The sequence below is a fragment of the Brachionichthys hirsutus genome, chromosome 18 (assembly GCF_040956055.1).
Source record: "Brachionichthys hirsutus isolate HB-005 chromosome 18, CSIRO-AGI_Bhir_v1, whole genome shotgun sequence".
Lineage (NCBI taxonomy): Eukaryota > Metazoa > Chordata > Actinopteri > Lophiiformes > Brachionichthyidae > Brachionichthys > Brachionichthys hirsutus.
The window spans coordinates 4,600,435-4,706,670 of NC_090914.1; the positions used below are offsets into that span (position 1 = coordinate 4,600,435).

The 106,236-nt window shown below is 44.0% G+C and overlaps 6 protein-coding genes across 6 annotated transcripts; 4 read left to right on the forward strand and 2 right to left on the reverse strand.

Moving 5' to 3' along the window:
* The first annotated feature begins 8,244 nt into the window (after positions 1-8,244).
* On the forward strand, positions 8,245-31,634 carry crim1 (cysteine rich transmembrane BMP regulator 1 (chordin-like)). The gene is made up of 15 exons (XM_068752295.1): positions 8,245-8,542; positions 11,053-11,214; positions 11,471-11,644; positions 17,734-17,976; positions 20,030-20,209; positions 22,240-22,443; positions 23,363-23,491; positions 23,840-23,993; positions 25,580-25,701; positions 27,060-27,275; positions 28,345-28,560; positions 29,587-29,808; positions 30,503-30,625; positions 30,753-30,931; positions 31,443-31,634. The coding sequence occupies exons 1-15, from the start codon at positions 8,245-8,247 to the stop codon at positions 31,632-31,634; spliced, it is 2,814 nt and encodes a 937-aa protein (XP_068608396.1).
* A 2,665-nt stretch (positions 31,635-34,299) lies between these two features.
* eif2ak4 (eukaryotic translation initiation factor 2 alpha kinase 4) lies at positions 34,300-51,071 on the reverse strand. Its single transcript, XM_068751616.1, has 39 exons — positions 50,748-51,071; positions 50,507-50,622; positions 50,240-50,342; positions 49,983-50,156; positions 49,718-49,798; positions 49,481-49,632; positions 49,293-49,393; positions 49,036-49,193; positions 48,333-48,871; positions 47,749-47,864; positions 47,531-47,685; positions 47,000-47,442; positions 46,832-46,904; positions 46,659-46,748; positions 46,457-46,579; positions 46,221-46,325; positions 46,057-46,120; positions 45,880-45,959; positions 45,690-45,791; positions 45,540-45,590; positions 45,213-45,449; positions 44,298-44,373; positions 43,957-44,078; positions 43,660-43,709; positions 43,402-43,570; positions 42,729-42,845; positions 42,545-42,610; positions 42,252-42,422; positions 42,031-42,165; positions 41,754-41,861; positions 41,311-41,439; positions 39,925-40,011; positions 39,520-39,632; positions 39,364-39,422; positions 38,828-38,922; positions 38,256-38,324; positions 36,861-36,905; positions 35,917-36,032; positions 34,300-34,677 (listed from the first exon to the last, which is right to left on the reverse strand). The coding sequence occupies exons 1-39, from the start codon at positions 50,874-50,876 to the stop codon at positions 34,620-34,622; spliced, it is 4,977 nt and encodes a 1,658-aa protein (XP_068607717.1). The 5' UTR covers positions 50,877-51,071; the 3' UTR covers positions 34,300-34,619.
* Positions 51,072-52,982: 1,911 nt separating this feature from the next.
* Positions 52,983-56,029, forward strand: LOC137908065 (actin, alpha cardiac muscle). Its single transcript, XM_068752427.1, has 9 exons — positions 52,983-53,011; positions 53,924-54,074; positions 54,193-54,321; positions 54,501-54,611; positions 54,703-54,787; positions 54,971-55,132; positions 55,223-55,414; positions 55,510-55,691; positions 55,783-56,029. The coding sequence occupies exons 2-9, from the start codon at positions 53,946-53,948 to the stop codon at positions 55,924-55,926; spliced, it is 1,134 nt and encodes a 377-aa protein (XP_068608528.1). The 5' UTR covers positions 52,983-53,011; positions 53,924-53,945; the 3' UTR covers positions 55,927-56,029.
* A 627-nt stretch (positions 56,030-56,656) lies between these two features.
* arhgap11a (Rho GTPase activating protein 11A) lies at positions 56,657-61,342 on the forward strand. Its single transcript, XM_068752225.1, has 11 exons — positions 56,657-56,785; positions 56,878-56,945; positions 57,036-57,132; positions 57,240-57,496; positions 57,633-57,796; positions 57,887-58,012; positions 58,372-58,548; positions 58,638-58,767; positions 58,918-59,026; positions 59,713-59,827; positions 59,943-61,342. The coding sequence occupies exons 1-11, from the start codon at positions 56,657-56,659 to the stop codon at positions 61,340-61,342; spliced, it is 2,772 nt and encodes a 923-aa protein (XP_068608326.1).
* A 2,449-nt stretch (positions 61,343-63,791) lies between these two features.
* grem1b (gremlin 1b) lies at positions 63,792-64,313 on the forward strand. Its single transcript, XM_068751989.1, has one exon. The coding sequence runs from the start codon at positions 63,792-63,794 to the stop codon at positions 64,311-64,313; it is 522 nt and encodes a 173-aa protein (XP_068608090.1).
* Positions 64,314-67,175: 2,862 nt separating this feature from the next.
* On the reverse strand, positions 67,176-104,945 carry LOC137907829 (formin-like). The gene is made up of 18 exons (XM_068752185.1): positions 103,406-104,945; positions 98,692-98,858; positions 94,964-95,084; positions 93,760-93,821; positions 92,183-92,889; positions 90,030-90,171; positions 86,287-86,374; positions 83,172-83,233; positions 82,840-82,928; positions 81,879-82,008; positions 81,620-81,766; positions 81,494-81,553; positions 81,270-81,390; positions 77,005-77,097; positions 72,469-72,520; positions 68,628-68,777; positions 67,323-67,404; positions 67,176-67,220 (listed from the first exon to the last, which is right to left on the reverse strand). Exons 1-18 carry the CDS (start codon positions 104,943-104,945, stop codon positions 67,176-67,178), a joined length of 3,858 nt encoding a protein of 1,285 aa, XP_068608286.1.
* Positions 104,946-106,236: the final 1,291 nt, after the last annotated feature.

Consider the following 106,236-nt stretch of genomic DNA (forward strand, 5'->3'; position numbering starts at 1 on the left):
GAAGATGGATGCGGTGGTAAAGTCGTGACAGCGCTCTCAGACCGACAAACCAGCACACTTCTGAAAGACTTGCCAGTCAGGTTGTGCAGCATTTTTGACTCAACACCTCACTCACTTAGCATCTGTCTGTCAGACAGATCAGATACCACTGGGATGCCTTCTGTGAGATATTAAAGAAAGATCAGATCTAGCAAATAGAAACCAAAAACCCTGAAGAGACACTGCTTTGAATCAAAAGCAACTGCAACCTCTTAAGCAAATGCGAATATTGAATTTACTTAACTTAGTTTAGAGATATGGGCAATTGTCTTTTGGGTAGCGGGTATAAAACGTCATGCAATAACTCTGGCGCAAACCACTCTGAGGATTCATGCCCTGGAACAGCCCCGAGCTTTGCTGAGTTCATTTCCTGTTCCTGGCGGAGGCAATGAGGGATAATAAGCTCTACGCTACGTTAACTGCTCTCAGTAATTTGGTCACACAACCTCACTAATACTGCAATCGGAGGAGAGTTAGACGGAGCGGGGCAAGAGAGAACCGTCTCTCCCAATCCACCTTCATTGTGCGATGGATTAGACGGATGCAGAGCGTCCTCCTGGGAGGACCCCAGTGAAAATCTGTCATCGACGCCACAACATATGATGAACCCATAAAAGGATGACTCGTGGTCTCATTCTGAAGTGATGGCGATGGTGAACCACTCCAGCGTGATGTGGTGCTGCACAGACAGCCGGTCGGATAGAAAAAGCATCAATCGCCTGAGGAATATTGGCATGATGGGATGTTCTTGACAGACACTTGAAGAAGAGATCATATTTCTGCCAAAGGGGCTCTGCAGTGGTTTCAGACGATTGTGATGGCATAAGGAGAAGAATGGGGGGGGGGGCATCTTGTTGGTCATCGAACCTTGTGTCTCTCTCTCTTATGTTTTTCTGAACAATAACAACAAGCTATAAATTGCGAAAGAGCGCTGAGCCTGTTAAATAAAACTCACTCCAGAAAGTGTTACGCACATGCTAATAAAACAGAGGATGTGAGTGAGTCCTAGTAAAATCCTGCAGCTTGAACCAAACTTAAATATGATGGCTACCGTAGCTCTGCTCATGCCCCCCCCCCCGGCCCCCAAGCGCTCCACAAATCATAAACAGATCCTCAGCTTTTCCACAAATGTGGGTGCTGCCTGGGTCACATTTACCCCAGCCTGGTGGCAGATACCCATGACCAAACGTATTACACACTTACCCAATTACTTAGGGAGGGGAGCACAGACTCGACACATAGACATGAATGCCATGCACGCAGGGTTAGCGGGAGGCTACGGGGGGTCGTCAAGTGCGAAGAGAGTGTGAGCTGATATTGACAAAGTACATTGAGTTATATCCAGGCTGCCCCCACCCCCCACCCCTGACCCCTTCCAGCTGGCTATGGGCTGCATCACAGGTGCCACACTGGATCACGACCCAAGCCTCCTCCCTCCACCCGCAGAGCACATCGCTTTCCAGTCAGAGCGAGCCAACAGGTGCAGTAGGTTAGGCTGCAAGACCCAACATGCGAGGAAACAGACTGTTATTGTGGGCCTTCCTTCCATCATCTCATATCCTTTTTTCCCTGCACCTCTTCTTTTCCCTACGGCCCTGGGGAGGAACCGCGAGGTCCAACCTGAACGTGTAACCTGAGTGCAGCTCTTCTGTATTGTGCAAGGATGTTGAAAAGAGGAGAGAGGAGGAGTGAAGGATATGTGGCACATACAGAGGATTAGACATCTCGGTGGTGAGTGTGTGTCTGTGTGTGTGTCTGTGTGTGTGTGTGGAGGTGTGTGTCTGGTGTTTTTTTGTGAAATGGCTTACGGTATTCCTTATCCCACGGCTGGCTGGTGCTGAATGAGACGCACAACTCACTTCATCCATCTGTCAGCATCTAACAACAGGGGCAGTATAAAAAGGCACAAATGTAAGTAAAAGCTCATTCAGCTGTGCCCATGCATAGAAATATCATTAAGTTCAGTGTTCTAAATATCAAACCTAACGTGACGACTACTTTCTTTCTGCGCTATATTTGCAGAGGAAAACTTTGCAGCCTACTGCATTTCATTATGACAAATCCAGATGTGCTTCTTGGCTGCCAGTGAATGTCTTCAGCTGGATATGACACTGTTGGCCTCCGTGTACTGTGTGTAGACAGAGAAACGACACCTCAGGGCAAGTCTTTCTGCTCTCTCTCCACCATCTCTCCGCTTTGCTGATCCCTCGCTCTTTTGTCTCTCTGTCTCCCACCCTCCTCCACTCACTGACATTTTGCACCCTTTTGGCTGTCACACCTTGCAACTTTTGCACTTCTTTTAAGCTCTTTTGTTCAGCTCTCTCTCTCTCTCTCTCTCACACGCACACACACACACATACACACACACTCACACACATGTCTTCCTTGCTTGCTCTGCCACTCTTATCACATCATCTTGTAAAAGAGATGAGGTTGAGCTGACCAGCGACAGGTAGTCAGAGGGCATTTGGGAGTTGGCTCCAGAAAGTCTGCCCCCATACCTAATGGCTCTCCTACACACGCTCGCACACACACACTCACACACACACACACACACTAAAAAGTCAAAACAGTTTTGCAGGTTCAAAGTCAATTATTGCTGATGTTTGTTGAGCCACACATAATATAAAGTGTAGTGATTGCTTTGCAGATAAACAACACACCTCAGGGCCGTAGCATTGACATTTACGGATTCACACTTGCAGCTTCTTCTGTTCTGGGGATACACAAAATAACATACAGAGAATCTTAAGGTCCATCTAATTGCTGAAAGCATCACATTGACGTCTTGTTTTTCCATACATGAAGCATCAGCTGCTCCTGAATTGAGCTCTACTGATGAAGGACGTGGTCGATCGATCCAAGGAAGGAGGGTGGCAAGACGAAAGTTTGTGGTGGAGTTTATTGATTTTCTAAATAATGATGTTCATTACAGTTGATTTTCTGCAGACACCTGTGGGCCCACCAAATACTATTTTCTCTGTCAGATTATTCTGTATTCTTTCTTAACTTGGCAGATCAACAGTGATCAGTCTTCTTTGTTGTTGTTGCTTTTGCTGTTAACAATGACCTGGTGTTTGATAACTGTATAATTCTGCCCTCTATTGACAAGATTGTGAAATTGCATGATACATTTTGTCAAACATAATAATTTCCTTAATGAAAACACATTTCACCACTTCATTAACATGTTTGAATTTAATTTCCTCTTGACAAAAGTAATACACTTGTTTCTTGTCACATGAAATCACAAAGCCATGTGATCCTTGCATGATACTGGGACAATACAGTTCAAATAGCAGAATGCATCAGAATCCACCTCCTCCAAGTCTTCTGTAGTCTCGCTGACCTCGTCCAGACAGGTCAGCTGTCATGGCTGTTGTTGATCTGCACACTGAATTAGATGCAGGTGACAGGCCACCGTCTAGACTCTAGACAAAGAGCAGACCCCTTCCTAGTATTGTTTGTTGTGGTTAGCAGTGGGAGAAAAACAGGATGAGTGGCTGACTAAGCCAGTAAAAACCTTGGGCCAGGAGTAATACAGGCTTCCTGCCTTTAGATGTTTCTTCTGTGCAAGATGAATGGCAGGGCGGTAGAATTATCCTCAAATTGATGTGATTTGTGCCACAATGAGACAGTTTAAGCAGCTCTTACCACACTGCACGCATCCAACCACACGGTGGCAGCACCATTAAATAAAATAGTTTCCTCCACTCAGCTTTTTTTCTGTCACCATTTTTATTATTAGTAGAGTCTTTCTCTGAAGTACAGAGCAATATTTACATTATTGTCATAGTAAGATTTTAAATGATTATAATATGACAATAACAAGATTAAATAGATGAGAACTCACACTTCCTCCAAGACCCAACAGTCTATTTGAATTAAATTAAACCCCAATCCGTATTGGTCGTTGGTCAAAGCTATGTTAGCTAACAACCAGCCCGTATGAAATAGAGAGACATAAAAAACACTATTAGAAAAAAAAGCACCTCCCACAATGTTGTACAATTTCTTTCATTCATTCATCTTCTGAACCGCTTTGTCCATTTCCAGGTCACGGGTCCTGCTGGAGCCTATCCCAGCAGTCAAAGAGTGAGAGGCGGGGTACACCCTGGACAAGCCGCCAGTTCATGGCAGGGTCACACACAGACAGACAATCATTCATACACAAATTCATGGACAATTTTAGTGTAACCAATTTGCAAAAAAACACACTCACATTCCTCCAATAAGACCATACTATTACTCATCTTATTTACTCCCATTCTTGAGGGAAATGGCATTTCAAACATTTTTTTTATCTCTGACTTGTGTCATGTAACTGTAAGCATAAACATTATGGATACAGAGAAGTATTTATACAGCACATAACTTACACTCCCCCTCATTTGACCTGCACCTACTTTGCATTGATCCCTGCGTGCACATGCAGGATCATGGTAATGATGTAAAATCATTGCTTCACTTTCATAAAAGTCAGGACAGCACATTTCTTACATTCTTGGTCCTGCTGCCTGTACTTCCTCCCACAAAGTCAAGCGTAAGTCTGTGTCCCAGACATAATATTAAGCAGTGATCATTTTCCCCTGGCAAGGTGGTTGTTTCACCTCAATGTCTGAATAATGGCACTGTAATTATGTTAGAATTTACAGCTGAAACACAGGTTGTGGTGTTCCTCTGCCAGCTGGAGGTCTGCCTGTAAATCTAGCACTTTAACCTGAGGATCATCCCCTCAGAGTCCACAGAAACCACTAGAACCATCTATTTATGATCACTGGTGGGTGGGTGTACATGCAGAGAGATATGGCGGGATTTAATTAAGGATGAGTTATAAGAAAAGAGAATGAATTATGTTATGTGAAGCCCTAATAGCTTGATTAATTTTCACCAATTGTTCAAATTTATACTGATGAGTAAAATTGTAAAACAAAAAAACAAAAAAAAAAAAAAATACTGACTTCACCCGTCTCATGCAATCTAACAACAGGAAAAGAGATGGAGCACAGATTCAGATGGTGGTCTGTTTGTACAATAAATCACACAAGACAAATGATTTAACCCACTCCAGACAGTTTCAGTTTGTCTGCATCACATCACAAAGTAGTTGTGAGCCTCACCCGCTGCTCATTACTGTAACAATAAACCTCCCGGCTCACTTCAATAGGTGCAATGATCTATTAATGAAAAGGAAGGTTACACTAACCAGGTGTTGTGTGAATGGGACACAATGGTTCTTTTAAGATTCAATCCACTGAGGAATTCATCATCAGCACTTAGATTTGCAGATTAAAACTTCTGAGAGGTCTGCTTATCGTTCCACCGGAGTGCAGCAGGGGTGAGCCTGTATGCCACTTATATTTGTCAAGCAAGCTGGCGGCCGTTCGCGCCACATGGTCACAGGATCTCTCAGGAGAAGGAGAGGGAGGGAGAATGAGAGGCCTAGAGCTGGGCATAATCTGGGATAGAGAATTTGAGCCATGACTGTCGGAATGGCGTGGGCTAAGTCACAATTGCTCTTGATGCCGATCGAATTCAGAAACATCTAAGTGTCATTACACTTTTAGAAACTGTTGATATAGTGAGGAGCAGCGAATGTAAGTCAACAGTTGTTCTTGGCTTTAAATCCATCAAATACTAAAATCTTCAAATAGAACTGCTTCGAGACAGAATATAAAGATGGGACTTGTATTTTTCTTTATATTTCACTCTGTTGGTACTCACCAGCTGTGATGAAGGGGGTATGGGTAGAGGCACAAGAGAAAGCCGGACAGAAGAGAAGCTGTAGATAGAGGAGGTCTACATGAATAAAGAAGTTATGTTCTGTGTTCCGTGTTGATCTCCTGTGAGATTAGTTATTCTGACTTCCTTAATTTTGTTCCCAACTCTTGCCACAGAGGTCCAAACAAATGAACACTGCAAGATGTGAAACAAGAGCGTCTGTGAGTCGCTCTGGATGGCAGTCATGGAAAAGAAAAGTAATCAGATCTGTTGATTATTGCCTCACAGCTGTCTGTTTCAGAGGAAAACTGTAGTTTATTGCCTTATTTTCCTCAAAGGGATTCAAACTTGTTTGTCAGTGGGCCTTGCCATTACCCCCACAGCTTGGCCTCCCTCAGCAAAGCAAGGCTCAGAACGACACCACACGCCAACAGATAAGTTAAGCAAGGGTGATTACCGGCACTGCACACATCAGATCCATGGGGTCTGCTCCTGGAGCTGAGCCGGGGTATACTTGTAATCAGGTGCACCACCACACGCTGCCCACTCAACACGCACTCAGTCACACGTCACACTCCATATTCTGCCCCATGCCCCCTTCAGCGTTGTGGTGCTGCAGCCAGTTAGTTTTCATCCAAGCTATCATTGCCACCTGTCTTCATCCCGAAAACACGTCTTTGCCACTTGGCGCCTCCGTAGTGTTGAGGTGTAAATCAGCACCCTGAACAGTGGATGGACAGGATTAATTATAAAGACAGTTCAAGCAATATTTGGAAGCCTATTCTTAAATACATTTTGTCACACATATTCACTTATAGGGAATATCTAACACTTCACAAGCTCTTAATAATAACCAGACCAGGGACTTCAAGTGTAGGAGACTGAGAAGCCGGTCTTCCTTTTTTGGTATTTTCCCAGAGATCTGTGACTCAGACCATCGTTGGCAAACAAACACTGAAGCCATTCAAGCCCCGCAAAGCGTCTTTTACTGCCTCACCTTTCCCCACTTGTTAATTCTGCTCAGGGACTCACGTACGTACACAGTGATTGTGCTCTGTTGTTGTTTTTTGTGGACATGACACTCAACAAATCGAATTTGTTTCAGCCTCATTTAGCGCTCTGTTTAAATTTAGGCATGAATAATTTCAAAGTGGTGTTAAATGGATTGTAAAATGCCACGTTCATGATCCAATGAAATATTCATAGAGATCATTAGTAGTATGGATGGAGAGAAGCCAAGAAGATGTTAAGGTGACCTTTCAGTTGGCCAAAAACCAACCCGACTGAGCTGCTAGATAACTCGGTTCGAAGCCCGTCACTCGTCGGGGATACGTCAGAAATGCCGGATTGGAGACTGAGACTATCCAAGGATATTCACTGATCTCTTTTCAACCTGTAGTGGGGTGTCTGGCCAGCGGTCAGCCAGTCATTTCATTCGACAAGAGCTTTGAGAGGAAGGAGGAGAGGGGGGGGATGGAAGGAGAGCCAGAGCACAAGAGCTGAGTTGTGTTGCAAGAGCTGATTATGCGTGCCGTGGGGCTGGTTTCCTGGATGCTGTGTTTGTGTTGGAGCGAGTGGCTCCAGGCAGATGCTGCAAATGAAGGAGACGCTGTTGTGTCCCTGATCTGATTGGCGTTAGAAGAGGAAATGAGTTCAAACGTTCAAACAAACAAACAAAAATACAAAACAAGATCACAATTCGCACGTTGATATGTGCTCTCTATTATTAATTGCAATTCTAATCAGCGCCTCAGAGCTGGCAGCCAAAACTATGTAAGGATTGAATTGTTACCATCCTAGTTATCTGAGGACATGATAATAGTGCAGCTCCAGAGTCTAGAACCGCCACATGGTCATACTTTTACTTAGTTTCTTCTTGATTCTTTGTGCGTAATAATAGAACCTTAAGAAATGCCACAAGATTGAATCATCCTATTTTCATCTTCTTTTATCACAAAACTACACTGACGTACAGAAATGGGAAAAGCCGCTCGCATCATTGCGCAATACAGAGAGACGAGTTACCGAACGAGGATGAATCGGTTCGAATCCTCCCTCCTCCCGGCTCCGTGTGACTGGTCCGCGCTCCTGTCAGTCAGAGGGGCTGCGCCGTTAATTTCTATATGCCTGTGTGTCATTAAGACTCCCGTTTAGTGTTCTCGCGTGTGGCTGTCAGCAGAGGCAAGCTGCCCAAAGCGTCTGTCTGGGACCTCAGCCCGTTCTCCATCAGGCACAGACGACGCGCGTACCTGCGGGACGCTGAACTCTGTGGATACCGCTGTCACTGAAACGCACCTCCGCTTCGTGGTATTGAAGTGCGCTGCGCGCGGCGCGCTTTAACGGAACCAGCGCGCCCCGAGGGAAGACGCGTCACAGAACTTTAAAGAGGGCTTTTCGTGGCTTTCAAGTGGGTCGAGTGAATGTGGGTTCATCATCTGATGCACGCAGCATTTATCCGGAAGCCTTCAGGAAGTCTTTTCAAACATGTTCAGCAAGTGCGCCGTTGCCTTATTGAATGTCCTTTTGGTGAGCCGGGTGCTCTCGGCTCATGAGTGCGCGCCGTGCAACCTCCGGACTTGTCCGGTCCAAGCCCCGCACGGCTGTGAGAGCGGCCGGACCTTAGCCAGGGATCCGTGCGGATGCTGTGACCAATGCGCACGACTCGAGTGGGAGCCCTGCGGCGGACGGGACTGGGCGCACGGCTATTGCGCCCTGGGACTGACCTGCGCTTCTTTTAACGCAACAGGAGCAGCCCAAATACCGGAAATTGGAGTTTGTAAAGGTGCGTTTTGTTCTTTGTGTATCATAGAACTTGTGACTTGTGAACTTCTGAAAGTTATTTAACAGTGAAATTGAAGAACAGTAGGCGCCAGTTTTTTTGAGAGGCAATAATCCTCTTCTTTGAAGAGGCTGGAGGACATCGCTATTCAAATGCCTGTTCGATCCTGGCCGTGTCAGTGTTTGCCAGGTCTGAACAGCTTTGACTGCCAGGAGAGGAGTCATGTTCAGCTTCTCTTTTTCCTTTCCAAAGCATCATTTACGCTCTACTCAGAAGCAAGACTGTAGGGCTGGTGGCAGAGATTTTGGCACCGGGTTACCCATCAGGCTCAGGAGGTTCTGTTGTCTTTCTTTTGCTAGTCAAATAGGCATTTATATTTATATTATTCTAATGTGATTTCTAATGAAAATCTATTTCATTCATTTGAGACAAAAATGACTTCGTGTGAGAGCAAAGTTGCGGACTGAGAATGATGAATGTGTTTTTAGAATCCAACACTCTTATTAAATAAATCAGCTGCCTGTTTCCCCTCTCTGTTGTTTGCATCAGGGGCTTCATTGTCTCAGTTTGCTCCTCTCATTCAATGTCCTGTGAATCCACAGCGCTGCACTGTTTAGCCTATTAGATCGCGAATGTGTTCATTTTCTGCGCAATCTGAGCAACCCTCTGAGCTTCAAAGAAATGAATGGCTCTCAGGTTCCTCTCAATGACTGGAGTAAGTAGCAATGGCCATCCTCTGAGGAACAAATAACCATGTGGAGGACCTCCCAGCCTCCTCACCTGCACTGTGTTCAGTGATTTTGATTGATTGAAATGGACTGGCGGGACTGTAGGAGAGAGTTAGCCGTGCTCAGTGGGCGCTTGGGTCCCCTGACCCTGCCCTCCCATCATCCCTCTGTGGGGGGGTCCATGTCAGGGAGCCACAAGGGCTTTCCGAGCCCCAAGCCATCCCAAGAGACTCTGTTGCTGATTGTGCCTCATGTACAGGTTAGGTTGGCGTCTGGCGGACAAATGAACAGCTTCGGAAGGAGCGGGAGACCTAATGACTCCTCTGATTGAGTTGTGCCCCCGTTCCTGTGGCTGCAGGACCTCGGAGTAGGGTACTGACCCCTAAATCAGACGCACACACACACACACACTAAGTATCCCAGAGGGTCTCTGTGGGGGTAAATCAACACCTCCCAGTGTGTTTTTCAGGGGCCACAGTAGGCAGGATGGTAGATGGCTGATCCCAGATTTCCCTCCTCAAGCTGAAAGGGTCTTAAAGTGATTAAACCCCCAATCACGAGTAGGGGGTGAATGTTTCCGCTTTCTGATCCCCTGCTTTTCTGCTCACACTTTTGATTTTCTGGGTGGCCATAATAGTGGGGAGAAGCAGCCACTTTACAGCACGAGTGAGATGATGCGAGAGCCATGGTGATGCATCACTTCATTTTGTGACACCGTGAATGTGTTTATGTGTATCGGCGTATTCGTTTCAACTCTAAATGTTTATACGGTAAGACAGTGGCTTAATCTTTGTGGGGAATTATGTTGTAGATTGAAAGAGATTTAAGTAAGGATTTTATTGTTATTTTACAACATTTTAAAAGCAAAGCCACAGAATTAATTTTCTTACCAGTCATTCCAAAATAAAATTCTCTGCAGGGGTGTTTAATATAACATGCTTTATTTCTGGTGGTATTGTTACAGTAGTTGGGCAAATATACCATGAGAAGCTTGTGCGTTTTGTGCATTGTTCTGTGTGTAGCTGTTTGGAGAAGAAAGCTGCAGTATTATGATAAGCTCCAATCACGCTTCCACGCTGATGCTTGAGGCCACGGAGGTAAATGCATGGGAAGGAGTTACTCAGTTACAGTTTGTCTCATCCTGTTTACTCTGCTGCCACTCTTAGCATGCTTGAACAACTGTGAAGGAGGTTCATTTGGGTGTATATGTGTGTGTATTCATGCATGTGTTTGAAAGGAACACTATGGGTGATGTGTATGTTGGGGCTCTCTAATCCCAGGGCTTTGGTGGTGACAGTCTTGGGACACACCCCTCCCACATGAATTCCCTCCTATGGTACATTTTTGTCCAACTTGGACCAAGATCCCATCTCTAGGGATAAGGCTTACCAGTTTGTGAGTGCAAGTGGCCTTTTTTAAAGAATAGGCGTTCCAGCAGTCAGCAGAGATGGAAACCCTGGGAGGCCCCCATGCTGTGGAACGAAATGAAACAAATGGACTCAATGGCTAAAGTAGCATGGCACGATTAGGAGGGAGGCGGGATAGGAGCTCTGAATCACACTAGTCACTTCAGTATTGATGGCGCCATGGCGATGTGTTGCAGCAGAAGATGTAAGTTGGCTAACCCTTCTGCTCTTTTGGGAAATAAATCTCTGTTTCTGGCAAATTGTGCATTGGGATTGTGCTCACACCCATCCCAATATATTAATATTCCAAGTTGAAATGTATAAACTCGACAAAATGACAACCCCTAAACTCATTTGTTCCATCTGTTGACTTCCCCAGTGCTCCCTGACCATCCAGAGTCAGGCCTGGAGGACGAACGCTGTCCCCTGTTGACAGGCTGCGACCGGGCAGGAGGTCAGTGTGTGTGTGACGCCCGACACTCGTGTTTGGGCTCCTTCACCTACCCAGACCAAGAAACCTGTATGAAACCCAGCAAGTCAGGTGGGCCCTCCCCTTCCATCACACATAACTGCTCGCACACACACACACACAAGCACAGAATCCATGGATGTGCTGATCAATAACAGATGTTACTATGAGGTGACTAATACTACTTGCATATCATAGTGGTGACACACATCCTAAGCTTTGTCAAAGGCTCCCCTTTTCACTTTGAGTGGTGTCATTGTTTGTGACTCATTGATGATTTTGTGTGTGTGTGTGTGTGTGTGTGGCTGTGGGTGTATCTGGATTTCAGAGGGTCGCAGGCATGAACACCGGGAAAGACACAGAGAGAAGTATGTGGGACCCTCCAACCCGGCATGCATGTTCTCTGGGTGTAACCTGACCGCCGAGGGTTGTGTGTGTGAGTCTCAGAGCTGCCACCACCACTTCGCCTACATCAACCGCAGCCAGTGCCAGGAAGCTGCAGGTAACCTTCAGATGACCTTTAGCTGGAACTGTCAGCTAACCGTTAGCTGCTTTCAGCTCCAGTGTTCAGTGTTGTGTGTGTGTGTGTGTGTGTGTGTGGGGGGGGGGTCTGGAATTGATAGATAATAACTCTAAATTGTATCATTCATTCATTCATTAAGGTCCTGAAAACTGTGCAGGGGATGACACAATTAATTGCTTGTAGCAATTTGGAGTCACATGTGGGACACCTCTCATTATACATTAAGAGTGGGGGGGGGGGTGGGAGTAGAAGAGAAGGAGGAAGAGAAAGAGAGCAAGATTAATGTTATAAAAAGAAAACAAGGAATGAAGTTAACAGTGGAAGAACGAACGAAGGTGCGAATCTAACTGACAGGTGTGGAGAAAGTATGAGAGTGATGATGGAAATGTGGGGTGTTGGAGATCCTCATGAGCGGCGCCACAGTCATTAAGGTGTAACTGTATAGAGTGTGTGATGAAGGCTTGCTGGGAGTTTAAATAGAGGGCCGCTGAATGCGTCTTCTCCCTGATTGACACTTCTGGGTAAATAGTGTTATTGGTGCAGGGTTTTTTCTTTTTCTTTTGGATTGCGAGGTGTCAATTAGAGAGCCAGTTGAGGAGTAGCAGCTGCATTTACAACGTTTAAAACAGCCAGAACACTTAGAGGAAAAAAAGCAAATACAGATTGAGTCCAAAGCATGTGACTGTGACTCTTTGTGTTTTTATTCACGTTACTCTCCTTTGGCACTCAAAGACCATTAGGAACGTGCCATGGAAATATATTTGTGATTATGCAGTCTCCAAATAACATGTAAGCCATTATAGATAATATTATAATTTGTTTTACTGAGGTTACAATGAAGATTTTTTTTTTTTTTCGGGCCCTCATCCTAAACCTGAGTTCAACGGATGACAGTTGAATCTCACACCAGTGAACACTGTAAACAACATTTCTCAGTAGCGTATGACTTCTCACTGCGACACACACACACACCCTTCTTATGGTCCCTCATTAACTAAGAGATCACGATGCGTGTGTGTGTATGTTATGTCTAAGTTTGCATGCCCATTTGTGAAGATGCACACGTGCCAGTATGCGATAATTATCTTGTTTGTGTAGACGTCTCGGCAAAGGTTTTCCCTTTGTCTGTCACCAGACAGAACTTCCTCTGCAACCATAGGGTCTTATTTGCTCAGTCCTCCTGGACTCCATAGCAACTGTGTCTGACAAGCCCTTATCCTGACGCATGCAGTTATTAAGATGTGTGTCAGCATGGCCTGCTGGTGTGTGACAGAAACTGTCATGCGAAGCCTTCTTCCAAGGAATGAACTTGCCTTTGCATGTGTTGAGAAATCCCGACAGTTGTAGAGCTACAAACTCACACATGGTAATGGTTTAGTTTCTGTCTGACGCACTCAGTGGTCTTGTCAACTCGCCCCTCTGCTGTGACTCACTGAGATCTGTTAAAACTCAACACTTTTTTTTCTGAGTTCAGTTACCAGAAATTGGCTCTTGTAGTATCAGGAGGATCCTGTTCTCTGCTGGTGTACATAGACCCTGATGTAATTTGGCTTTACATGTTCAATCGGAAGTAATATGGTATGCCAGTAGCCTTGCCCACTTTTCAGGGGGGGGAGAAGATGTGAGGAGGGAGGAGCAAGTCCAATGCAGGGAGATAGGAACCTGCAACACACCATTTTATTGAGGTATTTGTGTCAAACACGGCCCCAATAGGGTCTGTTTGGTAATTTTACACTCTGGGATGGTTTACATATTTAATTCATGATAAGGCCCCTGACTGCTATTTTAGAGGAATTCCCCTGCTGTTGCTCACTGACTGGAACAAGCTTGCATGAGTCAACACTGTTTAGGTTATTCACACAACTGGCATCACTTAATACTAACATTTCCTCAGAAATGGTGACATTTGACCCCGACTATGCTGAAGGAAGCATGTTGGCCACTCACTTGCTCCGGTGGACTCTGATGGGGAGAGAATGGAATGAAACGGACCAAAATGAGTCATGTGGAGGCTAATTAGCGATTAATTGAATGGAGAATCAGCGTCCACTATGATGCCTCGAAATACACAGAACTTGCCCACCTCCGTCCTGCCCTCTACCCTTGTAAAAAGGACCATTAGTTGTGCCTGGTTGCCGCCTCTTTGTGCAGACCTATTATTGTCCAGGCCAGACCGCCACTCGCTGGCAGGGGCGCGAGATGTCAGCGCCATGCTTGTGTGCCGCTGACAGTAGAAGCTACAGCCCAATTATTTTCTCGTGTATGTGTTTCCAGTTGTGTTGGTAAAGATTTTGAAAGAGTGAAAAAAGAAAAAAACCCTCTACTGCGGTAACTGAAACAAAGAACTTTGCTTTAAGGCATTTTGGGATTGCTGTCAACCCACTCATGGTGAGCCGCTAACCGAAACAGCTGGTGTTAGGCCCCCACCGAGAAAGCCAAAATACACACTCACAAGAAGTGTTAGACCATTCTAGCACCTCTGACCTTCAGTCCGCTCACCGGATCTCAACCTAAAGCCCGAGCTCATTGGTCTAGGAATAACCATTAACAAATCAAATACACACCAATTGTGACTTCAACCAAATCCTGTTGCTCTAAGCAACATTCCTCATATCATCAGCCTTTCTTTTCTCATTTACTTTAACAGGGAAGAGATCCATGTGGCAAAAATCCAAGTCACAGTTTGTGTAACATCTGTCAACACCCCAGGTTCCTGTAGAAATGTTCTCTCCATGTGCTACAGTTATTTTCTTACGTATTGTATTGAGCTTACACGTGACATCTCTCACCCAGACAGAAAAGAAAAGCTCCTCATTATTAGTCTATAATCTCATTGGCCATTGGCTGCAAGAGAAGGGTGTGTTTTAAAGGAACACACTCTTTGTACTCTTGCTAAGCACACAACAAACACGTAGACAAAAAATCTATGTGCAAATGTGCACCTCACTTTGGACTTTTGCATTACCTCACCCAAATATGGACATTTATACCTACAATGGTGTTACGTAGGACAATGTACTCACATTTTACAAGTACAAATATTTGGCAAAAGAGCAAGGCAGCACATGCAGGCGTGCCGTCTGCTGTAAGCCTATACTGCCGAGTGCATTGAACTCCAAACACCATGGTGTGAAGTTCCCACCAAGTGTTTCTTCTTGGTAACCCTGTCTGTGCCTTTTGGCCTGGACCCTCTCCCGGACCTGCTCCGCGGGCTTCACACACACACACTGATGCACAAAGTGAACAATGCTGGCTTTCTCAGCTGTAACTGCTGGTGGACACTAGGCCAGGCCCCCACAGCTTTTTACGTGAGCCGTCCCTGATGTGTCCCTTTAGTAACTTTCTAAAACCTGAGGACAGACCAGAAACCCACGGAGGGCAGCTGGACTGAGACAGCTTTGTTCTCCGTTGACTTGCATCCAAAGTCAGTCAGTGAACAGAACTCGCATTGTGCACTTTTTCCGTGAGTAAACTTAGGCTGTCAACATAGCCTCCTCTGCCCGACCGAGCCGCTCTGGTTCGAAGAAAGACTGCGCTCCTTGTACCCTGGCTCAAGGAGAAGAAAAAACTTATTTAGATTGGAAGTGGTTTTTTTGCTACTGGCTGAATTGCCAGATATATGAATTGTTAAAAAAAAAAACAGTGGGATATTCTATAGTAATAAAGCCATTTTCTCAAACATAGCATGTGTATATGTAGGTCTTTATATTGTTGCAGGTCGAAGGTTTTTCATTCTTTACTATCTTACGTTGGTACAGAAGCACATGTTGCGTAATCTGCAGAATGAATTTATCAAGCATAACAAATCAGGCCTTTTGTGTTTGTGCAGGCTGGAGTATGGCCACCATTGTGATACAAAGTTTGTTTCTGTGGTTTGCTGACTCACTAATTACAACCATTTATTCTCTGAGATAAAACATAAACAGCTCAGGAAAAAAATCAATTTACTGCTGAATTTTTCCATCTTCTCTGTCTGCCTATTGTGCTCATAAATGTACCAGCGAGAAAATTATATTAATTGGACCTGCAAGGGCTGGACGATTTCCACAGATGGATGCAAAGTCTTTTCATTTGAATGACAATGGTATGTCTGCCAGCTGCTTTTCTCAGCACTCTCTAACCCCCCGCCATTATTACAGCTGAAAGAGTAATGGAACTCATACAATACACTAAAAGTGTTATTCAGTGTGCATTATGCACGATCGTTCCAGGTTTTTTTTTTCTTTCTACAGTTTAAACAGTTTGAGGTTTTCATATGCAAAACCAGGCTTCAAATAAATGCAGACTTTACTGGTAGTAAAACATTCGCCAATCAGTGTTTCCAACTGAGGTTTATTTAACTGAAGCACAGGAATGAGGCCAAAAACCGTTAAAAGGGTTGTACCCTCCCTTAATTCAGAGGTTTCCCTTCAATTTCTATGACACTATTCAGTTTATCAATGAGAGCTTTGTGGCAATCCTCACTGTTCCCAGGTCACTTGGATAAACAGTATAGTGCAGATACGTCACACTCCTGCTGTATTTATCTAGAGCCATAAAAACTTTTCCCCTATCCCCAAATTCTGTAAGAAATGCTACCCCCACCCACCAAAATAAAAGAGTTAGAGTATTAAAGTCCTGCTCCTCCATTTTTATTCTGGGTCAGGTAGATATAAAACAGCCAATGAATCACAGTGCAAAGAGTTCTCACAGGGCAAATCCTTTATCGAGAGTTCAGAAGTCTAGACCCGGAACTGCTCACTGATTCAGGTTCCCTAGTTTGTTGCAAAACCCAGATGGATCCGCTTATAGGTCTTAAAATGTCAAGGATGAGGGTGCTCTTCTGGGAGACTCATGTTGTGCTTATAGAGCCAGCACGACTCTGGGAAGACCATCAACAAAATCCAGCTACTGGAAACAGTACCAAAGCCTCAAGCATAGTTGGCTAATCTCAGCCTGTATCATTCCCTCTCCTCAGAGACCTTGTGTGTGAAAGGATTGTGACGTATTCTTGCTAATTAAGTCATAATCTGCTTCATTTAACTTTCTTATAAGGCACATAATCATTTGCTGGCAAATCGTCCTCTTTAGATGTCAGTGAAGACTTGTAAACATATAATTACCAGACCGTCTTAATTCTCATCCATCAAGATTTAGTTGGTTAATGCAGAATTCCAGTCTTCTTCTCAACTGTCAAAGTCCCACAAAGTATGTATTGAGTGTGCTGTCAGTAGGGGGATCTGGGAATTTACTTAGTGATTGACAATTATAGGACAGGAATCAAGTTTGCTCTTCCAACCCTTCTTTTCTGACTGCACTGTATACATTACAGTGGCACCGAGAACCAAAATAAATACATCCCTTTGGTTTGGGTAATCCAATCTTTGTAAGGTAGCTACTGTTCTCATACAATGTCTGTACAGAGGGGTGCTCTACTTTTCTTTTCCTGAACAGGTTCCAAAATACACCCCTGAGCCCCCTAGGCAAGATTTCCTACACCCCATCGCCCCTTTCCTCCCTAACAAGGATATCAGAGCTATTTCTCTGGCTCTGCTATATGAATAGACAAACACTTCCTGGTATGCTAAGTGAAGGGGAGATTCTAAGATGGCAAGAATAAAAGCTTATGTTTTGGGTTGACAAGTATTAATGACTGGTTTTAGAGTGTGAGACTTTTGGGCTGTGAACAAGTCGAGCCGAGCTGGGTGGGATCATAATCCCATGTACATGACATGTGGAGAGCCAGCGGGCCGCTGTTGCTCCTCTGATTGGATGCTGTGAAGCTGTGACAGACACTCGGTGACCGTGTCAACTCAGCTTTTAAATCGTAGCACTGTCCCGAAGTCAGTGGCTGCGCTGACACAACGCGATCCAACAAACACAGAGCACTTACATGCAAGAACAGAAAAAAACTCTTTCTGCAGGAGAAGCATTTGGATGCTATCAGAGCCTTGAGGAACTGGCGCTGGTGCTCCTGGTTTGAAGCTGACAAATAAAGAATGCACCCAAACTAAACCTGTTTTTTATTTTTTTTTGTATATGCCATCTGTGTTATCATATCCTAAAGTGTCCATGTCTCTGTGTTTCAGAGGAGCTGAGGTGTGCCGGGGTGATGTGTCTGCCTTTGCAGCTTCCCTCTTGCCCCAAAGGGTCAGTGTTGACCAAGAGTTACACCCCCCCTGCTGATTGCTGTCCCTCCATCCCACCCCGGTGTACCTGTGACCTCAGCGCCTGCCACAAGCCTCGGTGCCCAAGTGGGCAACGTGCCATTCCACTCAGCCAGGCCACCGGGCAGCCAGGAGACTGCTGCCATGTATTTGAGTGCCAGAAAGGTGATTATGCTGAACTACACACCACTTGATCTGTCTCAACTGGGGATAGAAATGGCCCAGTTGGTGTAAGATGCATTGCCTTTGAGGAAGCAATTATTTTCCTCAGAGTAAGGGTTTCCTCTCTGGTGATCAAATGTCCAGAGATGAAAAGGAAATCTGCTGATTGGCTAATAACCATTGGGTCATTTATCAGGTGGAAATTATGCCTTCCAAGGTAAGGGCAATGGTTCCAAGGCGTCTTTTCCCTGGTATATATCAGGGATATTAAAACCAATAATCTGATTTGAGCTTGTACATAAATTTCTGACTTGGTCAGAAAGAAATAAACTGAAATGAAAAATGGCATCCAAGATCACGTGCACAGAGACTTCTCTGATGTGGCCCAGAGGCTGCCAGGAAGGCAGGGATGTAGACGGTGGTATTAGTTTGTTTACTCTAGGCTCCCAACAAATATTTGCTGTTTTACCAACAGAACAAATTCCCATTCTGGCCCCACCACATACATAAATGAGTGCTGTGTCCTGGAATTAATGGACTTAACAAGCTCAGTGACCAGAAAAGTGCTTAGACTACGATTTTGCTCAACAGAAGTGCAGTGTCAAAGGGTTCCTGTCTGGTCACACATCGAGAGGGAAAAGGTTCAACAGTTCATCGATGGGAATGCTTTTTATGTGCTCCCATCTACCAGTGGAAAGGGTAATTGAGACCGGCAGGCCGGCGGGGGCTGAATGGCAGCCGTGGGGGCCATGGGATCAGTGATTTGATAACAAGTGTCTGCTGCTCTTTGCGTTTGGGACTTGATGCCTTTTGTGTTGCGCCTACCGTCCGTTAGACCTGCATGACTGCACATTGTGTCAGAAAGCCCCAAATGGACAAGGACGTATTCCCCCAGACACCCCCCCACGGACACTTTAGGGTCCCCCCAAAACACTTGCTACAAACACCTTATTGACGACATACAATATGAAGTCTAAGTAGTTTTCAGAAATCAAACCTGTTCTCTTTTGGAACACCTTTCAGCGCAGATCCCCCCCATCATGTTTACATTTCAGGCTTGGACTGATTAAACTTTTTCCATTGCTCATTTCATATTTAGTCAGGGTCAACGCAGTGACATTAAATCCCACCTGAGTGTTTTGGCCTCCATGGACAATAGATTTTCCGTTGGTGCCTGATGATTAGCTATCTGAGTGGCAGACTCTAACCTGGCAGCAACCTCCTACGCTGATGTCACCTGATGGTACAGATAAGCCTCTTTGAGCTTTTGTTTTTAGCTGTGATTGTGGTTTATCAGTACTTCAGCTGGGGCATATTCTACATCGCTCCACTGCACGAGTAAAGGTTTGGGGCTGAGCATGTTCTTTGGAGATTTACTGTCCAGCCCAGCAGTAAGCTGAGATCACTTGGCTAATGGTTCCGTGGGAACGCAGCATCACGTTGTTCTAAAGACATGACAGCCATTTTCTCAGAAATTTATGAATAGGTGGGATAGTAATTTTTATTTGCTTTTCTGACCTGACACACGTAGATTTTTAACTACCATCATTAATTTCCTACGAGGTAAGTCACCCTGCCCTACTTTTAATGCATCTGGCCCACCTGCTTTGTATTAGAGTGCTGGTTGTCGGGAGGCATGGGGACATGGGGACATGGACACCTTGAGTCTGCACTCAAACCTATGGCCTAATCTGGAGACAAATCACTGGCCCCACATTTGCCTGCATTTTTGCAACAATACATTGTCCCCAAGAGGACACAATTACAGGCAACGGTGTCCACCTCATCACCATGTGGCTCAGATAAACAGTTCCACCAATCACAATTTTATTTTTAAATGTCTATGAATTAGTTGCATACAGTTGTGAACGCCTCTTGTCGATCAAGCTTGACATTTGAAGATGAAATCCAAAATTGTTTCAGTCATGAGGAAAACATGTCTGCGTTAATCTCCACAGTGTGTTTGTAAACAATCATCGCCACATGTTCTTCAGTTTGAAGATGGCAGCAGCTGTCATCTGGCATCTGTTTAGTTATTCCTTGTTCCTGTCCAAAGTCTCTCCCAAGTGTGTCCACAATGGGAAGGAGTTTTCTGAGGGAGAAGTGTACCGCATGGACCCCTGCTGGCTGTGTCAGTGCCGGGGAGGGATCTCCTTCTGCTCCAAGGCAGAGTGTGCTGAGCTGGACTGTGAAAATTTCTACATCCCAGAAGGGGAGTGCTGTCCTGTCTGCATAGGTATGCAAACATTACACAATTTATTTATTGTTATTTTGTCAACATATGGCTACTTTTTCCTCTTCTTTCACATTCTCCATCTATTTCCCAATCTTTCTCTCTCTACCAATCTCGCTCTTCATCCTTCTTGAGTCTTGGACCTGCTTGAGGTTTCTGCCTGGCAATAGGCAGTTTGTCCTCGCTATCGTCACCATGCACTTGCTGATCGGGGATTGTCAGGTCTCTGTAGAATAAACTCGGTCCAAACTGCCTTTAGGTCATTTTTGTTGTGCTCTGACTTTATAGAACTACAACTGACTACTTAATTCAACATTTGCAGTACTTTATTGTACTAAAATTGAATGATTCTGTTTTCAGAGGTGTAATATAATAGTCATGCATTGTAGACAAGAACAGTTTTGCAACCAGATGCAAAGTTTGAGGTTATATCTGGCATTTACCTCCACTGACTCTATCCCAATGGCTTCGTCATGCAACCGACTTCAATTTACCTGGCGTGCAAGAGGCACACAAGAGCCAGCCTGGAGCTCAATACCACTGAAGGGACTTCATAACAAATACCCTTTTTTTAGTGTTCAACTTGGCTTTGCAATATCTGGTCTGGCATAATGATTGTAGGGGGGTACCCGCAAAACCACATGTGCCCAAAGCCAAATAAGGAGCTATGATGTGAGATTGTTATAAAATGACATATGGCAACCATATTAAAGTCTGAGACGGTAGCCTGTTTTGGCCCCTGCCTGCATGGATACCATTGATCGGGTGCATGACACAAAGAGCTAGACTGCACAGGAGATCATGTAAAGTCAGGGTTGGAAGTACAAGTGGAAAAGGCTGCCTTTTAGATGATATTAGATGCTGTTGGTTTATGTTTGCAAGGCAGTTGCAAGACAAGATAATATTCAGGTCCAATTGTGATGTAATGTGACAAAAGAAAGCCCGTTTGCCAAAAGTTGAAATTGATGTTCTGTTCTTACACTGAAAATTTGGTTTTAAGGCTTTTGGAGCTTGGCCAGGATATCTGGACCTCTGCTGCATCACCTTCATCCACTCTCCACTCTCTCTCTTTTTTTTTTACGTTTCTGAATAATGGTTATGGTACACGTAATTTGAGGCATACACAGTGCACAATAAAGAGAGAGGGACGATAGATCCTGTTTAGGTTAATCACAGCCAGATGGACAGAACCTCAACTGCCAGAACTCAAGTGAGATCTGAAGAGGCAATGGGACTCTCATGTGCACACAGCAAGCTGCAGCAAACACACAAACACACAGATATATGGACACAACTTTGTTTCACACCTAATCACAGAGAAAATGCTGAGGCTACCTTCTAACCTCACTCTTTTACCAATAAACTGTGTAACAAAAGCAATTAAAAGTGTTTATAGTGAATGAAAAATGGCCTTCAGAGCCGGGCTCAGGAATCTTACATCACCTCAAGCTGAGCAGCGTGCCGTCACAGATTGGCTTTTAAATTGGCCCAAAACTCCATGGGTCCCACTTTAGACTAATGATTGCACAACACGACTGGCTGCTTTCTTTGCTTTGGAGTGAAATTTATGGTATCAAACGCAGACCTAGGCATTGACGTTTTGGGGTCACTGCTGAAACTCACATTGATAACTTCAGGCTTTCAGGTGAGCGGACAGAGTGAGGACCAGCAGTTACGAATGTCCGCTGTGATTTCTCGCTGGGGAGGATGCAGCAATACCCCCCCCCCCCCAATCACATCTGTCTCATATCAACATCTATCCCTTTGTGTTATGTCGTTGCACAGAAGGTTCGTTCACTCATCTAAATACATCATCTCTCTGTAGGTCTAGGTGAGAAACCAATTATCTCGTTAGATCCCTCACGGAGTACCCTGTGTCTCTCTCTCTGTTCTGATTCTGGCCCTTGTTAATCCACTTCCATTAGAGCATGTACTTTAAGATACACGGGACTTGTCGTTTCAGATTGAAATCATATTTATGGTAGCCAAATAGAACAATAAATGTGAGTTGTTTTTCTCTCACCTTGCCTCAGATGTGGAGTTACTGTCGATTGACAGCACTAAAGCCAGCTGCTGGGTCACTAACAAGCTGCGAGTCCATGAGGAGCAGTGGAAAGAGGATGACTGCACCTTTTGCCAGTGCGTGGATGGAGACCCACACTGCACGGCCATGGCCTGCAAACAGAGCTGCCAGAACCCCGTCAAGATTCCTGGAGAGTGCTGTCCCTTCTGTGAAGGTATACCATCATTGTATTCAAGCCGAATAGCACTTGTCTTTGCTATTTACCACATATAGTATATTACTAACATCTATATGAGGCAGGCACGAACCCACATAACGCATGTAGGAGGCTCCAATGTCATTTCTCGGCTTTGCTGCAGAGGCCATGTCAGCATGGGCTCATTAAAGGGGAGGCCATGAAGCATTCTTCAAGCTGCAGGGTTCTTTGTGTTCCTTTATTCCTCCTGCCCGCCAAAATGAGACCCACCTGTGTGTGAGGCTGCGCCATGCTTTTAAAGCGAGAGGCTGCATAATGGAAGTGGATCCTTTTTGTGAGTGTAATTAGTTACAGCTCGTTGGACTGCTCCTTCCACTGAAACGTGGAAAGGGCGAGCATAACTATGGTCTATCTCTGGGTGTGTGTGTGTGTGTGTGTGTGTGTGTGTGTGTGTATCCTAATTATGCTCATCTATTGTCGCTTCACAATAAAGCTGGCCGTGATTCAAGAGGGGTTTGAGTGCTCATCTGATTTCTGTCCCAGACATACCCATCCACTTCTTGTCCTAGAACTGAAACATGCTGTGTGGAGGCATTCAGCTTATTAATGGGAGCTCGCTCAACACAGTAAGACAGACAGGTATAATACCCCTTACTGTGCAACCCACCCTGGTGTAATTACCCTGATTTTATCTGTAATTACTGTTTACTCCAAAATAAGAACAGTGTAAATAGGTAGCAATTACAGTTGGCACAAATGCACTTATGAGGTATTACACCTGAGGGGATCCGAGCACAAATACTGCTACAAATACACAAAACCATTTGTAAAAGAAACCGCTGTCTGTTGTCACCATTACCTGTATTAAAGTGAATTATTTCCCACTGTTCTAACCTTGCAGAGTTGTTACCCTCTGTCGCCTCTTGTCCTTCTGCAGAGCCTTCTTATGAAACAGTTAGCCCCATGCTTTGCCCTCCCCTGGAAAACTGCTCCTTGTCTGGGAATGAATGCCCATATGGCTTCGAACAAGACAAAAATGGATGTCTGCTCTGCCAGTGTCTCAACAGTAAGTAGCTTGCCTCACAAATCTCCCGAGACTGACTCACAGAGGCCAGGAATGTGATGCATTTCTTCTGATGTGCAGCGTCATGTGGCTTTCGCATTGACAAAGTGGAAATGCAGGGTTGTGTTTAAATATTTTCTCATGTCGCTGTCAAACAAATCTAACGACCACTTCCTTAAGACCACTACAAAGGCATGTTCATATTCCTGACAGCTCATTTGGCTGCAGTCTATGTAAGATTAATCCTTCACAAGAATGTTCCTGTGAGCAGCGCCGTAGCGTCTCATGCCGTCATCTGTGACGGATTGTTGCATACATGATCAGAAGACTTCTCTCTCTGGACTCTCTCAGATGACTCCTGTCCTGACCTGGGACAATATTGCTCCCTCCAATGTCCAATGGGATACGAGAGGGACGATTTTGGCTGTGAGGTGTGTGAGTGCAGCATCCCCATACCCAAGTGCCGACCTTTGACCTGCACTAAAACCTGCCCCTACGGATATGTGTAAGTACGCCCCGTGAATCCATGGGTTTCTCATTCTCTAAGTCCACCGACACTCATTTGTTGACCATGTTTAGAGACATCTGTGCCTTTCAATGACGAGACATGCAGATTTATGATGAAGCTATGCACCCGCAGAGGAGAGAAACCTTTGAAATATGATAAGATGTCATGTGAAAGGTGATAATCTGGGGCTCTTTGTATTTACTGCTGAAGAGATTTGCTCCTGTCAGTTGTCATGGTTCAATAATTAGGCTAGTGAATGTTTAGTCCTCCTCAAGAAGGATTTCGAGCAGAGCTATTCCAGCAGTAGAGTAGTTTGACATACGAGATGGAATGGCCTACCTTGGTGGCCAGTCTCAGGTTTGTGAGTGCATGTTTGTGTGTGAGTACATCACTGTGAGGTCCTTCCAAGCCTCTCTCTCAGCCCCCTGTGCACCCTTCCTCTTAATCCCATTTAAACCGATCAAACATCTGGAAGTGCTCTCCACTGGGACGCTCGGTCCTCAGGCACCTTTCAGGTCATAAATAATCATCCTGTTTCAAAACAACAATCAAAAACACATCAGGACAAAAGCGGCTTTCATGAACCATATACAGTTAGGATTCTTCAGAGGAGAGGAGAGGTCTGATATCCTGCCTTACAAGGCAGATCTGTCTTCTAACTCAGGATCTCTGCTTGCAGCCGCCACAAAGTACGAAAAGGCATGATGGACCTCTTTGTTTGTTCCTGTTGTATTGATGACATCCTGCATCGTACACGGCTATATGCATGTGCAGCCATGGGCTGGGGACTCCTGAGGGATGTTCTCAGGGTTACTGAAGGAGTGTTTCCCATTCTTCCTAGTTCAGTCTCATCACTGTGACCTCAAAGGTTATGAATGGCATCACCGTGCCGTGCTAGCAGGCCCCGTCCCAGGGCCGTGGCACCCAGTGCCCTGCTATCCATTCCCTATCTTTAAACAAAGCCTTGCTCCAAGGTCACGGCGCTCTCTGTCTCTGTATTTGTGCTCTGAGGCACTGGGCAAACCACCACAATGTCATTTCAATGTTAATGCTGCTTCAGCACGGAGAGGCGTCTCCGTTTGCTGAGCGTCTTCACGGGACACAGCACGCATACACGAGTTGGAGCACTCCTTCCATCTGTGCTACCCCTGGCAGGTGAAGATTAATTGAGTAATTATCTGGGCCTAATGAGGCCGCTGCATCATAAAACAAGTGTCATTACTTACCTCAAGAGAGCCTAGTTAGCTGAAAGAGGGTGGAATGAGTGGAGGAAGTCTGGAATGAAGAGCAGACACGGTCTTCTTTCGGCTGGTGTAGGTATTTTACCCCCCCCACCCCCACCTCACCCCTTTGCCCTTCACACCTATCTCCTCCATTTGTGAGATTATCCCTTCAACATTGCTCTGTTTAATGACTGGTATGAGGTGCCAGTTCAAACACAAATAGCTGTGTGTGTTTTAGGGCAACTACTTCCTGGATTCTACTTGTTCCATTTCAAGTATATGCACTGCACAGGACAGGCCTTGTTTTCTGCACAATATTCTCTTCAGTAACTGCTATGTGTCTGCGTGTTACCCCCACAGGAGGAACAAACATGGCTGTGAGATGTGTCGCTGCATTAAATGCCCTCCCTTTACCTGTGACAAGCAATGCGGTGACGGCTATCGACATAACAGGAAGGGCTGCTCCATCTGCATGTGTAAAGGTAACTAATAATAATATTATTATAGAATAGTTATAATATTAATCACTAACAATACTTATCATTTGAACTGACGGTGCTCAATTCTCACTTTACTGATTACATTTATTTCTACAAGTCTCTATAAACAAATTAGTCCATTTGTTCTAATGATAACTTCTGAGAATCCATACGTGCTTGCGTCTCCTAAAAATGCCAATTTATGTCATATAATTAATTATATGATATAATTATAATTATATATATATATATTTTCCCACTTTGTTCCAAGAGTGAAAGGAAGCAAGAAAACACAAATCATCTGATCCTGTATATAAACTTTATTAAATCTTGAAGGACTATGTGTCATGTCACTAAAGATGACACCACAGACGGATGAACAGCAACAGCAGGAAGTTGCAGCTGCATCATATCAAAGCTGCTTAAAGCTGTCTGACATTTTATTCGTCACGTTTGGTATTATTGTTAAATGACGCCACTTTCAAGAATAGATCTTGCTTACTTGTGACATTTTTAAAGGGGAAAAAAATACCACATGTTTTATAATTGTATAACATATGGTATTTAAGGCTAAAAAAAGGCTGGAGCTCAGAGGATGCAGTGCTTCTTTTTTACTGCAGCTGGAAGACATAGAGGGGCTCTCTCAGCGGTGCTGGTTTTCTGCCACCAAGCTGCAGCGTTGGTTTCCTGTGACCTTCTGGTGCTCTGTCGTTGAAAGATTTATGTTTGTTTTGGTTCCTGTTGGTGTCTAGAATCATCCAGGGGCTGCATCTGTAACTCTAATTAGATTCCCACAACCTCATTGGAAGCGTGCAGATGCCCCATTCATGCCCAACCACATTTAATCGGATTTATTTATTTTTGCCAATTTAGCTTTATTATAAATACGTGATCAGAGCAGCTGACTTTTTGGCTCCACATGCACACACACACACATACAAAGAACTACCTCCTACAAATAAACTGCTGGTTACCTGAATGTGAAGCCTCTCAGTCTTTGTGCAGGCTGTTAGAATATTTAGGGGTAGAAAACTTTTTATGGCAGCACGATCATCCATAAAATGTGTAGAGACATGTCAACATCTGCCTGAAAGAAAGGTTTTATAGGCTAAATAATGAATTGGTTCTTCAGACACAAATATGTGATATAGGAAGATCAAAGATTCCTAATTGGTGATTATTCTAGTCGATGGAAGACAACAGCAGACCCTCATTTTAACTGCAATTTATAGATTTTATATAGATTTATGTCCTCAATGAAATTTCCACTTGGAATTTAAAAGGCTCTTTGCCAAAATAGGTGATGATTGTAGCATTTTTGTACAGCTATAAAGTCAGTGCAATTTATTTTGTGTCTCCAGAAAGTAGCCACGTCCCAACCACTCTTGCCCCGGCCCCGATGCCCTACTGCCTCACGTCCAACGGCCTCCGATACGAGGAGGGTGACAGCTGGCACGACGGCTGCCGTGACTGTTACTGCCACTCCGGACGGGAGATGTGTGTGCTCATATCCTGCCCAGTACCCAGCTGTTCTCAGCCAGTTGTGCGACCCGACCAGTGTTGCCCCACATGTGAGGGTATGTCAGTGCTATTTAAACATTTTTACTCCAGTTTTTAGATTATGTATGATACCAGTTTTAATCTACAGTGGCAGGTTAGGTAGAGTGGACAACTCTGGTTAGAACCAGCAGTCACCTTTAATTGAGCCACACACACACACGCAACTTAAAACCTGTACACATAATTTAAGGTTACTGCATTTGAATCAAGTGGATCCAGATTTTTATTCCCATGGAATTTAAAGCAGGGAAATAAATCAGTAATCAGTAAAAAAAAAAAAAAAAAAAGAAAATATTGTAATTGCACACAAGAAGCAATTGTTCAGATTCTGTAATATGGTGAAATAAACTAAGAAATATATATATATATATACATAAACTGTTATGAGCTGAAACCGGTTTCAGATCTGTTTGACTGTTTCTTGTTCAGGTTCATCCCTTGAAATAGCTCTGCTATTTTTTCAGATATTTATGCAAAACTTGATTGCCTTTTAGGAATGACTTCCAATCGAGACACATGCCTTGCCTGTACAAATTCTCACACACACACACACACTGCAGCACACAGTGTTCAGTCCTCTATTGGCTCATTTGTGGTTTGGATCACGCCTCAAACTTACTGGCCACTTAAACTCTTAAACACACAGTCTCTTGTTCCTCTAAAAATGGAAGGTACACGGATCCACACCCACACATTTTTATCCATAACCCTCCAACTCATGCGGAATATTTATGGAGGAGTGTCTCAGTTGGTTGTTCAAATATTTAGGAATGAAAGAATGTCTACAACCTTCAGAAGCACCACAATCTGTAGTCAATGGACAGCAGGCTAAATTTATGCAGATGTCTGCTGCTCCGCTGGACAAAAGATGTTCGGATAAACACAACTTGGACTTCTCCACATAAGCCAGAGCTATTTTTTGGATAGGGATATCCCATGTGTCCTTATTCTACCAGCATAGCTCTGTTAAGTCTCTCAAGATAGTTGCCTCACTTTGCCATGTTGCAGTTATTGCTATTGGCTCAATAAGCGTGTGGCAAACATGATTGTTTTATTTCTTTTTTCTTCCATCTTCTTCAACTGTAGATGAGTCTGGCAGTGGTCAGTTAGAGGGGATGGACATGGTGGTCTGCAGAGCGCCCGGTGGGGAGTTTTACGTGGAAGGGGAGACCTGGAACCTGGACGAGTGCACACGCTGCACCTGCAGAAAGGGACGTGTCCTGTGCGACACTGAAGTGTGCCCCCCGGCTGTCTGCCAGACACCAATCAGGAACAAGGACACCTGTTGCCATGCATGCCCAGGTAAATGCAGATGAGAGAAACACCCCGGGGGTGTGCGAAGTTGGGTTAATGGGTAAAAGTATAAAGCTGAAAGGCGTGCTACCAGCATGTGGTTTCAAGAGGTCTCACATGTTGCACTCTGACAGCAGTTTTATGTCGTACACTCAGACTCATAAAGAAACCAGCCAGGACCAGTTGGCTTTACATAGCGGCCCCACCGACAGGCAGCAGCACATGTGGACCGCGTTCACCCAGCAGCCCACAGCAGATATTCATCATAACATTTATATCTGGGAGGACAAGAACGCAACAGAATTTGCTCAATTTGCATCATGGGAATAAAGTTATGTCCATGACAATGCAATGCATACTTTATTTACAACTGTTCCCAAACAGCCAAGGTTTCTCTCACACACTCAGAGTCGTCACTTCTTGCGCACTCCCCAGCATGAGGCCCACAAATCAGCGATGCATGACCGCGCCTGAGAGCTGCTCCTCGAGAATGTCAGCATGCCTTATCGCTGCATCTCGCCTCACAAAAGCAGATTGTCAGAGACCAGCCTTTGATATATGCATGGGCATGGTCGCCAGGAATGTGGGAGTAATGCACATTTCGCTGACAGGCCTCTGATGTATGTGTACTGCAGAGTACTCCAAAGTATGCATGTTGACTAAGTCTTCAAGGAAGCAGCAAGGGTCTAATGAGACAGAGACATAAAGCTTCTGCCATATGGATTCACTTTTAATTGTACTTAACATACAGCAAAGCTTCTTATTTTCTTTTACACACCCCTAGGGGGGAAGATAACCGTTACAGATGGAGATGCTACACAGCAACGCAGGATTCCTGCAGAAGCTGGCCTCTCCATGCAGTCACATGCAAACAAAATATTCAGACAAGAGAAATGTTGTTTTTTTGTCAAATATGTCAGTTCAAATGAGCCAATAAGAAGAAGTGAAACATAGCTGACATCCATTCACACATCTTACCGAAACCTTTGAGTATTCTCATTATTGACTTTGTGTCATAACTGTGTGTGACCACAGACGAGACGCTGAGTCCCTTTTTGCCAGTGAACAACAGCCAGCAGGAGTACTGCATAACCAACGACGGGGACGTGCTGCTGGCGGGAGACTCCTGGAAAGCCAACGCTTGCACCAGCTGCACCTGCAACAACGGCACCATTCAGTGTTTCTCTCAGCGCTGTCCAGCCGCCAACTGCAGGGTGCCCGTCTTACGAAAGGGCCAGTGCTGCCCACACTGTCTCGGTGAGTGTCTCGATCCAGAGAATGCTGTCTTTATGAGTATTTGTTTCTTTTGACTGCGAGTTTATGGCCTATATTCCAAATGTGGTTTATATTGCATATTAAAGTATAGTTTATGTAACACTTCCACAAAAAGAGACGAAGTGTCAAAGTTGTAGAGAACTGCCATCCGTTTACGATACGCGGTACCACTGGAACAATGCTAACGCAACATGGCAGGAACAGTGTGCGGTCTCCTGGCGGAATGTGCATTTAGGTGGGTTTTTTTCGGTAGATGTAGCCATTCTGGCGCTTCACATCTATTTGCAGCAACATTCCATGTGATATACACACACGCGAAAACATTCCCCGAGCATCCGCACATTTACACGAGTTTCCTGTCTCCTGTCTGAATCGGATCACAACACACTCCGTGCGGTGGGACAGGAAGCCAAAGCCCCATGTCAGCTTTTCCTATAGAGGAAAACATCAGCCTCGACTCCCATTGTCCACCCTGATATGGTGCCGCTTCATGAGACCTGTGTTTTCCTTATTTGCCCAGTTTCAAACAAAATATTTTTATATAAGGCTTCTAAAAAAGGTATGATATTAAAAAAGGTATTAATACAGCTTATCGAGTGAGGGACCAGGGGGTTCATACACCAACACACGGTTACGCCAGAGATATCAGTAATGAATCGCATTCCTGTCTAAACAGAAATCACAACGTCTTCGCCAGTTACGCTGTCCACAAACGCCGCCAAGACATCAGTCAGGGTTGCAGTGGAGGATGCCGTGACGATCTCCACTCTCGCTGAGTCTCCGATCGATGCTTCCACAGGTAAACGCTCATTAAATGTCCCCACACACACTCCCCTCCATATTCCCTTTCATGTACTGTGTATTACTGTAGTAATGTCATTTTAGTCCTGTAGGACAGATAAGTCAATATTGTGTGTTTTCCACAGATGAACCAAGACTGAGTGAGAATTACCCAAGTCAGACAGAGGTGGCCCTCATCTACCAATCGGCAGCATGGATTCTTACAGGTCTTCTCTTGGCCATCATCATCTTCCTCATTGTGGTGCTACTCATCAACAAGAAGAAGAAGTGGGTGCAGATGCCCTGCTACAGCGCACCAAAGAAGGTGAGCAGTTTTCAGATACTACTACTGCTATACTTTCGATTTGTCCCGTCAGGGGTCGCCACAGCAAATCAACCTTCTCCACTTCACCCTGTCCTTTGCATCTCCTCTGGACATGTCCAAACCATCAAAGTCTGTCCTCTCTGACCTTGTCTCCAAAACGTCTAACCTTCACTGTTCCTCTTATTGTCTCATTTCTAATCCTATCCAACCTGATCACTCCCAAGGAGATAATAATAAACTCCCCTGTCACTCCTACTGCTCACATTATTATGAGTAAATCACTTAAATGACCTCATTAATATATTACAGCCTGTGCTGGAGCTCTCATGACATTAGGATGTAGTTTAAAGTTGTCCTGCACTTTAGAACAATGTCACATCCATCATATAAATGTCCAATTATTACAGGAAATGAGATTATAGTGTCAGAAAAAAGTGCTGCCATCTATGAATGGAAATATGACTTCCATTTATGGATGGTACTTTAAATTATTTTTTGTCTTCTTGTTTAGACGGTGATCCTGAAGAAGCACATAAACAACGCGGTGGTCTACATGGAGCCGTCCAAGGAGAACAAATTCCAGAATGTGAAGAATGACTGTGGCATCGTCCATTTATCCCCTGAAATGACCTCCCCTTGTATGGACAAGATGACCATTCCCAGAGCCAAGCTGAACATGGGCAACGACTGGATGCCGCGCTAAAACAGAAACTAAGAACTCCAATCCTGCAGATCAGAGCTCCCACTCGCTCTTACTGCTGTATCCAAGGTGATCAGTGCAGTAGTGTACACACACACACACACACACACACACACACGCAACTAATCATGTGTCCATATACTGTGTTTGGATCTCTGGGTGGAGTAGGACTCTGGGAGGTGGATGGACATATGGACTCATAAAGGACACGGCCACTCTGGGCTCCGTTGTAAAGCAGAGGAGGAAGCCAGAGAGGCCTCTCTGTCGGAATCAGACTTTGACTGTGAACATTGTGATATAATTGCATATGATTGGCTCCTTTGAAACTGGAGACAACAAGATGAGCATTAAAAGCTTTAGGACGGGGTTTTTCTTGCATTTCAAAGGGGGTGTTGAGGACGATGCCCCCCCCCCCCCACACACACACACACACACACACACACACGACCTGCAGGGAGATCAAGTAACTCATCCATTTGGATCAGCATCCAAATCATGGCAAGTCAGCTGGCTTTATATAGACTCCCAGACCTGAACCCCGTCTTTAGAATGTGTGGTTTTGTATTCTACAGTATTTGTGTTTATTGTAGTGTTGTTCTCAGCCATCTCTTGTTTTTATCGTGTCTCTATGGGGCCTGATTGAAAACACCAAAACGTCAGTCCTAACATTTCCTCTGATCAAATTCAGGAAGGACACACTTTGCAAACAATATATTTTCTTGCGCCATCAAACAACCTGAGCCATTCCAAGACTCCAACACACTGATGAAGCATGAACTTCCTGCATGGACACGCAGCCGATGTCTGAAAATTCACCTTCCTGCTCAGCATCTTCCTTTTTCAGCCGTACTTCACCTTCTGAAATAAAGCCATTGAGGCTGGAATGATGCTCATCCGGGAAGACTGTCATTTTTTTTTTTCTATCTCATGGCACCGGATGCTTTGAGTGGACCTTTTAGGAATGTCCTTGATAGCTTGCCTCGCTCCATAACTTCATTCACACCTATGTGAGCATGTTTGCAGTGATACCTTCTGGGTATCTTGCATCCACAAACTATGTTGGCCCATATCGAGGTGTTCAAAAACAGGAGCATGTTTTTCCAGTGTTAACGTGGACTGGTTTCTACATCAGTCGTGCCTCTCATCAAAATTGCCAAGTGAAGACATGAGTGTAAGAGGATCCTGCTTCTAACTGTATGTAACAGTGAACATCACAAAATCAGAGCACTTCAAAGAGATCTACCAATTTTCTTTGGAACTTGTGTGTGTGTGTTTTTAGAAGCCTTGCTGCAGGATTCCTAGGGGTATAAAGGCCCTAATCAGGGATTTGATAGGCGTATTAAGCTCCCAGAGACGTTAAACCACTCAAGTGAACATGCTGTGGCAGCTAGAGACTGATCAGGATGGGAAAGGATAGAATCCAAGAAGCGTTTTGAAACAAACTGGGGTTAAATAAGAAACGGTTTTGGACCAGAAGGCTCAATCCATTGCCAGTGTCTCAATATTTCTGATGCCAAAACCAGTTGGAGATCAATTTAACAGGAAGCGTTTTAGTAACTCAGTAGATGAATCATGGCCATGTGCTTTAAAAGAAGGCGACTGTCAAAGCTTACGCAATTCTTTGTTTTTCTATATGTAAAAGTAGTTTAAATTAGTAGGAGAGAAGAGTACCGTATTTATTTTTTCACATAGCTTTATTTATTAATACTCTAGTTTGAGGATTTTTGTGGGGGGGTGAACGTTTGGTCGCCAAAGCTGCTGTACATTGTCAACTATTTACTATTTCTATCTGCTATATTCTATTAAACTTTATTTTATTTATTTCGCTGTTGCATACCCTGTAAATATGTTTCCTAGATGAAGAACTGTAACAATTACTTTTTTTTTTTTAATAAATGTGTGAACTAAAGTGACCCATGTTGATACTTCAAGTGGTTTGGAGAAATACTTCTGTGAAGTGCAGTGATGTCATCCAAGATGGTATCCGTTAGTGGTTTGCACTTAACTGGCAGATTTGCAGGCTCAAGCACATCTGGTCCCGGAGTTCTCCTTAAAATGGGAATTTGTCTGCTCTTAAGTTGCTTTAAATGCGATCATTTTCCTGTGCTTTTGGAGGTTGTTCTCTTATCTCAGTAGCACTTGCAGATGTGTTGAGTGGCAGTATCGTTGGAGATTACTTGGGCGTCCTATGAGCTCTAAGTACTAGCAAAGACCTTTCATTGATCTAGTAGAATAGTAAAACACATGACATGCACAAACCTGGATAATCCTCAGGGTTGACTGGGCTGCTGTTTTGATTTGTCCATCAAAGCTTGCTCATAAACCTCAAGGTGAGGACGCCTTTAGCAGGAACAATGAAGACATCTTTAGGTCAGTTTCCCAGGCCTTGAACACATCAAATATGACGCAAAGCTCTGAGACTAAAAACAGCCTATTCGGCTCAACCTATTTTCAAAACAGCTGTCCCAAGTGAGCAAAAATTGGATTTGTGTCAGTTACAGCAAGAATAAGTGTTATCTTATGACAGACAACAGAACATTCAGAAGACAGATATGCACTAACTGTGATCCAGCTGTTAATCATTAGGTTCCTCATGCTTGAAATGTACTATTCACCTGTAGACATCAAAAAAGAAGAAAAATACCAGTTGGATATGGGAAAAGGGGATTTATTTCCACTATCAGTCCCATTGTAAGAAATGTACATACAGTATGTCATCTGTACATGACATGGGGGGGGGGGGGGGGGGAGGAACCTCTTTCAACTTCTCAATGTTTTATTAAGGCAATAAAGTCCAGAGATCCTTTAGTCACATTCTTCAGACTGTAAAAAGCTTGGGAAAGGTATGCTATAGTACTACAGGAAAGAAAAGGCAAACCAAAATATCCCTTCTGCCTTGTGCTCTCCATCCTGCTTCAAGACGATTACAGTCTATGATAGTCTCAAATCAAGCAGGACTTCTCCCTAACAGGTGGAACAGTTTGGTTTTCAAAGAAGGGTCTTGTAGTAGTCGTCTCTGTAGCTGTACAAGACCACCACACTCACCCTGCAAGAGGATAACATCTTATAGTTAGACGATTCAAGAGAATATTAAAATCACAATGAGCTCGTACAAGTAGAAAAATCAGAGCAGTTAAATTCCTGTCTGGTGAGAAAGGCCCACAACTAACACGCCATGTTTTATTTCTATAGTTCAACTTCGGTTTGCCCAATAGTTTGCTTTATGACCAACCACCTGCTAAAATAATGCTCTAGTCAGCCTCAGCTGGGCTTCGTGCTTCAAAAGCCTGAACTTTTGAACACTGGACATGCAGGTCACGTCTACAGGTCTTACCCACGGCTGAAAGCAAAGCTCAGCGGCTGCGACTGGAGAGAGTTTAGTTCTTGTTTGGCAGCACCGACGTGACTACACAACCTTTAATCAGCATCTGGCCTCAGAGTACATGTAGCCTGCGCTTGATGATAACAATGAAGCAAACGCATGCCATGCTGAACATTTCCAGCATTGCCTCTGTTGCACTCATTTATTGGGAGACTTTTCCCCCTAAATGGCAAATCAAACACACAGCAGAGACAGGAAATTAAAACCAAGCGCCCTGGGGAGATGAGCGGGAAACCATAAAAGAAAAGCTTTGATTTTTTCTTTTTTGCTAACATCCAATTCATGAAAGAGAAAAATCTGCTGAATCTGTCACATGCCTTTCTCTTGATGGGTGTTCACAAGCATCACATCACTGGAAGCTCGGATACCGAGCGGTTAGCCTGGGTTTGGAGGAAAACCTGGAGAATAAAGCCCTCCATCCCTGGCCACAGCAGCGGATAAGGCCAACCCATCCTCCCGCACTACAATCTTATTGCCAATCAACTTGAGTGTTAAGAGACAGACACCAGAAGACCAAACAAGGCTAATCCTTCTCCAGATTTCACCTCAGGAAATGGGATCAGCTGCGGATTTGATGTTCTTCAAGGCAGTAGTTTTCCGTCTAACAGCTCCCTTTGAAGGACTGACTGTCACTGACACACCTGGAGTGCAGGGCTTGGTCGGAGCTTTGGAGTGGCAGCTGCCCGTAAAAGGAAGCCTTTTTTTTGTGTTTTTTCAAAGTGGTCTTTTATGTATTCCACTGTTTGCCTCAGGTTTTATAGGAATTAATGAGCCGGTCATATAAGGAAACGTGTCGGTGAACAGAGGTGACGCTGTGGGGTGTTTGGTTCATCGTCGACGGTTTTTGATTCTATGATGAAAACACAAATATCTCAACAACCACACAAAAACATTCATACGTACTTCTTCATTATTTTAAAATGGTGGATCTCGTCGCAGATGTATTTGAGGTAGCGTTGCTTGGGAAGACGAGAGAGCAGAGTCTTCACGCTGCTGTTGAACTGGTCTTCACTGTCAAACTGGGAAGAAACAAAAGAGCATAGGCTTAAAAAAAAAAAAAAAACGTGATTGGACTAGGTGAAAAAAGGATGCGTGCCAGATGGAGACGAAGCTCACGATCATCAAACAAGGCAATTATGTTAGAGTGTAAAAAACAACAACAACAATGTCCTAAACATTTGTTGACAGACTTCAGTATTTGAACATAGATGAATCTTTGGAGGAATAAACTGGATTTTTCCATTTGCAGCCTTCGAGAGCATTTTAAGGTAAAGAGAGGTGGCGGGGCGGAGCCAGAGCGACACTGGGTTTCTCGTTCTTTGGGTCTTTGTGTGACATGGGCTGAATCGCCATATTTAAAACAGTCCTGTATTTCATATATTAAATGTGCTGTGAGGGCTCAGCTGTATAGGTGGCCCATTCATGCGAGTGGAGACTTTACTTGGATAATAGAAACATCACCTTTCTTCTTCTTGGCACAAAGTAACTCAAGTCTTTTCTAAACCTGTTTTTTTTAATGAGTGCAGGCTTGGTCAGGAGTTTGGAATGTGAATATTAACACCTCTCAAGTATGTGTTTTGTTAACTGCAGTATGTTTGTCCCATATGTCAGTGCAAGTTGTACTTTCCACCACATTTCCCTGGGAGTAGAAAAAGGCAGGGGTGTTCCCTCACTCCCTCATCAGACAGGACTGTAAGGAATCCCCCTCTTCCTGTCTGGAATCTTGGCTTCTATTGGATGCCCCCCCCCCCCTCCCCCCCCACACTTCCCTTCCCTCCCACCTTTCAGTGGAATCTGTCCTTTTATTAAGTCTGCTGTAGTCTTCGTGAAACCACTAAGGAACCAACCTCCAGAGACAGGAAGTTGATCAGCGTTTCCTTCTGCAGGTCCACCTGTGGGATACAAAAGACGTTGGGTTACACAAACACAATGGAGCTTTATCGCACATTGCAACAATTCAACAAACATTCAATTCACGCGAGATTATGTGTTTTGTTAGGGAGTTGCTACTAGTGCTGCAAAACACTCAGCTCATGATCAAGCTAAATATATCAAGCTTTGCCCGAGAGGTTGTGTAAAAAAAGTTAATCCAGGATGATCCAACGGTAAAATTACTTCCACTTTCACAATGTTTTCACCAAATCCTTTAAACGGGAAGTAGCTGATATTAGATCACATGAAAATGAGAGCCGTTGACACTTAATGACAAATTAAAATTAAAGTCTATGGAACTGCTACCTGGAATCGAGGTGATTACACCTGTTATGTTTTAATAACCTGTATTTGTTCTTGAGTCTGTAATGAAATCAACAATCTAACAGGGATTAAATTATTACATGTCAACATTTTAATCTTCACAAAACAAAACAATAAATTGTCCCTGGTATTAAGTACAATTCTTATTTACCTATCTGGGACAATGTTTTAAAATGAAATAATATAAATACTATAAATGTTTTAAATTTCCTCCAAAAATTGTCAAAAGGCATGTATCCAGTTCATAGAGATCAGCACATCAAGTTTTATGAGTTATGACCCAAAAACACTCGTCTGAGACAAATCCCACTCTCAGAATGAGCCTATGTTTAAATTGTTGCCATGGAGACTAAATTAAAACAACCAAATTCCCTAAATAGAAAAGGCCCCAATTTAGAACGAGGCTGTTGTGAGAAGAAAGGTTGGTGAAACAAAAACATTCCCAGAATGCAATTACACCTATCTTGTTACCATGGAAATGAAAGATAAAAACAACAATGGAGACTAATTTAAAACAACAAAAAACCCTAAATAACAAACGCCTCCACTTCCATGTTATAACTATATATAATTACAAACACAATGTGAAGATGAAACAGAGGGATGGTCCTACAACCCCTCCCATTTTACTCACAGACCAGCAGAGTGATTTACTTTGAGACTATATGACCATAAATCTACAACACAACCACAAATAAACTCAACATGGCAGCTATTTACATCGCGTGAAACATGCTTGCTGCCTTCTGCTCAGTGTTTGCTGTTCTGTAGCGACAGGAATGGATTCACGATCATCGGATCTCCAAAAGGGGATTTCAGCGCAAGCCAAATCACTATAAAAGGCCTGCTACCAGAGATGTTGTTTTAGCAATCAAAAGCTCGTTCCGCTCTCTGTGATTTCACACATGAATTCAGGAGATACGTTTGGAGATCAGAAAAGGGGAGCAGAGTAGGGTATGGAAGGGGTAAAGAAACACACGACTTACTGCCAGAACCTCAATGTCGTTGCTCTTGTTCTGCAAATTGCTACCGAGGTTCTGTAATCTGGTTTGGATCTGAAAGAGAGCATCAATATAAAAAAGAAAAAAAAATAATTCAGAGGAAAAAAATAATTGCTCCCATGCTCAAAATGAAGCAGCAGGAAAAACATAATCCTGGCGTGCCGTTTTGTCTCCTAAACTATTAGTTGGAAAGGATGCCGGATGAATCCATAACGCCAGGAGGAACAAATTAATTTGGCAAACACCTTCTTTCATCGAGCATAAGGTTGATATTCATGCATCATATTTGCAGTTGGTGTGGTACAAAAAAAAGTCAAAATAGATCCAGAACCAGCTCATCAGGAACATTAGCCTTCCGCAACTATTCATGATGTCCACAGACCTGCAGCTGCCAAGTCCACACTTATTCTCACAGTATACCCTGCATCCCATCTTCTGCTTGGTGAAAGAAAGGAAAAGAGAAACTATCTCTTCATCCTAAAACTCAATTTAATTCAAAGTCCAATCAACGGCTGTGTGTGTGTGTGTGTGTGTGTGTGTGTGCTACAGCCGCAAACCTGCGTCTCATAGCGTCGTCTGGCACTGGCAGAAACCTTGTCCAGGCTGACTACGTTCACGTTGACGTTCATCACGCTGCTGCTCCCATGTTGTTCTGAAGAGCAGAGAAAAAGAAGTGGCACCGTTTTCAGACACTCTGATCACGCCATCTGGCATTCACACATCCCAAAAGATACTGTATATTTAACTATTAATTTTAATTAAAACAGGCTGCTGGCCACTTGTGCGCATGCCAGAAGCAGTGTGAAATGTCACACTTATTCTTCTGTCACACTGCAGGGTAACACCAGTTAAATGGAAGAATACACAAATGCAACACTCCGTTCGGCCACACGCCACCGAACCAATATTGATCGCCGCTTCACACTTTTATTCAGTTCAGAACTTGACTTGTATCAAAGCACAACTGTATGAGAACAGAGGTTCGACTGTTTCACGGTGCAGCGAGGCTTTCCGGTTCAAATATACAGCTTAATCTGTATAAACAGGCCGAGTATAAAGAGTAAATGCAATCAAGCTGGCCAGAACACAGTACCTGAGGTGTTGAGCAACGATCCTTTGGGGCTCTGAAGAGACATGCTCTCAGAGATTTCTCTGGAGGAACATAAGAGCAGTGTTACATAAGAACAACCGCTCTCCAACATCCATCGCTCGGACATCTGAGCAGTGCATTAGACCAAAATGTCTTTACCTGATGTTTCTTTCCTCACAGAATTTGGTCCGACATTTCTGAACGATGTGGTCCACCAAGTCCGACTCAGGAATCCGCTTCTCGGACTGCCTGTCTTTCTCAAAGGATCTGACCTGAAGATAGAAAATGATTGTTATCATCTTCAGTACAAACATTCAATTCGACTCGTCTCAAAAAAGAAACTGCAGAAATGACTTGACTTAGAACAGATTTGTGATACAAGACGGAAGAAATCATTTAACCTTGCTTTAATATCCCTATTGACACTTTTTTTGTCCCATTTACATTTTATTTATTTATATAATTTATTTTTGAATGTATACAATTTAGATTTTAGGTGTTGATAATTTGACAGACAATATTAAAATACTGCACAATACTTTTCACATAATAAGGTGCATCTACCTTCACATAGTTGCCCTCCTTGTCAGAGACCAGCACCATGCTGTTGATGCTTCCCAGTCTGCAGTGCTCCAACAGCGTGTCCTGAGACTAAACACACACAATGACAAAACACTGAATTCAGAAGAAGACATATTGCATGATGGTGCATATCTGATCACTTTATGACTGTGATATTTGGTGAGTGAATTGAATGCATATTTTACAAGATATGATTTTTGGAGGCCGGGCAGAGGAAAGTCTGGGCTTCCCTGCTTTGGCTGCTGCCCCCGCGACCTGGCCCCGGTGGTGGCATTGATGGCATTTTTGGCTAATAAAATCTAAAAGATTTGAGTCCTCTTCATTATGAATAAAAGCTGCAGCCCTTTAAGATATCAGCTGTTGAAAAGTCTTTTAAAGATGGATGGTGTGATGGATGAGTAAACCTCAACAAGGTGTTACCATCTGGCCGCTGGTCAAGAGAAAAGCAAGAAATGCACAAACACTGCTGACAATTTGGGGGCGCAGTGCCACTTGTTTTCAAGTAAATTGTTTCAAAAGGGAAATGATAGTTGATCATCGATGCTCTGTGCCAGCACAAAACACAACGAAGGCATGAAGACAAACTCAAGAGGAAACTTCAGACAATAGGTGGGCCATAAAAAGTAAAAGAGGAAAAAACAAGGGCTTGAAGGTAGGCACAGCAAAATGCCAGGGAGGGCGTATAATCGCTAATACACAAACACAAGGTGGAGATCAGTTGGCATCAGGAGATTTGAACCAGAGGGTGGGTAACTTCACAAAGAAGAAAGCAGCCTCAGCTTGACTCAACTCCAGTTACACGTGTGTCCTCCACTAATCAAAAACCTTCAGAAGCTTGTCCAAAACACAACCGAGTCGATTCTTGAAGACATTAACACATGTCATATTTTAACAATACGAGCTGTCAGGCTCAAAGTGAACCAAGTTCAGCTGGGATGTTTATTCCTGGGGTTGTCACGGCAAGTCTGCTGTTAATAGAGCTTCATTTTCTCTGAACGATAGACGACAAGCGTTGCCCTCTCAAGGAGGGATGTAGGTACTACATTACAATCGGGAAGAGTGTGTGTGTGTGTGAGTGGCGCTCAAGAAATTGCCCATTCTAATTCCCACTACTAATTCGCAGGGTTTATTCCAGAATCCACAAAGTGTGTGAGTTTAGGCTTGTTAGATAAGTAAAGGTATGAAGTTCATTCAACCCAATCAATCAATTAATTAAGCACACAATCAATCACACCCTTGTAGTTGAACTTCTATGTTTGCAAAGTGACTTTATCTTAGTCCTTTCAGATTTCTTCGGTTGGTAAGCAACAATAAGGACGTGAATTACTGAGTTTATTCTGCTTCCCAGATATCACGCCGGCCACTAACCTGCGAGACGTCATAGGTGATGTCTGCAGAGACGCCAGCGCCCCACAGTTTCTGGATGACATTGACGGCTCTGGACATTGAAGAATGCCCGATTGGAACCACGAGTGCATCACAGGAGCTCACTGATGGCTGATGAAAGGAAAACACAGAAAATAATCAAGTAATGGAAGATGTTTTAAGAACAAATTAGTCATTAGTCGTCTATCTTCAGTGCTACACGCCGTTTTCAGCATACATGGTATATTCTCAATCTGAAATACAGAAAATTATGCTTCTCCAAAAACAACTCTGGCATCAAGAGTCACATTGATCATAGTTATTAACTTCTTTCTAGAAGTGGCTGTGCGGTCGCCGCCTAGACAACATTATTAAATAAGTAGCTGTCTGCTGCTCCTACATTGCAATAATTAGGGCAGATAACAGTGTCTGTGTGTCTTTCTTACTGGCTCCTCCATGCTAGCCATAGCCAGACAAACTTTTTCCAGGGCTACACTTGCCCCTACAGCCGAGGCCACCGGCGCTGTAGAAGCTGGGCCTCGAAATTCCAAGATCTATCAATACAGAGAGGAAACCAGATGAAGACGTGGACTGTGTCAGACAGAACTGGCAGAAGAGCTACAGATGGGGAATATGGTGCTCATATATGCACATGTGGAATTAAGACATCAGATATTTGCCATGAATTGACAGACTAAGATAAGACGGGGCAGTAAAACCTACCAAGTGGTCATAGCGTCCTCCAGCGGCGACGATATCTGGTACAATTCGCTTGCGCTTCCTAATGAAAGCTACAAACTGGAAGATGACGCCAGAATGATGCTGCACCTTATAAATTAATCCCAAGTTAATCACCACCTGCAGAGAGGACACGCCTATGTTTGAAAGGTGGATAAAACATGCACATCTCTTCTTACGACATTCAACTCCCCCCGAAAAATCACCTGCAGTTTCACCCCGAGTCTGCGCAGCAGCACTGCAAGCTCCTCCAGGTCCTTCAGGCCCTGCTTGGCCAGCTGGGTGACAGCAGTCTTCTGTTTGGTGAGTGATGTCAGCAGTGGCGCCAGGTCCTGCAGATCGCCCTTCTGTTCTATGTACTTGTACAGTCTCTGCAACTGAATTGCATGTAAAAGAGGAAGGATCTCAGATGTTTACGAGTGAGAACACATTGGCTGCTGCTGCAGCAGCAGGAGCGATTATTTTTGCAGACGTTGTGTGCACCCAGTGGGACACTTACACTGATGGTTGACAGTGAAAAGTTGCAGAACTTTGCCTCCACCTCATGTCTGCTCAGCTTTTCGCTCTGGAGCAATTACAGAATTGTTAGCAAGGCTATAACTATGATAATATTCACACCGACACAAGAGCAACAGACACACGGTGTGGATTTATTATTTGGAGCACGTGTGGCCTGAACTGACCATAGCGTCACACAGTATATTGGAGGCCTGGCTCAGTTTATCCTCAGGGACTCCGCTGTGGAGCAGGATGGCCTTCAACAAGCTGGTGTGGTTCAGATAAATGTTATAGTTCCTTTCCTGAAAAAGACACACAAACACATCTTTAACACGCTGAATTTGTACAATAATATCAACAATCAGAATAATGAGTATTGTGTCCTGCTTCCTTCTCATCCTGTTTGACTTACATTTTCTTAAAAGCTTTCAAACAATGAGCATGATGGTGAAGAGAATCACAAACAGGATCTATAAACGATGAAAGGAAGGCCAGAGCCTGGGATAACTGGGTTTGTGAAAGTTATGTAGTGTAGCGAAGAACTCAACGCTGGGACAAATGGGCAGGAAATGGATTGTACTGGGAGGCAGGGAAGGAAGAGAACAGAACTGCTCTAACAGGTTTCCTATGTAAAGAAATAAACCCACTGTAAATCTATCAGGCATCCACGTACTTTGGTATGTTAGGAATGTAAGTGGGAAGTAAAAATGAAAAACAACAGGATGGACTACAAGAATGGCATCTGCAGGAAAACAAACAGCAGTGATGCATCGACAAACTAAATCGGGTCGGAGGCAACGGAGAACAAACTGAAAGCTCAGTAGACCATCTAAAGTACAGGCCGTTCAGGCGTATGACCTGAAGTCCGGGAAACTCCTGGACAATTTCAGAGATGGTGTAAATGGTCTCAGCATCAGGGAGCAGGCTGTTGGTGACAGGTGTGATGATATCGAAGGAACACTCCAGAAGCTCCCTTGGGTGTGCCCGATCAAGCTTCCTAGGGCGGAATACGCGCTCGATGCAGTACCTTGTGAAACATGAAGAGATTTATTGTCAATGGCCATCAGCTTTCATGCGAATCAAACACAGGAGGTCTGTTGAATATTTGAACGTTACCTCTTCAGATGTGTTATATTATTTCGAGCGACGAATCTTGCAAACGCCATCTAAAATTTTAAAAGAGGAGTAAAGAAATTGGATGAATTTGAGTCGTGATGCAAAGATGTAAATCCACCACGATGGTTTCCTGAGGCTGCAGACTGCAGCATCACACTGCGTGTGCATTTTCATGTGCTAATACAGAAAGTTGCATAATTAGTGAAGGTGCAAGAGCAGACATGCAAGACACACGTGTGTGTGTGTGTGTGTGCGTGTGTGTGTGTGTGCGTGTGTGTGTGCATGCGTTGGACTAACCCGGAGGTCATAGGGCAGTGTGACCAGCATTCCACTGTGGTCCATGAAGCAGGCCAGCTCGCTGCCCTCATACAACTTTCTATTTCTGGGGAGGAAGAGTGGCGTCTGGAGATGCACTGCACCTGAACAGACATCATGTATTACTGTGACATCTGCAAACTGTACATAAGCAGATAAGTACACCTGGAGTCCATCGCCAACGTGCACATAAATAACACCTGCAGCGCACAAGCGGCACCCCAACAGTGGCCTTATTGTTCAGTCGGCAGTCACCGGAGCAGATGTCAGGGTCCTTAGAAAGGCCCACAGTGGAGTGCACCGAGCACACGTAGCATACTTACCATGCTTTTTGAAGATCCTAGTGATTGTTTCATGCACATACTGCTGCAATTTGGCACTGTTGAAGCTGAAACTGCCCTGAGGAGGGGGTGGGTGGAGGGGGGGGGACAACAAACAAACAGCCTCTGTTAGGGATCAGGAGACATTGATTAAGCACTAACAGACCTTCTGCTGGTCAGTCATACAGACTGAGTGCAGAAGAACAGAGGAGATGGAGAAGTCATTCATGTGCCTGCAGTGACACCTTCAGGTAAACAGGGGGAACAGCTCCTCACAAAAGCAAGAACACAAAAAGCAATCATCGCCAAGGACAGCTTCACACTAAATTAATTAGCGGATATGTGCACTTCCCTTTTGTTTAAAATACATTAGTCATAGTCCTTGAAGGTAGAATTTGAATAAACTGGACTCCTGTTATGGTCTGAAGATGTTTCACACCTCTCATACGAGAGGCTTCTCCATTATCTGGCTGGTGAAACGATTTAGATTTCATCTCTGAAGTCGCGAACACATTAACAGTTGTTACTATTATGGGACATCATTGAGACAAAAATGTTCTCAGAAGAGTTTAAATATCTGTCAGACTGTCCGGCTCTATTTCTGCTGCAGACTATTACGTTTTAGTTTGTGGCTATTCCATCGGTGTAAATTTTCTGAACCACTACTGTGATCATTTTCTATTGTGCTAAATCTGAAAAGTAAAAACAACCAGCATGCATATTACAGCCTTTACCAAACACTTTGGCAGATCATTTCGGCCTGCAGAAGGTTTTAAAAACAGCCTTCTCCATATTCAGCAAAAACATTGCAAAAGAGGTGAAAACTCTGTGAATGCTAACAGATGTCCAATTGCATCATATTCCACTCTAAAAGATTAGCATGACCTGAATGAATGAGAATCGATACATTAATCCTACCTTGTGTAGGTCTATGTCATAGGTGAAATCCATGACCGGGGTGATGTTCTGGGCGAACAGCTGGCCCACCATTGTGCGGTAAGCCTTGCCACTGATATTGGCCATGGTGTGCTGCAGCACCTCATGAAGCTCTGACTCCTCCATCTGTGGTGGAGGCAGCAGCACGCTCTTCAGCAGCTCCTGGGCTGTGGGCCTCAGGGCGGGGTCATGGTTCAACAGCCACTCTATCACTTTCCTCTGATGATAAAAAAAATACAATAAAAGTTCTTAGACAGGAAGTAAAAAAGAAAAAAAGCCTGTATCCAATGCTACGCTACGGTGTCTTACTTGAGTTCCTTTCTGATATTCTGTAAAGTCCTCAGGGAAGATAATGGGCTCCTGCAGTTTGACAAGAGATGAGGTAAGTCACAAGCCAGCTCACACAGCCCAAACGACCCAAAGATGATGCATTGCTCCCAGTCCTGGGTAGGGACCTACCCCACGCAGCTGGCTCAAGACAGAGATGCGCTCTGAGCCCGTGGTCATGGGTCGGTAGGACATCTCAAACAGGATGATGCCCAGGCTAAACAGGTCCACTTTCTGAGGACAGGTATAATGGTTTAACAACAGAGATTAATAACAGAAGCTTGAATAATGTTCAGATTATATTACAAATCTTAAATTTTACTTGATTGTAGGTGGCTTTGGTGTTCCCTTGAACCTCTGGGCTGACGTAGAGGGCAGTACCAACCATGCCTGTCATGTTACCTAAGGAAACGTCATGTCACAGTTACAGAAATCTTCAAGTAAGTACATTCAAATTAGACAAAAGGTTATTACGTCTTGCTTTTCACACTCTCCTCACCTGCTGGGTCTGGTTTGGGCATCACTGCTGAACCGCTCTCCTCCATTTCAAATTTCCCAGCAGCCTGAGAGCGATAAGTTAGTAATATCATCATCACTGGACTTAAACGCTCTAATATTTCCACAGTGTAGTCCAACAAAAAGGGGAGACTGTTAACTACATACCACATTAGCTGGATGATCTGTGGCCAGGCCAAAGTCGCCAATCTTGACATGGTCCAGCGAGTCAAGGAAGATGTTGACAGGCTTCAGGTCCCTGTGAATCATCCCCTAAAAAAGAAGGATGCAAGAAGATGGATGCTTGGTCATGGGTAAATAAAAAAAAAAAGTATTCCTTCTTGTTATCAACTGATATAGCCGTTGGCATTAATGTATAAAATTACAAACATACACATACAGACCTGTTGGTGGATGTAAGCAAGGCCATCTAGTATTTCTCTAAAGAGTCTCCATAACCGATTCTGGTCCTGGTGCAGACTATGATCTATCGTGTCCCTTAAAGTGCTCTTTTCACAGTATTCCATCTGTTGAGAACAAAAAAAACCGCACATTAAATGCAAGGCAGCCGTAAGCCGTACAGTGGAGCATGGACACAATCCTTACTTGTATGTACAGGTAATGCGCTGTGAGGGCAGATCGCTCCGAGTCTGTGCTCTCTGTTGTGTCGATCACCGGCTTCTTTCCTGGCTCAACCTGCGAGAGTAAACGCCATTTGTTCGCTACGCTTGTGACACTGACAAACGGCGAGATGAATAATGAAGCGTAAATGCTGAAACCTGTGACATCTCATCTGTGCTTTCATCGCCATGATCGAAGATGATGTCACTCCTTGAATCACCGTTTGATGGTCTAAAACCAGAAAAAAAAACATAAAACAGGGATGTAACAAAGATGTGTGCAGGAGGCCTCCATCTGGACTCACTGCCACTAAAAAAAGCACTTACAAGAAGGAGGCACCAAACACGTCCTCCTCATCATCATCCTCCTCCTCCTCCTCTTCATCACTTGACTGGTGTGTGCTGCATTTGGCACTGGAGGATCTCTCTATGGAGGTGGACCACTCTACGGAACTTGATAGGGTTGGAGGAGGAGCAAAGTCCTCCGCGATGTCGGGGAGTCCAAGCTCGTTGAGGCGCGGCCGAGGCTCTTTGCACTGGTGCTGCTTATTGGCCGCGCTCGGTGACTCAGAGCTGTTGCTACCGCTTCGTACCTCCCCCGAAGGCATCTCGTGGCGCTCAATCCACGCATTGTAGTAGCGGACGATGTTCTCGTGGTTAAGGCGTGACAGCAGCGTCACCTCGCCTTTTATCCGTCGGAACTGCTTGCTAGCTGGGTTGACCTGGATGCGCTTCACGGCGTAGTAGCAACCATCGAGTTTATTCTGAACCTGTGAGGTTTAAGACAGGGAAAGTGGAAGACACCAACTGTACATTAAGGAGTCACAGCCATTTCCTCTTCCAAAAATGCTAGTCTACCTTAATGACGGCGCCGAAGGCTCCCTTTCCAAGAAGGTGGAGTTCCTCAAACTCGTTGAAGTAGCGTGAAAGCTGCCGATGAATCCCAGAAAGGAATGGAGCATTGAGGATGTGGCTCTGAGGGATGACTGATGACGCCAGGTCAACAGCGAGCTCTGGGAAGACAAAGAAAACACATTTTTTTTACTAAATTTTAACGCGTTTCTAATGCTAATCACCTTCTTGGCTGGCATCCTGGTACTGCGGAAGTTTTTTTGGTGATGGAGGCTTGAGAAAGGAGTGGTCCAAAAGGTCTTGTGCTGTCCAGCGTTCAACATCATTCAGGCACAGACACCTGCAGCAAAAAGCATTCCGTATGATATCATGGACTGAGCAGACGATAACATGGAAGAACCTGCTGAAGGTGTGCCGACATCACACGTAAAAAGAAAATAAAAGAAACTATTCTCATTGATGTCATTTTAAAAGAAAACATATTGGAAACATGGTTCAATTTTAAAGAATAAATATATGTTCAGTTAACACTACATTTGTCTACATCCAAAGATATTCCGTTCCATCTCGTCAAATACATTCACATTTTGGTGTAAAATATGTCTCTAAATAATTGTTAAATGGTTTCTTCTGACAATCAATCGCTGATCAATGGAGGAAGACTAATCAGAATTGCATTAAGTTTTGGACAGCAGTCAACGCTGACGCGAAGTACATGAAGTACATGAAGTACATGATGTGCAATGCAAGGGTTAAACGCTGATATGCTCACATACCAAGACTCTGTAAAGTTACTCCCTGTACATACTTTTGGAGGAAATCTTGGAACTCCACCGGCAGGCTGGCTGGAACCGTCACTGGATACTCCTTCACCTCCTTCCCCTGACTCAGGCCCAGCAGCACCAGTCCCAAGTTCCACACGTCCCCCTTTTTGCCAGTTTTTGTTGGCATTGCTGTATCCTCTGAGAAACGCACGTGGACTTGCTCAAAAATGTCCTCTTTGCAGATGTCAGAGAATCTCTTGGACAAACTGTAATCAGTCAGTCGAACTTTGCCCTCAGAGTCCACCAGCACGCTGGAGGCGCCCAGCTGTTTGTGGACCACGGAGTTGGAGTGAAGGTAATCGAGAGCCGCCAACAGCTGAGCAGCGTAATGGCAGAGTTTATCTAGAGGAACCGGGATTTGGGCGGTTAGGCTTTGGTTCAGGCTGATACCAGCCACATGCTCGACCAGCAGGTTAACCATCAGGCAGTCGTCCTTCTCAATGGTGCTGATCGCCGTGTATTGCACCAAATTTGGGTGATCCAGCCTTAGCAGGGAGTTAAACTCATTTTCTGCTCCTTGGATCTACATAGGAAGATAATCATAAGCAAAATCTCAAGTTATTACTGATTCAAGTATCTGACAAATGTTCATGCTCTTAAAGATGATCCAACACAATAGAGTAATTGTAACTGTAACTCTAACCCCTCAATTCTGTTTGACCAAAATCTACTGCCCTCTTTACTTGCCTGCTTTTTGCAGCTCTCAATTCTCCCCTTTTCCTGACTGGTGAAGAACTTGCCCATCTTCCTGTTCCAGCGCAGCGACCACTCATAGATCACAGCAAAGTCGCCAGAGTGTTCCTCATACCCATAATAAACGTTCCGACCGAGCCGCTCACTAACTCCTGTCAGAATCGCAAACAACAATCGCACAAAAGGAGTTGCTTTTTGGATAAAGCAAGTCCCGCAGTTGACTAGCCGGACATTCTCAATGCAGCTCTCACCTAAGCTTTTCCCTCTGTGGACGACGAGTTCTCCAAAAACATTGCTACTGAAATGAAGAACCTCTTTCGTTCGATGATTGTCTTCATTAAACGTGTCACGCCTGAGAAAACAGATTCATATCTTTGAAAATATTTGTCGAACAAGTGAAGCGTTTTATTGCTTCGGCAGGAGTTGGTTGGCGGCACACCTGTGGCGAGTGTTCGAGGTTGTCCTGCGTCGGTTACCCAATGCTTTCCTCGATTCAGTCAGTTCAGGAGGAGCTTTCCCCGGACTGGGGGGGCTCTTACCTAACAGACTGGAGCTAGCGAGACCCGTCTGGTCCATACTCTCAAGGCGCTCCTGTGCGTACAACAACAACACAAGCTGGAAGTCACTCTGTGATCTCTATGCAGGGAATATAGAGGAAACCGTTCCATGGAGACACCTGTTTAGCAATCTCCTTTCTTCTCTTTTCCTCTCGTTTCTCCTCCTCTCTTCTTTGGATTTCAGCCATGATCTGTTTCTCCTACAAGAAGGAAAGATCCTCAGTCCACATCCCATTCATTTAGAGACCACTGCTATTCAACTCATGGGTTTTAATTGCAGTATTGGTGACTATTACACACAAAAAAAAAGGTACGCATTATGAGGAAATGCCAGATTCGTGAGTGGGCCAGATGAGTCTGATTTGCCTTGTCTCACTTCATTACCGTCTCCTTCTCTTGCTTGCGCCGCTGGTCCAGCCTCTGTTTCTCCTCCTGGGCGAGTTTCTCCTGCTGTCTCCGCTGGTTTTTCAGCATCTCTTCGTGGAACGAGCGCGTCGGAGGCTTGTTGCACACGCTCAGAAAGCACTGGATATGGTCCGCTAGCTCGTAAATCATGACCTGGGTGGCGGCGCAGGAAGGTTAAAAGATGACCGTGTATGTGTGTGATCTACTGGTGTCCGTTTGCGAGCGTGCATCCTCACCTCGCCACATTGTATTGCTGCCAGCTTGGTCAGTTCACGCCGAAGGTTCTGGAGGCTTTCATTGGACAGACCTTTGGCGTTCTTCAGCTCCAGCTCTGGAGGCCTGTTGGCGGCCCAAGACTCAAGTTACCATCATCCCTAGGAAAACAAAACTGAGATGGCATTTACAACTGCACACCAGATGTTTGTGCTGTTGAACCCAGTTGACCTGGATGTCACAGTTCAGCGAACATGGCCACCTGGCAGATGGAATGGGTCAGTACTCACACGTCCGGGTATGTTGGTGGGCATTTCACCTGCAGGTCCACGGTCACATAGCATCCATCGCCATTGCTGAGCCCGTTGGGCCTCAGGCAGAGGTACACCTCTGGAGGTCTTTTAACCTGAAGACACAGACTTCTTGTCGGCGAGGGTCCTCAAATGACTATCGTGCTAAAACGCAAAGCTATCAGCTTTTAATAATTCACCATGCCGATAATGCAGTGCTAACATGTCTCGCTAACGTTACCTTCCACGGATCCTTCGTGCGTAGATCCCGGAAATCATTTCCAAAGATAGACGAGAGAGCCTCTAGTTCGTTTTCCTGCTGGACCGAGTGTTCGTCTGTCCGAGCTGCTGGAGTGCGCTGACTGTCCATTCTTCCGCCTGGGACTACATGGCAAGAACTCCAGTCCTGTCACACGAACATCCGTCTGACAAGAGGGAAGAGGTTCCAAGCTAAGCCCGGGGATCCGCCGCAACTCCACGGGCTTTCTTAAGGCTTCTCTACAAGCCGAGCAGCGCAGAGAGACGCCGAACTTCCACCATCTACTCTGTCGATACGAGCTGACTTAGCGTGAGCCACCAAAACAACGATACCTCTGGCGCGTGGCGATGACGAGCCGCGTCGCAGGAGCTACGTCACTATGTTGAGTAAATAAAATAGGAATTCACTGTGTTAAATTCAGAATATAAAACACAATACATATACATATAAAAAAAAGACACATTAATATATCAGTAGTTATAATTATCTGAAAATAATTATATTATTCTGCAATAGTAATAACAGCATTATAAATTTTGATGCTCATGCTCATACTCTATTGAGTAAAAGATCTGAGCACTCATCACTTTCATTTCATACCTTGTATTAAAAATCTCACTTAATAAAGTTAAACAAAATATCCAAAAATTGAAGGTACTATAGTTTTATCTGAACTATGGTGTAATACAGAACACGAAAGGAAATTGTATTAGAAATGTAGAAGCAATAGAGAGAGCAATAGATTGAATGGATCAAAGGGTTAAATTGTTGCTTGTAATTATTGTGTTATTGCACACAAAATACTTGTTTTAAACAAAGAAGGATGCAGCAAATGTTGGCTTCTGACAATTCCCACAGTACAGCAAATCACATTCTATTTAACATGTGTTCACAACTCCAGTTTGTTTTGAAAATGTTTTCTTATTTATTTCTATTCATACTCATATATGTTTCGGGATGTCTTTTTTGGCTTCCAAATAACTTTGAGATGCTTCACCTGCATCCTGCTCCAGTCTGTTGAGATAAAGAGGAAATAGCCATAAATAAAAGCCTCTTTTATGCTATTGGTGAAGTTTTTTGTTTCACGTACTACTGCTAGCTATGATATAAAAGCATACACCATAAACCGCTCTTTAAAATCATTTATCTTATTCCTGATTAGAAAGTACAAAAAAAAATCCAAACACTCCCAGAGATCTGATATGTTCAACATGCCATTTCTATTTTATTAACAAAAAAATCCAATATTAGTATCATCCCTGGATAGATTAAGTATTACCTCACACATGCTACATTGCACATGGAGGAAATATTTGGAAAGTCAAGTTGCATAAATATGGTGCTCCTCTTCGCAAACTTGTGGATCAGGAACCACAGTGGCTGCACATTTATGACGCTGCTGCTCACCATAACCCTACAAGGAGACAGCCGAGCCAATCAGCGCCGAGCACTGACACCAGCAGGCCACTCAGACAGCCAGCTGAGACATTGAGCCTGGCTGGCTGTACCATCAGCTGTTCCACACTTTGAGGAGGCTCAGTGCACATACCAGCAGCATGGTTCACAGACCTTCAAAGTTTTCATCTCCTTAACAAGACACCAGGGGCTGTATTTAATGTGTCATTATAGTGAGCCTTTTAGCTATAAATAAAAAATAAAAAATGCAATATTATATGTAAAACATTATATATATAATATTTTCCTCTCACAGAGGCAAATTATGCATCAAAGTAAAAGAAAATCAAGTATTTTACAACACTAATTGCATGATATTGATAATGTTTCTTGTAATTTCTGCATTATGAAGAATGTACACATGTCATGAGGTGTTTACAAAAAGTTCAGGAAATAACGCTTTTCCCTAGAATGCACATGTTTTTTTTTGTCCTTTTTAAAATATATTGTATCAATGGAAATTCTGTTCTGATAACCTCCTCCCAAAAACACACTTGGACACACCACTTCCTTTTTTGATGGGTCCTACAAATGAAGTCAAGTTTACTGTGACGTTATTATACTACTGTATATCGCTATCTGCAGTTCATTCAACTCGGAGTGAAGTAACTTCAGTCCATGTATGTAAAACACACTTTCCTGCGGCCTGTTGATTTTTGCAGACAGCTCTTATTTGGACTTGTATGAAACCTCGGCTCCGCCTCTGGTCCCTAAACCCAGTGTGGGTCTTATTTAAGGGGCTCCTCTCACTCCCAGTTTTCTGTCCCAGTGGAAGCATCCAGTGCACCTTGGTGAGTACATTTCACAGCTCATGTTCAGGAGCACTGAGGATGGTCAATTCTATGATTACTGTCAATGCATGATGAAAGTTATGGTTTTTAAGTTGTACTTTGAGGTGATGGTATTTAAAGATGAAATGAATGATACAATTTCACTGCTTATTAGATGCAGTTAAAACTGGAGTTATTGATCATCTTACATTGATTGTGGCAGGATGTGGAAGTTAGCACTATCATGGAAAAAATGGGACACTCTTAGACAGACTACACATATGATGTTTCAGGCATATTATGGAGCGATTTGCTCAGTCATTGCACAGATACTTGGGAGACCAAATTGGTCAAATTTGGTCTCCATGGTGTGCAAATAGGCTGGGTGCTTGAACAGGCCTGAAATAACAGAAGATCTGCGTGTCAGTTGTTTCGCCCCAGCGGTGGGGTTGTACTTAAAATAGATGACAAGTCTCTCTGTTATGTCCCTTTTTGGTGCTGCCTCAGCAACCCTGAGATGTCCCGGGAACAATTGTGACTGTGGCGATAAGGTATCAGTAGTCATACAACAAGGGTGGCACCAAAATAGCATTCAAGGGCATGTTTAATTCGCTGTCTATAGATAGCTCCATTGATGTGCGCTGTATTAGTGTTTGAAAGTGATGATAACCTCAGAGCAGCTATGAGATAATGTTGGTGGGTGGTCCAGATCCCAGAGAAGGCTTCAAATGAGTGACTGATTGATCACGTCAACAAATTCTCCAGTTACAGTCACACATCATCATCTGCAGTCCAGTAACAAAGTTTCTCTGATTGTTCATTCATAATCCTGCAGACGCTTGTGGGATGATCTGCGTTGCAGGGAACAGCTGCTCCCACCGACCAGCCTAAACCTACCCTCCTTGTGTCTCTACCCCACCCCTCAAATTTTAGACCACCCCAGCAAAGCCTAATCATGTGTGACGACGATGAAACTACCGCCCTTGTGTGCGACAACGGCTCTGGCTTGGTCAAGGCTGGGTTTGCCGGAGATGACGCTCCCCGTGCTGTCTTCCCTTCCATTGTTGGGAGGCCCCGCCATCAGGTAGACTTAAATCTGGCCACTTGCGCTACCTGTCCAATTTTAAGCTGCATTGTGAGTGATTAAAGGGAGAACAAGCTTCTCCCGGTGTCTCATGCTCCTCTCATCTGTCTGACCTCAGGGTGTGATGGTAGGCATGGGTCAGAAGGACAGCTACGTAGGTGATGAGGCCCAGAGCAAGAGGGGCATCCTGACCCTTAAGTACCCCATCGAGCATGGCATCATCACCAACTGGGATGATATGGAGAAGGTATGCGTTGACAGCGAACTTCATTTATGACATTCATGGCATCTGACCTTTCAAATCCTTGAGAATTCACAGCCTGTCAGCATCATAAAGATAGATTGTGTGCTTTGTTTAGAAGGTGTGGTTTATTCAGCCTGTGGTCTGGGTCTGATTGTCAGCTGCTCTTTATCCTCATCTGTCAGATCTGGCACCACACCTTTTATAATGAGCTGCGTGTGGCCCCTGAGGAGCACCCCACCCTTCTCACTGAGGCCCCCCTGAACCCAAAAGCTAACAGGGAGAAGATGACCCAGGTACTTTATGCATTAAAGTCTGGACACAGTGATCAGATACTCATTCTTGGGTGAAGACAACCTTTCTTATTCTTTTTAATTTTGATCTTAGATCATGTTTGAGACCTTCAATGTTCCTGCCATGTACGTGGCCATCCAGGCTGTCCTGTCCCTGTACGCCTCTGGTCGTACCACCGGTAGGTAGCGTGCCCTGCAACTATTACACATGTTCCTATAATCTGGGCAGATTCCTGTCTTTTTATCAAGGGATGTATTAATCCCTTCCAGCATTGTACAGTTTATCATGTTCTGGCTTATGACAAGCGGCTTTGCTGCCATTTTATGACTGACTAGCTGGTGTCATTTTTTGCTTCCTAAAGGTATTGTCTTGGACTCTGGGGATGGTGTAACCCACAACGTTCCCATCTATGAGGGTTATGCTTTGCCACATGCCATCATGCGTTTGGATCTGGCTGGTCGGGACCTCACTGACTACCTGATGAAGATCCTGACTGAGCGTGGCTACTCCTTTGTCACAACAGGTAGGTCAATGCCATCACGGCGCGTTTCTTTAATGCCCACATGTGTTGTTTCTGAATGTGACCTCCGTGTGTGAACTTTCTACCCCTTAGCTGAGAGGGAGATTGTGCGTGACATCAAGGAGAAACTGTGCTATGTGGCTCTTGACTTTGAAAATGAGATGGCCACTGCTGCCTCCTCCTCTTCCTTGGAAAAGAGTTATGAACTGCCTGATGGTCAGGTCATCACCATTGGTAATGAGCGTTTCCGTTGCCCAGAGACACTCTTCCAGCCTTCATTCATTGGTGAGCGATTGGTCACATTTCTGTTTTGGAGAATCTATAAATGCATTTTATGTCAGACAGACCAGATTCTATGCTTTATATCCTTCTTCTGTCAGGTATGGAATCAGCTGGTATCCATGAGACGGCCTACAACAGCATCATGAAATGTGACATTGACATCCGTAAGGATCTTTACGCTAACAATGTGCTGTCTGGTGGTACCACTATGTACCCTGGTATTGCTGACCGTATGCAGAAGGAGATTACAGCGCTGGCCCCAAGCACCATGAAGATTAAGGTGTGAGCACTTCAACGGTTTTGAGTCATCAAGTTGAGATGGATGAATACAAATTTCACAAACATTTTATGTTGTTTTTTTCTCTTCCTAGATCATCGCTCCACCTGAGAGGAAGTACTCAGTCTGGATCGGTGGCTCCATCTTGGCTTCCCTGTCCACTTTCCAGCAGATGTGGATCAGCAAACAGGAGTACGATGAGGCCGGCCCTTCCATTGTCCACAGGAAATGCTTCTAAACACACAAGCAACCTCCTTTCGTCCATGCCTTTGTATGTTGTTGTCTCCTGTATATATAAACATGTATGTTCTACTGAAATAAACATAAGCCCTTTGAGAGTACATCTTGTGTAATTCTGGTAAATCCAGTGGGGGGCAGTGATACGCCTGGCGGCGTCCATACTGCCGGAAATAACAAAGAGGAAGAAGAAAGAAACCATTTTAGCCAATCATATCGTAGAACGCAAGGCTCGCGACTGTTTGAATGCTTTGCGGAAACCCGTGACCTCGTAAACAACTTGACGAGCAAGGTGCGGCAAAAATGTGGCCAAGTAGCTGAAATCATACATTTGCTTAATTCATACGGTTCGTCGGTGTAGAAAAGGTAAATAGTAATTTTACGTTTAGTGACGCCGATGAGCAGTTTAGTTCATTTCGTTCGAGGAGCTACGGTAGCATAGCTAACTAATTGCATAAGAAAGGAAAGCCATTAAACGCTTCGATAACGCTTATTTTATTTCCTGCACATCTGTTGAAACCTAATAACTTCGTTTTATTACTGCTAAGGTTGCCGTTTGTAGACATTTGTTGGGAACGAAGCTGTGATCGAGACGAAAATGAGTTAGCAGATGTCCGGAGAAAGTGATCGCGTTAGAAAAACTGGAATCGGGAAGAAGCTTAGTTTGTTTCCGTCTTATTGAGAACAGCGAGTTGCGGAGTTCATTTAAAATTCGAGATAAAGGGTGCAAAATGAAAGTCCCGGACAAAAATATGATGCGTTTGGCGGCTGTGCAACATCTCCGCACAGCGTTTGGGATTAAAACAAAGCATTGGAACAAAAACAAAACGACCAACTCCAAGACAAGAACCAACAACTCGGCAAGTAATCAAAACCAGCAGCAGGTATGACGTACAGCACCCGGAAGTTTCCTCTTCAGCTCATTTGTTCTCATTCTCATTGGTCCAACCAGAAAAATGTTTTTGGTGTGTCCCTGGAGAGCTTGCCGTACTATAACATGGAACGTGGGAGTGTGCCAAGGCAAGTGCTTGCTTTCTTGTGTTTGATGTGCTGTGTCTTGTCCCATCTTGGATATTCCATAGTAACGACACTCCGTTGTGTCTCTCTCAGCTTCCTGGTTGATGCATGCATGAAACTGCTGGCACATGTCGACACAGAGGGCCTGTTTAGAAAATCAGGCTCTGTCATCCGCATGAAAGAGCTCAGGGTGAGTCTCCCGGTGGCCGAAGCTGACTTTGTGCAAGTGAGGACCGTCGATCCAGAGAGAAGTGTATAAAAAAAAAAGGCCGATCTGTGTTTTGCTTGTCCGTCCAGATAAAACTGGAAGCCGGCGAGGAGTGCCTGTCGACCGCGCTGCCCTGCGATGTGGCCGGTGTGGTGAAGCAGTTCTTCAGGGAGCTGCCAGAGCCCGTGCTGCCCAAAGAGCTGCAGGAGGCCTTCCTCAAGGCCCAGCAGCTCCCTGCCGAGCAGGACAGGACCTCTGCTACCATGCTGCTGACCTGCGTGCTGCCGGACAGGAACCGAACCATCTTGCATTACTTTTTTGACTTCCTTCACAATGTGTCCAAGAGGTACCGTAATTGTCTTTCTTAAATGAAGATGTTTAAAAAACCTTTTTCTTAATGTTGATATATACGATTTTGCTAAATGCCTACCTGCTCCCCCCCCCCCCCTCCCCCCCTCTTCTCTTTCATTACTCTTTTGCAGGTGTTCAGAAAACAAGATGGACAGCGATAATCTATCTGTCATTTTTGCCCCCAACCTCCTGCACTTTGGAGACGGTACCGAGAAGATGAACGCAAACACTGAGAGATGCCTCAAGCTGCAGGCGGCCATCATACACTGCCTCATCGAGAACGCTCACACCTTCGGTATGGACGAGAGGCGTCTCGCCTGTAAGTCATCGCGGCGTCTCTTGGCGCTGAAGTGGTTTAGCTCATGTCTGGCTGTGTGTGTCACAGGCGTGCTGCCACATTTTCTGCAAGAGAAAGTTCCAGCAATGATGGGCTGTGATGCAGGGGATCTGTCCCCAAGTCACGATGCGCTTGAAGAGGATTTGAAGAAGAGACACAGGCGCAGCTTCGGAGGTAAGGCTGTATTTGAGGTGTTGCTATTGAAATGAGGCTTGAGCTATTTCATGCCGCTGCAGAGGTATATATATATATATATATATATGTATGCATATTTGACCTATCACCACCGCCCTCTTCTGCTCTCTCTTTGTCTGATTGGTTAGCTAGCAGCTGTTTGTCAGTCTGGAAGTCCCACAGCAAATTGAACCAACTTGAAAATGAACTATTTGAACGACGTGAAGTTGGGCCTTGTTTTAAGAGTTCCTCTTGACTTTTGTTTTGTCTGCTTCTCATTTGCCCGTCATATGCAAGGATAATATAAATGTTAATTCCTAATTAATTATTAATTAACCCCCCCCCCCCCCCCCCCCCAGTCTTTTCCTCTGCTACTCCTGTGATTGCAACACCATCATCAAAGAGAAAGGAATTTCCTTTGGAATCTGGTCACTCGTTTGGATTCTCGAACAAGAAACGCAGATCAGTCAAAAAGACCCTTGGGATAGATTTACTTCCCAATACTTTATTCAGTGGGACTTCTACTCCTGGATCAGGTATTGATCATCTTTTGGTCTCATGTGCATAATTTCTAATGCACCCTGTATTTGAAGTTAATATGCAGGGTTTATTTTTCCTTATCCAGTTCACAGTGCCTCCGGGGTGTTGGACTCTTCAGGAAATACTCTGTCTTCAGCAGGGAGGTTGAGAAAGCAATTCGCTACCTCTGGGAGGAGGAAGAGCCAACGACTCGGCAGTCGACATGCTGTCAACGGGTACACACTTTCTTTGTCCTCCAATGATCTCCGAATAAATTCGTTATTTCCCACTACAACGGTGTGTATAGAGATAGAATATTAATCCCAGACACGCATACGTTTACCGGTGCTTTGTCTGATAATTATTTTAACATCTCTCTTTTTCAGGGTTGAATCTGGCAGAGCCGGTTGCTTCTCTCCTAAAGCCAGCGTTAAAGAAGCGCCACGCAAATCCCTGCGTTTGCGTCTTAGTCTTGGGAAGAGCAGCAAAGACGCTGTAAGTGTGGCTGTCCAACGGACTTCACTGTCTACTTATCGGGCTCACAGCCGACTAGCAATGAAGTGAAATCATGGTGCTGTTAGCTGCATTAAAATGACTTTACACATTTGCATGCAGGATTTTCTTTATTGGTATAAGCTGTTGCACATTAGCATGTTTTTTTTATTGTGTAACATTGTACTGTAGCTTTAAGTTCAGTATCTAACAAACTGCTGCATGCAGTGTTTCAAACATGGACTGTGTTTCAATACTTTTGCATCTGTAATTTCCGAATGAACTGCGTTCATTGTTGAATGGTACAAATACATAGGATATCAGTGGTTTACTATGTTCAGTATAACTCGGGTAAATAATGTTATTCTGTGCTACTTGGGGTGTAACTCGGATGCATTGTAAGCTGTATTGGGGTACATTTAGTGAGCAGCGTAGGGTATAACAATCTAATGCTCTATAGGCACGTATGGTCATGTATATTTTGCGCTTAATAAAAAGTTTGTGGCCTGGAAATCCAATATCTTGTTTATTCGGAGTGATTTTTGTCATCCTCTGAAGAATTAACTGCAACCATTGAATTAACGTATTCATTTTTCCACTGGGTTTTCTCTATGGGGCCCTTTTTAACAAAGTAATACTCTCAATTTAACCCTCTTTCACCTTCCCTTTCTCATTTCATGCTGGTGAAGGGATCTGAGTCCATTGGCTGGCGACTTGCTACTCAGGAGAGCACCACCACTTTTTGTTTCACCGAAGAGACGGCGTTCAATCCGTCGGGTCTGCCTGGAAAAGCTGAATCCAAAGGTGAGCCAAGGAAGAAATTAAAGCTGCCTGCTAGTAGAACATTTTTATCCTTGTGTAATTGTGATATTTTATGTAGTATTACCGGTACCTGTTTATATCCTTCCTGATGTTACAGGTTCCAATTACATGAGTAAGTCTGAAGACAACCTGCTGACCCCCCAGTGTGACTCGAGGGCCCACCAAGCCTCGTGGCGTGGGAAGATCTCTGAAGGAGCCCCGGCTTTGAGACACTCAGACACCCCATTGAGCGTGACCCTCGAGAGCAGTTGCATGTCCGAACCGACCATTGTCGTATCAAAGCCTCCCGCGGCGGCCGGCCTTCCCAGGAAGCTGTGCTGCACTTCCAGTTCTGAGATTCTGGACAGTGAGAGTTCAGCGACTGATGCCGAAAGCCAAACGGGTCCCACCCTGCTAAGAGTAAAGGCCTTCAGAGAGTCGGGTAGCAACCTCCAGGCTGTGATCCATACGGGGGCGGTCACAGCAAAACCGGCAGACGGCATCCCAGTCCCTCCAGAGACTCCTATTGCTGAAGTTCGGTCTGTGGACCTTGACGCCTCCACCGTTCCAACTCAACTGATCCTTCCGGCTAATAATCAGGACATTACATTTGGCCATTTCGATATAGCAACTTTATCACCTTTGCATATAGACAGTGAAATCTTTGAGACTGGTGTTTACTTTAGTCCGCCAAAGACGCCCAATGGAGGATCTCCCGGTCCTGCTGACCGCCGTGGCCTTGATGGCTCCGTGGTGGAAGAGAGAGGAAGGCAGGTGGAGCAGCTGAATCGCAGGAGGTCTGTTGACACTCTGGACATTCAGAGTCCTGTTGTCTTCACACGGGGTATATCATCTGGGTGGCAGTCCACGCCGTGCAAACTGGATCTGGAGCCTGAAGATAAGCTTGGCTCAACTTCAGTGGTCCACGAAATTGGTTCCGAAATCCAAAAGCATCAACTTGTCTTAAGACAAAGCCCCGGGACCGAAAAGCATCACGTGGCGGACCACATTCAACACTTCAACAAGCTCACCCTCTGTCAGCCCAAAGGAGCCATGGCTTCCCAGATCAGATCGCCGCTCAATTTCCAGCGCACCCCTGTCCGTCACACTGTCCGCCGGATCAACTCTCTCCTGACGGACGGCAAGAGACCCAGTAGAAACGCAAAGCTCATCGCCAGCCAGAGAAATCAAGTGGGGAAGGCTCTGAGCCTGGAGAGCGGTCTCTCATCTCACCCGCAGCCTGAGCCTCAACGGGGAGCGTCCAAAAAGAAACCACCTCCGGTCCCACCCAGAACCGCGAGTACTTTAGCTCGTAGACCCAAGGCCTTTGCTCTGGGTGATGTGACCAACACGGTTCAATTGAAGACCAAACCGGACAGTTCTGTCCTCGACCCGCCTGGAACTCAGAAGGTTGTTCAGCTGATGGCTGAGAAGGAGATGAAACATTACAGAGGTTCACCTAGAAACCCTCTCCACCAAGGACGACTGCTGTCCGCCGCCAAGCCTGTGGATTTATAATTAAACCGCGCAATGCAGGTCTCCGTCTGTACAGACGGGACAACAGTCAGCGATTCCTCTTGTGTTTCTTGTAAATTCAGGAGTCTTAATTTATTTTTATTAGGTAGCTGCTGTCTGTGTTGCGTTACGTCCTTAGTGGGAAATGCTCGTTTGCTTTGGGTTGGTTTTTTACTGTAGTGATGCAAATTTAGAAGTCAAATATCAGATTGTATGTTGAGTAAGGTTTAGACCCGAGCGAGGGGCATCTGAAATCTGATTGATGGAATGACTGGAATTTTTATAGCAAGTTTTATTCTTATGCATTTTATATCTAATCCTTTACAACCAAATTTTGGATGTTGCTGCTTTTTCTTCTTTGCAGTTTTGATAGAATATTGTCAAACTGTTATGATGAAAAACATCAATTTGTTTTATTTTCTTAACTGGGAAAATGTATCCATCATTTGTCTCAACATACCAGTAAAAGAATTTGCTGTGTGATTTGCTTCCGACGAATAAAAGTCAAGTGTCATGTTCCGTAGTCTATTTGTGGCCACTAGGGGGAGGCATACACCCGCCGGTGAGGACATCAGGCCGACCTGTTCTTCACGCGTGGGTGAAGGAGTTTGCCAGAACTTCATAATGGCTTGTTAAAGATATAACCAGCTCCCTTTTCCAGGGATATCTGAAATGATCAGGACATTTATTTTTCTCTTTTGGAAACTTGGATTCCAAACTTTTGGACAGGCTGGTCAGTCCACCAAAAATAAAAAGTGACTGGGCTGTAAGGAATCTGAAATTTAGACAGAGAGTGAGGGTCAAACTCCTTCCTTGGGATTTATCCTCGGTCCAGAGGGAGGGTTGTATACTTTTCATGTATGATGGACCGACACGCTGAAGTGCTTCGTTTCCGCAGCAGCTTTTAATCACGGCTGCAGAGAGGAGTATCGTGTGAATCTCCATCCTTGCTGCGTTGGGATGCATATACTTATTACAGACTGAATATTTGGGCCATGGCCATGTGTTCAGCAGACGACTGAGAGAAGGCGATGCTGTGTCGACCATTGCATCTCCAGCTGAAAACCAATATAAATAAATGTTGACGGTGATAGAAGTAAAGATGAGGGAACCATGCACCAATATCTGTCATAAATAATCTGATCGCTAATAAAGGCTTTAGTTAATGTCAAAATCATGACTAATTTGCATTCTGATATCAAATCATTGACTCGGTTGTCAGCACTGTATTGTCTTTTAGTCTGCAATCACCATCTTAATCAGTTAGACAAGGCATTAATCTATAAATCCGTAAATCTATAGTCCACCCTTAGAATGTGTACGCATAAACACAGTTAAAACCTTTCCAAACATGGAGACCATCAACCTGAGGGATATTGCTCAACTTGGCAACCCGAATGGTCCTTTTATTGCTGTTCGTCAAGGATTCGATACGTTTCTTTGTCGTTTTACTGCAGAGCTGTCTTTGATTCAACGACTGGAAACTGATATATTGATAACTTCGTTAACTAAATTACGCATGCGTAATTAAGCTTACTTTGGGGGAACGAACCCCTGCAGTAAATAATAAGAAGGCAGCGATGATAATAAACATTTATATCCGACTGGCTCTACGAAATTCCCAATCATCTATTTCTAAGGAAATGTTCTTTATCTTACATTTTTCAAAAAAAGGCAATTTTCTGCCTGCTGGACTCACAGGTGTGCTGTGATGTGTGTCAAGTTCATTCTTACATTGCATGTTCAGAATTTTCTGGAGGTCAGTGAACGCCGACTTTAGAATTGTGACAAATTGCCACAGATTTATCATCATATTCTTTTTGATCAAAAATATCATCTGTTTGACTTTTTCCATGTGTGCAGAAACGGTCCTGTTCGCTCTCTCTCTCTCTCTCACTCTCTCCCTCCCTTGTGCTGCTCCCCTGTTGTCTGTTTTCTTGAAGTGGGTTCAGGGAACTGTTGAGGGGGCGGACAGTTTGGGATTTTCTCAAACATTGTGCTCAGCCAATAATGTAGAGGGAACAGTTGCGCACATCTCAGCTGGCAGACATTTAAAAGGGAGACAGTCCGGCGCTGGAGCAATTTGTATTAAACCCCCTGGCCCCTGTCTATGGAGCGGTTAGACTCCCACCCATCCACAGTCCCACCAGAGTCGAGCCGACAGCAGTAGGTGCCTTTCACCTCGGAAGGTGCTGTGGAGGACTGACAGGATCGGATCATCGCACTGGACGCGCGCAGGTGAGTGAATTGGATAATAAAATCCAGGAGCACCATCTTCCGACAGCTGCTTTTGAAGTTTTCACAGTTTATGGATTAAGAAATAATGCATTTGAATAAAGCTAATGAATAAGCTCTTTTTTTATTTTATTTTTTTTACATTTGAAAGCTGTGCGTAATGCGCCCAGCGTCGAAATAACAGGTGATTACAATTACTCTCCTTTTCTCCACAAGGATGGCCAACTCGACGCGATTCTTCTGCAGTATGGTTTTCATCATTGGGTTGTTATCATCCCCGGTGGATTCAAAAAGAAACAGAGGCTCACAGGGCGCCATTCCTCATCCTGACAAGAACAAACCGAACGAATCAGAGCAGCACCCGCAGACTCCGCAGGGCGCGTCCTCGCCGGCCGACGAGGTGCTGGAGTCCAGTCAGGAGGCTTTACATGTGACAGAGCGCCAGTATTTGAAACGGGACTGGTGCAAGACGCAGCCGCTCAAGCAGACCATACACGAAGAGGGCTGCGCCAGCCGCACCATCATCAACCGGTTCTGTTACGGACAGTGCAACTCCTTCTACATCCCCAGGCACATCCGCAGGGAGGAGGGCGCATTTAAGTCCTGTTCCTTTTGCAAGCCAAAGCGTTTTACCACCATGACTTTTACTTTGAACTGTCCGGACCAGCAGCCGCCGACCAAGAAGAAGCGGATCCAGCGCGTAAAACAGTGCCGCTGTATCTCCATAGACTTGGACTGAGACGCACAGAGGTGTGTTCTGTTCTCCGTGTTTTCGTAATCTACAGGTTCAGGGTTTGTTATTAGACAGAAGGGCTGTCACGCAGCCAAAAATAATAAATAATAATAATCGCGCCTGCAGTATTCTGCGAACGAATACGAGCATGCAACAGATGAAAACAGAGGATGAAGTTCATCGAGCTTTTTTTCTCCGCACCGCGATGCAAAGTTTAAAAGCAAGCATCTCGGCACGGGATCGCTGACTTGGAATGGGCACGTTTTACGCACGGTTTCTTCCAAAGGAATGCATAACCGGTTTATTTAGTCGCTGTTCCAAACGCTTATTATGACAGGGAAACGGCAGTTTTTTTGTTTTTATTTTGTGTGCATATGGATATTCCTTTATGTTTCCACTGTGTGGAATTTGATGTACGCGTGGCGCTATTTGTAAATACAGACGTGATTAGATTTTGTTTTATGTTTTAAGAATCATTTGAGGTTAAAAGTTGCATTTCGACGTCAATCAATGAAGTGTTTTTGAGTTGTGTGCCTATACCGATCTGACAAGAGGCTTCTTTTTTTTTGGATAAAACGTACCTTGTACAGCGGTGTGTTCTACGTTGAGATACAATAGTTATAAACATGTAACCCGTTGGTTTATCCCCTTGATTAAATTATCTATGAAAGCATCCAATAAACGGAAGTTGCATTCTTTTCCATATCCATTCCAAACGGAAAGAAATGTGCTGTTCGGAGAGGAGAAGCGGCTGTCAACTTAAATTATCCATTAAAAGTATTCATCTCCACAGTATTGTGAAACTTGGCTCGCAAATGTGAACAGAAAATGAGTCAACGCAGGAGCTATTTTTTTTTGCATAAAACGCTCAGTAATACAAGTCACAAATATTGGTGTGTTTTTTCTGATTAGAACGTTATTACTCTTCAATTGTTACCACAGTAATGTGACGTTAGCATAATAATGCCAAAAATAATGACTATTTCAATAAAACAAAATTGCATACCAAAGGTCTAAAAATAATGATATAAAACATATTTAAAACTCACACAGCTTGATTATAAATCTTAAGTCTTTAATGAATTATTTTAACATAAATTGTCATATTTTCTTGGTGCACTGTTGGCCTTCTGAAATCTGATGTAGGACATACACAAATGTCGAGTTTCGGTCTGCACAGTGTGGTTGTCGTCCAGATTTGTATTGTAATGATCCGTATTCATGAAATGTTAAGCAATTCAATAAATGTACAGAACACCTTCATGAGCGCGACTGAACGTAAACCGACATGCATGCAGTGGAGGCCACAGCAATTCCAAAGTCAGATCACTTATTTTCCTTCACATAAAAGATCTCTAAAGTCTAATAGTTGAAATTTACGAAATATCTAGATTTTCTTCCAAAAAAAAGAAGAAAAAAGAGCCACACGTTTAGAGTTTGGGTACAAAAGCAATTCAAGGTATATTTTTATGGAAACTTCGAAAAAGGAAGTCCGAGGTTTGAATGCTCAAGTGGCCTCAAGAGATAAAACTTAAGAATACCAAAAATAAAATCCATCTCAAAAAATAAACAGAAAATGCCACTACCTTCATTCTATGCTCATACTTTATCCACCAGCGTACACAACATGCAACATGTGCGTGAAAAGGTCTTTAACCATGACTGAGTTACAGGGCAGTCATAAAAAATAAAGCCTCAAACGGAACAAAGCTTTTTTTTTATGACATAAAATAAATCTCTCCCTACATAAATAGATTTCTTTTGAATATTACAGGAACGTGGTTACATCTTAAGTTTGCAAAAATAAAACATTGAGCTTTATACATTTGGTTTGACAGAGAAATCCTCACAGGGTTTGATCATAAAGCAAAAATGTATAAACCATTAGGAGGAAACAGCAGTTTTGCATAGAAAACAAGGCGCAAAAAAGTGCAAGACATTAAAAAAAATAGCTAAGGGAGTGCAGGTTAGATCGAGCTATATGACATGCAGCTTCTGCAGGTAGTAAAGTGCTTAAATGCGTGCTGGGCACACTGTGATGAGGGATTAATAACATTTCATAAGGTAGATGAATTTAAAACCTGTGTTTCTCTGATGTTTGCGTTCTGCTTTTCCCTGGCCGTCACCCAGGAGAGGTCAGTCTGGTGCAGTGCTACATAAAACCATGAAAACATTTATGCGTGACGCGCATTCATCTTGACTCAAAGCCTACACACATCATTTTTTGATCGGCTCCTGCTGATTTTATTACAGGACACATTCACGAGACTCTTAATGAGCCGCGCTGAATGAAAACCTACCCACTATGGCTGAAGGAATGAGGGAATGGCTTTGTGTTTTGTTTTTGTTTTTTCCTTTTCGTCTCCGGGCAACTTGTATCTCTTCATAAACAGCAACGAGTTCTTAGAATATGGAAGGATTATCATTCTGCAGTCGGATGTAACAACCGCAGTTTTAAAGACATTGCAGATCTGGAGGGAGCCTTGTGGATTTGTCAGCTGGCGTCTTGTGAAACTCATTGACCCTTTAAGGCCTTTCACAAGCCGGGCGCTCAGAGGTCACGCCGTGGTGAACGAATGAGATCAACCTTTGGCCTTTAAGACTCCCATCACTTCGGCTGTGTCAGCCATGCATCCTCGCTTGCAGACCCGGCTTCTTATCTGTTCAGCAGACAGCAGGAGTTTGACGGAATGGCGGTGGAGCATGGGAGGGTTTTGTCCATTGGTGCAACACGGATAGAGTCGGGAATCCAGCAATGTTTTATTGTGAGGTTTGTTGTTGTTGACTTAAGAGACAAATGCAGGAGTGATTAGGCCTGAACATTTCACGATCCACCCCCTGATTCCTTCATCTGCCGTGTCGTTTCACTCAGCTGGAGGCCACGCCGGCTTCCTTCAGCCGCAGCCGCTCTTTCTGTTGAAGAGAACCACAAACAGATTCATTTCTATTCATTTCAGCAACGACCAAAAAAAAAAAAATAAAGGAAGAAGAGTAGCTTTCAAGGAAAATTCTCACCAGACTGTTGGCATTAATCTTTTTTGTTTCTACTCTCTTTTCTGCTGTTATCTTCTTGATGTTTTCTTGAGCTTCCTTCAACCTGTGGGGGGAAAAAAAGAAAAAAAAGAATCCACACGTACATGATGAGCAAACCCTTTAAAACTTAGAGATTCGTGCTGACAGCTTTGGAAATGGTTAATAAAATAATACGTGTGAAGAGAAATAACATAAGAAGCATCTGATCACACACACACATGCAGACACACACACACACACACACACAGGACTCTGTGGTCAGTGAAAGCCATCTGAGTGAGAAGCAGCATGATGACAGTTGGTCGATGAGATAATGAGAGAGCTTTTAAAAACACTTGGCTTTTATGAGTGCACAAGCAGCATAAGCAGAATCAGCTGTGAGTTATAAGGGACGTGATGACCCAGTAAACAATCAAGAGAGAGCAGATGGGCGTGAGACTTGCCTCTCCACACACATTGAGGGACTCCATCAGATACTGGACGTCCTGACAAACAGCCTAGCTGATGTATTGATAGGATTATTTAACTGAGGATAAGACATGTTCTGTGTCTTAAAAATTATGATTAATCAATTATCAACTGTTAACATGCTCAATTGTGGATTAATAAAATGCATGCAATCTGCATCCCAGACTGATGGTTCATTAGTCCCGCTGTCGTCTCCATTCGTGCAGCGTTCCAGCATCATTACAGTGTTTATCAGCTCTCCCATAACGCACTGCCTTTAAAGGCCACAGGGCCGCTCGCTAGTAAAGCCAGGCGGCCGCCAGGAGGGTCAGTGAAATGCCCCCCCAACATGCCGCCTCAGGTCAGAGGAAACATCGTAAATTCAGGCCCCTGTTCTTCAGACAGAGGCGAAGGCTGGGGCCTCGGTTGCTCCCATCTGTCTCGTCTTTGATGGTCTCTCTTCGCTTCAATTCTAGGCCAACATTTGCACATCACTCGTGTACAGTTGGTGCTAATTTGAACAATGCCTAGAGGTTGTTAAGCACCAATCAGAGACAAGACGCCCACCTTGTTGAGGTGCATCCACTGATATTAGACGCTAACCAAAGCCGTTTTGGCGATTCGGAACTGGAATCTCATGAAGGTGTGGATCTAACAAGGGTCATGTTAATGAAAGAACGGCCATGCAGCAGACACACGTATGTCCTGAACTAAAAGACTGAAGAAGGGCCACACGCGATTTATTCAGAAATATTCCTTCAGAGGTTTTAAAGTATATTTGAAAGAGACAGAGGAATACAAATGAAAACAGGGAACCATCCCAGGCAGACTTCAGCTCACCTTTCCTTGGAGATGATTTTGTTTTTTCTTATCCAGGAATTTTTGAAGTCATTGCAAAACTCGAACCAAAGCATAAAAACGTAACTTGGAGACACGTCTTTCTCCTCCGCCTTTGGCTTCACCCCTAAGTAGCTCACTGCATCCTGGAACCTTAAAGGGAATGCAGAACAGAGACGTAATTAGTGAAAACTTGAACCTCAGCAATAAATAAAAACTGTAAACACTAGAAAACATTTGTCTTTATGCCGTTTTCAATTGGACATGTCAAAAAGGTTTCTAAAATGATCACAGCCTGTTTTATTTTTGTAAACATTGCGCCAACTTTTGTGTAACCTGAACAACGACGTTAACGGTTGGTTAAGAAAGAGACACAAAGTGATTGACAGCTGCTCAGCCACAACTCGGCTTTTCAGCGAGGGAGAAGAGGGAAGCAAGGGAGGAAGATGAAATAGGAGTAGAAAGAAGTCAGATATAAAGTGTAGGAGAATCCTTACAGTCATGTGCTTCTAATTCCCTCGGATTACTTGGATCTTGATAAGATTAAATAACTTGTGTTGAAAATTGTTCTTTATTTTATTTATTTTTATTTTTTTAATCCAACCTTCTTATTTCTATGCTGATCCAAATTATTTTAAAGATGTCTGGACAAGTAAAATCATCTTCTAGCCAAGACAAAATAATGTCACTTTAATTAAGCAGGATTTCTCCTTATATTTTTTCACAGAAACCTAAGGATTGAATTACAATTGCTATCAAATGTTTTTGAGATGCAGTTCTGACATTTAACACATATGGAGTCAGACAGAGGCGAGAAAATGGGTTGGAAGGAGAGAGTCCACCCCGCTGGGCCAGAGTGCAGAGCCAGTAGCAGCAGCTCCATTATCACATTGACCTCCACCGCCTGCAGTGGAATGACTGCCAGAGGAGCCGGAGAACAGGCTGCTGCTCCTCCAGACACAGCAACACACACACTTCTACATCTCCGGGAACATATTTACTGGCGGACCATTAAAGATGTGAATGTTTGATATGATTTATGAACATGTCATCCCACTCTGACAGGTGTCCACACTTAAAAATGTAAAGACAAATCAGATCTATTTGAAGAAAAGGTCTGGATTCTCTTTTTGCAGCACTGTTGTAGGCCATTTTCCCCAGCCTAATTCAATTGTAACCAACTCTAAACTCTTTGCAGGGCTCTCAGCGGCGCACACAAGGCATAAAAAAAAAAAAGCAGCCTGCTGCTTCAGATTCCCTCCGTAACCCAAACATGAAAGACATTTTCTAGCCATGCCTGTCAAAGGCTTGATAAAAGGAGGCTATGATTCAAGGGATGCTCCTTGTCCTATTGACATCCAAATAGGCTCTAACCTCCAGATGCTAGGTGGCTTCTCGCGACGCTAATCTAAGACATGTTCACGTGGAGCCAAATGGTGCAATATGCTACCCAGACGGTCTCCTAAAAGCTAGAGAAAAAGGGGAGGGCTTCTAAGCGGGCCTGCTTCCCATTTCCTCGTGATGCATCATTTTGCTTGGATGATCAGAAGAAGAGAGTGGCGCAGACAATCCGGAATGGTATAAAAAAATAAAAGGCTCTGGGATTTTTAGATTCCACGTCTCAGGTAGCGGTGCTGCAGCCGGCCTGGTCCGGCATGACAAATAGGGTCTCTCCTCCATCAGCTCCGCTCATGACCCTGGGTCACTGTGTCAATGCATTCACAAATCAGGCACCAGTTCCACACAGAACATGTGCAAATACACTCACACATGTAAGGATACCAACGAGATGTACACAAAAGGAAGTAGATCTTTGATTATTAGTGAGCGCAAAACGATTGCACTCCTGCACATAAACGCACACTTCTTTAACTCCATGCTTGATTGCCATTACTGTGATGGTTTACTGCTATACCCACAGCCAGCATTCCTCACTGACGACTAAAACTAAGGACTCAAAAACCACCGGCAGACATGAGAATCAAGGAAATATAAGAACAGGCAGCTCTTTAATTAATTCACTTCCTCTTGATTTAAGAGGACACCAACGTTGTTTTGTGTCATTGTCATAGAATGCCCAAAGATGGAATCTATGAAACCAGGCCATTTGGGAAAAATAAATGTAATTAAGTGGGATGTGGGAGAACGGAACTTAATGAGACGGAACTGAGGACACAGAGAAAACCTCAATGGAACCCAGATACGAAGCTGACAAATTAGGGCTGCATGTTGGGGAAGCGGGGCGGCAGTGTGACGCAGCAAGAAGGTTCCGGGTACGAATCCTATCTGCTTTTGTAAGTTCTCCCTTTGCCTGCGTGGGTTTTCTCCGCATTCATCCCACCTCAAAAACATGCAATTTAGGTGAATTGATTACTCCAAATTGTCCATAATGTATGAGTATGTGCGTGAATGGTTGTCTGTCTTTGTGTGGCCCCGCAATGCACCGGCGACACGTCTAAGGTGTGCTCCGCCTGTCACCCATAGCAAGCTGGGATTGGCTTCAGTAACTTCTGTGAACTTGCAAGGCGGAAAAGCTGAAGAAAATGGACGGATGGATCGATTTGTTGTTGTGGTGGCAGCAGGATATGCAGGGTATTTCAGATGTCCCACTTCCAAGCAACACTTTCCAGCTTCTAAATGGCAAAAGACACAACTCCAGCACCTCTGTGCACCTCTGCCATGTTTGCCAGCACTAAGGACGTGGCGTCGATTTCCTTAACGCTCGGTCGTGATGTTGCTGCTGTGACATGTTAGCATGGGGATCCCTCATCCAGGGCAGATGTGAGAGCCCACCCAGGGCCCGGTGAGCCCGCTGACGCCCGTATTCATCAACAGCGTGTCACATTTATGAGGTGGCTCTGTGGGAACCTGAGAAAGCGCCCCCCCCCCCCCTCCAACCCAACCCCCCCTGCTTCACCTCGCGCCACTCAGACAGCCTCCCCTTCGGATGAAATTAAAGGAAAACTTCATTACAGGCAAAGGAGCCGTCAGCCGCGGGGCCCTTTTGATCAATATTACCCTCAGAGTTCAACACCTTCATTACAGTGGTCTCACACACCCACACCCACACCAGCTTAACAGATATATAACCACACAGTGAGGGCTATGAGGGGCAGAACAGAACAGCTTGGACCCACTGACCGAGCCTAAGTTTTGTCCAGAGCAATCAATGTCCTAATTGTTTAAAGTTTGCATTTTCCTTCGTCCGGCGTCTTTCGCTTTCTCCTTCATGTAGAGTGCATGATTTATTTTGGAAGTGGGAGCGATACGATATAAAGCAAACAACTCTGCTCTCTATCCAAACAAGGCAAATATAATCAGTTTGCTTTGTTTGTCCACTCCACCATCTTTTCCCAATATGAAATGTTCCAGATATGATTTTGCTCTCGGACAGCTCGCTCAGCGGCTGCCAGTGTGTCTTACTCCAATAAATCAGGTGCCTCTCAGAAATCTCATGGGAATCTTCTGCACAAAACATGGCAGATAAGAATGATAGGAGCAGCAAGGGAGGAAGCACAGAGCAATCATGCAATACAGTATGCTGCACGTTACGGGTGTGTTGAAATACACTGCTGTTTCTGGTGAGAGCTTATTTGTCTGAGACAAATTATAAAAAGGTGTTCATGCTAATGCCCGCATGCAATTAATATTAGTGATATCGCACATGCTCTACATTATTTATGTGACCATTGCTAAATAACTAAATGCCACTTTGTGATTAACAACCCTTAACATTTGGCAGAACGTTTTTGCTGAGAGATAAAATCAACAGGAAAATGTTAATATTTTCTCCCAAAATAAAATGTTTCTTCTTGGCTCAAGGGTGCTGTGGTTGGTCTCCTACCTTTTCTGTGCTGCATTGAGCCTGTCCTCTTCAGCAGAACGCTCCATTTGGGCTGTAAAAAAAAGGACGAAATGTTGGTTCATCTTTGGTCATAGGATAGATTGCGTTTAAAAAAAAAAAGAGAGAATTATTTCCAGCAAGAGAAACTCAGAACTGATCTCACAAAGACTAGGTCCAGAGGGGGGCGCTGCGTTCACGGGTCAGCCTTAGGGTTGTCCGTTGAGGTGCAAAGAAGAAGGGCTCCGTTTTAAGATGACGCCGTTGACGGTAACATGTTAACAAGTGACAGCTAAGCACATTGTAAAGCCTGAGGTGCTTCTGTGTATTGATGCAGGACAGAACTGGGCTCGGGGCGGGGAGCTCCGGTCTATTTGTGGAGGTGCATGCGTGTCTATTTTGACATACATGTTCCTGTCGTAAGCAGAGCTAAAGCAGCGGTGCTGGGCTGAGCAGAGAAGCTTGGGAACCGAAGGCTCCTATGGACTCCTGCCATGTAAAAGTGTCTAAATGCAAGGCAGATGTGTGCAGCAGGCCAGGCCGAGGTGCAAGAATTTATCTAGGGCCAGTGAGTGCCTGTGATCTCAGATTTATTGCATTTTTCCAGATTCATCCTTTTTACAATGATGGGGTACCTTTTCTACTTGAAGATTTAAGAGCGGGAAGCCTCCCAAAAAATTGTTCAAAGGCAAGTTTGGGGGTCTTTTGGGAGAAGGTGAGCTTAAGTCTCTGACCAACCACCCCTTTTACTTTTACTCTTTTTTTCACATGTACATGGGCAAGGAGGCTGAGGTAAACCTAATGAAGGGAGGTTGTGGCCACGTCTGGGATCGAGCAAGGAGGGGGTAGTGGGGCCGTGACCAATGGCGTTAGTCTCAGTGGGGGTCAGGCTGGCGCCTGAGGTACCCCTCTGGTGCGACTGAGTAGAGGTGGCACTGGAGCCGAGAGGCTAGGGGGGGGAGAGAGAGAGAGGGAGTTCGAGTGGCCCAGAGAGAGAGGATGTGTGAAGTTTCTCTTCCTCTGCTCTCTGTGTAAACATGAAACCAGTAGTCGCTAACTAGAAAGTTATGAGATGTGCACGCTGAGAGGGACAATAAATTAGAGCTTTAAAACTCTGACACACTTTTCCAAACTGCGGCTACACCAAGCAACTCGATAACAAAGACTTGGGAAGCAGTGTAACGGGGATGCTGAGGATTTCCACAAAGCATCCCTTCTCCGTTTCCCCGACACTGTCTCCGTAGGAACACAGATACATCTCAAGGACTCCCTGGATGATTCATAGAAATCTGAACAAGCAGAACATCGGCTGTTGGGGTTTGATTCGCCGACAATAAAAATGCAAGGATGTGGTGATGCGCGAGTATTTCCTAACAGAGCCAGCGGAATGAGATTTGCACAAACTAAGACTAAAAGCAGGAATTTGCCTTCAATTAGTCTTGGCTGGCATTCAAAGTGAAAAATATGCCCGTCAGAGCATCCCCAGAGGTTTCAAAGAGCTGCTATTAAAATGGGAAATAAAAAAAAAAAATGTGGATGATGAGATGTTGCCCATAATCTGCTCTAGGAGGTTGCTTTCCGAATAAGGGAGTCTTGATAGAGAGAGATGCTGGGGAATACTTCAGAAACATTTAAGAGGGTAGGGAGGACTTGGCTTACGGCCTTACAAGAGGATGGATCACTGGGCTTCGGAAATAACCCCTGTTGGATCTGGTAGAGATCACACAGGAGCGTTTTGGAGATGGCGTGTGGGGCGTTTGGGTTCACCTGCTGCTAGCCTTGCTGTGAGCTAATCCAGAGGCTGGTTTACAGTCAGAAATCATGTGTCAAACACATGCATCTGCAGTCAGCCTCCTGAGTGTTCACCTGGGTGAGAAGTACGCTCATTGGCTGATGAGTCAGAGTTTAAGGGCTTTTTGCCGCTCTTTGATGAAAGAGCTGTTGCTTTGTTTTGCCTTATGAAGTCATGGAATCATCATGAACAACGATTGCACAGCACTCCTGCCAAGGCATGGGCAACGCAGCTCCAGGAATTCTGTTTATAAAAGAGAAGTTTACAAGTATTCCACTGGAAAGTCTATGCTCAAGATGTGTCTTCACAAACTGATGCTTATTGTGAGGCCAGCGACAAACACACCGGTTTAGAATAGTCTGTGATGCTAAGCAAAGATTCAAGGAAAGCTTTGACACTCGGGAGCAGTAAAAAGTTGACAAACTGACTACAGTGATGCCAAGGCGCCGTTCTCATATACGAGCATGAAATAACAAACATCTTTTCAGAAATTGAAAGGCAAACATGGACTCCCCACAAATTTTCACTCTGCGCTGCGAACATATGGTTACAATCTCACAACGAAGTACCTCATCTGACTCCTCTGTGATTGAGTGAGTCTATTGTTTCAACGCAGGAAATTAGTCCTTAAATGAAGTCTAGTCCTTGTGTGATAGAGACTCGGAAAAGGCGTTTCAGCATCACACTGCAAAAGATGAAAGTCTTAAAGGTTTGATTCATGTCTTTTGTCATCATGCAGATGGTTTGGACTCTTGCTTCTCTGATATTTGCCATAAAGCAACACAACGGATGTGAGCAGAATTTCGTTTGTGGCGCTCACAACTTCCATTTGTAACGTGTAAATCTTCCAACATTCTGATTGGCTAGTGATTTCAGTTGTTGACCATTTTAATGAAATGTCGCTGTGGTTCTTCTATTCACCTCATTTTTCCGCCTACATCTGCAGTTTAAACGATAAATACTGCTTCTATACGGCTAATAAATGCCAAAAAATAATCTAAAATTAATCTTGAAAGGAAATGTTAGCAGTTCATAGATCTTTCTGACAATAATTTGGAGTGAGCATTCTGTGGTTAAAAAAAAGAAAAGAAAAGAAAAAGGGTTTTACTGCAAACAGCTCACCGAGAGATTAGTGGAGCTACATTGTTTGTAGAAAGGGAGTTGGCGAGCCAAGCCTTTTGAGAAATAATGCTGATCTGATTCGTGATCTCTCTGCTGATTTTTAAGAGTCCACAGTCTGCTCCACAAGCTGTGCAGTATACTGCATACAGTATTCTGATATGGAGCCCTACCAGGTGAAATGGACTCCAACAGAAACCCTCCAGGGCTAAGGCTGGAAGACTGAACACGTTTACCGCCTATTCAGACACAACTGAATTAAGATGAGAGATGGAGGCATTTGTCATCAACTAAAGATGCCTTAATGGTATTCACTCAGATGCAGGGGAAGGTTTGTGTATAATAAAGCTTTGGTGAAACAAACGCAGGGCAGCATGAGCGTCTGTAAGAAGCAGCACCGGCCGTCATTTTCATGATAAAAGTGCCATAACTCACAGAAATGTTTACACGGTCACCTTCATTAGTTAAGCAAAAGCAATAAACCTTTACTCTCCCACTGTTTGCTCCTGCAGAACAAAAGTAATGCTGGTTTAAAAGGGATAAAGAGGGAGTCTGAGCAGCTTGCTTTCTTGGACGCTACAGTTACTGTATGAAAGGTTGGAGAGGAAGGGATCAGGACCGGCGTCTAGTGGCGAGATGATCAGAACGAGTCTGGAACGCTCTGCTGCTGTCCCGGTGGTCTTCAGACCTGATCACTGAGGCCGGCCAGTCTTTACAAGGAGATGTCCCGCCAGCTTTATGGCAAACCAGAGTACGAGGCCCATGTCAGAAGCAATGTGATCCTTTCTACAGGCCTGTAGACTCGTGTCCGCATGCTGTCTCACAGAGCATTGAGATGTCCTCGCACAGCAGGAACGAAAGCACACACAAACAAACACAGAGGCAGACGCTGCATCATCCATCTGACTGTCTGACGTGGAAAAAGATCTAATTCTACCGGCCCCCTTTTTAAAAAGGATCCACGCTGCTCCTCTGGGAGAAAACAAAGCTTTCCTAGCTCTGCTCTCACGAATCTGTCCTCGGCTGTAAATCCTCTGAACAAGTGAACGTTTCATCTTTGAAGAGACCAAACATTTTCTTCAAGGCCTTGCACAACTTTACACGAGACGGGCCAGCGTATGAGCAGAACTGAGGGAAAACATCGTAGATAATCTGAGCGGTTCGTCACGCGCGATGTCGGGGAAAATAACAAACATCTTATGTCTGGTATTGACTGACAGGACTCTAATTACTGTATGTTTGGGGCGAGAAATACTTCATCACAGTTGGTGAAACAGGATATATATAGGTAAACATGCATTTTTGGATTTTGGCAACATGAGTAAAGTGATAATAGTTGTTTTTTTTTTGTTAGCTGCTGATTATGAGTCGTTTTTGCACTGTTTTTATTTGTATTTTTTATACACGTGCATCTAACTCTCCCCAAAATGATCTAAAATATTTGATCAAAGCTTCACAATTAAATGGATATTCATTGACATAAGCACTGAGCACAAAATTAAATCTACACACTTAAAGAGCAAAGCTTGTTCATATTAATGGAAGCCAGAATGCAATGTGTGGAAAGAATGCTTCCACGATGTTCCTGTGACTGTTTTCCCAGAGAAAGAAATCTTAGCTTGACTCACCAGAGGAGATAAATCCTTCCATCTTCTCCTTAAAGGGCTGGAGGTTTTCTTCCGATGCGTTGGCACACACCTTCTGCACATCCTTCTCTCGAGCTAGCAGAGAGAGTAGAAAACGTCAGAATGTACCGGTGAATGAAACAAGAGCCCTCTGAAGAAGAACAACATACAACAATTAAAAAGGATCTACTGTCATGTTAAACACTGAGAAAATAGGATCATTAAAATGTGCCCAAGCATGAGTCTAAAATAGCTAACTTTATTTCCAGAATTTGTTTTCTCGTGTGTTGTACATTTAATAATGTTACTTCTTGTCTGAAAGTCTTATTTTGTTAGCACGTTGTTTCCGACGTGTGATCGTACACCTAAATAAACATTCTAAATGGAGAATCCCACAAGTGAAAACCGCAGACTCACTCTCCTCATTAAATTAAGAGGGGAAAAAAAATAAGAGCAGGAATGGGAGGGAAGACAAAACTGTGTTTATCAAAGGATGGAAAAAGCATCTCAACAAGTTCATATTTGTACTTATATTTAAGGCGTTTAACCTTTTTTCCCCGTTTAACCTCCCATTTCTTCATTCGGTGGAGAGCGGAGTCTCCAGATCAGTTACGGTACCCTTGAATGTTGATTTCCATGCGGCTGCTGTTTCTGATGTCTCAATATCGGACACGTAACCGCAGCAGATGTGTTTTGCTGTTTGTGGATGGATTTTCCGAGCGGCGCCAAATGACCCAACTCACACGAGCTCAGGGGAAACAGCCGTGACTGAGCGTGTTCCAGCCAAACTTTCCCCATTTCCTTTCAACTGTAAGCCTGGGTTACCATGCACACACAGATGCCTGGTGAAATAACGTTGTCACATCCCTCCAATCTGTAAGTCATTAACGGCTGCAATAAATACCTTCATTTAATTTTGACTGCATAGCTAAGTAGTTCTGCAACACCACAAGAGCATTAACAGGTCTGGTCGAGTGTCTCACTTCACTACGTCGCTGGTTTTAGATCCAAAGTTGGCACTTGTGGGGCTGCTGCACCTGCACGTTTGTAAATGCAGTCTATTACATATTATATCTATTGCCAGCTTAATAAATTAGACTGAGAACACAACATCTGAGCATTAAATTAGATGACAAACTCCGTAGAGCCTCACAGTCTGGATTCCAGGACACGATTTTAAATTTGTAGATGGTGAGCATCAGCAAATGAAAAACAGAAATCTGCAACTACACAAACATGACAAACAAAATTTCCTGTTTGGACAAGCCACGTTTCCCCCACCAGAAATCCCCCGACTCAGAAGGACCCATTAAAACTGTATTCAAAACAGCGAGTCTACAATTTAAAGGCGGCACTCTTCCAAATGTGGTCCAGACAGCTAAGGCCACAAGGAGGAAGCCCACAAAAATACAACAGCTGTGAAGTATAAAAACGAAAAGCTCATGTCTGACGCATCATATTGGAGTTATAATCCCCCTTCAGAGCAGACTGACAACATGCACAAGGTTCAACAGAAGATCTTAAAGTCTTTCACTTTAATAGAGAAATAAATAAAGATCATTTTTGTGTTGTTTTGATTGATGGTTCCATTCGTTGTATTAATTTTTGTCAAATAGACTGAGGCCAATCACTTCTTATATTGATTAATTTTCAAATGAATTACACTGTGCAAAATATAAATACTTAAAATGTTATTTAAGCATTAGGGATCAATTAAACTTCAAGGACAACAAGAATGTTATGTTGCTTTTTTTCTGTAATGACCAAACTCGAGTTTAATCTTTTATTCCTATTGTTAACTATTATAGCAAACTTTGACCAATGGGGAATAATGTTTACATGCAGAGAACTAGTTTCCCAACACGGATCACACCGGGCGCCACGGCTCTAATCTGTGAAGGCCTTCTGCTCTTTATCGAAGAAGAAAGCAGACGAGTGGGCTCAGCTCAGCTGCTAATGTTTCCTATCCTGCATGAAATCACATCAAATCAAAAGCGATGACCAGGAACAAACACTGTGGCTATGAATGCACTGAATCGCTCACAAACTCCATTAAATACCTTTCCCAATACATCATATTCAAATGAAAGTTGCTACAATATTGTTTTAAAAAAAAAGAATCAGGAGATCAGTTTCTGCTGTAGGATTTACACTGTGTGGTCAGGGAATTTATTTCTAGTATGTCCTAATTTCTTTTGCCAGACACGAAAGCCCCACTGCGGGAAATCACAGCGTGCCAAGACAGTACACGTTCATGTGTGTGAGGATGACAAATATATTACGATGAGGGAAAGTAACCATGTGATTAATGTGTCTGCCTCAGAAATGAGCTGGATCATCATTTTCCATATTGTTCCTTATAAAGATGGGCTTCTAGTGAAAAACCTTTCAAAAAGATTACAAAACTACAAATATCTATCCTCAGCTGATGAAGTGTGCCTTAAATGTTATAAAAACAGACACATTTGATTAAGGCCTTTCTTGAACTCCCCATCTCAACCAATCAGACAAATACAACAACTAGTCTAGTCTTACTTTGTAGTATTTTCAGACAGCGCTGGTTCAGCACGCCGCTTTCACACATTCTGTTCAGAGCAGCGCCTCTGTTGTAAAACAAAGCTCAAGCTAAAGGCCCTGCCTTAACCTGACATTAAAGGCCATTTAAAATCAGGACACTGTCTGATTTGCCACAGTGATAAACGTTTAAACTGGACCAGACCTTCTGTGAAACACTAAACTCCCCTGAGCAGCAAATGAGCTTTGACTGTTTCTTTTTATTTGATCGGTAGCGTCCCTGCCTCTCTGTCCAGTCCAATTAAGCAGCGGCTATAAGGATGTTTATGAGGACACTCACTGTGTCTGAGTTTAATCAGCCATGCCATGTGATAGAGCTCTGAAAGATCCTTTTCAGTTTGGGCCTGTAGAACTACTACATATGATTCAAGACAGAACGTAAGACATTTATCTTCATCGGAGCTGAGCGTCCTACAATACGTTCAGGTCTTTGAGGCGTCCCGTTCAACACTCCTCCCCCCCCCCCCCCCTGAGAGTTGCACAGAGAGGTCATCACCCTCTACCCAAACAGGAAGTCCCATCAAAAAGGATCATGTTTCTGCAAAAGCTAGTGGAGGATAGGGGTTGGACAGCAATCGGCTCCTGAGCATCACTGATAATAAGATGCTGCACAGCAATACACACGCACACAGCAAAGGCATGATCATCTAAAAAACTACAAGTTACTCTCACACACAGGTTTTTGTGAGAAAGGCAGCCATTGATGCACAGAGAGAAACTCTCTGAGGAGGACACGAAGCTGGGAGAGATGAAATCTGAATGCTACCATTGCGTCTCCCGACCTTTGACCAAAGCCTGGAGGCCAACACACTGCAGTCGCCACCTCAGGATCAGGTGAGGGGCGGGCAGCCTTGCCTCTCCTAGTAAAACAAGAGCCACTTAACCAAAGCACGAGTCTCTCTCTGTTTTGGACAAAATTCACAAAGTGGATGGAAGCGATCTGTGTTCGCGTCATAATTAAGACCACTTGCTTTCTTTAGGCTGGTTTATAATAGCCAGGCATAAATATTTATTCCTCCCGGCTGGAGAGGATAAAACTTGTGAGAGTCAGAGGTGGAGCTCACCAAACATCTAGAATTTAACATTTGCGCTATGATGCTAATACCCCCGAGGACTACCGTGCCAGACTGCGCTGCAACAGAGATCAAATGCGAGGGCCCTTACGTTGCATTTATTGTCTTCAGGTCTTCCATTTTTCCTAATAAATGAGTGACAGCTTGAGGTGGAACCGGGTACTTAAGTAGACGCTTTGTATTTCTCCCCCCGGTCAGAGAGGAGAGGGCTTTAACAGCAATCTAGAAAACGCAGGGGAGAGCTGGAGAGCATATCTAATTGCTTTCATATGCCGTATTATTGGTTGATTTAAATAACCACAGACACCAGGGGCACTGGGGGGGCACGCCTTTAACCTTCACATGGCCTTGGCAAAGACTCACTGGCTAGTGAGCGGCTCGGCAGCCACAATCAACAGAGCACCAAAATCATATTAACTTAATGATCTGCTGATTCTCGTTCTGATACATGCAGGTTTTTTTTTTTAAACTTCTTTTCAGTGGTTTAGAACAGATAGATGCTTCAGGAAGAGAAGAGCCTCTGATGACATGAGACATGGTGATGACTCAAGAAAGAAACATTCTCTGTTAAGCCATCCACAGCGAACGTGAATTCACTTCTTCACCAGGGCCATTTCTTACCCATCAGTTCCTTCTTCAGCTTCTTGATGTCCTTTGTGAGGTCCTCAAACCTCACCTGAGAAGCCTGAAAGAAATCCTGAGGCTCCGGCAAAGGGAACACGCTCTTTTCTGTCCCGGCATGCTGAAACAGTTTGTGAAAACATATAAAAAACAAATATAGGAATGCTCATAAATAGATGTTTTAAGAGTTTATAACATTGTGAATGTGATTGACAGGACCTCACCTCATCAAAGTTTTGCAGGTAGTATAAAACAACGTAATCCACCAGGTTGGTTTTATTGTCCTGAAGGAGGAAACAATGGATGACTAAGGTGATATTAAGCGTGACATTACGATGGTGGTAGCGTACCCTGCTTTTGACGTCCTTTAGTTTGGGAAGGATCTCGAGTCCAAAGCCATCTGCCTGACCTCTTGTCCTGTTCCCTCCATTCATATAGTTCCCGAACGCCAATACAAGACCCAACACAATGCGCAAATGATCACGCTCTAACAGATCCTGCCACACACACACACACACACACACACACACACTTTGTCTTAAAAAAAACCCCACCACACAATTTATCGTCACTTTTCTGAAACAGTGTTTATCGACAGGACGTTCTTACTTTGCAGACATTCATGATGATATCCACCTTACGACGAATGGAGGCGATGGTCTCTTGGAATACTGACTGGAAGATTATACAGTGGGCTCGGCCCGCAAAGTCGGGAATCTGGGAGAGCTCATAGAGAAACCTGGGAAACAAAAGGAGAAGAGGAGGAGGTGGAAGAGAATGGAGCGTGATGTGTTATGACAGAATTAAACAAAATGTCTAACAGGAAGAACTATTTCGGGGCCTTGGCAGACCAAGCTTTCCCCATGCATGTCGGCTGAGTCAGTGTCCACAGGAAGGCAAGCAGCTGATAGTCTGGGTTTGAAAGGTTCGCGGGGTCGGGCGCAGAGCGAGCAGCGAGCGGCGTGCAGGGATTGATCAAAGGTAGCTGTGGCCTGATGTGGGATGACTTATGTAAACAGGACCGTGTCAGAGGGGAACGGAGGGGTAACATCCTGTGTGATTAGGCCCTGCTGATGGGGGGAGACACTGAGTAAAGATGACTCCGGGGGGCAATAGTGACAGCTCTGGTCATACATGGAAATAGGAAGTCGGGGCTGAGCAGCACCGGTCCAGGCCTCGTTAGCTGGCCCGGACTACTTAACCTTGACGGAACTATTAAACTACTGAAGCAATATCAATTAATGCATATTAATAACACAAAGCTGTCAAAAATAAAGACTTTGAGAGAATAGAGAAACAATGACCCAGTAGGTGTGACTTGTAGGCGCCAAATAGTGAACGAAAGTTATCAAAGTCCTTTGAGTTTAAATGAACAAATAACAAATTCTAGTCAATTAATGTTTTAGCTAATTAACCAAACTTTTTTCAGATTTCCATGTAAATTAATTTAGATGTACAACAATGAAGACAAATACTCTGTATAGTGGTAACATTTACTCAATAAAGTAATTGTAAATTTAACTGAGAAACACTGGCAACAAGTTAAGAATCATTCTCAAATGTTTCTTACTGTTCAGGTTTGTCCAGCAGTTTGATTTCATCTTCCTTACACTTCTCATAATGTTTCATTATCTTGTCCACCTCGTCAGTGGTGGCCCTCTGTCAAAGCACACACACACACACACAAAAAGAAGATGGTCCATATTTTAATACGGCTAAATATGTTCAATAAAATAATGATATTCAGGAGAAATGCGAGTTGAAAGTAAATATGTTTAGTTGTAATAGACTATGTCTTATGGTCAAACAAATTTGTTGTTTCCAATACATGTCAGATGATTTTACAACCTCTCCTTTCTACGTTTCTTTATGACCGTGGACAGATTGATTCCTCATACTTACGTTCTCATATAAAGCCTCAATGGTCTCCAGATCCACCACAGAGTTATCCACATTAAGAACAGCTGCAAAGTGATAGATATTCATGATAAGTCATTCTTAACAAAGGACGCATGCTGCCTTTTATGTTCTGCCAGTGCAAGGATACATTTGATTTGCAAACTCGAGATGCAAACTTAAGCAATTATTTGAATTAACCTTGATTATTAACAGGACATGATATTTGGGGCAAACCACATGCAAGACATAATGAATATATTGTAATAGAGAAGAGAGAACAAAAACAGGACCATGTGTTTACTTTCAATTTAACTCCTTAATTTACCATCTAGTTAAATTATACATCCAATTTAGCAAGTTAGCTTGATGTGGCAAAGCTATGAGTGTGGCCAGGCTGTGGGGGCAGATGTGTGTGGAGCAGACTCGATCTGAGACCACAGAGTTCTGGTAATGAAACTCCATATTGCCGCTTAAAAGAGAAAGTTTGAAAGTGCTTAACCTCTGGGCTCACATTTAGAACACCAGGCCTGACTTTAACGATGTTCAGAATGAGCCGGGAGGGGCTAAATGTGAAGCAGGGGATGCAGGAGGAGGTAAAAACAAGAGGGAGAGATTTTAAACAAATTTGGAAAAAGAGACATTTCTCAACATCCATCCCTTACATGCCACCTCTCGTCCACCTCGTCTCACACAGTGAAACTCAAGCGAGCAAGAAAGGCGATGACACAAAGAGTGAACGTGACTCCCGCTGTTTATCTGAGAGGTGTCACACGTTTATGGCTTTGTAAGGGTGGACGGGAGGCCAGCATCATGGGAGGGATGGCTCCACTGCTGGAGGATCAGCTGACAGTTTGTCTGGTTGGCGTCAGCTGAGGAGGGCTGCACAGCACCCAATGCTCTCAGATCAGTAACTCAATGTGCCAGAAAAAAACACACACACAGAGACCCAGCAGATTTCAAGAACAAATGAAGTGACAACGATACAGGAGATTTATTCACTGTTAGAAAGGCTGGGTATCAAATCTGAAAACAGGCTTTAGCCAATAGGAGTACTAGTAGTAAAAAATTAGGAACCGACTTCAGTACTTTAAGTACCTCCAGTACCTCCAAATCAAGCTTCACTTTCCCACCATTAATCAATGTTAAATTATTTTAAGCTTCTATAACAGTGACTGGCACCACACGATAATGTAGTTTGACTAATGTTTCAATGTACCATGACAGTGGGGCTAACAGCAAAAACCTAGCAAAATTGTGCTTTAGGAGTCACAACAATTTAGCGAGGACATAATTAAACTGTGTGACATTATAGTGGCGGCGCTGTTAACGTTGTTGTCTTACAGTAACAAGTTTCTGGGTATTATTCCACAACCTTTTCCCTTCAAAAAAGGTGAATTGGTGACTTTAAAGTGCCCGTAAGTGTGAGCATGAGCAAGAATGGTTGTTTGTTTCTGCCCTTGGATGAATTGGCGACTTGTCCAGGGTGTACCACACCTCTCGTGCAATGTCAGATGGGATAATCCAGCAATGCCCCCAGCAAAGGACAAGCATAACAAGCACAGAATAGGAAATGCATGGATGGATGATTTTAAACCTTCGTCTTTTTAATCAAGCAGCGCTTCCAAATAACAAGGTGATACCGTGCGCTTTGGTCTCCAGCTGTTCCTGGAGCAGAGAAGCTGTCAATGTAGCCCCGATGTCTGGATCACAGGGAACACTGGAGGTCCATTTCCTACATCTTATTAGAGTGGATTATTCAGTCCCTCAGCCATGCAGCCGTCAATCACACACCAAAGGGGGCCCGCTCTAGTGTGCACAGGAGCACTCTGATCCGAGGGGGGCCGGATATCTCTCCACACCGACAGATCAAAGCCTGCCTGCCAACCGCCTCACACCCTCTCCTTCCACTTTTCACTCATCAGCTTTGGTGTGGAAGCGTATGTGTGGTGTGTGAACATGTGTCTGTGTGCGTGTGGTGAGGTGGGGGGGGGGAACCTCCCTGTACCCTTGAACCATGGTGGCCCTTGAGATACCCCATTCACTCGGGCGGGTGAAGCTCGCCCCCACCTCCCTCCCTTTGTGTGCCAGAGTGCTACCTTTCATTAGTGGCTCTAATTATATTACATGTCCCATGTCCTTTCAATGTGACAACAATGGGAAGGCAAGCAGGCGAGGCGAGGGACTAGAGCCCATGGAAATATTAGTAAGGATCCTAATTATCAGATTCATATTGTTAATTTCTAATACACCCCCCATATTAACGGCTGATGTTGAGTGTGACCAGGCCTTTCTGCTAAATCACCTTTGCAAGCAGACGGTGGAAAAGAGAGACAAGGATGGAAGGAGAAGCAGGGGGAAAAAAATGAAACAAAATGGGCATGCTATGTGTGTTTGGCTTGTGTTTGAGGTGTTTTTTATGTGGTAGCACAGTGTCTGCTAAATGTGAAAGGTGGTTTTGTACATGCTTAGATCATTAGTGGGGTGTCAGTCCCATTAGGCTTGTGGAAACCGTCACTGGCTACAATAAACAGATCTGCTGGCCGCATGCTCAGACTAGCAGGCGGCAGGCACTTTCTGCCACAGTCCCAGGACAGGACCAATTCTTAGCCATCTACGCTGTCCCCAACACACATATATTGTGTTTATACACACACACACACACACACTTGCATTTTTTCCATAACCAAGCATGTAATCAATCCACGCAGCTCTTCAAATGAAGTGGACAGTAATTTGATTTTAACCAGCACAGCAGAGATTTCAGTCTGACTTAAAAACTGGAAAGCGGGTGTCCTCCCAGTGCTGCCGTCTTCACATGCTGACAAATCAAGACAATTTCTTGCCTGGAAAAAAATCCTCCATGTTCCACTAGAAACACAAACAAATACCCCAAGATGTGTCTCTGGTTACAAATTAGTAGTTGTCATGAGGTTGGAAATGATTCTACCCTCCAGAGCTTACTAGTTGATCTCTAAAAATAACTCCATCTGCATTTCATCAGGAGTCATCCACAATTTATTGTTAAATGGGACTGTAAATTCAGTTTATTACCGCTCAATCTAAATAGGAAGCTCCTTGTGAAAGATCAAAATGATGCACAACAGAAATCAGTTTTTACCTTGCTGAATGTCCTTCATCTCCAGATGCAGGCTTGAAATCAGGATGCCAACTGCTTGAGAACGCTTCCCATCCAGCAGCTTGATTATCTGGAAAATATTGGTAAATCAAATGCCTACATAAATTTCAAATTTTGTTGATTGCATAACAGAACTTAATTCCTTATCTTGACTGCAATCTATGACTTGGATTTCCTCACGCCCACATTTACCCTGGATCAGATGGTGGAATTCAGTTCTGTGATAAGAGGCTTGAATAGCAAATAAGTTCCCAAATAGCGGAAGCAGATGATGGATGACAAGCCGAGGCAGCGCATCCCAGTTAGTCTGAAGTAGTCTGGATTTTATCTGGAGTGACCCAGAAGAGCAGACTAATCAACAAACATTGTCATAATAACCCAGACTAGGAAATACAACAATGCAACAACGAGAATAGGACCGTTAAAATGAAAACCACTTTCAGTTTACCAAAGAACATGTGTGAGATATAATCAACAAATATCTGGTCACAGCAAAAGTGGCTCCATAAAAGGACAGTCCAGAAGAGCAAGGCGAAGTGAAGCAGGGCTTTTTATAACAAACTATAAATTCACAGGATTTTTATTTGTGCCCACACATGGACACAATTACTTATGACTGAATTAGCCGTAAAACCAGGGAGAGTTTTTTCAAGGTAAAGCCCTGCTCTAAAAATTAATGTGTTAGGCTTCTTCATTAGGTATTATGGTGTTGTAGGATGCTGGGCTGTCCAGTGGGAGCCGGAGAGCAGAAGCCTTAGAAGTGGGTATTGCATTACAGGGCGTTAGTGGGTGCCATGCTGCTTCCAGCTCTATTACTTGGATCACTGGGGATCTCCCGCTCTAAGGACTTGAGACGGCTGAGTTTCCCCCAACACCTCTAATTAACCACTATGGACGGGCCACACTAAAAGCAGCCCAGGAACCCTTCCCTCTCACCGTCGCTGCAGAACTCACCAATTATCCAAAATGGTTAGGTTAATGGGAAAAGACAACTGTTGCTGGATGCTTGGTTTCAGACCCGCAAACGGCTCCTAAGCAGAGAGAGCAGCGTGATGCTGATGCTGAGACAGGTAGACGAGAACAGCAAACAGCTCCCTCCTGCGGTCAAGAGGAGAACTGAAGGTACGACAAAGCTCCAAGCTGCCTGAGGACACTTTCACTCAGACAGGCAAATGTGAAAGAGGAGAAGGATAGAGATAGAGAAAAATGAGCAGCCTATGAAAACAAACAAAATGATGGAGGGAGTGTCGGCAGTCTGAGCTGGAGCAGGTGGGTAATGTCAGGCGAGGTGTGCAGGGTGACGCCGGCTTAGAGCGGCGCAGATAGTTTACACAGCCACGGCTGGGCGGCCCGCCTGCTCTGGGGTGACCCTCTGTCTGGACTCACCAGGCCGATGTTACCATAACAACTAAATCAGGACTCCCCATCAACAACCACCGACGATACACTCATCAACCCCGGTCACACCCAGCGGTGTTAGTCCGACACCCACTCTCCCACGTCACAGTCGGAGCTTCAAATATGTCTTCAATAAACCCTCTATGATTGCTCATGCTATTCCCATAAACCAGAAAAAGCTGCTGATTGTTTAAAGACAACCAGTAAGTCTAAACTTGATACATGCTTAATTTATGCGGGTAGACAACGTTGGAATACTTTGCCCTTATACAGTCTGAACGGCACATTTAACATGATTTATTCCTTCTTTTTCTTCCATCTCATGATGTGCCCAGACTCACTGCTCCCCCATTCCTATGGGTGCCCTGTTTTCTTTGCCTCCTCTAGCCAGTGGAGTGAAGCCACATGCCTACAATTATACCCCTGGTGCAGCCTGCTCGGTTGGGAGAGCTCTCTTCCATGTCATCTCCCTCGCTTTGATATGCTAATCAGAAGAGGGAGAAGGCCTCAAGAATAAACAACCGCTTTGATTCTTCTTTCTTTCTGTAGCACACATGATAAAGATTAACTTTTTCATGTCGGCATCAGCCCCGCTCTCTCTTCTGACTTTTGGCGTGTTGAGTTGTTGGAAAGCGGGGAAGGAGCTCATATGCATAATGTACACACACATTCCATTCTCTCAAACTCATCTCCCCCCCCCCCCCCCGGAGCCAGCATGATCTGGCAACACTTTCTGAGCAAGTGCATAATGACTCGTCAGGATGTGCCGTCATCACGATCAAGCACGCAGTCCCATGCACGCACTCAGAAACAAACACATGTGGGTGCATAAATACACAAACTCAAGGAGAAACAAACACAAACATTGCAATAAAAGAATCACTCTAAACCAGATGCACGCACAGATACAGTGGCGAATTAAAAAGTGGGTCTTGTGCAGCAGTGTGTGCTGACAGATGCAGGAGGCAGGCTGTCTGCCTGAGTGTCCACTGGTATTGGTAGTCACGCAAGGGATGGTGACCGTTGCCTGCTCCGATTCTGCAGAGTAAGGCACCAAGATGAGACCTTAAACCGCCGCAGTGGGCACGAAACGGTCAGTGCCAATAAAGGCCTAAAAAAATTGACTAAAATGCGAAGAAAAACAGATTTAGCAAAAACCCATCTTGGAGGAAAGTCAATTGAAAGACCAGAATTGATTAGTGATTATTGATATGGATAGACTGGATCAATATCCTCAGTAACAATTAATGATCGAAATTACTAATCAACCGATTAGTAAATCAGAAAGTGACTCCACAATAAATTTGACCGGGGGAATCCCGAGAGCTTGTTCAGGCAGACAAGTCCTACACTGTGTACACAACATGAAATGCCAGATGAGACCTCAGTCCTGTCATCAATATACTCCCCCAATTGGCAAATTAATCTTATAAGCAGGGATAAAATGATTAGAAACATGGGAAGAGGAAACAAAAAACTCCTAATAATTAGGAGTAAGGGTCCTAATATCAAAAAGTCGGGGTCACATACGTGTCCTTCTCCCAAACGCGCTTTAAAAAAACAAGAAATTGGTATTCTTCTGATTTCTCTTGTGTCTCCACAAGAGGGTTTAGAGCTAGTCCAGACTGGAGACTGTGTCTGTAGTAGCTCTAACACACACACACACACACACGGGCAGAGTGGAGCCTTAAATTGATCAGAATAGGGGGTGCATATGGATTTCGAGGGGACAGTCTGGGGCAGTGGCCGATTTTTAACTGCTTGGACGCCACAGTGAGGACCACGAGGGGGCCAGGATGCTGATGCAGCACTGGCTGCAGCAGACGTGCAGAGTTGCAGCATTTGAAAAGACATTAACTTTGGCGTCTAGGAGGAACGGAAGATCAATCTGGCAAAAAAGCACATCTTAGCTGATTTTTCTTAACTTGTTTCCTCTTTAAAAACTAAACAGTGGATCAATCACAAAGAAACTATTGTGAACCCACTCATCCTCACTACAATCTTGCACAGTTTAGATTTCCCAGAGAAAAACAAGGGAGTGACCTCGCAAAAATCTGAAAAATGCAGATCTGGAGGAAAATCTGATGACTCACAATCCATTTCGTCCCACTTCACCTTTTGTTATTTCTTTCTTTGATTTATTATTGAGCATGACAGCAGGCAAAACTCATTTTTAAACAACACATAATAACGCCTTGAAGTGGCTGCAGCAACATGAAACACAAAAGCGAGCGATGACTTACGCTTTCCACAAAAGCAACGTCAAAGAAAAACAATTATATAACAAGATGCAAGAACCAAAGTGTGATGCAGGGAAAGGAATTTACCTTCTTCGCTTTGGTTTTCTTCTCATAGGTGTCCGACAAGGGTTTCTTCTTCGGTTGGAGCGTCGCCTTTGAGAAAAGATCCTCAAACTCATCGGCGTTTACAATGTTCGGTTCCTCCAGAGAACCCCATAGCGTGTTGTTGCTGGAAAAAGAAGTGACTTGTTGTTTTAACTTTAATCGATGAATCAAAACAAAACGGAGAAGCTAAAGATCTGATCACCATCGCAATGACAGCAGCTCACAGGACAGGAGAACCCCAATTTAACTTCCTTGAGCAAAACAAAAAAAACAGTTAATTTTATTTGTGGAAGCTTATTTGATTCTTATTCATCCTTCCTGCTGTTTTCCATTTTCCATTTTGGCATCCAACAAAGACTTGACAAATATCTGCAATCTCAACTTTGAAAAGCAATGTTTACGAGCGAGGGAATAACAATAACAAAAGGTTAAGACAAGTTTGTTTCTGTAATAAAAGCTCATTTCCAGCAAATGAACAAGAATACAGGAGGTGATGCTGTGTTTCAGAAGTTGCTGAGTAACATAAAAAACAAACAGACAGAAAAAGGAACAAGTGATGTCTAAAGCCAAGAGGATGTTCAGGATATAAAGCGTTCTGCTGTTACCAAGCCATCTTCATATCTGCCTCTGCTTTCCCTCCCTAAGTTTGTTACTGAAATGGACATCACCAGTATAACAAACAGGCATACTAAGGAACAGAGGACGAATTTGGACTCATCTATTTAGTGTAATTCTTCACACATTCCAGATGTTCTTTCAGGTCATAGTTCAATGACATTGAACGCGCACATCATCTGTGAGCTGATTAGCATTAAGACAACGGCTGGCAGGCTGATCGTGGCTTCAGCACCAGAACAATTGGCTCGAGACACAAGTAGGGCCGACTGAGTCCATTTGTGTCTGCATGCAAGTTGGCTCCCTGGAGCAGCACTGAGAGTCATTATCTGAGACAGCTGAGAGGTTTCATGTTGAAGACATAATGATGTTGTCCCTAGATCCTCTTTGGATAGCGCACTCCTTCCTGAGACACTGAGGAAAATAAGTGCGAACATGTTCTGACAACAAGAACCACCACGCAAGAAAACATTCTAATGAACCAGATTAGGACCGTAACCGGATTCTCAGCTCATTTCTTCTTGTGGCTTGTCACACAGACCCTATAAGCTTGGAAACTGTACTTCACGTTTGGGCTTTGACAGCTGGCACACTTTCAAACCGCACAATGTTCCCCCTCTCATAACTCAAAATGTCACTCCATTAACAGAGATCACACAGCTGATCCTGCTATAGTTAAACATCTGACCCATTTAATGCCCTTAACATGGCCCTTTAAGGTTAGATTTATAGCTGACATGAAACTGCCATGGTGTTAGTCAGCCCTTCACTGGTCCGGAGACAGTTGCGAACCACAACGCAGCCCCCCCAGTAATTCAGCCATGGAAATACAAGGCTATAAAGCTGGAAGCCTTGCACTCAGGAGCAACAGCCACGGTTGCTGCAAATGGACTGGATAATCCACTGACAATCCCAGACTATCTGGAGCAGCAAACATCTACATATCTATGGATAGGAATATCCGTGAGGTTCAGAACTTCATCAGCCCAATCGCAACAGTTTGACGATTCAACTTCAAGTAATGGATACTTTCATGTCACGCAATTAATCGTCCACTCCATTCTTAACTTTGTCACTTATCTGCCAAAAATATACACCAAATCAATTCATCTGCAATAAGATACTGTGATCCCATTCATTAGTCTCTCGTTATCCCTTCACTCAGCAAAACTAAATTCTATCATGAACAAACATTATGTAATTCCTCTGCTCTCTATCTCTTGTCAGGGAAGCCTGTTTAGGTTTCCAGTCATCCGGGGCTTTGACAGCTTCGTGATCTTTTCAGTGAAAAGATAATCTATCCAAACCACTTTGTTTGGTAGTGGAATGAAATGGAGGGCTGCTTGTATGAAAATGCATGAGAAGAGTTCTTTGATTTTCTCTTCAGTAATTTTGGCTCATCTGTAGCAACACTGCTGCTGTATGACATAATTTACTGGAAAAACGTTAGAAATATGATCAGTGTATGAACACTGATTGTCTTTTCACAGTAATGTGAGTGATTGGAAGGAGCTACATACTTATTGTCCTGAATCTGTATCCTGCTCCAGTACAGAGGCTTCATGGGACATGCTGGCTCAACGGCAGGCTTCCGTGGGGCCTTCTCCACCTTCTGGCCGAAACTGAAGCCCCCCATAGGGGGAGGAGGTGGACCAGATCCAGGTAGGCCAGGAGGAGGTGGTGGTGGACCACCACCAGGCAGAGGAGGTGGTGGCGGAGGTGCTCCCATGTTGCATGGCAGAGGGGGAGGAGGAGGTGGTCCTGAGAGGCCTGGTAGGGGAGGAGGAGGTGGTGGAGGAGGAGGTCCTGAGAGGCCTGGTGGGGGAGGGGGAGGTGGTGGCGGAGGAGGTCCTGAGAGGCCTGGTGGGGGAGGGGGAGGCGGTGGTGGTCTGGGAGGCTCTGGGTCATTCCCAGCTCTTAGATTTAGTCCAACAGAGTCCAAGATGAGTTTCTTAGGGATGCTCTGGGTGGGGCTCTGAACAGGCCCACCGCCGGCACCCTCAGGGCTCTTAATGAAGGTCTCCCTGTCTGTCTGGATGCTCACGGTGCGGCACGTCTTGAGGATCGGGTCGTCTGCAGTAGACACAGCAGCATCGCGGACCTCACCCCGTCTCGGGCCTGCATTGTACCCCCTGTCACTCTGCATCTTGGAAATGATGCCTTCCAGGTGTGACAGTGACACTGCATTCTCCCCTCTCAGCTGGAAGACCTGAAGCTCAAATTCGGACTGTAGAAAGCAACAGCAGAATATCATGAATAATAATGATAACAACAACAACAATGATTATTTCTTATTCTGTATTATTATTATTAGAGTCTTCATTTAGCCATTTTCCCATCAAACTAATAAAGCGGCAAAAAAAAAATCTTAAACGCACAGAGAGTAAAAATGTTCTTGCTTTTATTCACCTTGGATTCCCCGACTGATGCTAATATTTGACTCGCGTAGTAAAAGCCTTTAAACTCTTATTTGACATCTTTGACAGTAGATTGCGATGCAATAACATTTATACATTCGTCCAACTTGTGTCACTTAAGAAAAAGAATTAGGCACCTTGTCGTGGGGTGACAGTGGTCCGTGTTTCGCAGTGAAAGAATATGTGTTAATTAATATGTTAATTACGTTTAATTCTGTTTATTATTCATTAACAGATGTAGCGAATGGAAATTGTCTTATTTTTCAGTACATATGCGCTCCTATTCTAAATACTGAATAATTTAAAATATTTCAACATCTTAGGGCTTCTAGTGTTCTAACTACACAGTGGCTCAGCTGCTGACCACTTCAACACTACATGGTTATTTAGCACCACCTTGTGTTCAGGAGGCTCAGCTGCTAGGAAAATGTGCCTCCTTACAAGTGAATCTCAAAAATGTAATTGCTGTTCGTGCATGACTTGCAAGCACGTGAACCACTGACAGATTTATGAGAATATTTAAAAATGCGTCCTTTATCTAAGCACTCTGAATGTCCTTGTTGTTGAGAAGCTAAATGGAAACACACGATACACTATACTCTGTGATCGCTACAATCCATGGATCGATTTTCTCTTGTACATGTGTTTTCATTCAGTTAGCTAATGACATCAGAACTTACATGCATCCTCTCCACCTCTTCCTTGCACTCTCTCTTCAGCTGCAATAGAGCTGCCTGGTGCTCTGAAAAAAGACAAAAGAATGACATTTATATAACAACACACTCATTTTTCCTCATCAGGTTTTGATGTTGTGATTGTGTCATTTAATTTACGACACTTCCTGTGTTCCTCTGTTTTGCCCTCCCTCCCTCCTGTCTGTTTTCCTGATTGGAATGTGGGTGCAGCTAAGCTGAGGGCAGACTGGCGGAGTGAAACGAGACACACCTGATCCTCATCCCTCATTAACCCTGAGTCTTCATATACTCAGCTTTCTCATCGGTCTCTGCCGGATTATGTTTTGGTTCCGTATGAGTTGCAGTCTTCTCTTGTGTTCCCGTTTCCCTGCGTCATTATCTGGTTCCGGTCTTTGTTTGGTGATGCCTGTGTGTCCTCTGCCATTTGCAGGTTTTTATTTGGCTCTGTATTTTTGTTGTTATTTAAAACCGCCGGCCCGTCTGTTTTTCTGTGTGTTTTTATTAGAAGTATATTTACTAAATTGCATTCAGCTTATAAGAATCGTTGAATTCTACTTCCATTGAAAATATAATTTGATGTCCAAACATTTTTGGAAGTGTGGAGTGATGATGAGACTGCAGTCACCATAATCCTATCAGAATAAATAATAAATTGTACCAAGACCTTCACAGTAAAGCTTCGCCTTTGTAATATTATCAGTCCGTGATGTGTGTGCCCAACCTATCTCGGTGTGATTACACCTTTAGCGTAAAAGGTGAGTAAAACCTGGCATGCGTCCCAGAATATACTTCATTCTATTAAATGGTTTCACCTCACTAATGTCCGCACTTTGCTCTCCTGCGTTGGCACAAACTCACAACCCCACCAACAGCAGCCTTATGGTAGAGCCTCAGCCTCAGTGCACTCTTAAATGGGTTTAAAAGATTTCTTAAAGCCTGCAGGATTTGCCTCAGTCTTAGAATAAAGCCTGATTGCTCAAGAGGTGATACTGATGGTTTTATTTTTGGTTTTACTTCCGGTTTGTCAAGGTGTTACCCTCCCAAATGCCACAATATGAATATTATGAAATCTGCAAAGACCCTTATCCATAAAGTTAAACAGAGGGAGGTGTATCTATAAGCTGGGCTGGTCCCCTGTCAGAATTCCTGATCTGAGATGTAAATGTAGCCACAATCTTGAGATTCTTACCTGCCTCGGTGTACTTTAGTCCCACCTTCTCTTCCTCATCTTTTGGTTTGGGTGGGGGCCACACAGCCTGCAGACGCCCTGGTGTCCGATCTTCACTGTCTGTGGGGGATATGACCTCTGTCTGCGGGGAGCAATGCATGTCAGTGCCTCAGTCTGTCGAATAATTTCCCCAATATTTGTATAAGGCAATTGGAAAAGATGAAAACAGAACAACAATGCTGGGCTGTGATTACATACATTTGCCTCTTCAGAACTCTTGATTTCCTTCCCAGGGGATTTGGACGTTCTCTCAAAAATAGACCTCAAACTTTCCTTTTCATTTTTGAGTTTTTGCTTCACTGCGTCTAGGTCAATATCTTCTGTCCTTTCCTTTTTGATGCTTCTGGGGCCATAAAGGCTTCTAAATGTTTCATAGGCCAGGTCTGAAGTTTTCTTTCTTTCCGGTGTGGTTGTTTCTGGATCGACATTTTCTTCTCCCACCTTCTCTTCTCCATTTTCTGGTTCTTTTTTGCTGTTTGGATCAGTATCCTGCCCAGCATCAGGCTTTTCGGTGCCATCTTTGTTGTCTAGATTGAGCAGCTGACTGAGTTGTCCCATTAAAGTGCTTTTACTTTCCACAACAGGTTTAATATCAGCATGTCTCTTGATGGCAATGGTTGCCTTTTGTTCGGGGAAAAGCTTGGCTTTGTTCACTGGCTTCTTCAGATTGAGCAGGGCCAAATCAGCATCCTTCTCCCTCTGCTTAATCTCTGACGTAGTCTCCCTGTCTTCCCCCACTGCTCCTTTCTTCAGCACTCGCAGCCCACTGAAGAGAGCTGGCATCTGAAAGGAAGAAGAGAGTGCTGTGTCCTTTGGGGGGGATGAGTTAGGGGAGATATGGGAGAGACCAACGGATGAAGCTGGAGGTGGCATGTTTGTTTCTGGTGTCTCTGGAGCCTTTGTAAGGTGTGGATCAGAACAGACACTTGACTGAACATCACCTGGAGAAAGCAAAAAAGTTTGATTTGTGATCCCAGGAGAGTCTGACTTCTCATCTGGAATAGATGATGATGGGACTAAACCTTCAAGAGTCTTTGAGGTGGAGGGTATAGAGGAGATTCCTCCCTTAGTCTCCCCCTCAGTATCTTCTGTTTGTGTAATATCCAAGTCATCTTCCTGCTTTAAAGGAGAAGCTGCGGCGTCATCATGACCTGCAACCTCCAGAGGGCCATGTCCGGAGATGATGGATGGAACAGGGAGAGAACAATCTATGCCAGCATACTCATCACTCTCATCTTCTCCCACGTTTTTGCCATAATTCTCTGTTTTACCAGAACCTTCTACATCCACCGACCCAGTGGAGGTCCTCTTCTTGGAACTGGAATCATCTTCGTGATTGGAAACTGAACAGATAACAGCTGTTCTTGACTTCGCTTTGCTGACAAACCTATCTGAATACAGAAGTGTTTCCACAAGAGATCTCTTCTTAAATTGGTGCTTACTCGACTCAGGTACTTGGCTCCCTGTGCCTGCCATGACTTTTGGCTCATCTCCAGCAGCATGGTTCACTTTGTTACTGTCCTTCTCAGGCAAGACAGGTTCCTTGGTCTTCGACAGACTATTCTTTATACGAGTCACCTCATCTTTCTCATTTTCATTGTCACTATGCGTTTCCACTCTCATGACCTTGACCAAATCCTGGTCAACCAAGGCTCCAGATGTAGTTTCAACCTGGTCCCAAGAATGTGACCTAGTTTCTAAAGAGTCAAGCCTTGGCTTTGTATGGCAGGCAGCAGTCACATCATCTTGATGCACATTTTCATCCCCTTGTATTGATTGATTTTCCACATCTGGCAGCCCCTTGAAAGATGTGAGCATAGGCGGCTTCAATTGTGTGGCAGCAGATTTTTCCCGACTGAAAAAATTACTAATGACATTGTTAAGGATGGAACTAGGGACGTGCTTCCCGGTATTACTTCCACTGTCCATTTTCAACTGTGAGCAAGGAGACCTAACCCAAAACAGGAGGTAGCTCTAGCAAAGAGTCTGATGAAAATGACACAAAAGATTTATCTCCCCACCTTCGGTTATCCCAGCTGCTCTTGTTTCCACCTGTACTGTCGGCTGGTAACAAAAGGCCATTGTGTGGACAAATCTAAGGTCCTCTTACCTCGCCCAGGAAGACGGCAATTCTAACAACACTATCCTGAATTCCAGCCGAGTGAAACATACAAAGTAGACTTTCATTATGCCACATAGAGACTGATTGTACAGTACGTTGTCAGTGCAAGTAAAGTCAGTGCAAGTAAAGTCAAGCTGTCCAGCGGCTGGAAGCACGTCCTGCTGTAATCTCCCGGAGAACAGAGGAGCAGAGTTCACCTGTTTTCCCACAAAAGTATTTACAAGTGCTCCGACAAGTTCTGCGACTTAATCCTTAAAGTTGTTGGTTATCCTCCTCTTCAGTGACTTAACTGCTCTTCTAGTTTCGGGCAGCCTTCTTGAACTTTTCTCTCAGTTTACAGGAAATTCCAGAGAGCTGTTGTGTCGGAGGGAAAAAAATATCCCATAGGTTGGAGGAGAAAAAATGAGCCTCACTAGTCGACCAAGTCCGGGAACGCCTTCCCTTCAGGTTCCTCCCATGCTGGGAGGGACTTGGCCCCACAGGTGTCTGATTACCTCTGCTCACTTCCTGAAAATGGCTGGTGCAATACGAGAGACAGCACAGAGGGGTAGTTTGTCTGGGCTCAGGTGGACAGCTGCCATGGCTCACTAGCTCAGCCCTGTTGAGGGTCAGTCCACCACGAGCGAACACTAACATGCTAAAATGTGAGATTAGCAGTGCATGGATATTCACCTACAGGAATGAGTGAAGGGAAAACATTTTAATTCACTTACCTTACGTTTCTATACATGCCGGTAGTTTTTAATCAAACTAGAAATTCAGTCTTTCCAGGAAATGTTTTAAAGCTAACAACTAAAATTTAAATAGAAAAGAATGCTCATAGGATTGTATGAAATCATCATAATATTTTCCACTGTCATAACACACTCATAACAACAGTGAACAATGAAGCCACGTACGTGAAGAAAAATGTCACTGTCAAAACAATGCTGTGTCTAATTCTGTACAATATGGCCTTTGTGTGGGAATGCTGAATGACTCTGCTCAGAGTCAGGGTGAACAATGCACTGATGCACGTAATGCCCAACACCACACCCTGTAGTCTGCCTCATCTGCTACAGGAATGAATACCAGCGAGAGCTTGAAGGAATCTGGGAAGAAATGGAAATTGTTTTTCAAATCATTCAGATAACTTTGTCAAACCGGTCTGTAGTTATTTATCTCTAATTGTATTATTATTAGCTAGTCAATATTACAATTAAGCCTATAAACACCCAGAAACAAAGAATTGCTTGGGATTTTTTTTTTAGAAGAAAGCTATTATTATTGACACAAGCTTCCGTAATATTTATGTAGAAACCACTGAAATTCAAAATTAAAAATGTTACAGGAAAGTCACATTCTTATGCCTGTGTTCTGATTCAAATAGGAATAAGCTCAGTCAGGTTGGCCTTAAAACCCCAGCCTACAGATTAGAGACCTGGTAATCCATTTCTAAGTATTAACAGTCAGGTGGTTAAACACTCGAGTGGAGACAAATCCTTGAGTCCAATGAAGGGGAAAATCAGAGTGTTAAAATGTTCCAACTATGAAAGTACTTGAGCTGCTTATGTTTGAGGGCCCTCACCGTGCATTCCAGATTGGGACAGTAGGGTGTGTCTCCAATGATGTCATCTTCAGGTGGCGTAATGCGTAGGAAGTCGAGATGATCTGGGCGGGGAGCACGGGTAAGCTGCTCTTGAGAGACATCAACATCCAGCATCCAAATATCATCCTGACGCAAGAGGGAATGCTCTGGAGAAACACGCAAACAAACGCACAGCCACAAGGTAATTAACACAGTATCCGTTGCAACAAATCAGAGAGTAGAAAAAATACAAACATAACAGAACAACATGAGCATAACATAGTGAGGTGTGACACACCTAAATAAGCGCTGGTGGAAACAAGTTGTTTCCTTGCATGTGTCAGCAGGCATCAGAATCATTCAGCATCAGTCAGGCAATAAGGGAGACTCCCGTTTCATGCTCCAGGGCACACAGCTATATTTATCTGCACTTAGCCAACCCGTTTCTCATTGCTAAACCCAAACCCATAATGATCCAATAACGAAAAAGGACTACCAAGCACTGGCTTCAAAACAAGCATTCATGGACTTGCCTTCAAGTCACGTTCACTGTAACAGAGCTGTGGCATTGTGTGTATCGGCACTACGCTACGACACAGTTAGGTCGAGGCGCGTTAGTGTGAGCCTTGTGTTTGGTCACCCAAAGGCCTTGGAGGAGAACTATCAGGTAGAAACACTGCCCTCTCCTGACCAGGCAGTGACATGTAAGGTGATGAGTGAGCTGCGATTGTGAACGTTGCTGTGAAAACAGCTGAAAAAACACAAAAGTATATTTATATGTTAATAAAGATTCTATCGACTGTGCAGTTTTTCTCGCCTCATGCTGAATTCGTTCTTTGCATTTCAGAGCACCTGGTATTTATTATTTACCGCTCAAGGAAACAGACCCAGCCTCCACCTGCACAGCTTTCCTCATGGGCTGTGTCCTGAACAAATCGCATGGCATTAGCATCAGGTTGCAACTACTGAAAGACACAAATTCAAATATTTCTTATGTATCATGTAAACGTGATTTTTCGCTTTTTGACACATGCATTAACTGTCTCAAGAGAGCCAGTCATGCAAGTCATACAAGTAAAAAAAATAAAATAAGGGACAATGCGGCAAATGACTAAGGAGAGGAAAGGAGAGAGTGTGAGAGAGGAGAAGGAGGCGGATAAGGTATAGAATATATATTGAAGCTTGATGACCTCACTTTACTCTGGTTGTAAGACAACACCTCAACCTGAGCAGAATTATGATCCAGAAATAGTGAAACTCACATAACGGCCTGCCAATAAGCCGCTAAAATACCCCCACCTTCTCCGTTTGTAATGAGTATGCATGAAGGGGCTCACAGTGTTGCTGCATTGCTGTCCTTCCACCACTTGTAAAGACTTGGAATTCCGCCTGGATAACTCCCTACATTCTGAGATTAGAACACACATGCACGCACGCACACACTGGGGGGCCTTCATTATAAATTATAAGATTGAAATTCATCTTCAAAATTCTGCCGCAATCATTCATCAAGAGAAGCAGCAGCTTCAGTTATCTGGGATTTAGACGGCAGGAGAAATTCGATTACTAACATTTCATTATGATAATGCTGCTCTGCACGGTCCTGCAGTGAAGCCTGCTGACTGCACGCTGGGCCACTTCCAAATGCTGAGTTAAGGCCAGTCGAAGGCAAGGAAAGAAACGGCTGATCAGACGCACGCCTCAACCACAATTCTTGCTTGTCACTATCATGTTCGGCATGAGAAATAAGTAAAAGGTGAACTCTTCCTATCTGTTCACGTGTCCATGCAGATTGAAAATGGCCAGTTAAATAAATATGCATAAGATGATCCACACCGCCAAAATCTGAACAGAGCAAAATGCATTGCTGTCTGCCATACACACAGTAGTGAAGCTTCTGCAGCACTGCTGGCAAACAGATACAGAAGGGTAAGTACACAACCCATTATTACCCAACGAAGGCACTGCATTGGTTCAATATCTGATTTATCCCTTTCTTGTAAGATCTCTCTCTCTCTCATACACACACACACACTAGGGACTTTGCGCTTGTTGCCAGTTAATCTCTCCCTGCAGTTCTAAAAGCAGACACTAAATTATAGCATTAATAAATGAAGGGACACAAATGGGATTGTGTTTTTTGGCTCGACAGCAGTGACAACGTTTGATGACCAAATACCACCTGAGACTACACTAATAACACACTTTAGTAAAGCTTCTAGAGCAGATAGATTATTCTAGTATAGTCGCTTTAACAGTAACGTCTGATCTTGACAATTGGGAGTTGTTGGGGGTGATGGATTAGCCCCACTTTTAAACCTCTTTCAGCCAATCATCACTCATCCAGTGGTCAGAGAAAGCTTTTCCGAGGCTGCCTTGAACACAACAGCAACAGAAGCCACAAATTATTCTGCAGAACATTGAAAGCGCTGATTATCTCTTTGTCTCTGTATTTGGTGAACCTGAACATTTGCCTGGCATTAATTAGGGACTATAGCAAACATAATATGGAAACATTCTGTGGCTGCACACATATCATATCAAGACAAGTCTTACTCTATGCACCCTACAGTTTCCCATTCCAATTGCAGACACAACAGCTATGGCTCGTGTTATCCACTAAAAATGTAACCTCATCATTAAAGTAAAACAACTGGGCCAAGTGAATGCATCTTTCAGGATCCACCATATCTAACCAGGAAGATATATTGTTTTGTTTGCAAAAAAAATCATAAAAAATGCAGGGCATGCAAATCACTGGTTTCTCTTGCACCAGTCAAAGCTGTTTCTCCATTCAAGCTTGATGGACATGGATGAATGTCAGACAGTCTAATTGACTGTCGGTGCAAAGGCCATTTATGTCAAGGTACAAGTAGAAACACATAGAGCTAATGAAATGTAGCATGACATGATGATCACTTTGCATTTGAATGCGAGTTCTGGAGGCTGACTGGTAGATAAAGAGCAGAGGAGGGAAGAGTGGTTTTATCAGGCCTTGCAGGCCATTGATTGGAAGACATGACATTAACTTCAGATTTACTGCAGTGCACCAAGTGGGTGTGTTTAAAAAATATTCGGACATTGAGTAGAAGTTGCTCATATTGGAATCACGAGATGGAGCATTGTAGCATTTCCAAAAAGGTAGTGTGGCAGTAATTTATTCATGGAAACAAGTAAGATGGTAAATAAGGCCTCTGTCATTCTCTGTCCATGTGTAGTATTCTTAAAGCGACATCGTGATGTGGAATGAGGCTGAGGTAGAATCCACCTGATTATATGAAAAGAGCTGGGCCTTGTCTTCACTGAGTGGAACAGTGTTGTGTGGGAGGGCACTTTGTGTTGAATGACAGCTGGACGGAACAGCGGTGTGATACACTCTCGCTCTGGGCTGATCAGGCTCATGTGACCTTTCTGGAACGCATTTGGTAATCTGATTATGGCATTGCCTGGCATATGTTGCACAAAAAGAGAGATGGAGAGAGGTAACGGTGGATAATTTGTCTGAAATTAAATATGTTTAAAGTTGTTATCATCAGTATTTTATAAGGACAGCTGCTCAATCATTCTTCTGGTTTTCTCACCCATGGCTATCCCTGATGTCCCTGAGCATTGCTGACCATGATGCTCGGGCTGTTGCTGGCCCATGATGTAACAACTCAAACACGCTTCATTAAAAATACAGCATAGCTGTTAAACTATGGGTGAAGCTGCACCGATACTGAAAGAGGTCCATCCATTATAAAACTGCCTATAAATAAATTACATAATGGAAGGGGTTTTGTGTTGGCCTGACTGACAGGGATGATTAACCACGGTACAGAGGCACCTTATGCAACAATGAAGCTCTGCCCTGAAGCCGGACTAACAGCATGAGTATAGTTTGGACTGCGTAGTTGAAATAATGTATATATGTATAAACCAACACTGATAGCTTATCTACTGCTCAAAGAGAAAAAGCTCACAGAATAAGGATCATGCTAAACGCGACCTGGTTAAAAAGCAACACTGGAGATTGAAAGAATCGCTCTGCAACCCCTGTGTCCACTGGCTCCTAGATCCTCTGTCAGTTTCTTGCTAACTAAATAGGATGTGGGCTTAGTGGAGGGACAGAAGAGCTCTACAAATTGTCCAAATTGGCGATGCTTCAGTTAACACTGTGCTCATGAGAAACCCAGCCAACTCGAACCCCTTGTCAACTTAAAGCGCTTGATCTGGGACACTCCCACTAATCTGGACCTTACCAGTGGCACTGAGAGTTAAAATGGATCATCAGTGAAATTATTCTCAGGCCCTGCTTGCCTCTTGTGCAACTCTGATGGGTAGTTTTTAATTTGTGGTCACATTTCTAAGCCTAACTGAAAACCCAGCAGTCCAGAACTAACACGACTAACAGAGAAACGTTGGGAAGCAGGTGTTATTTACTGGTCCAGCAAGTTTGGAAAATATTTCTAATTTTCAGTGCTGCAGCATAAATTCCTGGAGCATTTCAACAAACCTCAAGCAGAGAATCTGACACAACACACACTCGCCCCACCAGGAAACCTTTCTTGTTCAGTTCTTTAAGATCCAGCTACAGCAATGCCAGCTGAAGGACATATTCTGACAAACGTTTCATGTTACTGAAATTATAAAAGCTCCAGTATCAGTGCTCAGAACAAGGCAGGGATTTTGAATCAGTGTGCCCAAAGGAGTGTTGTGGTTCCCAGTAACTTACCTGTTGAGGAGTTACTGAGGGAGTTCCACTGGAAGTTGCTGGGCCGCCTGCTGAGGTTTAGATCCAGATGGGTGACGGTTCTCTTGTTGCCGTTCTTGTCAATAATGTCAGAGAAGATTTTGGTATCATCAGTGTTACTGGAGCTGTCTTGATCATGGTCCACATCCTTATCTGAAAGGAGTACAATGCGATGGTTGAACTGTGGGCTTGTCTGCTTGGAAGAAAGGGGGGGCAAGACGGGGGACATTCTCTGAAGGGTGTTTGAGGCAGGAAATGATGAGTTGAAGACCGCAGCCAGAGAAGGTGAACAGGGGCTCTTTGGTTGGGATTTGTTTTGGGTGTAAGGTTCAGACGTATGAGACAGGGGCAACTGAAGTCCCACGGAAAGCATGCTACCCATCTTTTCTCCACAGGGTTCTCTCTGTTTTCCATGCTCCTGCTGGCAGCTGTTAATCACTGGATGTAGCCTTGCAGTGTCTGGGCTTGCATGACTGACATGTTGTACTTTCCCTTCCACATCCTGAACTTTGGCCACAACTCTTATGCCCACATTGCTCTGGTTGGTTTCACCATACACCTGTGGAGAGAATGTGACTTTTGATGCATTCTCAGGTAATGTTTCACCCACGGAATCTAACCTTTTCAATGGCCGAAGGTTGCTCCCACTTTCCCGCCGGGTGGGACCGTCCATCAGATTGCAAAAGGACGAATCGTAACCCAGTTCACCATCATACTCTGAGAAGTCATTGCAGAAATCCACATCAGAGCCAAATGCCTGGTTGTCCTCCATGTCCCAGTTCTCACGAGTAATCAGGACGGGTTCCTCCATAGCCAGGAGGGGATTACTCACTGCACTGACATGAGAGCCTTTGACTGAGATGCCAGAGATATTGACAGAAGGTAGGGTACCTGGGTTCTGTTCCACTACTGAGGGTGAAGTTACTGACACACCCCTATTCGCTCGAAGCTCAGCAGATGACGCCATGCTTGAAACTTTCCTTTTCATCTTACTGTGCAGGATATCCTCAGCGATGTCAAGCTTTTTACCTCCCAACTTCTTCAGCTTTTTGTTCTTGTATGCGGCTCTTTTAGGTTCCGGAGGCTCAGTCAGACAATAGTTGCTGGGATCCTGATCCCCAACATAATCTTCCTCATGCTCCATGCAGTCCTGAAGTTTCCCATCCTGGTTGCCCATCCTGATTTTGTTGGCACAAGCCCGGCACAGCGATAAGAGATCTGCCAGCAACTGGTGGTGCTCCGCCACCAGCCAGCAGAGCTCTGCAACAGCTTGCTTTGTTGCCTGACTGGAGCTGAGAAGTCTGCCTGAGGAGTGAGAAGACTGGCCTCTTTGTTCGGACGCTGCAAGATCATCCCTTTCCCAGACACGACCATTACCAGCCTCTTCTGAATGAGGGGCGTGGTTCTTATACTTGAACCTCTGTGTTTGCCTCGTGGGGAAATAAAGGCTTATGTTACATAGCTCATGGATGGGTGGATACAGGAGCAACACAGTGTGTGTGCCCTCCATGATGGGTGCCATTTTAATCCACTAAGCACACTGTGCAAGTGGTCAGTCCCCATATAGAGGGACTGGGACTTGGACTGCAGACGGGGATCTCTGGCTATTCATCACCTGGTTTGTCCAGATACTACCGAGAGAAAAAAAGCACACAATAATTAGAAAATATGTCCCAGAACATGTTTATCCATGAACATTTATACAGGCTTGGCGGCAGACTGCTATAGTTTTGTGTGAGTGTAGGCTTTTATATATATATAAATATTCAGTAAAGAACAAGACTGTAGATTTTCTTACAGCTAAGGTTCCATGAGCACGACAATGTAGAAAGTGTTTTGAAACACAGCAATACAAACTGGTATTTTCCAACAATGGCACTTCACATTTTTTTAAACAAATTCAATTTTAATTTCAGGGCACTCAAATAGTGCTATCCTCTGCCAACGGAATTTAAGAATCCCATTATGGTGACAACATCACCCGCCCTACTCTGCCTCTGATTGGCTCGTCACGACAATGCTGTTTCTCACTAGCTCCTTAGCTGCTTGTTTTAAGAACTGACATCATTGTACCAAGTCAGTCAAGGACAGAGCAGGGCAAGTCATACCAGGCTTCACGAATAAAATAAAATAAAATGTTACAAATTCTGGCTCCATACCAACTTCTGAATCACCTGTCGTCCTCCCCAGGGCCTACATTAAGTTCAATTTAATTAAAACCCATTCAAAAAATTTGACCTATTATGTTTACAAACCAACACACTTAGCTCATAACCTCCTCCAACTTTCATTGACGGCCCACCAGCCCCCTTAAATTAAATTAAACCTTAATCAGGTGTATGTGTATCATCAAAATGTTTGTCCTCTGTTTTTGCACATGCATGAAAATCCCTGGAATCCTTAGTTTATGTGTAATTGACAAAAATGGTAAAAGAAAAGGAAAAATATCCTGAATCTGCCCCTTCAGCCAGATGCACTGCAGAATTCACAATGAAATCTGCATGCATTCATTCTAGACAGTAATTATACAATTGTCAACTACTCCTAGTCCACAACCCTAAATTACCTTCATCCTGCTTTGGTAGGACAAGAACAAAGACTTCTGGGCCGCATTTTATTTTTATTTACAATTTCCTAAGCTGCCGCACAAAAACAAAAAGTGCCACACAATATGACGACATAATACTATGGCTGCCATTTACGATGTTTGCAAGGAAAACAAGCACGCATTTGACATTGACTTCAAGGAATACCCTCAAACACGCAACCTTTCTGTGTTTATGTCATTGCATACTCCCGTGCGGGTTGCTGTC

What these genes read in the sequence shown, in the direction of transcription:
- eif2ak4 (XM_068751616.1), bottom strand. Translation starts at nt 50,876, where the DNA reads ATGGACAGTCAGCGCACTCCAGCAGCTCGGACAGACGAACACTCGGTC. An exon ending in GAAAGGAGATTGCTAAACAG is followed by an intron (nt 49,633 to 49,717) that starts GTGTCTCCATGG and finishes TTGTACGCACAG; the next exon opens with GAGCGCCTTGAGAGTATGGA. An exon ending in CCTTCGGCGCCGTCATTAAG is followed by an intron (nt 47,443 to 47,530) that starts GTAGACTAGCAT and finishes TAAACCTCACAG; the next exon opens with GTTCAGAATAAACTCGATGG.
- LOC137908065 (XM_068752427.1), top strand. Translation starts at nt 53,946, where the DNA reads ATGTGTGACGACGATGAAACTACCGCCCTTGTGTGCGACAACGGCTCT. An exon ending in TTGGGAGGCCCCGCCATCAG is followed by an intron (nt 54,075 to 54,192) that starts GTAGACTTAAAT and finishes GTCTGACCTCAG; the next exon opens with GGTGTGATGGTAGGCATGGG. An exon ending in ACAGGGAGAAGATGACCCAG is followed by an intron (nt 54,612 to 54,702) that starts GTACTTTATGCA and finishes TTTTGATCTTAG; the next exon opens with ATCATGTTTGAGACCTTCAA.
- arhgap11a (XM_068752225.1), top strand. Translation starts at nt 56,657, where the DNA reads ATGAAAGTCCCGGACAAAAATATGATGCGTTTGGCGGCTGTGCAACAT. An exon ending in CTTCACAATGTGTCCAAGAG is followed by an intron (nt 57,497 to 57,632) that starts GTACCGTAATTG and finishes ACTCTTTTGCAG; the next exon opens with GTGTTCAGAAAACAAGATGG. An exon ending in TGGAAAAGCTGAATCCAAAG is followed by an intron (nt 59,828 to 59,942) that starts GTGAGCCAAGGA and finishes CTGATGTTACAG; the next exon opens with GTTCCAATTACATGAGTAAG.
- LOC137907829 (XM_068752185.1), bottom strand. Translation starts at nt 104,945, where the DNA reads ATGGCACCCATCATGGAGGGCACACACACTGTGTTGCTCCTGTATCCA. An exon ending in GTCCCAATCTGGAATGCACG is followed by an intron (nt 95,085 to 98,691) that starts GTGAGGGCCCTC and finishes TGCTCCCCGCAG; the next exon opens with ACAGAGGTCATATCCCCCAC. An exon ending in AGAAAACCAAAGCGAAGAAG is followed by an intron (nt 86,375 to 90,029) that starts GTAAATTCCTTT and finishes AATATTTTCCAG; the next exon opens with ATAATCAAGCTGCTGGATGG.
- crim1 (XM_068752295.1), top strand. Translation starts at nt 8,245, where the DNA reads ATGTTCAGCAAGTGCGCCGTTGCCTTATTGAATGTCCTTTTGGTGAGC. An exon ending in GCTCTGCCAGTGTCTCAACA is followed by an intron (nt 23,492 to 23,839) that starts GTAAGTAGCTTG and finishes GGACTCTCTCAG; the next exon opens with ATGACTCCTGTCCTGACCTG. An exon ending in ACCTGCCCCTACGGATATGT is followed by an intron (nt 23,994 to 25,579) that starts GTAAGTACGCCC and finishes TTACCCCCACAG; the next exon opens with GAGGAACAAACATGGCTGTG.
- grem1b (XM_068751989.1), top strand. Translation starts at nt 63,792, where the DNA reads ATGGCCAACTCGACGCGATTCTTCTGCAGTATGGTTTTCATCATTGGG.